Source organism: Cololabis saira, chromosome 8, assembly GCF_033807715.1.
Source record: "Cololabis saira isolate AMF1-May2022 chromosome 8, fColSai1.1, whole genome shotgun sequence".
NCBI lineage: Eukaryota > Metazoa > Chordata > Actinopteri > Beloniformes > Belonidae > Cololabis > Cololabis saira.
This window is the reverse complement of record NC_084594.1, coordinates 28,426,902-28,570,032: the sequence shown is the minus strand read 5'-3', so window position 1 is coordinate 28,570,032 and position 143,131 is coordinate 28,426,902. Positions and strand designations below refer to the sequence as shown.

Sequence of the window (143,131 nt, the reverse complement as noted above, 5' to 3'; positions counted from 1 at the left end):
GATCCTCTTCAAGACAGCAAACATCCTCAGACTCACTATCAGATCTGCAGGAAAAGCAGCTGCTATCCACAATTGTAGTTTCAGGAGATACTGGGCTGGGGACCTCAGTCTGAACAGTGCAAGTTACAAGTGGTAAAGGCCCACTATTTGTGTCAGTCCTGGGGCTTGCTTTTACTCTTGCATTGCCAATGGCTGCTATCAAGGCTTTCCTGCAGATAGCCTTTGATCCCTCCTCAGGTGTCCTCTCCTTCTTTTTTAAGATGAAAGAATGAGATGAATCAGAACTCTCCGGGGATTCCTGCTGCTTGGGTGATGTCTTTATGAGTGTGTCCTGTGCCAAAAAGATAATTCTATAACTTACTTTCCTAATGCAAATAAATCTTTTGAGACTTTTTTTAGTCTGAGATGAATTAGAATGTTCATTGCAACAGGCATATCTAAATAATAAAAGATGTACCTGTAAAGTTTCGAAGGTTTTCCTGGAGAGCTTCCTCAGATGGATTTTACCTGAAGAGGGGGCACTCTCACCGAGCACCTCTGCTTTTCTCTTGGGGGTGTCCAGGCTCAGAGCTCCAAGTACCTCAGATCCCGGGGATTCATTGAGGGGCAAATAACTTGAGTCCTCATTCTTATTCCAGCCACTTGACCCAGGAGTATTCGCCTGAGGACTTGTGGGTGAGGTGGAAGCACGATGCAACCACTTAAATGACACCTTCTGTCTGCCACTGTCCATGTCTCAGATCCTAATTTAACACATGATCAAAAAACAGATGGACAGATCTGTGTGAGAAGCTGGGATGTCCAAGTCACAAGAAAGACATTTCTGGAATTAAACTCTTGTATCATTATCATTTGACTAAAGCATGGTCTTTGTTTATTGGTGCAATTTCTTGTCACATTTGAAATCATGGGTAAACATCAAATTGCATTTGTGACACTAAATTCAACCCAGCGTTATTTCTCTTTTTTTTATTATTATTATTATTATTATTATTATTACTACACTTACAAAATCAGTACACATTAAAAACTTTATTTTTCAAACTGAGTTTTAACTAAATTGTGTGACCTAGATGAGTATGTTTTGACTTTACAAGTGGTTTACTTTTTTTTTTTCTCAATATAACTAACTCATGTTTAACAAAATACATTTATCAAAGGAATAACAATTACACCTTTTAGTGAAAATAAAAACAAAAAATGTCCTAAATCCATTTTCGGCCGATGCCAAATAACTGACTCCTTTGGCAATTTAACAATGTATCCACTTAAAGGGGACCTATTATGAAAAACACGTTTTTTCTTGCTTTAACATATATAAAGTGGTCTCCCCTCAGCCTGCCAACTCAGACAAGGAGGAAAGCAACCAAATTCTGCAGTGTCTGTACAGCCGCCCGGATGAGCCGTCCAGTGTGATGTGGCTTCTACGAGCCGTTCAGATTCTGCTCCCGTCGTTACATAACGAAAATGCGATTTACATAGGTTGGCCTCCGATGCGTGAAACCACGCCCACAACTAACTCCGCCAGCCAGAGCTTCCGCCATTTTTTCATAGCGGTGTATCGCGTCATTCAGGCAGCCAATCAGCACAGTGCCTCATTAATATAGCCTCCCCGCCCACTCAGAATCCCACATAGATAATGAGGTTAGAGAATGGGAAGATAAAGACACGGCTCAGAGGCTGAATTTCTAATTCATTTAGCAAAAACAATCAAAACCTTGTTTTTAAGACATTCAAGGCCTGTTTAAAATAGGTATAAGATTCCATAATAGGTCCCCCTTAAACAGGAGCAGCAGCAGCAGCATGTGGAGCACTAGCCGCCTGGCCCTTTCCCCCACATGCTGGTCACACAGCTCTGGGATGGCAACCCATTCTTCAACCAGCATTTGTCGTAAGTCAGCCAATGTGGTTGTGTGTTGGTCACTGGCATGGACAGCACACTAAAGCTGATCAAACAAGTGTTCAATGGGGTTGAGGTCAGGACTGCTGGCAGGCCATTCCATCCTCTCCACTCCCAAATTCTGCAGGTAGTCTCCAAGGCCCCGTTTACACGTAGCAAAAACAGTGGTGTTTTCATGCGTTTTGGTCGTTCGTTTACACGAAAATGAAGCTCAAAGTCACCAAAAAACGATCATTTCTGAAAACTCCGGCCAAAGTGGAGATTTGCAAAAACTCCAAATTCACGTGTGCTTGTAAACAGAGGGAAACGGAGATTTAGGCTTCAGAACGTCACATTATGCGACAGAAAAGTCACCAGCATCATGTGTGCGACCTGTGTTTACAATTTGTTTGGCCACCGTCAATATTTTCTTGTATTTTACCTGTTTTATATTCTAAAGTTACACTTAAAAGTAACTCCACTTCTCTGTCACTCCAAACAAAAGACTCTCGTTCCATCTTGGAAGTAACTGGAAGTTACACGTGTCATTTGTTGACGTTTTTTTCCAGGATTCTGATTGGCTGGCATGACTTTATCTTCTCGTTACACTGCCCTCTGTAGGTTTGGATGCTCATAGCACCTTAACAGCGTATTTATGCGGGTCCGTGTAAAAGATGGTATTTTTCAAGACGTAGAGGGGGAAATATCCGTTTTTGTAAATACCCGGCTATGTGTAAACGTGGCCTGATAAACCCCGCTCTGTGGGGGCGAGCGTTGTCACCTTGGAGGATAGAGTTTGGTCCCAGACTGTGGATACATGGGAATGCCACTGGTTGTAGAAACTCATCTCGATATCTCTCTGCATTGAGATTCCCTCCAATGATGACATTTTTTCCAGTCAGGGAGATGCAACTCAACACCATCACACTGCCTCCACCAAAAGATGTTACTCTAACGGTGCAGCAATCAGTATCTCCGCGTCTTCTCCACACTTTAACCCTATTCAACTCCCGTAGGCAGAATCGTGATCAGCACCCGACTGGCAACTGGGGGCACCAGAAGCTGAAAAGAAGTCAATAGTAGTGTTGTCCCGATCGATCGGCTGCCCGATCGACTGGGCCCGATCACGGCATTTTCAAAACATCGGTATCAGCCAAAAAAGTATCGGGACATACCTAGTTATTAATGTTTTTAATATATATTAAATCGTTTTATACATCGTTGCATTTAACGTCACTTCCGGCCGGGCTGTTCATGTTCATGTTGCATTAAGCTGCTGCTATTCATTTCATGCCATTCAGAATGTTGCACTAAGGTTAAGTCAAAAAGTATTTTCATTTTCTTGTGTTTTTTGAGTTTCACTGGATGTCTTTCAACTACCTCTTTTGAAGTTACATTTATTTATTTTTGTTATTGCACTATTCTGCACTTTTTGTTTTAGTTTACAATTTCATGTTTTTACATTTTGTGGCACTAGTGCTGCTAAGCTTTGTTGAAATATATGTCCATGTTTTTCTCCAATGGACAATAAAATAAACTGGGATAATTTGAGTTTTAGTACTCTTTTTCTTTTTTAATTCATTGCCAAAATGTATCTGATCGGGAAAAAGTATCGGAAATGTATCGGGAGCCAAAAAAAGTGATCGGATCGGGAAAAATCGGGATCGGCAGATACTCAAACTCAAGTGATCGGATTGGGACAACCCTAGTCAATAGCAACAGCAAAATAACCTGCTTGGCAGAAAAGATTTGGCAAATTTTTCATGGGTTTAACTTAATTACTCAGCTCTGCTGGTCATCCTACAAATACATGTTCCTTACAAATGTTACCACTTAAAAAGGGAATTAACAGGCTTTCCAAATGTATATGATTTATATATATATATATATACATATATATACACATACACATACACACACACACACACACACACACACACACACATATATATGCGCGTGCGTGTGTGTGCGTGTGTGTGTGTGTAAAAACCTGTGCATTCACACAGCACTACTAATTATCTCAAAGTGGAACCTTAAGTAAAAGCATTTTAGGACTTAATGACCCATATTACTGCAGTAGGTCATTTTTGCATGTGACTTGGTGTCGGCAGAAAAAGAAGCCCTACAATTGTCAGAAAAGGCGCTGAAAAAACACAATTTCTTAACTTAATTAGCGCCATGGCGCTTTCACTCTGCTAATTAACTGATGGCTAGCAGCTCTCTTCATTGCTTGATTCAAATTGCTTTTCAAAAGTCCCACTACAAAGGACTCTTAAAGAGACCATTACAAGTATGTGTGTTAGTGTGTCGTTTGTTTGCCAGCTACAGTGTTAAATCTATTAAACTATTAGAGAGATGAGTATTACCTTCTCGGCAGCGTGGGAGCTCACCTGGCCTTAACCCTCAGCAGTGACTCAAACAAACCCCACCAAACACTTCAAATAACCCGGACAAAGCTGCAACTGAGTTGAAAGCGAAATTATAAAACTTCCATTTGTCGCGTTGACCTGAAAGTTAAGTTTTGAGAGGAAACCACTAGATGACGGTAACGTTTTTGGCAATGGCAATAAACGCAGTCTACTCCGATCTCGCGAGAATTGTTTAATCAGTTATTTATGTTATGAATTTCTAATGCAGTCATCACTCACCTGCCAGTTTGTTTGTTTTTCTTTTTTTTCACAATATGTTTATTGTCGTTTTTTAGTTTTTCAAAATTACAACATTTACGCATACATTACATAGACACACATACACTTAGCTTGCACCATTTTCAATTTAAATATAAATAATAATATTGAATTAACCAATCAGGGAGGAAAAATAAAATAAATGACATAAATAAATTAAACAGAAATAAATAAATATTAAATAAATAAATAAAAAGATTATATTTTCCACAATATTTACAAGTTATTTTCAGGTAAATCTTGCACTTTCATCCGTCATAATGTTCATATATGGTTCCCAGAGTTCAACAAAGTCCTTTCGTTTTCCTTTAGCAATGTACGCTAGTACATTGCTTCTCCTCTATATATATTAATGAAAAAAATGAATAAAAAGTTGATCACAAAAAGCAATGTACGCTAGTCTTTCCAGTCCAATACAACCAGAAGGCTCCCTTATCCAGATTCTCAGTGTGTCGGAGCATCCATACTCTTCCAACACAGTGCAACAGCTCTCCTGGACTGAAGAAGTCCAAAGTCCAGAACTGTATATTGCTTTGACGTTTGTAGTATGTTCTTTGGGTATATTCCAAGCACACACAGTTTGGCATTTAGGGGGACTTCAGCATTAAACATCTCTGACAATCAATTTATAACATCCTTCCAGATGTTTTGGATCATGACACATTCCCATAAGCAGTGAAATAATGTTCCCTTCTCATTCAAACATTTTGTACAGTCATCTGGAATGTTAGCATTCATATGGTGGAGTTTGACTGGGGTTATGTACACTCTCATTAACCACTTGTATTGGAGTAGTCGAGACCTTGTGTTTATTGTTTGTTTTTGATTTTTTAAACATGCATCATTCCAATCTAATTCATCAATATCTTCTTTTATATCAATTTTCCAAGCGTTTAATTTATCTATTGCTGATTCAGTACTATGTGCGACTAGTATATTGTAATATTTAGATACATGGCCCTTCCCTCCTAAATTTGCAAGTGTCATTTCCTCTAATTTAGATAAAGATGGTAAACACATAACACATACTGTTTGTGTTTTGAAGACATAGCTTTTTAACTGCAAATATTTGAAGAAGTGTTTCTTCGGGATTTGGTATCTCTGACATAACTGATCAAATGTAAGCAAAACCCCCACCTGCCAGTTTGTAATAAAGAGGTGGGTGTACCCTGGTATACCCGCGATGTTCAGTACACCAGGTGTGCCAATGTAATTGAGTCTTTATTTTCAGTAAGACAATATTTTTGTCAGACTCAAATATGATCACTCACTCATCATCTCACTTTGAATCAAAATGATTTATCCCTTCTGTTTTTCGGGTTTCAACTACTTTTTGCTGACATTTTTTAGAACTTTTATCTATATACCAATATAATAAGTCAAGTTTTTTCTTAACTGTTAAACTGATTCAAAGTATCAACCATTTTTGAATGAAGATCAATGTCCAGTTTCTCTGTCTCTAGCAACAATAAAAAATAAAAATAAATTACAATTAACAACATTTTTACTCATTGCGCAAATAAAATATTGTTTTTCTTGAGGTTGTTTTTTTAATGGTGCAGTTCCTATTTTCAATGTCCCATGCTTTCTCTATTCTATTGTGGATAGAATATTGGTTATAATTTGCAAATCCTTGCATCATTGTATTCTGCTTTTGTTGACATTTTACATGGCCTCCCAACCTTATTCTTCGTTGGGTTTGATTTTTAAAATTAATTTTATGTATATATTTATTTATTTTGTTTGTACTTCCAGCTTTTGTTGATAAGACAACAAAACTCCAACAGGAAAAAATGAGATTTAATACTTTTACATAAAAACAACAGACTGGATAAAGTTGGCATGTAGTCTCATTATTTATTTGTGAAAATTGTTATTCTACTAGAAAGAAAAACTGGAGTAAAAAGTATTCACACATCCCATTACAAAATTAGATGCATACTTCATACTTTTGGTGTTTTGTGAGAAAAGGTTGAATGTGTAGGATACATTTTTTGCAATTGCTTTGAATACAAGTTTAAACCGATGAAAAGGATGCAGAGATAAAAAAAAGTTTTTAACAAAATCAGAGATTTAAGCAAAGCGTTAAGTTCCAGGAGAAAAGGAGCAATCATAGGTGGTGATTTTGCAAATTTTTGTTTGTGAATAAAAAAATTTGCATATAGAATAACAAAGTTTATCAGGTATTCAAGAGCATCTTCTGAGTTAACATAATAGCAAATAACATCTTTAAGGCTAAGAGAGTATGTAGATTTAGCAGCATCAAAAAATAAGATTCAACATCATTCCAAAACCTTTTAGAGATATCACAATAAAAAAAAAACAGATGTGAAATTGTTTCAGTATTCAGTATTCATAAATATGGTGTTTTCTTGATAAATTTACCTTTTATTCTGATGTGTGCTAATTCGTCCAGCAGATGGCACCATTTCACCCCCCTCCTCAACATGTACTGTACATTTTATACACCTGTGACTTTCAGTGTGACCTGGGTCACACTGAAAGTTATTATTTATTATTACAAAACAACAGGTATACAGTAACAAACAGCACATTGTTGACAGTACATAAAAGTATATCAATTACATCAGGGGTAGTTATATATATTAAATAAAAGTAAGTCATTACAAGAGATGGTTTAAAGGAGTTTTAACAATAAGCGCATTACAACAAGTAGAAGGAAAAACAACAGTCTATAATTTAAATCTAATTGTAAAAGTGAGAAGGGATTAGTCGAACTATGATAAACTAAATAAGACGGTAAATGGGAGAAAATGTCATCATCATTATGCCTAAAGACAAATATTGTCTGTAGTGGACTGGCAGCCTCTCCAGGACGGACGGATGGACGGACGGACAGACGGACAACTATTGTGAATGTTGTAAGGATGGCTTATCCTTGATGGAAACTTCAATTTCCACAGAGTGCATGATCACACAATGTTTCTAATATTTCACTGGCACAAGTTACTCAAAGTAGATAAAACAGCTGTGGTAGTTTTATTCATTAGTTTTATTCGTAACTTTACTGCTACAAAATCCCATCATTCTTACACTAAATGAAAACACACTCTGGAAATTATACAGATTGTGTCTTGTATTAATTGTGTCCTAATGTTTTTTGTTTGCTTTTCAAGTTGGCCGAAAGATCTGGTTTTATGACACTTAAATCTGTCTCTGGTGATAAGGTTAAAATTTGTGTCAGATTTGTCAGAGTTTTGGTAATCCCAGAAAGGTCTTATATGCACCCAGACAGCATCCTTTACCTAGAAGGGGAAACAAAAGAACAACAATAAAAACGAATTGTGTCACTTTTAAGCTTTAACATTCCTCATTTGCTTTTTGTTGTTTGAAATCATTTGTTCCAAAAGTAATAGATTTAGCTGTAAAGGAGATTAAGGGTGGAGATTTTATCAGGATTTATGGGTGAATATGGCAAATAGTTGCTAAACTTCAGGTGCAATCAGAGCTTGAATCAATACTTAGATGTTGAGCCCTTCTCCTCTGTTAGCCAATAGCAGAAGCCCCTCCTGGCTCATTCATGAAACACATTCCTGTTCTGGGGCAAGTTTTGAAGTGTGATACTGACTTTTGGTCTGACGGATTAAAAAGATTGCAGAGTAAATACGTGGGAAACCCAGTTAATCAATCAAAATGCTCTCACCATGCCTAGTATGGTATACTGTGTGTTTGCACCATGGAAGAAACATACACTTCTGTTACATGCAGAGATTTATCATCTTGTTTATGTATTAATCTATCAATATTATATCATTTTTAAAAGTTTGGTCATTTTCACAAACCTGCTTCCGTCAACAATTGTGCATTGTATGAGATGGATCATGTATTTTTATGGATTTATCATTCTGTGCATCAAGAGATTGTTCTTTAACACTTACTGAACTTTATTTTCATTTTGCTCCAGTGATCTGTCTGGAGGTGTGGGAACATCCAGGTGACTCCTCAGCCAAAATGTCTTACTGAGGAGAAAACAGAACTGCAAATGCTGCACACGCACGTGATAGTCAGTGAAAACTCCTCAGTGATTGGAGACATCGCCTGAAGCGACTCAGGTCTTGGGGTTTTTTTCTTTCCTCATGCCTGCATGTTCCTGATTTTACCACAGATGGCTCAACTCGTCTCACACGTTCAAAGATGTGTTGTTTTACTCGGTTGCTTAGCAACAGTTGTGCCAACACTGCCCCTGCAGATAAGTCACATGGCGAGAGGCATCCTTTTGTTATCTGCCTGAAAGCTTGTACAGTGCATTTGCACCACTGTTATGCGTGAGGTTATTCTAATTCTTCTCTGTACAAACATTTGAGGGTCACACATGATATATACTGACCAGTTTTTCCACAGTAAATTCTAAAAAGAAAACTTTAAAAAAAGCTAATTAAGTAATTAAAGTAATGGAAACATTACAAAGGAGAGTAAATGATTTTAACATAATCTCAAAAAACTGACTCTACTGTAATTACTAGTAAACTGTAAGTTGATAATTTTATCCAAGCAAATGAGAATAGCAGGACATGTAAAAGAATCAGTAACAAATACATACTTAATTTATTAATCATCACAAATAAAACAATGGAAACATTGAAATACAACACCGATGTGCAAAGTAGTAACTGGGTGACAGATGGGCGAGGGAGGGGAAAATTTATGTGGGGGGCAAAAACAGCAGATGAGGCACAGCGCCGAACCCCTCAGTCACATTTAACAGTCTAATCGTTAAATCTCTGCTATTCTTTTTATTTTCTCAGCTGGAAATCCCATGCAATATAAAACTTTGGGAAATATTAAAGTTGACACAGTATATCTTCAGGTAAATTAAAGATAGTTTCCCTACAACAGAATATATCTCAAACTATTTTTTTACGTGAATGCTTAAAGTGTATATAGCAGAATAACAAATATACTCAGAAGTGAAGATTTAAGAAAGAAACATAAGATTTTTTCCATCTCTCTGGTGTTACATTGTATATCATATAAAAACTCTTATTGAAACATTATAGTGACTATTTTTCTCTTTATAACCAAGGAAGTCATTTGATAAAGCCACCAAGTGAATATAATAAAATAAAAGCGAGTCTTCTTTGCTTCGAAGGAACAGTCCTGACTTCTCCAAGAACCAACTCAAACATCTTATTTACACATCTTTTCAATGTCTTTACTGTCTCTGAGTGTGCAATACAGCATTGCAGTCCATGTGTGTATAAATAATCATCCAGTCTCATTCCTCCTGGCTCTGGATCCTCTCCAGCAGATGCTGCTCTACTCGGTGGTTCATGCGGTGGAGATCTTTCAATGAGCTGGGTTGATCCTCAAGCTCCTCGTGGAGACAACGTGCTATTTCCAACTTCCTGTAGTCTTCCGGTCGTACATGGCGACGTATAACACGGAGGGCACAATCCTTGAGAGTGTCAACTGTGTAAACCAAATAAATATTTGTTGAAGGGGCAATCCATATAGTTGTTAAAGCACTCCGATCAACAGCAGTTTGATAGCATTTTATATAACATACATCTCATTCAAAGGCATGAAACAAGGCAACTGGGTTTCCTTTTCTTTTGTTCTGGAAGATGTTTCATCTCCTATCCTGAAGACTTTGTCAGACGACTGACACATTTTTCAGGATAGAAGGAAGTCGTGTTGGATTGTTTCAAGCCTTTTAGTTACCATTAGCTGGATGGCTGGGAATCTACAACAGCATAATACACGTATCTGATTATCTATCTGTCAAGCTAAATGTGTTGGACACAGTTTACAGTACACATTAGGCAAGTTCTGATGAAAAATGAAGGTAATTTGATTAGTCTTACCAGGGAGAGTGATATTAACAAATACTGATCCACCCTCTACTGGTTTGGGAAGAAACAGCTCTTTGCAGTTCACCCTCAGAGGCTCATCAGTCTCTGCATCTCTGAACATCCATGGGTGACCTGGTGACAGTCAAAGGCAAAATGTCATTGTTGCTCACTAAATTTATGGTTCCGCGTTACACCAACGCAGAGCTTACGTAAGGTACGGTGCGCGTCTCCGTGTACCCTACGCCGTAGGCTCTGCGTCGATTTAACGTGGAACCATAAATCAGGCTTAAACTGCAAGTCAAAGCAACTAGATTTTTAGCAAGATAAATGGGACTTCTTTTTTTACTGTCAGACAGAAACTTTTATTTATGCAAAGCACACGTCCTGAGCTACACATGGTTAAATTATTTGTGATTATTTTGCAAATTGTAAGTATATTATAAATTTAATAGTAAATATATTCTAAATTACTGTAAATTACTGGCTATGAGTGTATATATAGTATAGTAGTTTAGGTATATTATAATGTAAAGGTATATTATGTTATATTGTATATTTAAACTACTATAAATAGTGGTATAGGTATATTATAAATTATAAAGTCGTTGCAAACTATTTTGCTCAAAAGTGGATACAGATCTGGTGATAGTAGCAAATATTGTTACTTAAGATGTGGATGGTTTTTGGTTGGTTACTTAATCTTTTATTTTTGTTTCAATTTATTATTTCAGGAATTCTAGTGAATGTTGTTCACCCTTTTTGAGTTGTATTATTGTTCTTTTGTATGTCTATGTGTGGATCCCTGGAAGAATAGTCTTCCCATGGTGAAGACTAATGGGGATCCTTTTTAAATAAACAAAAATAAACTATTAAAAGTGTAGCTTCTCTGTTGTTCTTTCTCTCCAAAACACAGCTGCTAAGTAAAAACACTGAAGTGTGTGCAGAAGCTTGCATACCTACGAAGGTGGTTATTCTCCGTCCGGTTCCTGGCTGTAAATCATCATAGGGTCGAGGAACCCCACGATAATCTATCCACAGAGGTCGTGCAACGCGTGGACTTCGGTTACAGAAAACAGCATTGATGGGAACCCGACTGTTGAGGGAGCGGACCAGAGGGAGAGACGGATCCCCCTCCTGAGGCATCGCTGGCTGCACCGACCACCGCTGCAGAAAGACCAGCTAAGTTGCTAAACTGCTCGCACTTAACTCACTATCTTCCCCGTCTTCGACTTAAGAAGTTCAACTATTTAAATATATATGTATCAATTTCTCTGTCTCCTTGGGAAGCGAACTGTTAAATACAAAGTAGGGAGCTTTTAACCCGCACCGCGGAGGGAAAACTACCTCCGTCTACTTCTGCGACACCGATCTGTTGACATCGCTTTTCCGGTCGGGACGCCTAATCATTCTGCGCTGTGATTGGTCCAGAGGGGTGTGACGTCATCGCAGGCAAGAAGCAGGCGTTTCATACGTGCTCGACGTGTTCTTTATCCAGAGAGAGTACAGCATCTCTGAACCTGAACAAGAGATATGTGCTGGTTTGTGTCAACTACAGCCAGTACTCGAGTTGTAAAAAAAAATCAGGGGGGATGGTGGATTTTATCATATGGGGACAGATAATTTGTGCTGATTACAAATAATATAATATATTACAAATAATAGCAGTGACCAAAACACCTGCAGAAATACTGCAGGAATGACATAGCAGCAGTTAAATGCAGCCTTCTGTAAGCTTTAAATATCCACTGGGCTTACATCTAATAGATCAAAACACAACAATAAAAAACAGTTTTCTGAACTTATCAATATGACTCTGTCCTTCAGGGTAAGTAAAATGGATCACTGCAAAAACTCAAAATCTTAACAAGAATATTTGTCCTATTTCTAGTTAAAATATCTAATTTTAGTAAAACAATCTCATTACACTTAAAACAAGACTCATCACTGGAAAAAACAACAAATTTCACCTGTTTCAAGTAGATTTTCACTTAAAATAAGTAGAAAAATCTGCCAGTGGAACAAGATTTATTTTGCTTGTAATAGGATCTTGTCCCACTGGCAGATTTTTCTAATTATTTCAAGTGAAAATTTACTTGAAACAGGTGAAAATTGTCAAAAAGTTTTTTTTCTAGTGTTATTTTTCTGGTGATGACTCTAAATGTTGAAATAGCAGTAAAACCACATTCATTGATGAAATGACATAAGGGATGGAAAGGGGGGATGGCAGTTTTACAGGGGGGATGATTTGGACCGTTTTTATTTCAGGGGGGATGCCATCCCCCCTCATCCCCCCTCAACTCCAGTACTGACTACAGCATTAGTGAATGCTTTCATTCGTGGGTTAATTTCACACGTAATATATGAACCACTCTGCTGCGGCAAGGCAAGGCAAGGTTATTTGTATAGCACAATTCAACACAAGGTAATTCAAAGTGCTTTACATCAACATTATGATATGAATGGACTTCACTGAGTCTAAGGAGAAAATCACATATGTTAATATTTATTGCAAAAGCATTACTGGGTAAACTACCTCTGTACATATCCAATTTATTAAAATATTACTCTAGTAGCTATAACACTAGATCAGAGAAAATTCTCCTCATGGTCCCAAGCACTCGAGCAGAGTTGGTAAATCAGCCTTTTCCTTTAATGCACCGCAAACTTGAAATATGTACCTTCTCTTAACATGTTCAAACATATATGTTAAAATCATTTTTCAGAAGAAAGGTATAGCTGATAAAAAGGTCATAATGCTGCATTTCATATTTACTCATGTCCTGCAATGTGTCAAGATAGGCCAGGTAATTGGTCTGCAGACTTTATACATGCAAAATATAAGGTTTTATAAAAATATGAAAACAGTAAAGACTATAGTAAAAATGCATATGTAGTAAAGGACTAGTTTGCTCCATATGACTGTTTCATCTGTTGTTGTAGGCTATTTTAGGTCAATGGAAACCAAATGCATATTCTCACCAAAGTCCTGATACACAAAGCCCAGTTCAGCTTATTTGCGTTTTTTTTTTCTAATTGTTGATTTTTGGTTTTAATTTGAGTATTTGTAGAGATAAAAATCACTATTTGGTTGAACATCTCATAAGCATCTTTTTTTGTAATTCAAAAAACTGTTGAGACATTATAACATGTTGTTAGCTTATATCTGAGCTTATATGTGCATATTTTAAAAACTTGGTATAGGACCTGGTATAGAATAAAACCACAACATATGAATCATAATTAGTTCATGACATTATTAGGGATTAATAAAAAAAAGAAATGTATCCAGGAAAATCTGACATTGCTGAAATCGTGAGGAAAATTAAATTCTTTCTTTCACCAGCAGGTGGCAGTAATTCATTACAGCAACGCAATCAGCTGCATCGTTTCAAATTAAAACTACTGTGACTCCAGGAGCCAATTAGTTGCCTTTCTTAGTGCTCCTTTGTCGTGGCCGTCAGAGGAAAGTATTTCCTAATTTAAAATGAACCCAGTTGTTTTATAATAAAAGCAGTTGCTGCTTTTGTATACCCCAAACGAATGTATATAACGTAAACAACTTAAATCAAACTGTTTGCATACAGTCTGTTTTACTGTACCTAGTGGGCAATTTATACTGAATGGTTTCAAGTCAGTCGGTGCAAAGCATTCAGAGCGGTGCTATGAAACAAGATTCCTGTAAATGTAATTACATTTCAATCAGAGTGGCAGCCTCTGATTGAAATGTACTGTTTTACTAGCAGTTAATCTGCATGTCATTTTATTGATTATTGTGTTGCTAATGCTTTGAGTGACCTTGCCAATTGTCTGATTAATAGTGTAAGCCTGAAATGTACTTTAGTCCTTATCAAAAGAAGAAGAAGTAAATATGTAATTTAATGCAAAGAATTGCCTGTTTTTCCTGGTCTCTATCACACAGACACATCTAATGCCCTGTATGTACCAGCAACTCGGTGGTCAAACATAATGTGTCTGTTTGGCTTCTTGAGTCCTAATGATGTGACTGTGATGCCACACCAAGAGAGTTGAGCTCTGTGAATTTATTTTAGTTCAGTTCAGTTCAGTTCAGTTCAGGTAGTGTAAATGGAACTATCAATTAACATCAAGCAACATTGAAATAATAAAAACTATAAAAGACTATAAAAATATATAATCTGAAGAATGTATTGATGTACAGTATGTAGCTTAACTGAATAAGTAAAGTGTAACTGAACTGTAATATGTAAATACAAAAGAAAAATAGTGTGAAGCCAGACTATTAGACTCTATCTGATAAACAATATGCATCCAAAGAATTAAAAAAGAAATCTGTGAGCTAATACTAAGCAAGTAGATGAAGCAGAAATAAATAAATATAAACGTTGTACAAAAAAGAAAATAAAAAAACAATGTATGTGTGCAAATCGTTGATAAGGTAGATGCACTGGTAAAAGATAAAACATTTCACCTTAAACGGCTAAAGACCTGCATGTGTGAAGGCAGTGTGCTGATGTAGGTGACATTTACTGTATATGGGTGTGTGGGGTGTTAGTTTATGTATGAATGCGATGTGAGGGCATGGTAGTTGTTTAGAATTAAGGAGCATTAAGTATTTCCAAGGAAGATGAGCTTGAAACACATTCCTCTTTTCATTGGAGGGGCTGAAATGGAGAGGCTGAAAATCTTTAAATTCCTTGCAACTTACTTCAGTGAGGATCTTACTTGGTCGCACAGAGCTCTACAACTTATTAAGGCAGCTCACTAAGACTTTACTTTCTGAGAAAGCTGACGAAATTTAGCGTGTCAACCAAAATTCTCAGCTATTTCTAAAACATTGGATATAGTGCCATCAGTGTGGGACGGAACAGAGTGCAGAAAAGGAAGTCACTCCAGCATGTAATAATAGCTGCACAGCACATCTCGGAAGCGACTCCATCCTCCCTAGAGAACATTCATACTTGAAGGCTCCACAACATAATCAAAAACAATACACACCCCAAACACAATCTCCCAACACTGCTTTCCTCAGAGACAAAGCGTGAAATCCCAGGCTACACTGACAAGCCGATTCCTTTCACAAGCCATTAGACTTTAATAATTTCAGCTTCACTTGTCTTTGCAGCTTCACGTCAACATTGACTGTTACCATTTGTCATCAGACAACAGGGCAGATTATTTTTTACACTCAGTTTTTCTATCTTTTACATTATTATTTTACATCTATAATGCTTTTAACTATTCACTCACCAAAATAACAAACGACTTCCTCAAGGCAGCTGATTCTGGACTATTCACCATCGTCATTCTCCTCGACCTGAGTCTGACATACCACCCTCCTCAATGTCCTCCACCGGTACCACTCATACTCCACGAGACTGGTTTAAATCTGATCTCTCAGGCTGTATCCATCTCCTTCAACTTAAACCTTTACATCGCAGGTCCAACTTCCCACCTGCCTCCCTCACCAATTGCATGGCAGAAATCAAGTCTTGGTTTTCTTCAAACTTCCTCAAACTAAACAGTGACAAAATGGAGATTTTCCACATTGGTACAAAATCAATGCTATCCAAAACTGAGAGTATTTCTCTTGTTTTTGACAATTGCTCTTTTTCCGCCTCCCATCAAGGTTAAGAGTCTGGGTGTCATCCGCAGCAGTACGTTATCCTTCCAATCCCATATCGATAACATTACCCAGTCTGCATACTTCCCCCTATGTATCATTAACCTCCTCCGGCACTCCCTTACTCCCTTTAACACTGCTATCCTTGTTCACAGCCTTGTCACTTCTCGCCTTATTTTTTTTCATTTATTAACTTGCTGCTCTTTGGCCTCACTCACAAAACCTTCCATAAACTTCAAGTGGTTCAGAATTCAGCTGCCTTCATCATCACCAGAAGCCCCTCCATCCGTCACATCACCCCTGTCCTGCAGCAGTTCCACTGGCTTCCAGTCAAGTTCCACATCAAATTCAAAATCCTGTTAACATTCAAGGCCATCCATATGCCTGGCCTGCTTCATGTTGCTACTCCCTCCAGTACCCTCTGTCCTTCCGCCTCCATCCACTTGACTGGCTCCACCGCCCGTCTCATCACCATGGTGTGCAGAGCTTTCAACCGCTCTGCTCCCCGGGTCTGGAATTCATTACCATCTGAGCCCAGAAATATCCATTCATTTCCACTGTTTAAATCCACACTCAAAATCTGTTTGAGTCTCCCTGACTAACGTTGCATTGTCTAAGTTTATCTTGTTTTTATCTTGTATGCTACATGTTCATGGCATGATATATCAATTTATGGTATTTGATGTGATTTTTTAAATCGTATATATACAGTGTCCACGATACAGTAAAAACAGGACTTATTGCAAGATAAATGATGGGAGGGGGGTCAAAATATGGCTGTGCTTCCACAATATGAAGATAGTTAAGCTTGTGATCATATCGACCTTTCCACCGAGACATGATGATGGCATTTTATATGTTAAGAGTAAACATTGACATCAGAAAACTGATGGCTGGCAGCTCTTTGCAGTTCTCCCTCAGAGGCTCATCAGTCACTGCATCTCTGAACATCCAGAGATATGGAACACATATGTGGACATCACATGTTTTTATTTACTATGTCATCATTTTTAAATTCTCAACAGGGGCCCAAAGCAACAATGAAAAAATGCACCAGTTCTTATTAGGTAAAGAGAAAGTAATCACGTTGATCAGGTTGATTAGGTTGCTATAAACACATGAAATGTTCGTTGTTGTTTTTCCTTTTTTTTTTATTGTGTCTGTCTTCACAATACCAGCCAGTAGAGTCCCATTGCAAAATATATGTTGAAACATAGAGAACAAATGCTATACAAGAATAACAAATGCTGTATTTGCACATGACAAAGTGTCTTGTATCTTCTATTTTCCATGAAATTGTAAAATGTCTGAGTTTCAACATCTGATATATTGTTTATGTTCTCTTGGGAATAAAATATGAGTTCATGATATTTGCAAATCATTACATGCTTTTTTTAGCACTGGGGTTGTAAGATTTAACAAAAGCCATATGCACAGTTCATTGGACAACAGATTGATTTAAGATCATTATCTAGAATTATTCAGAACAGCCTTCAACTGATTCAAAATATAGCAGCAAGAGTTCGGATGAGGATTATAAGGAGAAATCATTTTTCTCCTATAGTTTCCCTTCATTGGCTTCCTGTTAAATCCAAGATATGATTTTAAATTATTCTTCTTGCCTATAAAGTCCTTAAAGGCAAGCATGACAATGGAGAGTGAAAAATAATAATAATCCACAGGTCTAAAAAAAATATTTTTTTCATGTTTCATGTTTTTGTTTGTTAGACTCTTTCCTCCACTGTCACTTCTGCTGAGGATGGAAGAGTTGATGTGATCTGCTGGGTTCCTTGATGGGGCTCTTTGGTATAAACTGGCATTAAACTTTACAGATGTTGAACTGAATTATAATGAATTGGACTGGATTGTAATATAATTTAACTGAGCTGATTGTTGGTACTGTGTTTGTTTGCCTTCTGTGTAAAGTGCTGATTACTTTTGCTGTGACAAATGAAAGGGAAATAAAAGTAAACATAACTCATTTTAAGTTGTTAATTTGATTGGTACATTTTACAGATAACATATTTTTCTTTCCAGAATTGTCAATCTCAGGCTATCAAAGACACACATGTTTTGACCAATTGATCTGTTTTAGTTAATGATAATCAAGCAACACAAACATGCAGCTTACAAATTAAAGGCATACATTTGATTACGAAAGAAAGAAATTATAAATCCTGTTTTCTTTGGGGTTATTTTATTATTTGTAAATAATCATTCTGATGACTGAATGAAGGGGAGCTCCACCCAGTTCCACTCTGGCATAAAACCCAGGGGCGCAGTAGAAAAAGCAGAGCAAGACCAGGATTTTTTTTCCAACCTCCAATCGGCCTCAACGCTTTCACATTTGAACAAATCTGAAAACGTCATTTATAAGGTAGGTAGAGGTTAGATGACTTGTTTTATTATAAAGTATAGGCTTTACTATATCTTTGTTTTCATTGAACAAATCACCTTGAAATGAAAAGATAACCCAGAGCAGTAAATTAAAATTTCACCTTTAGAGGGTTATTCGTTTTGGAGGACCTTTTTATTTTTTAACTTTTTTATTATTATTTCCATAGTATGTCGTCTATATGGCTATATGAATATGGTTATTTGCCATGTGAAGGATTAACATTGTCTTGACAAATAGTCGAATGTAAGCTTCTTCTTAGTTTTTTTTTATGTAAAAAATCAGTGTAGACTTCTTTGCTCTCACTCCAGATTCCTTTTTGGAAAATCGGAAAGCCTTAATACTCCCCGACCCCAAACAAAATGTCCCCAGTGAATAACAGCAACGTTGTGGATGCAGAGGACGTGCCAAGAGATGAGAGTCTGGCTCGGGTGGAGATCGCGCTGCTCAGCGTGATCTTCGTGGGCGCCTCCGTGCTCAACACCGCCCTGCTGCTGGTGCTCTGGAGACAGCGCAAGCAGATGTCCAGGATGCGCGTCTTCGTCTTCCACCTGTGCCTGGCGGACCTGGTGGTCGCATTTTTCCAGGTGTGCCCACAGCTCATGTGGGATATCACAGACAGATTCGTGGGACCAGACCTAATATGCCGCCTCGTGAAGTACCTGCAAGTTCTTGGGATGTTTTTATCGACTTACATGATCGTTGTGATGACCGTGGACAGATACCAGGCCGTGTGTAACCCGATGGTGAAGTTCCAGCGGGCGCGCACCAGACTCAACATCCCCGTGTGCGTGGCCTGGGGGGTTTCTGTGCTGGGCAGCCTGCCACAGGTTTTCATTTTCTCTCAAGTGGAGGTTGCACCCGGAGTGTTTGACTGCTGGGCTGAATTCATCCAGCCGTGGGGGTTACAGACTTACATCACCTGGACCACGTTGGTCATTTTCATCCTGCCCGTTACTACAGTGGTCGTTTGCCAAGTGCGCATCTGCCGAGTCATCCAGATCAACCTTTACCAAAAATCTCGCAGGCAGCAGGATAGTGTAGGTGTGTTGCCAGCCCGAGCCAGCGGCGTGGCAGGCATGTCCAAGGCCAGGGTGAAGACGCTGAAGATGACGGTGGTCATTGTGCTGGCTTATATTGTCTGCTGGGCTCCTTTCTTCACCGTGCAGCTCTGGTCCGCCTGGGACACGTACGCGCCAAAAGAGAGTAAGTTACTGCTGTTACTGGGCTGCTTTGGAGCATTCATCTCAATGTAAGCTGTTTTGTGGTTTATGAGTTAATTTCGTCACTGTTTTTGTGACCGCAGAATTGGCGCGTCAACGCGCAATGCGAGAAGCGCACATTTTACGCATGGACATGAAACCGGTTGAATTTGATATAATGGACATGAAACCGGTAGAATTTGATATAAAACCGCGGTTGAATTGGTTTGATATTGGATATTGGATATTATGAATTCAACACCCATACAACTTGTGATACATACCACTGATTTTGGTCAAACCACTTATGATGTGTTCATGGTCATCTAGACTATATATCACAAAACAGTAATTATTAAAAAATCATATATATGGGTTGATTTAATGAGGTTTAATGAATTCAACACCCATAAAACTTGTGATACATAACATCGATTGTTTGTTTTCATTAAACCTCATTAGATCAGCCCATAATATGATTTTATAATAATTACTCTCTTGTGATATATAGTCTATGACCATGAACACATCACAAGCAATATGACCAAAATCAGTGGTATGTATCACAAGTTTTATGGGTGTTGAATTCATAATATCCAATATCAAACCAATTCAACCGCGTTGAAATGATTATGTGATCACATTATTTTTTATTCTTGCAAACACGTGACACACTATTTTTCCCCCTGTTATTCCAGATGCAACTTTTACCATCCTGATGTTGCTGGCCAGTCTGAACAGCTGCGCAAATCCCTGTATTTACCTTCTGTTCAGCGACCAGTTTCCAAAGAGGCTGGCGCGCCTGCTGCGCCGGCGGCTGCACGGCAGAGGCTCCATGCCCGGAGACACGACGCGCGTCAGCACTTTATACATGAGCTTCAAAAATGTCTCTGAGGCAAAGTGAGGATGACACCACGAAGGACGGAATAACCAATTAAGGAAACAGTGGAGGACAGAGCCCCGAGAAGAGCTGCCTCTGTCTGCGCAATGTTTGACTGTCAGAGACCATCGCATCCATCGGGTTTTCTGACATCTGAATTTAACTGCAGGTGTCATCGAAACAGTCACAAAGCAGAAAAGGGTGAGAATGAGAACTGCGCTTCAGATGTTGTCAGAAGTTTGAAGAACGAAGAAAAATGTGTTGTTTTCCTGGGGGTTGCACACTTACAGTAGATCTGTAATAGATCTGGACCACGTTGGTCATTTTTATTCTGCCTAGTTGTCGTTTGCCAAGTGCGCATCTGCCGAAGAAAAACTTTTTTTCCCTGCAGTTAGTAATAGATCTTCGACTTGGATTGGAAGAGCATTTGTTTCCTTACAGGGAGACATCAGATATTGATTTCAGTTAAACAATGACTCACTGACACTCACCCGCCACTTTATTGGATACACTTGGTTTACCTGATAAAGTGGCTGATGATTTAGAGGATTTTTGAGAAAAATAAAATGCCACTAGACTATGTCATCAAATTATATCATAGTCCTCGGAGATTACCTCAGACAGTAGATATAGCAAGTGATAAATTCAGAGCTTCATCCAAAGAAAGGCAGGAACAGCTGTCTTTTCGTGAATGTTACAGAAAAGCAAGTTAGAAGTCCTGTGGATATATCCTGCTTGAAACAAGCTTGGCTCTGAAACTTATTGTATTATTTTGTGTGTGTGTGTGTGTGTGTGTGTGTGTGTGTGTGTGTGTGTGTGTGTGTGTGTGTGTGTGTGTGTGTGTGTGTGTGTGTGTGTGTGTGTGTGTGCGTGTGTGTGTGTGTGTGTATATGTGTGTATACTGTATGTATATATATATATATATATATATATATATATATATATATATATACACACACACAAAACCACGTCTTTAAATGTTCCCTGTGGTGAATATTTGAATAACTGCTTTGAGTCTACAGATCAAGTGTGGAATAAAGTCATACTGCAACAAATGATTTGCCTTTTTGGTGTTAAATATGTTTAAAGACACAGATAAACCAATAACATTACAAGGTTAGAATGTTACTTAGTGTGTCGCACTATATTAGTGTGGTAACAGCACTGGGAGCGCAGATACCAGATACACGTTGAATGTCATAAACATTGCATACATTATTTGCCGTTTAACAAACCTTAAAGAGGAATTTTAACGCAAACAGACTAGCAAGCCATAGACTGACACATGAAGAATGTTCCACTTGAACTTGATCGGATCTGGTCTATATGTTCTGTAACCCAACTGTGTAAAAGTCAGGATTGTTTTGTTGCTATGGAATTTTCTTTTTTTCTCATAACACTGTTGTGAGAAAAAAAGAAAATTCCATATATTCCATTTATTTCCCTGTTATGATAACAGGGAAATACATAATATATCATTACACTGAAGACAGAGTGCAGGCAGGTCTTTATAGTCTGCTGCTTTGTGAATATGATCAACTCTGACAGCTAACAGCAGCATGAGACTGTATAAAAAGGTTTCGTTAGTGTCACTATGACAGCAGTAATTGTGTGATACAGCGAGGCAGCTCGCAATGACTCAGTGCATTTATCACAAAAACATTGACTACAAAGTAATGTAATCTTATATTTGCATGTTATAGATGCTATTTTTTTAAACATCTAAAAGAACAAAACGTTAAGGAATACTGTGACCCATATGCATATATAAAAGCGGTGGAAAAAACTGAAAAACCAGTTGTACTGCACGTGTAATTAGGGAGTGCTCATGCTAGTTATCTGAAAATGTTTTCAGCCTTCTCCTTTTGAGGAATACTCTTTCCATTTGCATCTCAGAGCTTTACACTTTTAGAGTTAGAGAGACAAAAGGTAGCTAAATGGGCAGATAATGGAGAGCAGTCTGCTGTCAAATTAAATTGACACACATTTATTTTTCAGCCACCATTCAAATCAGTCCCCTATGTTGAGGTGATGTTATACCTTGGTAAAGCTGCCTCTTCTCTTCTTAATAAAAATAAAGTAAAATTCACCCTGGAAGAGACAGACAATTCTGTTAGGTACATTCAGATGCTCTTTAGCTGCAAAACTGATGAATCAGAACACACATCTTGATCCATTATCATAAATGACTCATACATCTATTGTCATAACTCACAATAGAAGCACATTAAGTAAAGAAAACATCAGGGTCTGAGGCAGAGAAGGTAAAGCAGCAGTTCACAGACATCCTGAGAAAACAGAAGGAACTCAGCATTTAAAGACCTGCGATTAACACATTTAATGTATTTGATGCAGTTTTGCAAAGCTTGATTGAGGATGCCTAAAGACAAAGTTAAGTATCCTCTGTGTTATCAAGGATAAGGTTGCTATTGATTTCTGAGTTGTCCATGTATTCTCTACGGGGGACTGGTCATGGGTGCAGTAAGATCATCCCAGTACCCTCTTCTTTCTCAGCTATAACTTTATCACATGTGAGCAAATTTGAGTTTAAAACAAACATTCTGGTGAAAAGTGCATGGTCACCCCTTGCAAATATGTCATCTTGAAGGCAACAAATTTTGCTACAAATTTTCAATACAGACGGACAAAAATGAAAGCATTTGCCAAGAATGTTTTCATTAATGAAGTTCTCAACCATCACAGATGTGTCAATGATCATTCCCAAGGCCAATAATGGAACCCCATTATCATAAAGCCTTGCTGAGTAGCTGAAGCTGAGTAGTTAGATGTTTGAATGGTCCTTTACCAGAGAAAAAAGGAAACATGTTGAAAGCAGACACCCAGTTGAGAGGGTTTTCTTTCGAACAAGCCAAAATCGTTTATTATAAGATCCAACATGCAGCATCTCCCAAACCTGTGTACTCCTTTACTGAAAATGTCTCTGCGGCAACCTCACATTCAAAACATTGGTGAAACACAGTGTTCGACTTGTTTCCTCTGCTACACACACACAGTCTCATTAGACTCTGGCTGTTCAAGAATACAAAAGATCCTCCGAGCCACGTGTATCTGCACGAGACATTAATGCACCAGTCACATTTGAAAGCACATGTGGACTAATCTGCAGTTGTGAAAAGTCACCATTTCTAGGGTAACACCAGAAACCTTCTACCACCTTTTTAACAACTCAGAGTGGCACCCTGTTAATGTGTCTTGCTTTACACAAACACCTGCTGTGAGAACAGCCAGATTTGTTTGGCTGGACAGCTTCCTTAGAAACAAACGTCCTCCTGAAAGATGGTGAACACTCTGGTAAGAAAACACGAAAAAGCAAACGAGTCGGTCTTTGTAACGAACATGTTTATTTTACTCTGTGGGACACTCAATGACATGGAAAAACAAGCAAAGGCCCTCTTTGGAACTAGGCAACTGATTTCATCATTGAAGCATTCATTTTATGGTTTTATAGGTGAACACTCAGCCAGTGACATAACAGAGTAAAGAATTGAATCAAAGCAGCATCTCCACAGACATTTCACAATCTTTATTTTCAATCCAGTGAAAACCTGTCCTTAACTTAAATGATATGATTCCAAGCATGAGAAATAGGAAAAAGGATTTGTAATGAAATTATTTAAAAACTGACTCTTCTGTGAGGAGTCGTCACTGATGGACAAACTGAACTGTTTCAGTCAAGTATCTACACAACACTGTGCAACGCTATGTATATTAGCTACTCAAGCCACAAGAATAACCTGAAAAACATTTTAATCTGGAAGCTTTTATCTAAAAAAAAAAAAGAATTTACCATTTTTATTTTTTTTTTAAAACATTGTGAGCAAAATGATCAATTTGCCAGAGATAAGGCTGCAATCAGTGGAGGGCTCCGCTTGGCGTGAAGATGGAAAACAAGTGACTACACCACTGGCCTGACAGACAGCAAAAACTGAATACCAGCAATATGTGATCTTGTCTGATCTCCAGGCACAGAGAGAGCTCATCATTTTGTCAGCCTTCACATCCATCAAATTAACAAGGAACCACATACAGTGCGAGCACAAATTGTTGTATTGAACTTGTTTTTCATTTAAGTTACACACTTGAGACAAAATAAAAATCAATATATTTCCTCATTTCAACTCTTATAACAAGCATTTTGAAATTATTTTGCCATTTTAGGTCGTAACTGTTGCAGCTTAACGATTACTCTGCAGATATGAGTGGTACCAATCTTTAAAAAAAAATTTCATTTACATTTTTTATTTAACAAGTGTTTGCATGTGTTTTTTGTTTTTCTCAAAAATACCAACCAAAAACAGGTATTTTACACAAACATTCTTGGACTTTATTGAATATCACTGTTTTCAGCTACTCCGTTTTCCGATTCGAGATTATTAGCTTTTTGCGGAGAAATAGTGAGATTTGTGGTCGTATTTCACACCATCACTGCTTTATTTTCAATGACGTCACACAAACGTGAACCAGAACCTTGCAGCAAGACTGCAAGAAGTACAATCCTGAAAACTCAAAGTAAAATTTCAAAAGAACACTTAAAATGTGTATTATCATCACCTTGCTGTCTTTCATCTTTCATCCTCAATCAGCAGTTCAAAGATTGTTCAAACATATAAAAACAACAACGAAAAAACTGCAGGAGTATAGGAACAACATTTCTTAACATGCCACACATCATTAGATGGGTGAACGCTTTCTTTCCTTTCTTCTTAATTAGCTCTGACCTTTGGAAAACAGTCTGAGGCACTCATACGCATCTAATTTTCACTTGTGCAACTAAATAAAGCTTGTTTCTTGAACCTTATAATCAGATGGGAAAATAAAATAAGCCTCTGGGGAAACAAAAACAAAGATTATACATATCAGGTTTTTAAGACATGATCATAAATTACCAGCTCAGTTTTTTGTTTATAACAAGAAAAAAAAGTAGCTGTGATGATTAAATATCGTGCATCGCCACATCAGTGAATATGTTATATTAACTTTCAAACCTCCTGCATACAAAAATACAACAAATTTTATTCCACGACTGAAAATATCTTCTTATTGTCACTGATCTACACACGCGTGAGCGTTCTTTCATGTGAACACATTCCTCCACGGGTCTACGGCAGCTAAATTATTATCTGAAAGACGCTCACAAAGAGATCTGAATGCCAGTTGAATTTACAGCGAGTTTAGTGATTGAAGTGGCTGACGCTCGGTTCCATCAGCATGCAGTCAGACTCCGCCCTGCAGGACAATAGTTCAAGGTATAAAGCTCTATGCATTCAGCACTTTCTGTGTTTGTGTGGATCAACAACTACAGCTTGGTATATCAAGGAAAAAACAGCTGAACAGGAACACAGATCGGGGAGCTGCATGCTGGGATGTTAAACCAATGTTCACCGTCTGTTCAAACTGTCACTCTTAACCAGGATTCTCTGAGCATTTTGCTCCCAGATTTCAGGCCGATCCTTCTCAAATCTGCTCCCAGGACTGGCGTTTGAAGGTTCAATGACCTTTCCTCTAATGTGATTGATTTGCTGCCGGAGGTGACAGGCGGGGAGATGCTCTGATTACTAGTAAGTATTTGCACCCAGACGAGACTGGTGATCCGGGCCTGGGGAGGTTTGCGGGGCTTTTGAAAGGAGAGGCGGGTGGATGATTTGCCGTCACAGGCAGAGGAGGCGAGAGCCCTCCCTGCCCTCCTCCCCCTCCCCCTGGGGGATACGGGGCAGCATGGCTGAGCGGGTCAGGCCCCAAAAACGAGGCGGAGACAAGTCCTTCTTGGTGGCTGTGAACTTCCAACCCATGTGAGAGCCGCAGGTTCGGCACTGAGCAACGGTCCAGGCATACCTGAGGGCAAAGACAGGACCACATTTTCTTAAAAGTCTCTCACCACGTCTTTTTTTTTTTTTTTACTGAGAAAAAGAAAGAAAGAAATGATTTTTACAACAGAGATTGTCATGTTAAAAAGCAAGAACACCAACATCTTATTAAAACAAACAAAAAAACACTAGAACAACACAACTTCATAAGGAAATTTGAATTTGTAATTGTAATTACATCTGTGAAGTCGTCAGTGCCTCTGCAGCATCAGAAGCTAGTTTGGCCTCCTGTGGCTGAACAAGACGTTTTTTTTCAACAGAACATTTTAAATCTTTGACACCTTACCCCCCACACTGCCGCCATCCTTGGACTATTGCAACTCTCTCCTCTTCGGCCTCCCTCACAAATCCCTCCATAAACTTCAACTGGTCCAGAATTCAGCTGCCCGCATCATAACATCACTCCTATCCTATCAATCACATCACTCCTGTCCTCCAACAGCTCCACTGGCTCCCGGTTCAGTTCCACATTCAATTTAAAGTCCTCCTGTCCTCATTACCCCCCCAACTCAGAAACATTGACTCATTCACTCTTTTCAAATCCCAACTCAAAACGCAGCTGTTCAAAACTGCCTACCTCATTTAATGGTCATTTCTCTGCCTCTTTCTGTTGTTTCTTTATTTTTACCTCTGCTGTTTTTAAATGTTTTCTGCTGTTTTTAAATGTGTTCTGCTGTTTTTTTTTGTGTTTTTTTTTTGTGTTGTGTACGGCGACCTTGAGTGCCAAGAAAGGCACCTTTAAATAAAATGTATTATCATCATTATTATTATTATTATTTAAATTTGAGCTTTGAGCTGGCCACCTGATAACCTTATCTTTCACTTTTCCTCTCCATTTTCTTTATTGAATTACTGTACAGAGGATAATTTCCTGTCAAAAGATTTGTTTCCATTTAAACTTCCACTTTTGGAGAAAACATCAACTTATCTTCAGGAACAATCTTAGGGCAGCTTGAAGTTACTGATTCAATTATGAATTCTGGATCATCAGTCACTGTCCACCAGCAACCTCTACACGCACACTTCACATCTGTGTGAGGCTCCTCTTCTGAAAATGCCGAACATGCCGAACATGTTTTGTTGTTAGTGTGATCAAACAACGTTATCTGCTTTGATTTATCCGTCCAAAGTGCATGACTAAAGAAAAAAAAAAAAAAAAGGCTTGACATTTACCTGCACGTCTATGGTCAGGCTATTTTAATGTTCCGCGATGAAGAAGTATTTTTCCAAGTACAGCTCACATGCAAATTATATTTTTTGTAATTTTCTCTGGTTACAGATGAATGCTCTTTGGATGTTTTAGATGTTGCCTTGCACCAAAACCCCTGATTCGAATGAATGGTCATCATCAGCATGTCATCAACGTCTGCATAACTCTGTTAATGATGCAGTCATTTGTATCAGGGTGTGCGGAAGTAGGTCACAGCACTCATCTTCTCTTTCTACAGCTTCCCACTGGTAATCAGGAACATTTATAAGAGGTCATTCAATCCAGCTGCAATTAACATTCTGAACTCTTCTAAGTGACTGACACTGACTCAGGCATTGATACGGGCTGTCTTCTCTCTTTATTTTATGTATAATTCAACCTTTTCTGCAGTCCTGTTGGCTGGTTCTCTGCTCCTGTTGCCGTGTCTCTGCTTTTGGTGAGGCAAGGACAATTTAACACCAAAAGGTTCCATTCAAGTCACTTCAGTTCAGTCAAAAAAAATGTCTTTTCCAGTGTCAAACATTGCCAACATTATTCTGTTTCAAACAACACATACGGTATATGGAAGTGAAGCGCTATCTTACTCCCACTGACCCGAGAGGTATTTGAAGTTATATGAGATTTATGAATTAGGCAGCTTTTCTTTATTTTATTTCACTCATTGTCAGTGTATTCATTTTATGGCAGACTCTTTTAAGTAGAGTTTTAAGTAACTTTTGGGGACCATGGCCCTCTGTCACGACACAAATGCACACACCCAGGGCCACGGTGGCGCAGCTGGTAGTGCTGCCGTCTCACAGCAAGAAGGTCCTGGGTTCGATTCCGGCCAGGGATGCTGTAGGCGCTGAAGTGCGTGTTAGTTCCCCCATGACTTCCCCCACCCTGTCTGGTGAAAAGATGCGGCCTGCTCACTCCTCAGGTTAAGGAGGAGACCTGAGCTCAGTGCCGGGCCCTCCCGAGATTGGTATAGGATGGCAATGCCCAGGACTGACTTAGGTAGGAGCACTGGGTGATGAAAATGGGAAAAAAAAAAAAAATCTGGGAAATTTAAAATAACAATATGCTAAATTTAAAATAATAAATGCACACAAATTTCTCTATGTTATCACACATGAAAGTGTCATTTTTATAATTTTTCCTTTTTTCCTTTTTTTTTAAAACATATTATTTAACATAACATATTAACTACTTTGTAAAATAAATAAAAACATGAAACGGTTGTCTGTACTTGCTTGTATGTTTACCCTAATGAGTGTTGGGGTAAAACAATCAAATCTTCCTGACGAGCACCAGATCAATAAGTGTAGTACTCAATACTGCTGAAGTTCTAATGAGCACAGCTTTTCAGATGGGTCATATGAAAGTCAGATCAAGTTTCCACCAGGGACAAAACCCTCTGAAAGGAGTTTAGAGTCTCGGTGTGGTTGTTTGCGTCCACGACTGAAAAGAACCAATGTGCAAACGACAATTCAAATTCTTATGAAGTTGGTCTTTAGACCGTTATTCTAAAACACTCATAATAGTTCAACTGCTGGTGAAATTAACATTCAAATGTTTGTGGAAGACATTTGATCCCCTGATCAGGGATGTAAAATTGATCTTTTTTTAAATTGGTGACATTAACTTTTTCTTCAACAAACAAATCCAACAAACACCTCAAAGGAACTCTTTGATTTGAGACCAGCACGTTCACGTCTCAGCTTCTCTCTAGAGTACAGACGGCTGGAGGTGTCATGACCACACTCCCACCACTAACACAAGAGGAACAGATGCCCCGATAATAAATATAACACCAAACAGTCAACAGCTTTTCATTTCAGGTGCTGGGTAGCTTTAAAACTCCTTACAGCTGGATGTTGGCCGGGACTTGAGGACACTGTAGGTCTCTCATTTGAAAGAAGCATTCAGTGGAACCAGGTAAAAACAGTTACAGGTTGTGTTATGCGCTCTACTGTTCACTACTTTGGGGGTGAGGGTCATCTAAATGCCATTAAAGCAGCAGAATTACCCTGGAAACCAGCTGTGCAGCGTGGATGGCCTGCCGACCAGGTTGAGGTTGTTGGCTTTGTAGACGGTCAGCGTCTCATGGACGTAGCCGTGGGGGTTGACGTACGCAGCCATGGGGCCATACAGAGACAAGCTGCAGAGACAGAAAAGCCGGGCCGAACACATCATCAGCAGTGATTGTGACTTCAGTCAAAAACAATACGACATAATTATCACTTGAGAGCGAGCGAGCGACTGAGTGGAGATCCAGTAAATTGTACAGTGAATGGGGACAAACGGCCTTGAAAATGCTGAAAATTTAAATGGAAATTCTGCCATTTTTGAAATCAGCAGTGAGTTGAACAATCTGGGTTACAGGGGTGACAACTGCCAAGAATTTCAGGAACACCTGGTGTGACAGATCTGCCCAACTTTACAGTAAAACTTGTGCTTGCATTCAACAATATTTGAACATTAAGATTTGATCAAATCTTGTGTAAGGTGAAGGGTGTCACTCAGACAGATGTTTATGTTTAACATCTCATACATTCACTGTTGTTTTAATCAGATCAGTTATATTTTTGCCAAAAACCAGAAAGCGAGAGAGAAATGCAATGCTGATATATAAGCGTCTGCTAAATGACAGTAGTAGTAAAACCCAGACTGATTTTGCCGAGCTGAATATTTGAGTTGCTGCACTCTCCTCCTGTGAGGAGAGCATTAGTCTCTACTGCTGGTTTTTTTCTTCATCATACACACTCATACACATGTAAACTTTTGAGCGTAAACTGTCTAGAAAATTTCTTGATTAAGATCTAAAAGTCACTACCTGTGATTTACGATCAATAACGTAAACATCAATAACATTTCATTGACTAAAGTGAAACAAGTCCCAAATGATACAAAATTCATCCTCCACTTTAATCTTCCAGGTGAAACAACACAACTAATCGCATGAACACAAAAGACAATCCGTTAGTAAAAACCTCATTTGGTATATCTGCATCTGGTACTCATATTTGTCTTAACTTGTTTGGTGAAAATAAGATCAGTGGGTCAATTTAGTTGAGGAAATGGGCTTCACAAGAGAATAACTTCTGAACATCTCCGCTAGACACACACAACCACTCAGTCACTCAGATTATCTGGATGATAAAACCACAGGGCCTGGTCAGTTTCATGGCTCTTCAGGGTTCGCTGTGCACTGCTGAACAACGAATTTAACAATAACTCATCACGGATTGTTCAAAAATGGCATTATATAACAGTGAAGGTGGAGGAGCAGACTGCAGAGCTGGGCCACTTCAACTTGTGATGTAACATCTGAATTTAAGTAGCTTTCCATCGGTGGAAATTGGCCTCAACCGCATTGTGTTTACAATGACAGTGATTACGATGGGAGGAAGAATAACAATAATAATAAATACATGATCACATCTGTGCTGGTTATATGTATGTTTAATCCTGTGAAAGAAAAATAAATTAACAATATATAGCAAAATAAAATTGTATTTATTTATTTAAGTACGGCATCTATGGAAATTGGAGAAATGGGAAGTCTCAAACACCTTCATGATATTACATTTGATATGTTTTGGACACTATCACAGACAAAACAGAGCTATATCTAACTGTAAGCTGTTTTTTGTTATAGTTACTGGAAAATGTGATGGAAAGAAAAAACTAACATTCAGTCACTTTTAACTAGTTTTTAATCTTACAATTTGTACTTCCGTAGAGCTGATAAGCATTTGTGAAATAAAATACATAAATGTAAGGCTGGATTGAAATAAACAATGACATTTTAATAAGTAATAAAACACACACAAAAAATGAAAACAAATAAAAACAGGCCCTCACCTGAAGATCTCATTCTTCATGGTGATCTCTGTGTCCTGGCACTGCTTACAGCACAGTGATGTACACTGAGGAGAGATTACATACAATTAACTGTGTGTGTGTGTGTGTGTGTGTGTGTGTGTGTGTGTGTGTGTGTGTGTGTGTGTGTGTGTGTGTGTGTGTGTGTATATATATATATATATACATACATATGTATGTATATGTATGTATATATATATATATATATATATATATATATATACATACACATATACATATACACACACACACACACATATTTATACAAATGTGGTATATTACAGCTTTCTCATTGAGAATTTTTACTTAAAGACTATAAAATAGTCATCCCATCCTTAATGCTACCAGAAGAGCCACTCAAGTGATGACACAAGTTGGGGTTGCATGATTGCGATCACAGAGAGTCCATTAAGAGAGGTTATTATCCTGAATCAGACAGTGGAGGAAAGCAGATAATAGACGGATGTATTAAAGAAGCTTCTGTTAGTGCGACGGTGGAACCTCAAACAAGGGTGAACGCTATTTTGTCTGCTCAATATTTGTGAAAGGATTAGTACTTCATCCCAAAAATAGCTGTAACTTTTGCTGTTCATTTCATGTTTTAATGTGATGCCATATCACACGTATGTTTAAATGACCAAACCTTAAACTCTTTATAGTTGCACCTATTTGCAGGACCTGTTCATCTTGAGAAGCGTGTGTGACAATTGCTTCCACTGATTTATATGATATAAATAAATCTAATAGATTTAGGGCAGAGGTTATTTGACTCTGGGGCCATTAATAACTTCTCAGAGGTGTGTTCAATCTGGGCCCTAAAAATAGAAAAACTTATACTTTCCAAAAAAAAAAACTGTTTTAATACAGATAAAGATACAAGAGAAATACAAGAGTGTAGCTTTGCTTGCTGTCATCATTATGTGTGCAAAGTTTCTACAAGTGCTCTGGCACAGATTGGTAACAAAATTAAAGGAAAACACAGCTTAAAGTGCACATTAGTAAGGCTTTAAGTCACAATATGCAAACACAACAGCTTCAGTTTTCAATCATTCTTCCAAAAAATGTTGCCTCATTTAGTTTACATGTCACTCCAAAACCTGTTAACTGCAAAGGCCATAGCTCATGATCCAGTTTATTTTCTACTTATCGATATCTGTTCAGTGAGCCCCCCAACCACCAGCACCCCCCCCACCCAGGCCCCAAACTATGCCAATAAAATACATCTTTCAACGTAGGTATGATGATGATGTTGTTGTTTTTTCTCTCTCTCCTTTAACGGTTCAGCCTCCTGCATCATTGAGGGATTGCTGAAACACTGTATTCATCTTGAGGAGATCTTTTTGGTCTGATTTAGCGGACCCTCTGAGCAGACAGTTATTCCTCTCCATAGTCACCATGACTAAAAACAGCTTATGATTCTCCTGCAACACACAGAACTCAAACCAGCAGCTACAGTAAATAAAGATGACAGAGAGCTGGCTGGTTGCTTCTGTTTATATTTAAATATGAATGTTAGGAGGGACGTAAGAGAAGCCATTAAAATAGGGGGCTGCTTCAACACTGTCTGTGGATACAAACACTTCCTTGGATCTCATCAACTCTTTCCAGGACAAACAGCTGATGTTAATGTATATGAAATTAAACCATCTTTGCTTACAACTTTGATGATGAAGCGCAACTGTGAAGTGAAACACTGCAGCAACAAGACATCAGTCAGCCAGTGTCAGGCCTGGTTGAATCTACCAAAGAACATCAGAGGGAAAAACAGGCCCACTTTGCTCACGTACAGCACGAGGAGAACTGGATATCATCATAACTGAGGAAAATGATGCCTGATGCTGTGGAGACTGAGGACAGGCAAGGTACAACCTTCCGACTGGGTCAGCGGTGACCTTTACATACCCGGTCCATGATGTCCAACTCACAGCGAAGTCTCTGAATGGCACTGCCAATCTTCAGCAGCTGCAGTCGCAAAGCATCGTCTATGGGCAGACAGGCCGCCACCCTGTAGGAAAAGTCTGACGGAGACCACAAATGAATGAAGAAGATGGATGACATGAAGATTGGTGAAAAGAATACAAACAAGAGACAAACGTGCATCGATGACGAACTAAACAGAGGCTGACCTACGGCATTCTTAGGGAGGGAGTCATCCTTCAGATTCTCATCCCATTCGTGGAGCTGTTTCTTCACTCTGTTCATGAGCGACTCCTGGCAGACGAACCACAGGAACCAGAGAAGTTATGGTTTACATTCGCTTGTGCTGGATGTTTATAGGTGGGGAAAAGTCAACGATGTGCATATGGACTGCGGTACTCACAGAGTCATAGAGTGCGTACACCCAAGGTGGCCATGGTGTCAGGCTGGCAGAGTGAAACTTTCTCTGTGAAGAAGAACAGATTCACCATGTGCAAATTCAGTTCTCTTGAGATTTCTTTTTCCCCCTGAAGCATCAACAGATTCTTCTCAGGTTGGTACTGACAAACATACACAGAAAAACCTTTTACCATGTTTATAAAAAGTTGTCATTAGACTATTTTTCAATACTGTCTATGTATACTGGTACTGAAATATATCCTTTAATAGAAGCTAAGGTCCAAACCATAAAAAGCTGAGTCTAAAAGAAAGCAAATATTTTGGGACTGGTGCCCACAGGTTCTGAAAAGCAGCTCTCATGTACTTCTTGTTTCTAATACGTAAAGCATGTCAGCTTTGATTTTTTTTTTTCCTACGATCAATGCTTTTTTCCTCATTCGGATTCTAAAATGTTGTTTAAGACTGAAGCACAAATTTTAATGTATACATGCAAGAGTGCCGGACCTGCTGAAAGGTGTTCCACCAGCACTGAGCCTGTTTGCAGCTCTGAGTCGGGGGTTTGGAGGAAGGGTGCATGTGGAGCCTGGACATGGGTCCCAGCTGCACGGCAGATAGGGGACCTGGGAGGATACGCTCTGGAAGAATCTGCACTTTGGCTTGCCTGATTCTGAGAAGAACAGATTAAACAAGTGAATGCGCTGACTGAATGTTGACTAGACTGTGACAAACAGTTTGCAAATGACTTTATCATGACAAGTGCTACCTGCATATTCTCTCTGAAGATCCGTCATGCGGACAGATCCAGCAATTAACAATTAAAAATGTCCTCAAGAGACCATATACATTCACTGAAAAGAACAGAGTTCAACTCATTTCTACATTATAATTTGTAGTATTTAGTCTGTTAGTTTCCATAGCATGTTCAGTAATGTAAAGCAGATAAAATGCAAGAATCTGGAAAGTACATCGTAATATACTGTAGACACAAGGAATGACAGGGGACAGATTCCACTTAAGTGAACAGATGGTTTAAGTGTTTCCTTTGCTAAAGTCATAGCAAGAGGTCAAGAGGATTATTACAATCACTTATTAGATAGATAGATTATTAGATAATAATAATTAAAGAAAGATGGAATGTGTCACAGTTGGTACTTGATGTACTTTTATGGACAGTAAAGCTCAATTTCCTGGGAAATGGAGGATGTAAGTAAACATGATCCATAGTATGTCTGCAACAGTGATGTAAGCAGCAATGTTCCCTTGGACTATCTTCCAACAACCCTCCTTCACTTAACCAGAAAAAAGTCTCAATGAAATTAAAAATCTATTTTTACAAGCGCATACAGCAGATAGCAGCAGCTGCACAATTTAACAGATAGGCAGCCATGTGCAAAAGAAAGTACACACTTATTTAATTCTAGTGATTCATTTATCATGGCATAACAAAAGATCTTCTGGTTCTAAGCATGTGTTATATAAGGTAAAAACAACCTCAGATTTAAAAAAAAACAGATGACATGTTACATACCATTATTACTTGGCAAAAAGAATTAAGCCAAAATGCTGAAATACTGTGCAAAACACCAAGTACAACCTTACAACCTCCAAAAGACATAAGACTGCAGCCAAATTCTGCTCAAAAGCACTTAATTAACCATCAGCAGATGTGAAGACCACTTTATAAACACACATTGTTGCTGCTCAATCTAGGAAGAATTATAAAATAATGATCAAAGAATTTGGACTCTATCAATCTACAATGATAAATATTTAATTTTCTAATTCTTTTTGTCCGACAAAAACATTTTTAGGTTTTTTAATTACCTTACATGTTTCTGTGATTCCTTTCGCCTTCATCAGACAGAGTCTGACTCTGATGAAGGCGAAAGGAAGCTGTGCAGTAAAAAGCAATATATTTCAATGAACTGAAGTAACACTGCAAAGAGGTGCAAGAAAAGAAGCTCTTGTTCTGAAACGGATTGTGCAAAGGAGAATACTTCATAAAATGAAAAAGACCATGGAGAACCCCGGGCATCCTCTTCACAACACAGTGACTCAGCAACAGTGTTCTCAGTCAGAGGCCTCTTCAGAACCACTGCAACACAGACCGCTACAAGAAATCCTCTCTGCGATATGTCCCCCCTCCAAATAATGTGTACTCACGTAAGCCCTATTTGTCAACTGACTGTCAATAGGAAATTACTGATACATTATCGGGTTCAATAATTCTCTGTGTGCAGGGTTCACAAATGTGTTTTTTTTTTTGTTTTTTTTTTTTTCACAAGTTTTAAGTATCAAAATTACCAGAAGAAATATTATCTAATTTGCACCTTCCAAACACTCCTTGGAATCCAAATGTGTCTGGAATTCACATACTGTTGTTTAAAATCACCAATCACAAGGGGCAGCATGGCTTAGTGGTTAGCACTGTTGCCTTACAGCAAGAAGTCATTCTGCGTGAAGTTTGCATGTTCTCCCCGTGCTTGGTGGGTTGTGGCAGGAACGGCATCCGGTGTTAAACTGGGCCAGATCAATGTGACATCTGCTGTGGCGAACCCTCCAAGAGGGATTAAGCCGAGGTGGTTGATTGAGGAAATTGACTATAATGTTTTTTCATTTAATTTCAGAAAGTGGCTGTACGAAGAACTATCATATTTGTATTTTATAGTCTTTGAAAACAACATGTAAATTCTTGTCTTTGTCAAACACCTAAGATCCAGGAAGTGACGGCAAGCATTTATTCAATTCAATTCAATTCATACTTTATTAAAGACACATCTCGAGAAGAGGTCCATAGTACCATAAATAATTATACATATAACATGCACGATATAAAAGACAACAACCTATGACATAAAAGACAACAACAACCACAATACAGAAGACTTAAAAATAACAGTGACACAAAAAGAAAACAGTGTCAGGCGCAAGTGTAGAGACATGAACGCCAGTGGTTCCACAACGTACATGTGAACCTGACTGAGCTGAGTGCAGGATTCATTAAGCAAGTGATAATGCTATTTAATGAGTTAGATACTCTACGTATAAATTTGTACATTAAATTCCATAGCACAGCAGCACAGGTTGGTACTCCAACACTAGCAAACAGATGACTGGCACTACAGCTTCTTGGGACTTTAAGAAGCAGCCTCATGCAGTCATTATAAGCCACAGTGAGCCTCTGCATGCTGCTTTTCTTGTTGCGACACCACAAGTGGCCAGTGTAGAGGGATGTACAATATGTTTTAAACAAGGAAATCTTAATATCCACGAGCACATGCTGAATTTGCGCAGCAGCATATTAGCTTGGGCATACATCCTTCGACACCGTCAGTAAATGTCTCTCATGTCAATGTCTGTCATTTAGTCTGCGACCTTTGATTTTCAACTTAATGAAGTCAGTTGAACTTACCCATCTGCTTGAGTTCTTATTTCGTGGACTTTAAATCTCTGCCTCCCCACAGCCTTCACTTTAACCGTTTCAATGCCGTACTCCTGCTCCTCTCTGAATGCATAGATTTCAGCTGTTGTTCCAAAGTCGGCTTCTGGATCACCTGCATTGCTGCAGAAAAACATCAAATGAAGCAATTCTAACTATTAAGAATAAAAGAATCAATTGCAGAGAATTAGTTGGGAGACTCATATCAAAGACAGTTACATTTTCTAGATTCACAATAATAACCCCCTTTAATAGTGTCTATATACTGTTTTAGAAGCTAAAATATAGATATTTATTTATATTTATTTATATATAGATATTCCTTATCTTAAAAAAGTTCAAACCAAGTTAGTGCTACATTATAAGGCTCTTTCTTCTTTAAGACTTATAAAACTCCACTGTGTTTGTACAACTGCTTACGCTAGATGAGTAGCACTCGCCATGGCAAGTACATTGGTTTGTAAAATCAGTTGTGCTCACGAGAAAAAATGAAATGGTTTCAATCAGGAAGTTCTGCCCACCTTGTGATGATCACCCATGGGTAGAGAGGCTTTTATTTTAACTGTACACACCTTTGTGCAAGAACAGCAAAAGTGCGATCTTTCTGGATGACGCTCCGCATCATGCTGACCTCCTGCGGCCTGAAGAGCTGCAGAGGCAACGTCTGGCCCGGCACCAGCATCACAGCCGTGTGCGGCAGCACAGGGATGGTCTGGCAGCTGTCATCATCATGAACTGTACGGCCGTGAAACTCCTCCATGTCCGAGCCCAGGTACTGTCATCACAACGGTCAGTGTAAACACAACAAAAATCACGGGTGAAAAACTGTGAGAATACAAAGATTAGGTGTTCTGCCGATCCTTGCTACCTGCCGAGAAATGCTACTTTGTGGTTCTGCGCATGCGCACAGTCGATTTTCAAAGTTTGATTGCCACGTCCATCATTTCTTGCACGATGTAAAATTGATAATATGGGATGTTGAGTATTTGATCCTTCAAAATACACTACCCATGACATGAATAGCATTACACTTTGTGAACATTATACGATAAAGAAAAAAAACAATTCTATGGCTTTATTTGATATTCATTCAGTGATTCGCCTTTATTTAAAGGAGCCGTCTGTAAGAAATGTCCAAAACTGGTACTGCAGTCACTTTCAAAATATTGTTGAGCGGCGTGTACCCTCCCCCTCCTCCCCCCGACCAGAGGTTGCCAGGTAGGCTGCAGAATGCAGCAGGAACGTAGGCTGCCATGGCTGCGATAATTAGAGCCGAGCTGGCAACCCGAATGCCGAAACAATAATGACTTCGTGATTGGGAGATAGGTGGAGGGTGGAGCTTCAGAAACAATACTGACTTGGTGATTGGGAGATAGGTGGAGGATGGAGCTTCAGGCCAAAACAAAAAATGACAACATAAACATCAGTTGAGGGCTGCAACTCCTCTTTTTAAACTGGAATATCCTGGCTTGAGTGCTGTTGTCAGTGACATAAGTATTTGAAATGAACATGATTTTTAAATGTCTGTTGACATATCGGGGTCATTTTTGACCGAAATTTTCGACCGGATTCGTTTTATTATTGCTCTTACATACAGCTCCTTTAACGAGGCAGGTAATTAAGAACACGTTCTTATTTACAATGACGGCCTGGCAAGAGACAAGGATCATTTGGGGGGAAAGGGAATAGTTTAGGGAGTAAAACACAGTAAAATTGTAGCTCTACAAAAGGTAGAAAACCATTAGGTAGCATTTTTTGGCAAAGCAGCAGAAATTGGCAGAACATTAGGAAAGGTATGTACATAAATATAATTATAATGATAAGACTGAGGGTAGTTTAGAGCTCACAGAGTGAGATGTGGGGAGACTGGGGTCAAAGGTGATGATGCTGGGCTTCTCCCCCTCGTCACTGTCTCGGTCTTCAGTCTCCATGTCATCCTCCTCCTCGTTGTCTGTCACAGCACAGCCAGTTTACAAAGACATGGCACACACGGGTTAAGTCTCATCTTGCTTCCTGACCAAACTTTACACTACAACATAATATCTTGAATCTCATTTAGATTGTAAAAGCGAAACAAATGCAAAAAGAAAAGCGAAAGCAATGAGATCACCCATGTCTGGATTATTTGACCACTCACTCCCAGTGCGTGTGTCAAATATGTGCTAGTTAACTGTCAGCAGGAGGAGATGCGGGTTTTCCCGCTGAAACACTGAGCCGTTTGTACAAGTTGAAGTGTTACCTGGTAAAAGCTGCAGCTGGTTTCCCATGTTGTCGTCTACGTTGTCTTCTCCTCCTCCTCTCTCGTCAGCCATATCCCTCTGTTTACAAGCGACTCTTCCTCTACGGAGTCTGTGTGCAGCACCACCGCGGGGACGCAGCGCCGCCTGGCGGCAGTTTAAGGCACAACCTAAACACGCTAAGTAGTCCATGGGCCAGAGCCCAAAATGTCAGTCTGTACCACTCAAGGTGACAAAACTTACTTATGATTTTTTTTTTTTTTTTTTTTAATAGATTTTTATAGATTTTTATCAAAATGAAACAGACATTAAACAACAAACAAGTACTCTCTGCAATCACAAAGGTATCAAAACAGGAAGGAAAACATACCACCATCCAAAATAAAATTACTCAAGGTAGGATAGTCAAAAAAAGGATAAGAAACTAATAAATAAATAAATAAAAACCCTGCATCCCCACACCCCCCGGACACACTCCTCCAGTCCTACCGCCTCCCCAGCTACCGCCTCAGTCATCTATCCGCATACTGTGCCAACTACCATCTATGTACAGTAGAAGTATATTAAAATTATAAAAATAATAATAATAAAAATAATACAGTACATAGAACAACCGAGTGGACGAAGTTAATGAAAATAAAAACAGATAAACAAATAAATAACATACATAATTAAACTTCAAAATTCCTAAATGAATGACATAGATAAAACCATCAATAGGACAAAAATATATACTTGTGATTTTTGAAAAGATTCATGTCTATAGATGATATTTTGGTATGATAACCCTTCCTGAGTGGCAGCTGTATCATAGTTATCAGCTCATTAAGTCACCCACCCCCTTCAGAAAATTACATTTTAGATGCTGGTGCATATCCTGGTTTAGACTCATGTACAGGATATCTGTCAATGTTTCACAATATTGTCTTTGGTATCATTTTAAAGGGGACCTCTGAAGCATTCATTCAGGGAGAGGGAAAAAACGTAAAGGCACCAAGATCTTCATCAATGAAGATTTTACAGATAATGTAAGACAGAAACGAATGGAGCTGCGTCCTAAACACGAAGCACGTGACAAGGGACAGATTGCATATCTGCAGCATGACCAACTCATTATTTACCCACCACGTCCTTCATGAATCACCTGATGTGATGATATGATCATATTTTAACTGTCACTGTTTCAATATTCATTTAGTATTATCATGACTCAAAATAACATATCAAACATACTACATTCCCATAAGATCTGTAACGCATGTAATGAAACTATAAAAGATTCAATATATGAATGTGGTATCTGCAAAAGTGGCTATCATCCCAAATGTATATTTTTGAACTTTCCAGTTGCAGTAGAGTGGGTTAATTGGACTTGCCAAAAATGTTTATCTGAGTTTCCCTTCCATGATCTTGATAACAATGATTTAATATTGACAATGGATGGCAAAACACGGTATGTTAATGATAACACCCTTATTTTTTCCCCACTTGAAATCAGCAAAAGACTTTCTAGATATGATGAACATGATCCTGACTCAAATTTTCTAACCTTTTTACAAAAACCAGATATATCCAAATACTATGAAAACATTTCTTTTAAAGAGTTGTGCCAAAACTCAACACAATCGGTTACACCCAAAACATTTTCTATTTTTCATCTTAATATACGAAGCTTATCCAAAAATTATGATAATTTAAGTCACTATCTCTCATGCTTGGATCATACATTTTCCATAAAAGCTTTAACTGAAACATGGCTGAAGGAATCTGTAGTTTCACTTTATGAACTGCCTGATTACAAAGCCACTCACTGGACCAGGGGAATGAGAAATGGGGGATGTGTGTCTCTTTTCATTCACAATAGTTATCAATTTGTCAATAGAGATGATCTTATGACTCTCGAATCTAAAGTTGCAGAATCTGTTTTTGTTGAAATTACTTAATGCCGTTCATTTGGGGGAAGAAATGTAATTGTTGGAGGTATTTACCGACCACCCAATACAGATATTGATCTTTTCAATCAATGGCTTTTGAACCTTCTTGAACTTATATCTAAAGAGGATAAAGTTTGTTATCTTATAGGTGATTTTAATATAAATTTGTTTAAAAAAGAGAATCATCCACAAACTGCAGAATTTCTAAACACTATGTATTCCTTTAATTTCCTTTAATTCATATGGCAACTAGAATTTTTGACACATCTGCAACCCTTATTGATAATATTTTTATAAATTTCTTTGACTGGATTACAATAGCGGTAGGCTATATTATATACTGATATCTCTGATCATTTACCTATCTTTAGTGTGACTAAAACAAATAATGCAATGAATAATTATTCTGTCAACTATTATCATAGAGTATACAACAAGAACAATAGGGACAATTTTAGATCTAAGATGCCAAATATCTCATGGGAAAATGTTCTTCATGAGAACAATACTGAATTAGCCTATTCAAATTTCATGAATTTATTTGGTAGTTTGTTTAATCAGTGTTTTCCACTTAAAATAACAAGAAAAAGGAAGAATGATGATTTTCATAAGCCTTGGTTTACTTTAAATCTCAATAAAAAATGTCTTTGAAAAAGAATAAGTTTTACAAAACTATATTTTGAGTCCAACCCCGCTAAACTTAAAAGAATATAAAACATATAAAAATAAATATGTGCATATTTTACGTTCAACAAAAAAAACATATTTCTCAAAGAAACTGAAGGAATCAACGTGGAATGTTATTAATCAATAACTAAATAAAAGAAAGAAAACATAATCAAGTTTGGCTTCCCAGTTTCAAAATGGAGATATTTTAATTAGTGATCCATATGAAATCGCATGTGGTTTTAATATTTTTTTTGCAAATGTGGGTGGTTCTCTTTCTAATAAGATTGATAACACTGTGGGTAGTCCTTTAGAACAACAATATCCAGATAAGCTACAATCTGAACCACCACAAATAAATGAAGTAAGGGAAATCATCAAAAATTTAAAAAACACCTCTGCTGGCCATGATGAAATTGGTAGTTCACTGGTAAAAGAGATATCTAGATTCATACTCGAACCTCTCACTCATGTTTTAGGTATATCCATGGAAACTGGTATTGTTCCTAAGGATTTAAAAAAAGCCAAAATTACACCTTTATTTAAAACTGGTGATTCAGGACAGTAATTTTACAAATTATCGTCCTGTGTCTATCTTACCTTGTTTTTCTAAAATTTTGGAGAAATTAATTTATAATAGAATTTTAAAACATCTAAATGAGCATAACGTCCTATACGAGCATCAGTATGGATTTAGAAAAGGTCACTCCACCTATATGGCATTATTGCAACTCACAGACAAAGTACATACAGCTATAAATGATAACAAATTTGCACTTGGTATTTTTTAGATCTCAGTAAAGCATTTGATACAGTTAATTATGATATTTTGTTAGCTAAAATTAAACATTATGGTTTCCAAGGAAATATACTAAAATGGTTTAAAAATTATATGAGTGAGAGGGAACAATATGTAGTTATAAATGGTTGTGTCTCAAACATAACTCAGATATCATGCGGTGTTCCGCAAGGATCTATCTTAGGACCCTTATTATTTCTTATTTACATAAATGATTTTTCATCAGTTTGTAAATTTTCTCTTCCAATTTTATTTGCTGATGATACCAATATGATTTTATCACATACTGATTTACATACTCTAATTAATAATACAAATGAAGAAATGATGAGAATCTCAAAATGGTTCCAACTCAACAAGCTTGCATTAAATATCAAAAAGTCTAATTTTATAATATTTGCAGTTAGGGGTAGGAAATATCTTAAAGATTATATTACAGTAGCAGAAGATGGAAATGAAATTTCCCAAGTCTCACATACTCGTTTTTTAGGTATTTTGGTTGAGAAATTGAATTGGAAAAAAATATATACATTTCATTCATAATAAAAATGTGAAGTAATTGGGCATTATCAGCAAACTGCAAAATCTCGTTAATATTTCTTGCTTGTTAACTCTATATTATTCTATGATTTATCCTTATTTGATTTATGGTAATATTGTTTGGGCAAATACATACCCTTCCAGTCTTCAACTTTATTTAATGCAAAAACGATTTGTAAGACTGGCAACATTTTCTAACTCTACGGATCCCTCTACTCCTTTGTTCAGAAAACTCAAAATTCTTTCAGTAAATGACAAATATTCAGATGTTTTTCTACAAACATGTTGACTTTTTCTTTACCACTATCGTTTAATTTTTTCACATATAATTCTCAAATACATTCATATAGACAGGTTAATCTTCATTTTTATAAAACTAAACACGGCCAGTTTTCCCTCAGATATCGCGGTGTACAGACATGGAACTCCAAATCTTGGAGTTTTAAAAGAAATGTATCGTTTAAAAAATGTCATAAGTTTATATTTTTTTTGTTTTTGGTGTTGATCTGTAATTAGTCTTAACCTTGTTTTGTTTATAGTCTTCATCGTATTTGTTTTTTGTAATTAGTTTTACTTCCTAAATTGAGGGGAGGTCCACTGCATAAGCCTGTTGGCTTTACCTTTGTCATGTTTCACTATTTTGATTGCAAGTGTTACTATTGTGTGCAAACTAATAGCCCTTAAGCAGTTATGAATTTGCTGAACATAAGTTGGAACTTCGGAGGCTGAACTGCAGTCAACCACTTATAGATTTCAACAAGTTCCAAATATTTTACCCTGAACATGGCAGTTGCCAAGTTACACAATTCTTATTTGTACCAAGCTTATGATTGCATGCACAAGAGTTATCAATAAGCATTACCAGAAAAAACAGAGATGTATGATTTCTATTATAAGCAAGAGGCTGAATCACATGTAAACTTGTGTACATTTATTGTTCAATACACCACATGACAGATGTAATTAAACAAAAATTCATCATGGTCCATGAACAAAAGCAGCTGCACTTCTGATGATAGGTCTTTCCAGCATCTTTGCCATCCGTCAGACATCCACAGCTTGCTCCTCCATCGAAGGTGTGGTCATGTGAAGTCAGGATATAGGCCTTGTTTTGCCGATAAACGCTGCCAACAATCCCCTTCAGCTTACAGGCAGTCGTCTGGAAAAGCTCGGATGGGACCACAGCTGGCAAGGATGAGGGCTTACTTTGACCTCTGCCTCATCTTTCTCCTTTTACGCTTCAGCCTGTTGAAAGTAGACAGCATTGATCAGTAAAGTATAAAAAGGGGCAATATCTGCATGTACAGTGAAATGTTCATGAAACTTGACTTGGATTACATACTACTCCTCAGACTTAGTATAAAAACAATTAAGCCACTTAAATTTACTCTGTACCCATTTGATATGAAAAATAACCAAACTAAATCAGCCAATACTTGTTAAGTCATATCCATGTTTAACACAAAAACAACCAAACAAATCTTTAGGTCAACCAACTCACAAACCCATGTACATAACCAGGGCCTCAAGTCTACTACCGAAGACCAGATTTACTGTACAATGTGTAATCTGACTATGTTTTAAATGATAGTTCAAAGTATTCCTAGACACAAAATACTATCATCTTTACTATAACCAATGAGTCCTTTAACAGACTGAATTCTGCATTATAGACAATACTCAGCAACAGTGGACAAATCTTCTGCAAAGACACTTCAAGCCTGAAGTCAACAGGCCTTAAATTATTAAAAGGTGATGGAAAGCAAGTAGAAAAAAGGTGTAAATGCATACCTGCGCATACGCTTCTTCCTCCACTAGAAAATAAGAGAACACGTTTATTAGCACATCTTCAGATTAAATGTAACAGAAGTTCACTCGTGGTCTTTAACAGCTTGATGATGGAAACACTAAACATTCAAAAGCCATGTGCATTAGTGGAGCGTTGCTGGAGCACATGGTTTATTATAAACACAACCTGCTATGCAGCGGGCCTTTCTGTACCAACCACGTTTGCAAAACGTGTTTGCGTATGGCATTAACGTTAAATTAAATATTAAGGCTCAGTATTACGTTCATGGATGCAGTTATATACAGATGCAGAGTATATACAGCTAACAGAACATTGAAAAGCATCAAGCATGGTGAAGAAAGGCGGGGAATGTTTTAGATGCTAGCCATTAGCATCGAGGGGAAGTGTAAGACACACGCAAGCTTTAAAATACAGATAATATCTTGATATCGTACCTTGGCTCTCATCGTGGGGAGGCTTTCTGTTAAAAGGGGAGAAATGAATGATAAACAACATTAGATGACTGAAAATAAGCATGGATTAGTTTGGATTCTGTTACGAGCAGAGATGCTGGCATACCTCGAAGCGAGAAGAGCTACGGAAAGAGGATGTGACGCTGAAAGCCCGCGGCTTTTATAGGCCGGACACGTCATATTCATGCGGCGCCGCTTGGTCTGCTGGGAAATGTAGTTTCATCTCTCCGTCCTGTATCCTGACTGCGGTCGCTCTTACTGAGTCCAGTCATCGAACTTTTTATTGTTTTACGATCGTTGAATTTACATGTTTTTTTTAAACAATCACGGTGAAAAAAATCCATCCATCCATTTTTAATACCCATTTAATCCCGTACAGGATCACAGGGCGGTGAAAAGCTTATTTAATCAGAATCAGAATCAGAATATATATATATATATATATATATATATATATATATATATATATATATATATTTTTTTTTTTTTTTTTTTTTTTTTTTTTACAGATGACAGTATATACACATGTAGGAATATGGCACAGAGTCCGGGAGAAGTATTGCACAGTTAAAAAGAAAAACACTTTTGGTATGGTATGGGGCTTGGTATTTTTTTTCTTCAGATCACCGCAAAATAAATATTATTACTAATGAAAAATAATAAACACACGCACACACACACACACACACACACACACACACACACACACACACACACACACACACACACACACACACACACACACACACACACACACACACACACACACACACACACACACACACACACACACACACACACACACACACACACACACACAAAAGTGCAATGTTCTTTAACCCATATCATGCTTATCATAACCTGACTCAAAAGCCATGACAAAAAATCTATGCAGAATGAATGTTTAATTTTATTTTGTTGTAAAATAACAGTAGAGTTTATAGGCCCGTACTTTATTTTAACCAAACATAGACATAACGAAAACAAGGACTATAAGATTTGGCAATCAGTAGAATCAGTAGTGAAGGTGACCATATATGAATCAGTGAATAATGAAAGTGTGCACATTGTGTGGCATAACATAAACATAAAATAGATGGGAGAGAAAAGCTCCTTTCCAATGACTGGTGCAGCTAAATAGGGGATGAACACACGGCCCAGGTCTGATGATGGTGGTGCAGCATAGGAGGAGAACAGATGTTAACACAGCAGAACGTCACAACTATGTTTTATTCTCAGTATTTCCAAAACGTTGGAACAGGGAAACAGAAGGGTGGAAAAGTAATACGCACAAATCAAACAACTGGAGGAGCATTTGACAAATAATTAGATTTAATGGCAACAAGTCAGTAACATGACCTGGTATAAAATTAGCATTTCAAAGAGGCAGAATCTCTCAGTTGTAAAGATGGAAAATATTCACCAATTCTCAGCAAACTGCTTCCACATTTTTGGAATAACTTCAGAAAAATGTTCATCAATGTAAACATTTTGGATTTTAAATCTTTTGATAATATTATACAGTGTAGATGGTAGGAATTTCAGAGACTCTGGAGGAATCTCTGTGTGCCGAAGGTCAAAACTGGATGGTCATGATCTTGGGGCCCTCAGACTGCACTGCATTAAAAACGTGCATTTTTCTCAACTGGGGATAACTGCATGCAAAGATCACTGTCTGTAAACACAGTTTGCTTTCTAATCCATAAATACAACTTACATCTCTGTCATGCAAACAAGACATGTGATCATAATCCAGAAACGCTGCTATCTTCTCTGGGTAAAAGATGATTTAAAATGGTCTGAGGGAAAATGAAAATTGAACTGTGGTCAAATTAATCAAGATTTGACATTCTTTTTGTATACCATGGACACCATGTCCTGTGGACTAGAGAGACCAGCCAGCTTGTTATCAGCACTTAGCTTAAAAACTTACATCTTTGATGGTATGGGGTTGTATTAGGTCTGTGGCATGGGCAGCCTAGGCATCCAGGTGTCTCTTTCAGGGAGGGCCTTGCATATTTCAGCAAGACAATGCTAAACCACATACTGCATCCATGACATCATATAGCCCTGCAGGGAAAGAGTCTAGCAATAAAAGTCCAACACTGTTGAAAAGCTAGAATCAGACAAGACTAGGACAGCCTTCTCCTTTCATAACAAGCAACCGGTCTCCTCACTTCCCAGACATTTATACAAAGTTGTTAAAAGAGGAGGGGGTGGAATACAACGTTTTGAGGTGTGTTGCCATCAAATTCCAAATGAGTAAATATTTGACATGAAATAGCAAAATGTCTCAGTTTCAACATGATTTTTTTCTACTGGAAAGAAAAATTCACTAAAATCCAAGGGCTTGTGAGATTTGCAAATCACTGTATTCTGTTTTTATTCATATTTTTACAGTATCCCAACCTTTCTGTAATATCATTTTGGCACAAGTGCCTCAGTGACTACTGATTTCACGTCACATTGTGTTGGAAGCAGCAGGCGTCTTTCACTGGCTGAGCAGAGCTGTCGAGAGGGAGTGCAGCTCTGGATGAAGGAGTAATGGTAGGCAGGAGCCATATGGTTTATGGTTTGGTAAGCCAGAAGCAGAGCTTTGAACTTGATGCGCGCTGCAACTGGAAGCCAGTGCAGAGAGATTAGCAGCGGAGTGACATGAGCTCTCTTGGGCTGGTTGAAGACCAGACGTGCTGCTGCATTCTGGATCATCTGCAGAGGTTTAACTGAGCACACAGGGAGGCCGATCAACAAGGAATTACAGTAGTCAATGCGTGACATGACCAGAGCCTGAACCAAAAGCTGTGCCATTGTTCTGTCAGGTAGGGTCTGATTTTCCTGGTGTTGTAAAGAGCAAATCGGCAAGAACCGGAGACCAAGGCAACATGCTCCTTAAAGGTCAGCTGTCGGTTGAACATGACACCAAGATTCCTAGCAGAAGACGTGGGAACAGGTGTGGTGGAATCCAGCTGCTTATCTGAGGAGGTTAGGAATGACTAGCTGGACAGACAATACGCTCAGTCTTGGACAGATATGCAGATATCACAAAGATATGCCGATATTTGCATTGAGACGGCAGTGTCGCCAGGTGGGAAGGAAAGAAAAAAGGTGGGTGCCATACATAGCCGTGGGAAGTCGGGGTGCTGGGGGTGCTGCAGCACCTGCTGGATTAATCTGTGTCATAGCACCGCCGGCAGTTGACAAAAAAAATAACTAATGAGTAAAGGCAATAATAAACTTCTTACATTTTTTTCAGAAATGTTGAATTTTGTTTTATACACAATATAGATGGTTTAATACAGTTTCTTAATAATTACAAATAATTTTCAAAACGTGTTTGATTATGCTGTGCATTGTGGTTATCAGACATACACAGTATCCAAACAAGTAGCTTGAATCTTTGAGATAATGGCAGCAAAGTAACGAATTTCACTCAAAGTTAACTCATACAGTTGTGTCTTTCTGCCAATATCAGTGACAGTACAATATCCAGTTTTAGGAGGTTAAAAACATGGTTCTGGTCCACTATGACACAGAGACTCACACATCTTTCATGGATCATCCATGATGAATGTCCACAAAGACATTGTTTACGCTATAGACATGAATGAGTTCCTGCCTGCCCCCTGAGAGCACTCGGGTTTCTGTTGATGCTTTTATGGAAGTTGGCTAATGTTGGCTGGCTTTAAGGCTATGTCAACATTTTTATTTGAAATAAGTAGCCTTTTGTCTTAGTGACGACGTTAAAAATGTTACAGAGAACAGAGAAAAAAAGTTTGATAGACGTCTTTGAAGGTGTGATAGATACTAAACTTATTTGTATGCTAAAAAAGAAGGTTCATATTTTTCAAAGGTTCTAGACCAAGCAAATGCTTTAATGTTGTGAATTTTCTTGTTTGTTGTGGTAAATTACAAAATGTATGTGTATGAAACAGAATATCCAAGTGCCCACCAGTTTAAGGTATAATGCACCTTTCTACAATATCTGGTTTACATTAGCCTAAATAAATTGTGTGAGGTTTAAATATTGTGGGCATATATCGCACACTATTATTTATTTGCGAACTGTTGAAGTCAGACCAGTATGAATTAGTTGGATTCAGAAACAGAGGAAAGACAACAGGTTAAGACTCACACGTACAGTTTTTACTCGAAGTTACAAGACATGCATTCTGGAGATCAGGCCGTTCCTCAACTATTGTCCGTGCCTGTCTGATACACCATACAATTATGAAATCTCCCGGATATGTTAATGCATTAGTAGATCTATAGTAATGTCAAACTTATTAGTAGTCCTTTTAACAATATATCTAGGAGCATAAAAGTGTAGAACCCTAAGTCCCACAAAACCTCAACCCAAATCATCTTCCCACGGCCTTGGTGTCATGTGCATAGCAGTGATAGGAGAAGCCATGAGAGCTGATGATTTCGCCTAGTGAAGTCGTGTATAGTGAAAAAGAGAAGTGGGCCAAGCACAGATCCCTGTGGCACTCCTGTTGCCAGCTCATGTCATCTGGACACTTGTCCTTGCTATGATACTCTGAGGGATCTTCCTGTGAGGTAAGACATGAACCACAAGAGGACAGATCCTGAAATGCCAAGCTTTGAGAGTGTGGAGAGGAGGATGTGGTGGTTGACCGCGTCAAAGGCAGCAGACAGGTCGAGCAGTATGAGGACTGAGGATAGACCAGCAGATCTGGCAGCCCGTAGCGACTCAGTAACTGACAGAAGGGCAGTTTCAGTTGAGTGGCCCTCCTTAAAACCAGACTGATGTGGCTCGAACAGGCAGTTGTCATGAAGGAACTGTGAGACCTGACTGAAGATGGCTTGTTCTAGAATTTTAGACATGAACGGGATCAGCGAGACCGGCATTCAACCTGGGCAGGGTTGAGCGTGGGTTTTTTCAGCAGAGGGGTGACCCGGCCGAGCTTGCTTGAAGGCAGATGGAAAGACTTAAGATTTAAGAAAGGATTTAATAATGTGGGTTATTGCAGGTTTGACAGTAGATAAAATACTCTGTAGGATGTTAGTAGGAACAGGATCAAGAGGACAGGTCGTTGGCTTTGAGCCGACTACTACTCCCCCGAGAGCATGGTTCCATGCTGGTTCCGCTTCACCAGCCTCCAGAACAAAACCCGCCTGCAGAGCGCGGTCCCAGTTTGCTGTAAGACCATTGGCGTTCCTGTATGGACTCTGTCTACCATCTACGAGCAGCAGATGCTCAGACTTTCAAAGGCTGTGAACTTTAACTACCTTTTTGTTTTTGTTTTTTCCATATGTCTGCACTTTAACCCCCTAATGCTGTTTATTTTTTACTTATATTGGTCTTTACACACTACTCCACTTTATTCTGTTTGATAATAGTTCTCATATCTTATCCACCATAGCACTACAGTCACTTTATTCTTCCACTATTCATCTTTTTCATATACCGGTAGCTATACTATAGCTGCTATAGTATATATTTAGTCTTTTTTTCTATTGTTGCCATACACCACTATCACTTTATGTAGTATCTGCATATTTGCACATAGCTCTGTATGTGTTTATAATATATATATTTATATTGTTTTTACTGCACTATACTTGTCTACATTTGCATCTCAACACTTTATTCTGTTAACACTTACCTTTGTTCAATTTTTTGTATAACTGCACTGTAGTTCATTTACTGCAATGTGTGCCATTGAATTGCCCCCTGGGGACAAATATATATATATATATATATATATATATATATATATAAAAAATGTTTTAATTGAATCGAGTACCACTAAGTTAGACAAGATGTCAAATGTTGGACAAAAAACACAATGGAAAAGCAGAAAGGTATGAAAACTTTTTTCTTCTTTATTTCATAAGATGGGAAGTTCCATTCTCCTGTAGTTGAGCTAAAGAGGAGTTTGTTTTCCCAACATATTTATTCATAGACAAAAGCGACCCAACAAGATCCCTGACTTCAAAATTAAACTGATAATGTAATTGACTGGTCCAACTCGTCAGAAGACTCTCCAAAAGCACATTTTCCACAAACCTAATAAGTTTTAGTTTCCATGCTTCACAAGACTAATGACGTAGTAAAGCAAGTCACTGGTGTCAATGATAGAAAAGTAGATTTTTTTTAAAACTAGAACACACAGTATACTTACAGCTTTACCATAAAAAAATCAAGGGGAATGGCAGTAAATGTAGCAGTTTGTTCCCTAAAGTCAAGTTGATGACAACATTGTTTTCTTGCTTAAATACTTAAAAAATATTCACTTGTCTTGAGTTATTGCTTTTAAATCCAGTGATCAATCATTGGCATTCCAGCCAAAACCATGTTCATATCTACTTACTGTCACAATATGTAATTTTGAGCAAACCATTTCTATTCAGAGACAGTTTTAAAAAGCCAGATTATTCAACAGTTGCCTCAATTAATGGATGCAACAAAAACGTAAATTAACCCTTTACTGCATCATACGGGTAAGAAAAATCTTATGTGAACCACTGTAAATGAAAAGCTCAGTTTAATAATGCGCTGAATGAATAAAATAATCATCTTTCAAAATTCAAACAAGTACAAGATGACAAAGTGTGCTTAAGAATATCAGGCTGATATTTCAAACAAGTTTAAATGACAGAGACTGACTTGGCTGATCAAAAGGAAACAGGTAGTAACATGCGACGCCATGAAAGTAACAGACACACTGTCGGATAACTAAAGCTAATTGACTAAACAAAAACAATCAGCTACAAAAAAATGGAAGTATTGTATTTTTAAAAATAAAGATCAAATATTTGTCACCATTCTGTAACCAGGATTTAAAAATCAATTGAAAGTTTTCTTTATTTCTCGATGAGGCCAAGAAAGAAAGACTCCAAATGATATTTAACACCAATGCAGTAAAGGGTTAAACACCTACGTAAGATTTCCACATATTTCCACTGTTTTACCCGATAGTGATGCTTTTATGAATTCATCAGATTAATCCATCAAATCTGCTCCGTCATGTATAATGGGCCGAGAGCTCAGGGAAGTTTTTGTTTTTGTTTCTCGTTTTCTTTGGGGTCTTGCGTGTGGGAAGGCAGTGTTTAATCTGCAGCTTGTGTCTCCTCAGTCGGTTGTGCAGTTGCAGTTTCTGCTGTCTTTGAGGCCTGAAGATGTAAAAATGGAGAAACCAATCAGTAAAATGAGATAGGAAACCAAATAGGCAGCCAATTCAACTGGATGCTAACAGGAAAGACAGGAAAGTAAATTGCCAGCATCAAGCCTCTGTCTCATTTTATTCAAGATCTAAAGAAAAGCTCATTATCCAAAATAACGCTTCCATCATTGTAGTAGAATATTACCTTCTTTTTCTTCTTCTTCTGTGTTTTACGGCTTGCAGAGCTTTGTAGTAAAGTCTAGAGGAGAGAAAAGATGTTTCATTATGAATCAAATTAGTTATTTTATGTCATTAAATACTAATTTTGAACATGTATTCAGCACCCTCACCTTTAGCTCTGCATCCTGAACTTCATGCTCTGACTTGTAGAACTCTGGATCAAGAGGTCCATTAGTGATTCTGTGAGGGCCGTTGGCCATCAGCAGCACCGTGAACTTAAACTGAGCGACAAACTCTCCTGAGGAAAAAAGTATTGAAGGTGGCAAAAAAAGAAAGAAAAACTCTGAGAAGTTGCATTCCCATTACACCTTTTTGCAACAGAAAAGCAAAACTGGACAGAAATGCGATAAAAGCATGTCCATTATACTTTTGTGATAAACTAGATTATCGTCACGTCTGAAAAGCCACTTTGTGAAAGCGGAGCAATATTTTCGAATCAGATCCGTTTCCATTAAAGGTTTTTCTTTGTGATATTTGGGTTGTGCCCACATCTAGGGGTAATGGAAACGCTAATAAGAGAAAATGTTTGACAGACAGCTCAACACTCACCTTCCTTCTCATGTAGCACACTGAACGGTTGTAGCAATTCATGTTTGGCACACTCTACAACCCCAAGACGGGCTTTGGCTTCATCTTCAAGAGCCCTTGTGGAAAAATTGATATTGGCCTTTAGTAACAGAAACAAGCCGAAGTTTATTTATAGTTAATTACTGTCAATTAGATCAATGCATTTCCAGGACAGTGGTTAACTGCTGCTCTACATGAAGAGTTGTATTCCAACCTCAGAGTGAACGGCATGGCATCAAAGCGTCGTTCAACCTCACTGAAGAACGTACGAGAGGTCTTCATCTTCAAGCCATATTGTTTACTCGGGTCCCTCTTATAAATCGTGGTCCTCAGACCTGAATCTCTGGCCTAAAAGTAAATCATAGACTGAGGGGAAGAGTCCTTTATACTTGTATATCAAGACTGGTTACTGAAAAATGTGGAACAAACAAACAAAAGACACCAACCTTCCCTTCTCCGGTGCTAATTAAAACATCAACAGCATAAACTTCATGAACTTCAAACTCTGCCTTCTCATGGTCCTTCCTGGAGGATAAAAAAAAAAAAAGAATTCCAATTAACAAATTGTTGGGAAAAAAAAGTAATTTTGCATTGATGCAACTTTCTTTCATTCTAGACGAGAGTAATTCCTAGCAGACATTCCAGCTCTGGTCAACAAGTCAAGCAGTTGAAGGCGTTTGAAAATGTTGCAGAACACCTCATACTTGATCTGATACATGTGACATGATATAATGCTCTTTTCTGTATTGCAGTAAGACCGTAAACAAAAAAGGGGATGTCCCGGGAGTGTGTTTTAGGATTAATCTTGTTTCCTTAATTAGATCTACTATATATAACATAAAAGGAAAGAAAAAGACATCTCATCCAACTATTGTGTATAAGAAACAGTGCTACATAACTCTGATTTTCTACAAATACCACAACAAAGAATTTTTAACACTACTTTTGTGGCATTAACATGAAATAATATATGAATTGAACTGAAATGAGATATCTATCTATCTATCTATCTATCTATCTATATATATATATATATATATATATATATGATATATGAACTGAAACCTATAAATAAGAACATTTATGATTTTAAGCTCTATAATTGTAACTGAGAAAAAGACTGGACCCACGATCTTCACATCACCTCTTCCTGAGCATTAAAAAGGAAAGAAAACATGAAGAAAAAGAAAACAAAAAACACCTTTGTTGATCTGTTGGATTCTGAATGATGGTCTTCTCTCCATCTATGACATGCTGCTTTAACTGATGAGACAGCATACCTTTAAGCACAAAGCCAGAAAGATTAAATTATGTTGCAGAGGAAATATCAACTGAGACCAGTCTTCTGGCTTTTGAATATATCCTCTAACTTCACAACTTTGTGGCAAACACTCACCCTCGATAGGTGAACATTTGAACGACTGTGCGATCTTGTTCCAGGATTCGGTCACTTGAGTATTCTTGTAGAGAGAGACTTTCATTCATTCATTCATTTCACAGGCAAAATACAGTTACCCCATGATGATGGGCAAACATAAGAATTTTGGGGTTAGTATTCAAATCATAGCTGACTATGTGATGTGAGGGTTAGATAAATTAACTGCCCACAGACAGACAGACAGCAACAGCTGTTGAGAACCACATTGCAAGCACTCTAAATGTGTTCATGACCTCACGCAGCCATTGTGCAGAGTTCATCATTGCTGCTGACATGCAAAACCATGTGATTATGTTATTAAATGTACCTGGTTACCAGGTTTTACAAGGCGTAGAGCTGCCTCTGCACACAGATGGGCTGCTTTGATGACGTCAGCCTTACGGCCCGTAACAGGGTTTTCCTGCAGAAACAAAAGTTGTTTCAAATTTGAACAAGAGTACTAACAAATATGTCACAAACCAGATTTTTTTTTGGGCCCCTCACCTTACTGGCTCCAACGACAAAGGTGTGAGCAACGTTTGCAATAAAGCCATCAACATGAACACCAAGATCACTAAGAGGAGAAAAAAAGTTATACATAGTAAAAACAAATACATCTCATATTAATTGGAAAATTAACTGGTAACCAACTGTCAAAATAGTGATGTGAATAGACCTCCGAGGGTTAAAGAATAAAGCTTGGACAAAAACGGACTACATAACCTGCCACGGTCATTAAACGGACAGTGTGCTCAGGAGTAAATTTCTTTTTTGGCAGCTGGAAGACAGTAAATGACTTGACAGCTGCTTTCCCACCACTGAGCCAAAAGCTGAACACCTCAGGACCGAGTCAGACCAGCTGCCTTCCTATTGTAAGTTCTGATGCATTTTAGAGCCAATCCAGGCCACCCCAGCCCTGGATTTTGAGTGGCCAAGCAGGGTTGAATGAGGCCCGAGACTGCGTCGAGAACAAAAGTCGACCCTACATTTCAGTATCACTCTGATTTTATGGCAGTTCTTCTTAACCATGTCTCTGATAGGTTTGCTTTGCGTGTGACTACCTTAACATTTGTCACGGATACAAAAAGCTGTTTTAGATCAACTCAAATTGCATTTTGAGTCATCTGTCATCCTTTTTGAGACTGTAAAGCCGGTTCTCGTCATGCTTGTCTTTGGCTCTTGCTCGTCCTGTTTTCATTAGTTACTCCCTCTGTTACATTGTGCAAGCCCTCCACCTCCAACTGAAACACGAGTTAATGTTTCTTAACATCCAGCAATGCTGTCGCTTTCACATACACGCCACATTACTATGATGAATCTTTAACATTTAGAAGTGTTCTTTAAAATATTACAAGATAAACATTTGCTTCGAATGATCCTCTGTAATTTTAACCGAAGTATAGTTCAGCATTGCTCTTGGACTTGTTGAGCATGATTCTGACAATTCAAGTAACTGATTATCACTCGAGACTCATATTCACTGTCAGTCATTTTAGTAAATGGAGCACTGATCCTGATGGAGCTGCGTTGCATTATGGGCAAGGCCTAAACAATTAATTTTGTGTTGTTTGAAAAAGTCTGTTATAACAATGGGGAACTCCCTGGCAGAAGAGATATTGTATCTCAATGGGACTTTCCTGGATAAATAAAAACGTAAAAGGTGTGTTTATCTTTGAAACTCTGTCATACAGCTATAATCTCAGAGGACGCAGGGGTACTGACTCATCAAATTCAGTTGTAAAGAATAGCGATGGCATAGAAACAATCATGTTTGTTCAGTCTCTGCTCACTACCTCATTCACAATTGAGCCCAGCTTAACTGTGAAGTGAACAAACTTTATCAAATTAGTGATTCTGTTCACCCAAAAGCTTTTTTCAATCACTTGTGATCCACATACTATGGATATCCCACCTGTTTGAAAATGGGGGTTTGACTTTCCCAACACAACTCAATATTATTGTTAGGTCCACATTTCATGTGTGCAAAAACTGCAACCAGGAACCAGCATGTTTAAGCCTTTTTACCTGGCTCATAGCTCAGTGATGGGAAAATGCCCATTGTTTTTCAAGGCATTGACACTGAACGTTGTCTACCAAAAAAAAAAAGTGAACAGACATGCCCAGCCAGATGGTTAGTGTACTAACATACAAACTGCTTTTAAACATGTAAAACTTCATCACCTTAAACATGTACACACACAGTTAAAAGATAGACGCACAGAATAAAAAAGTAAACACAGAAGACATGTCGGAAAACAAATACATTAGTGACAATACAACAACTAAAATGACATCTCTCGACAAAGCACAGCATTGCACTACAAGAGGTGTGAGATGAGATTCAGCAGACAGACATTAAGGTTGAAATTCAACATAATCGAGGAAAAACAAACATTCATTATGAAAAAGAAAAAAACACACAGGAAGACGGGGCCTTACTGATAAAGCAAACAATCAACTGTGAAGAGAAAGCCCTCACACACAAGCCAAACCAATACAAAGGAGGAGGAAAACACACTGGGAGACTCAAGACACATGGAGGAAAGACAGGGTAACATTAATGCAGAGCATGGTGCCTACATTTTGACCAGATCCCCATCTTTAAGTGTGTAGTCAGGGTCACTCTTCAGGGGAGAGAAGTGGCAAACACAGTTATTGACTGAGACGCTGGTAGGAAAGGCAATGCCTAGAAGAGGGAGAAGAGAACCACCAAGTCTTCATTTGGAAACGACCCACAAATTCAGCAAAAAAAAAAAAAAATACACACGGATGGGTGAAATTAGATTTGCACACTGGTATTCTTCTGCCAAGTTCAAGATTTTTTAAAAGCCTTTGCTGTGAATCAAGATAAACCAACGTGTGCCAAGTTTGCACACTTTTTTTTTGAAGGATCCACCTCCACTCTGTCAAAAAACAACTGACACACTTAATTGCCTCACCTTTCTTCATGTCCTTCTCCTTCTTGAAGACCTTTCCAGTCTCCGCCATGATATAGACATCACCCTTCTCACACAGGCTGAGGACGGAGGCCCCTGGTTTTGCTGCTTCAATTACTAGGCGGAGAGACTCTGGGATGACACAAGCAGCGCAGGATCAACAAAAGGGTGAGATGAACAGGACGGGAGGAAACTCAAGTTGCCGGCACATTCTTTTTTTATTACCACGATAAGGGGCCATAAAACAGAGGCTCTGCTTTACAGTAACACATCAGTAGGTACACACTGAGCAGTACACTATTAGTTACTGATACAAACGTTTTTCTTTTAAAGACTGTACACATTTACTGTTCTGAGATAGTGTACAGTAAGGTGCGACGAAACAGAGGGCTTCTGTGATATCAACACCCACAACCTTGTTGTTGTTGTAACTCTATACCTGGCCCAAGAGGCACAGCTCCGTCACAAAGGCTATTTGTAAGTATTTTCAGTTCAATTACACTTAAAAGTGGAAATTGAAAACAAAATGCATGTAAATATATGTTCTCTTGATACATAAAATGTTTCCCCATTTATTTATTTTATGAAATGACATGTGTGAGATTCGTTTCTCCCAGTCCCAATTACAAACAATTAAGTAATTCTTTGTGTGTTGTGTGTGACTTAGTACTTACACTTTTTAATTTATTTGAGACAAACTGAATCATTTTTCTATTTTAAAACTAGGCGACAAAACTACAAGGACATTTTTTTATTTTTGTACATGTAAAAAAACAGCACTTCAAGAGAAGTTTAAGAAAAACAAAACAACAAGACAAAGAATTTCATCCTTTAAAACTTGATATCTTAATATAGATGTGCAAAAAAGGAGTAGGAAGTATTTTCAGTTCAATTACACTTAAAATGGAAATTGAAAACAAAATGCATGTAAATATATGTTTTGAAAAAGCTAAATCTTGATACATAAAATGTTTCCCCATTTAATTTTTTTTACGAAATGACGTGTGAGATTCTTTTCTCCCAGTCCCAATTGCAAACAATTAAGTCATTCTTCGTGTGTTGTGTGTGTGACTTAGTATTTACACTTTTTGATTTATTTGAGACAAATTGAATAATTTTAAAACTAGGCGACAAAACTACAAGGACATTTTTTTTTGTACATGTAAAAAAAACAGCACTTCAAGAGAAGTTTAAAAAAACAAAACAACAAGACAAAGAATTTCATCCTTTAAAACTTGATATCTTAATATACATGTGCAAAAAAGGAGTAGGAAGAAGTGTAAACTTATTTAATCCTACCCCCATTCACTAATCATTTAATGAAGAAAAAAAAAGTCCACTATTATGGACATGCAGGGTTTATATTCATATTTGCAAAGAAGTATCTACAATGAATGAATATAAAACAACCAAAAACAAAAACAAACGTGCAAGTTAAGACGAAACTATTAAGGCTGATTTATGGTCCTGCGTTACACCGACGCAGACCCTACGGCGTAGGCTCTGCGTCGGTGTAACGCAGGACCATAATTCACGCTATAGTGTTGCGCTGGCCTCACAGACGTGCTGCTTATCTCTGGGCTCGTTGTCTGGTAAACAGGCTGATAAGCAGCCGTGAGGCTGAGCTAGCCGGTTAGCTGCCCACGCCGGCTGAGGAAACTCTTCCCATAAAACCCCGCCGTGCTGCAGGAGTTAGTGGATAAAACCATGGAGGATAAAACCATGGAGGATAAAACCGCGGGAGCTGCAGGTTAGCTGTTACCAGGCTAGCCGGGACCGTAAACCACATGGTGGTTGGTGGTGACTGGGGCAGCACCAAGGCCGAGGAGGGGACTACGATCAGCTCACACATACGTGCTCGGTTCATTCAACTTACGGTTGGCGATGTCCCCACCCATCTTGTATTTGGTGACCACCAGGTCCTCGGCTATGGTCTGCTCCTGCTCGTCGTCGGACATGTTGGCAGTGAAGTTTCAGTCGCTCTTCAGTCGGCCCGGCCCCGTCAGTCACAGTCACGTCCTCCCGAACTCAGCTCCTCTCGGACCGCTGCCGCCGGCGTGTCTGCTGGCTGCTGTGGCGAGGCCTGCTGCTGGTTCACAGGCCCCGCCCACTGCCCGTAGGCCCCTCCCACTGGCTCTTAGACCCCGCCCACTGGCCCCGGCCCCGCCCAGTGCCATTAGGCCCCGCCCACATTCCCCAGACCCCTCCCACTGGCTCCCAGACCTATGTGGGATTCTGAGTGGGCGGGGAGGCTATGATAATGAGGCACTGTGCTGATTGGCTGCCTGAATGACGCGATACACCGCTACAAAAAAATGGCGGAAGCTCCGGCCAGCGGAGTTACACCGTGTCCTAACTGCATGCGATGCGAGCGAGAGCCAGCGACAAAATCAATTCCATTGCTTTATTTTCTATTGGACTGTCCTAACTGGCCGCAGCAACACAGCGCTGCGCAACGCGCCGCACCGTTTTGAGCTGAACATTTGTCGGACGCCCTGCTTCTATTTTCTTCCTGTCACTCGCGTTGAAAGCCAGTTGAAAGCGCTGTAGGAAACAGTCACGGATGAGGAACGGCTGATCCAGTTAGTTGAAATGAGAAGTTATCTCTATGATACCTCCTCATTTCACTACAAAAACCTCAATAAAGTGGCAGCTGGCTGGAGGAGACTACCGCGTCGCACTGCATGACATCGGACGCTCGCATACAGTTAGGACACGGTATTTAGTTGTGGGCGTGGTTTGCATTTTGGTTACGTGACGAAAATGCGCAGAATCTGAATGGCTCGTTGAAGCCACATCAGACTGGATGGCTCATCCGGGCGGCTGTACAGACACTGCAGAATTTGGTTGCTTTCTTCCTCTGAGTTGGCAGGCTGAGGGGAGACCACTTTATATATGTTATATATGTATGTTAAAGCAAGAAAAAACGTCCATCAGCAGAGATGCCCAGACTTCCTTCACCCCAGACACTTCCTCCAGCTCCTCCGATGGGAGTCCGAGGCGTTCCCAGGCCAGCCGAGAGACATAGTCTCTCCAGCGTGTCCTGGGTCTTCCCCGGGGTCTCCTCCCGGTGGGACATGCCTGGAACACCCCCCTAGGGAGGCGTCCAGGAGGCATCCGATACAGATGCCCAAGCCACCTCAGCTGACTCCAGACCCCTCCCACTGGCCCTAGACCCCTCCCACTGGCCCCAGACCCCTCCCACAGGTCCCAGACCCCTCCCACTGGCCCCAGACCCCTCCCACTGGTCTCAGACCCCTCCCACTGGCCCCAGACCCCTCCCACAGGTCCCAGACCCCTCCCACTCGCTCCCAGGCCCCTCCCACTGCCCTCAGGCCCCTCCCACTGGCCCCCAGACCCCGCTCACTGGCCCCCAGACCCCTCCCACTGCCCTCAGACCCCTCCCACTGCCCTCAGGCCCCTCCCACTGGCTTCATACCCCTCCCACTCCACTGTGACACAGCTACACGTCACATTGACCATAGCCCGCCAAAAAGCTGGCTATGGTCAGCACCAGAGCAGTGGATAAAACATTTTTTTGTTATTGTTTTATCCACTGCTCTGGGGCCTCATTTATAAAGCTTGCGTGCGCACAAAACAGGGCTTGAAAGATGTGCATGCCATCTTCTACGCAAAGGTTGGGATTTATAAAAAAAAACTTAAAGGGAAAATGTGCGTATCCCTACGCAAACTTTGATCCTAAACGTCACATCCGCAGGACAGCGTGGGAAATTCCGGCCCGGAATTGCAGCACATTTTGCAGGACACAGCCTGTTCAAGGCAACGGAGAGATACGCTAGAGGGCTCATTCTTTTTGGTTTGGAACGCTTCATCTGACATTATTACTAGAAAACTTAAAACGTATACACATTTTTTTCATAAATCCTGCCTCAATCCTGCCTCATGCTCCTTTAAGATATGTGGAACTGGCGACGCAGGCGGTGAGGTGGTGAAATGAAGCCATATTCATGTCATACTCTTAATAATGTCATCACATATCAGACTTATAATATAATAGCGCTGAATGTGTCCCTCTGTGTGTGAAGCACAGCGTCAGTCAGGACTCTGCTGCTGCTGCAGTGCCAGGACACGCCGGGAACCTTCTCTTCACCCACCGCGACAACTGTAGAGTGACTGAGGACAGAACAAATGAGGGACTCCGTAGATCGTTTAGGGGCTCTACGGAGCCTCTAAAGGGACACAGATTTTTATTTATATATATAATGAGTTTTACGCGCGCATGAAACCTTTACGCGCGGGCGTAAGCCTAAATTATGGTTCCGCGTTAAAACGACGCAGAGCCTACGCCGTAGGCTCAACAGGCTCATTCATATGCAAATACTACTTTGCATTATCCATTTATGGTAAAAAGTGGGCGTGTAGAGGGCGAATTCACCTGCGCAACCTTCTAGCTGGACTGTGATTTATAAAGCGAACATTGCGTGCAAGTGTGCGTGCACGCGGTTTTATAAATCCGGATTTTTTTTTGCACCCGCCATTTTCGGCTTTTGGGTTTACGTGCACTTTTAGTATGTTTAGTACTTTTTAGTATGAATCCTACGCACTCTCTTATAAATGAGGCCCCTGGGCATTGCCATCCTTTACCAACCCCGGGAGGGCCCTGCACTGAGCTCAGGTCTCCTCCTTAACCTGAGGAGTGAGCAGGCTGCATCTTTTCACCAGTGCCCACCCAGGGTGTGGGCACTGAAGTCATGGGGGAACTAACACGCACTTCAGCGCCCACAGCGTCCCCGGCGGGAATTGAACCCAGGACCTTGTTGCTGTGAGATGGCTGCACTACCAGCTGCGCCACCGTGCCCCCCATGTCATACTTTTAATGTCATCACATATCAGACTTATAATATAATAGCGCTGATCGTGTCCCTCTGTGTTTGAAGCACAGCGTCAGTGCCTGGTTCGCTCTGGTGCTGCTGGTGCTGCAGCCGCGGTGCAGGACACGCCGTACCGGGAACCTCCTCGTCACCCACCGCTTCCAACTGTAGAGTGACTGAGGACATAACAAAAAAGTGCCGGGCCACTCTCCTCTTGGCCTCCACCTTCAGATCACACCACTTCTTTTTTATTTCTGCCACAGATCTGTCCGTGGCACTCACAGCGGTTAGCGCAGCAATAACGTGCTGCCACTCACTCGCTTTCTTTTTGTTAGTGATGCCACTACTATGACCACCAAATAATGTCGTTTCCCTGGCCTCCACCTCATCCACAACATCTCGATCTCGGTCTCCGTGAAATTTAGTGGAAAGGTGGCCTGGCTCAACACATGACTCATTCATCCTGACGCACAGCAGTGTAAGAAACAGACTGCAGGCAGGCTGCATGATCAGCAGGCTCATTTATATGCAAAAACAGTCATGAAGTAATTTGCATTGACCATTCATGGTAGAAAGTGGGCATGTAGAGGGCGGGATATGAGACGGAGTTACACCGTGTCCTCACTGCATGCGATGCGAGCGAGCGCCAGCAACAAAATCAATTCCATCCATCCATTTGCTTTATTTTTTATTGGACTGTCCTAACTGGCCGCAGCGCTGCGCAACGCGCCGCGCCGTTTTGAGCTGAACATTTGTCGGACGCCCTGCTTCTATTTTCTTCCTGTCACTCGCGTTGAAAGCCGGTTGAAAGCGCTGTAGGAAACAGTCACGGATGGGGAACGGCTGATCCAGTTAGTTGAAATGAGAAGTTATCTCTATGATACCTCCTCATTTCACTACAAAAACCTCAATAAAGTGGCAGCTGGCTGGAGGGAGATGGACAGAGAGCGTCCGATGTCACGCAGTGCGACGCGATAGTCGGACGCTCGCATGCAGTTAGGACACGGTATTTAGTTGTGGGCGTGGTTTGCATTTTGGTTACGTAACGAAAATGTGCAGAATCTGAATAGCTCGTAGAAGCCACATCACACTGGATGGCTCATCCGGGCATACAGACAGTGCAGAATTTGGTTGCTTTCCTCCTCTGAGTTGGCAGGCTGAGGGGAGACCACTTTATATATGTTAAAGCAAGAAAAAATGTGTTTTTCATAATAGGTCCCCTTTAACTAACTTGTGGAGACCTCAACATCAAGCCGATTATGATCTTTTAAAGGAGCTGTATGTAAGAGCAATAATAAAACGAATCATAAAATGACCCCGATATGTCAACAGACTTTTAAAAATCATGTTCATTTCAAATACTTATGTCACTGACAACAGCACTCAAGCCAGGATATTCCAGTTTAAAAAGAGGAGTTGCAGCCCTCAACTGATGTTTATGTTGTCATTTTTTGTTTTGGCCTGAAGCTCCACCCTCCACCTATCTCCCAATCACCAAGTCAGTATTGTTTCGGCATCCGGGTTGCCAGCTCGGCTCTAATTATCGCAGCCATGGAGGCAGCCTACGTTCCTGCTGCATTCTGCAGCCTACCTGGCAACCTCTGGTCGGGGGGAGGAGGGGGAGGGTACACGCCGCTCAACAATATTTTGAAAGTGACTGCAGTACCAGTTTTGGCCATTTCTTACAGACGGCTCCTTTAAATTGAATCAGATGTGTTAAAGTAGGGAAACATGCAGGACATCAGCCCTCAAGGACTGGTATTGCCCAAACCCTGTAATACTGGGGTACGGACAATATTTTGTTATATATATTGTTTTAAATAGTTATATACACAACTCTATATTTCAGTGTCATCACATGACTACAGTCCCTTATTTTCATTGAGTAACTGTATTCATTAAATCAGTGAGTGTGTTCTACAATTAGTGAGTCCAGCTAAATGTAGAAAAGACAGAGGTGATCATTTTTGGCCCTAAAAATGAAAGAGAAAAGATCAGCGCTCACCTTGGCTCCATGTCTTCCCAAGACTTCTCGATGTAACATGAAACATTTTCTAGCCATTTTCAAATTGGATTGTAGCACGGTGAGTGCCACGGGGCCCGACTGACAGGATGGAGAGACACGGAGCTTTGTGAAGAACCCTTTTATTAGCCCAGTTTCACCAACACACAGTGTACAAGCACCTCACGCCAGCAGCTTCAGCTTCAGTCTGACCCCCGCTGCAGTCTCCTTATCAAGGCTGGCAGGGTGGAGAGGCTGATGGGACACACCTGTGTCCCGTCAGCCTGAGTGGCTGCAGCTACTCCACCCTGCCACACACCCACAACGCCAACCTCGAGTCGGGGTCCGTCCGGCCAAGCCTACTCCCCCCCCCCCCGCCCCCTCGGAGCGGGAGAGGAAGCCCGGAACCCCCCGGGCTTTCCTGGTCGGGGGGTCATCCCTGGCGTCGGCCTGACCTGCGTGGAAGCCGCTCTCGGGGCCGGGCCCATTGTGGCCTCGGGCCAAACGGTGCATCCAGGACCACCCACTCCTCCGTGCCGCGGCCCCGCGCCAGCTGCCGGTCCGCCTCCGGGACCGCCTCCTCCACGGCGCAGCCCTGCTGGTCCGCCTCTGACTCCGCCTCTGACTCCACCTCCACAGCCGCCTCCGACTCCGCCTCCACAGCCAACTCCGCCTCTGACTCCACCTCTGACTCCACCTCCGCAGCCGCCTCCGACTCCGTCCCAGGAGCCGTCGCCTGGCGACCTGCAGCCACTGCCTCACGGCCGGTCGGCTGCAGCGCCGCCAGCGCTGCCGCGGTGAACCTCAAGCGTGGAGCCGGGGTGGGCAGCTCCGCGGGTCCCACCTCCTCGGGAGCCGTCGCTTGGCGGCCCGCAGCTTCTGCCTCCCGGCCTCTCAGCTGCGGCGCCTCCAGCCCCTCCTGCGCTGCTGCAGCGACCCTCCGGCGTGGTGCAGGGGTGGGTCGCCCCGCGGACACGAGCGCCTCCATCGCGGCGAGCTGCCGCTCGCCCTGGTCGCGGAACACGGCGGTCAGGTCCGCCATGGCCTGGGTGAGCGCCTCCAGGGCCCACTCCGTGCCCCCCTTCCCCATCCTATCGGGCCCCACGTTGGGCGCCAGTGTAGCACGGTGAGTGCCACGGGGCCCGACCGACAGGATGGAGAGACACGGAGCTTTGTGAAGAACCCTTTTATTAGCCCAGTTTCACCAACACACAGTGTACAAGCACCTCACGCCAGCAGCTTCAGCTTCAGTCTGACCCCCGCTGCAGTCTCCCATTCCTCCTTATCAAGGCTGGCAGGGTGGAGAGGCTGATGGGCACACCTGTGTCCCGTCAGCCTGAGTGGCTGCAGCTACTCCACCCTGCCACATGGATCACCTTGCATATTGTAAAATGTGACTGAAAAGCTCCATAAAATTATTAGGCTATTTTCACTATAACAACACAGGGATTGAAGTCATAGCTCTAGTGAGAGCCAACCAGTTTTATACATGTCTGTAAGACATCCGGTCAAGAACACATTTAGAAATTATTTTATGCATCATTAAAGCTAACTTTGATTCTTGAGTTGGACACGTTATATGCTAGTGAACTGAAATAAAGACTTGCTCCAAAGTAGCTATTGAAAATATTTTTATTTAGTAGAAAATCTGTTTCATACATAACCATGAAAAGATGTCTGTAATGTCCAAAAATGTTTTTGTTACAAAAAAATCATTATAAATGTAAACATGAAAATATAGCTTGTAATCTGTGTTTCTCTTAGAGTTTCCAACACTCAGTGCTATTAATTACATGAAATACCCCGAATCCTGAAAGGCTGAATAAAAGGTGTAATATCAGCCTGTGAAACAGTATTTAAAATCCAATCCTGCTAACATGGGGAGGGGAACTCTCTAGCTTATGCTGATGAGAACATTTCTTAAACTAACAGTTTCGTCAAAACAATAAAGCTGTTTTCATATATTTTCTGTGGCTCATCACAAAATAGCATACATAAAAGTTTTCCTTCCTATGGTAAAGAGGTAAACAAGCATGGTCTTGAAACATGGAAAGTCTTCCATGTTGAACCTATCATGTTTCTGCCGTTACAGGTGGTGAAGGAAGTGGGAAACATCATGCCATACTTGCCTCCCTCTTTTCCAGTCAGCTAGTGCAGGGCCCTTGGTGATGTAAGGCCAAAGTTAAGAAAATGTTTCTTATTATATTGAGGTTCCTCTCTATAAGGACTTACAAGAAAAAAAAAAAATAAAAAATCACCTGGAAGTCCATTGACTTACATAAAAAAAGACAAATATGCAATAGGGCTATACATTATTCAACAGAAATATTTAAATCAAGTATGAAAATTAATGAATGCAGAATTTTTACCAGTAACAAATCATGTAATACCACATTAGTATCCCAGACAAGTGTCTTTCCAGCTAAGTGTCACGTTAACTGGTAATGGCAATGCACTGCAAGAAGTACAGGGGGAAATATAGCTTCATTGTCTGCCACAATAACTGCATGTAGCCTACTGAAGAAGAGGACGATATGAATGGCACAGAAATGGGAAGAAAAACTGATAATTAGTGTGAAAAGTAAAAAAAAAAAGAAGCCAGACAACTTCCTTAAGAATGTCAACATTTTTCAGATAGGGAAAAAGTCAAGGGCAGACCGTGATACACACTGTGACAAGACGTGGACGGCATGAGAAAAGTTATCGTTGACTAATTGATCACAGCCCTTGGTCACAGCCCTAAATGCGATTTCAATCACTGTTTCCTTTCTGTCTCTTTGATTTACATCATATACAACTGTACAAGGCTTTTGATTGCTTCCTCATTCAAGTCCTTCATGAATATGTCCAAGAGGTGAGATTTAAAAGGTTCTTCATGTGGGCACCGCATTAGACTTCAGGAACATTTTGCTGTGCCAGTAACCTGGATTGTCAAAAGATCTGTCACCAGCACCGGGTCTCCCAACTCCAGCTCGCACTGTCACACGTGCGTCAAAAGCAGATGGATGCGTCTCTGTGCTACACACCGCTCCCTCTCCCTCCCTCTGGAGGTTCTGGTACACTGCTGCATCTGCAGGAGGCGGAGCGGCAAAGTAGTCCATGTCCTCATATTCGTACGCCTCACCCCTGTCATTCCCAGGAGTCTTGAGCTCCTTCCTGTCTTGAAGAGCTTGTCGTAGCTTTGGCTGTCTGTTTGTGTAATGATAGTTACTGTCCTCCACATATACATTCTCCTCCTCCTCCTCCTCCTCCTCATCCTCCTCCTCCTCCTCCTCATCCACCTCTTCTCTCATCCCTGCTGATGTCGGAGGTGGAGGAGGGTCATGTTCTGGAGGGCTTTCTTCATTTTCGCTGCCTCTGATGTCCATGTATTCATATTCAGCTTCACTGTAGGCCTGCTGCTCTGAATCTGAGTTGTCCTTGATCCTTGCAGGTCCTCCTCTGATATCTGCAGATTGTGTAGTTTCACACGACCATGCTGTCAGTTGTGAAGAAACAGAGGAGGTTCGTTTCTTGTTCGGCTTTGAGCGATGGTTGTTGTGCCTCAGCGAAACCGGTGTTACACACATCTGCTTGTTCATGTACTCATATTCTTCATCATTTGGGTTGTCCAAGAGGCCTGCAGAATGAGACTTGCTCATCCTACCAGATGTGGCTCGAGACGAGTGCAAGAGAGGATCTGAAACGTATAAACAATGATGATTAAAGTCAGGTGGACTATTTTTTTAATACATATAGTTATTTATCTTCGTGGTCTATACAAAGCTGCTGCCACTGTAACTTATGATTTAACCTAAAATGTGTTTGTAAATACCCTATAACTTGGTTTTTAATTATGTCTATCAATCATGGCTGATCAGACCTCTGATCAGAGTATGAAGACAAGGAGTATTCCTGGTCCATGGAAGAGCAATATGGCTGAAAATGCCAGTATGAGATGGGATGGCATGGATGTCCATACATTTTGCACACTTTAACAAAAACACCATGAGTGTTGTTTCTCTTCAAGCTCATTTACACTCTGCTTTATCGGTAAAAAACGTGAAACTTGATGGGAGCATGTCCGTCTCTCGCAGATTGGTGCTCGAGTTGAGTGCTCAAAAAAACAGTTAAATGTGTCTATTACTAGCCTGGTTAAGTTGGTTCTTTGTTATCTTAACTGATCTGCTGCCAGCAAGTTGCTTTGATAGGCTTCAGAAACCAATGACTTGTAATTTTATACATCTGAAAATGCCTTCAGCAGGGCCATGTTGCAGATTAAAATATTACAATAGTTTATTGTAACACCATCTCAATATTTGCTTTTTCCAGGGCAAAACTAATTTCTCTGAAAAGTAGTACTTTTGCAATTTTGGTATTTTTACAAGCATTTCGGCTCCACTTGAACCTAATATTTAGCATATGAATCATTAAAAATTGTAAAATTTACAATAGACCTACATTGTACAATATCTCTAAAGATTCAAAAACATGCTGTCACCTCTTTCTGGGCTTGTTCCAGGAAGTACATATCCATTCTGGTCCTCTTCCTGCATCTCAGGGGAGGGAGTCTCTGGTCGCCCACCGGATATGCTGTCCCTCTGGGAGATATAAGCGCTGTCCTCTCGGTGACGTCTTCTTTTCAGGCTCCCTGCCAGAGAAAAGTCCTCACTCATCTCCAGCTCCACCGTCGTGCCGCAGCCCTCCGAGCTCTCAGACATAGTGCGTGCGGAGTTTAGTCTTGAGCGTGACTGCCACATAGCCTATACGAGACAATGCAAACAATGTTATAGGAGTAATCGGACATCAGTTTACCTATAAATGGTACAGGAAGACATTGTTAAGGTACCTGGAGTGCGCTGTCAAAACTTGGAGTCATAGGGAGGTACCCAGCCCCACTTGGATTAAGAACCACCTTTACCACAAAAAGAAGTAATAAGAAGTAGATACGTGAGGCCAAAATATATATTTAGACAAAAACCTCCAATTAGTTTGACAGAAAATTGTGTCCCCTACTCTGTGAGTTTCAGTTCTATGGACGCTGCGACTGAGACTCCTGGAAAGGGACTGGGGTGCTGGACTCATGCCGTCCACCTCTCCCCCGAAGTCCTCCATCTGAACAACAAGATCATCCAAGTCATCCAGGTCTGCACTTCGCTGGGTAACATCCTCTGCAGCTGATTCCCGTTGGTTGCAGTCCTCCTGGCAGACCAAGAGAGGCCGAAGATGAGTATATTGCATAAGTACGGTAGTAGATTTCCATTGGAGACAAAATAATCCAAAATATGATACTGAAAGGGCCTGTCTTACTTTTATCACCAGGTAGCGGGGTGGGTCTTTGGCCATTCTGGTAAATTCATAGGCCAACTCCTTAAATGTGGGCCGGACATTTTCATCAATCATCCAACCTAAATTAATAAGAAGAGGATACATGAGTTCTTTTAAGATATGAGACACATGACAGGAATGGCTCCATCAATCTGTTGAAGTGATGACATTCGGTCATTCAAACACGTATGGGTTCTCCATCACTTGTCCTCACATTTTAGCAGCTGAAAATATGTTTTCCCTGCAGGTTTAAGCTTGACATAAACACAAGAAACTTGTGCTCCAAAAAGGATTGAGTTTATTAATCTGCAAGTTCTCAAACTGCAGGTTGTAAATCCTTTGGTTCTTCACTAGGACTTAACCAGTACAGACAACCTCTCCTCATCATCGCTTTATGAGAAGTTGCACCACCTAGACCAGGGGTTGACAACCCAAAATGTTGAAAGAGCCATATTGGATCAAAAACACAACAAAACAAATATGTCTGGAGCCACAAAACATTAAGTCTTGTATAAGCCTTAGAATGAAGGCAACACATGCTGCATGTATCTATATTAGTTATAACAGGGGGAATTTTTTTTTTTCATTATGCACTTTGAGAAAAAAGTCAAAATGTTGAGAAAAAGTCGAAATTTCAAGAAAAAAGTCGAAATGTCGAGATTAATGTTGAAGTACAATCTCGAGAAAAAAGTCGAAATGCCGAGAAAAAAGTTGAAATGTTGAGAAAAAAGTCAAAATTTTGAGAAAAAAGTTGAAATGTCGGGATTAAAAAGGAAAGGAAAAGGGAAGAAAGAGAAAAAAAGGAAAAAAAAGGGGAAAAAGAAAAAAAAGAGAAAAAAGGGAGAAAAAAAAGAGAAAAAAGAAAAAAAGAAGAAAAAAAGGAAAAAAGAAGAGGAAAAAAAGAAGAAAAAAAGGAAAAAAAAGGTCAAACATTTTTGAAAAAGCTCCAGGGAGCCACTAGGGCGGCGCATGTGGCTCTGGAGCTGCGGGTTGCCGACCCCTGACCTAGACTCTGTAATTCCTCATGGAGTTAAAGTTTTCTTACAATCACAAGTTGTTTTCCTGTAAAAACTCATATCAAGCACTGCTTTGTGTCAAACAACATCCATTGGAAGGGAACAATTAATAAAAATATTGACTTGAAAATATAGGGAACCTTTTTTTCCTTTTTTTATCCTTCTTACTCTGACAAGAAGACAAACTAACCAACGGCTGCTGTACGTGTCTGTTAAGATGGCTTCAGCTGTGCTAAAAGTGATATTTTTATGCAACGTGGTTCGATTTAGAGTGTCACTGCAAGACATCTCAAACATGATGGCAAAGCATCAGGGGATCCATTCACACTCAGTTACTATCCACATAATGGAAACCAGAGAAGGCTTGAAAGTGGTCAAATATTGCGGCTGTTAAGGAGCTGAAATTAATTAAAAATCGAAAGGCATCTGAAGCCTATTAAAATGTAGATACTCACACTTAACCATGACCATGTAGACATCAATGGTGCATATTTGAGGCTGCGACAGGCGTTCGCCCTTTTCCAGCAGATCAGGAACATCCTGTGGAGACATTGATGTGTATGGCTCTGCTCCATAAGACATCATCTCCCACACCGTTACACCTACAAATGAGAGAGAGGAAATTGAACTCGCCTGAAAACTGAAATGTAAACTATATTATTATTTCTGTTTTCAAATGCAATTATTTATTCTTATTGATTCTTATACACAGTGCTTTATAGCTCACCGTAACTCCAGACATCACTCTGATGGGTGTATCTGCGAAAAAGGATGCTCTCCAATGCCATCCACTTGACTGGTGTCTAGGAATGACAGGAGTCTCATTGTTAACCAAGTGAAAGCCACAGAATAAGCCATAGGATAGTGAGAGAAGGTAGGAACAGGATGCAACAGAAGGTCTGTGGGATCTACAATCATTTTATAGTGTCTACATTGCATCTGTTGAGGGGGGGGGGGACTGACCTTGGCCTCATTGTAAAAGCACTTCTTGTCATCTGGACAGAGTAGGTCTGCGATGCCGTAGTCTGAAATCTGGGCAGTTAAATTATTGTTCAGGAGCACGTTTCTGGCTGCCAGGTTTCTGTGGACTACCCTGTTCTCCTCCAAATAATTCATACCCTGATGGGAGAAGACAGCAGTGCACTCAGCAGAATAGACCCAACATGTAAATATAAGTAAACAACATCATCTTCACACTCACAAAGAGTTCAACCCTATCGCTCCTGTACCTTTGCGATTTGAACACACCAGTTGAGAAGCCTCTGTGGCTTAAGCTTGTTCTTGTTGTTCCTGACGAGCTCTAACAAGGAGCCTTGGTTGCTGAGTGGGGTGATGAGCTGCAGGCTGTCCCCAGGACAGATCCCCAGGGTCCTGACCACGCAACTGTTGTTCAGGCTTCCCATTGTTATCATGTGCTGCGTACAGTTTGGGTAAAAATGTTAAATTGCAATCATTGTAAAACTTCAGAGAGGATTCTTGATTTAAAGGAGTATGTCACATACTCAGCCACGACATTAAAACCAGAGAGAATCATCTTGGTGGAATTCAGTTGAATGTTACTTTGATACGTACCACCCAAGTAAGCATTTCTACTCATAAAACATGCATCCAACAAAAGTAGCTTGCTTCCCAACCCTGACTTAGAAAAATTATTCAGGAATAGCTTGAAGCTCTAAATCCAACCCACATAATCCAAACAATTTGCTGCAAAAGTCTTGGTGCCAGAGAAGACAAGACTCCTCGAAAGGCCCTGCATCTCTAGTCTGATTGGTCAAGGCTGCGTTTGCAGCCTGAAAGGGAGTAAGACAAAACCCTGTAGGTGTTTTTTCAATGTTGTGGCTGAATTGTGCAACTCTTGCTCCAATGTTTTCTTACATCTGTCAGCTTAGAGAAAGACTGTCGACCGGTACGATCATGAATTGTCTTTATGGCCACAGGCAGCTTCACAGTGTCTCCCTCGGGAATCCAGATTCCCTATGAAGGACAGGGAGTAGGGAGAAAGCCTCAGGATTTAGATAGATATAGATAGATAGATATACTTTATTAATAGACTCATTTAAAAAAGACAAACACACATACAAAATTAAAAAAGACAGTCATGCCAGTGTTTCCACATTGCTGATTGATATCTCACAGCACTCAGTCCAGGATTGGTCAACAGCATTAAAACAGAGTTTTGTGTGTCATTCAGTCGACAAATGAATCTATACATCAATTTTCTCAACAGAGCATGAAAAGTGTTTATAAGCATTTGACAGAATAGCTCACTCGCACTACACCACCTGGGTTTTCCCATCAAAATACGTAGGCAATCATTATAGGCAACCTGCAGTTTGCGGATGCTTGCCTTTTTTAATTTAACCCACAAGGGGGCAGTGCCGAGTGGGGTACAGTATGCTCTGAAGAGATTCATTTTAACTTCATCAGAACACCAGGAAAATGTACGTTTCAGCACATTTGCTTGTGTATATAAAACACGCCGTTGCCTATACATATCCTCATCATCACAAAAATCATCAGTGATGATGTGTCCCAAATACTTAGCAGTGTGACAAAAAGGTAACACATTCCCTGACAAATGAAATGATGGGAACACCAGTTCCTTATCACCATTAGTTCTACAAATCATAACAGAGCTCTTTTTAGCATTATAGCTAACATTGAATTCCACCCCATATTCAGAACATATGTTGAGCAGCTCCTGAAACCCAGCACTAGAGGAAGAAATGATTGCCAGATCATCCGCGTACATAAGATGATTAACAATAGTATTTCCTATCACACAACCTGTTTTACAGCTTCTCAACTAGTCTGATAGAGCGTCCATATACACATTAAATAGGCAGGGGGAAAGTAAGCCGCCCCGACGGACTCAATTACTCACCCCTGAGATTTGACAAATGAAACTCTAATATGCAAGAACGGCATTGTATATACGATCATAATTAAAAGTACCTTATGCACTGATCCAAACACTCCATTACCCAGCAGCTTGATCTTACGCAGATCTGTGGGCTTCAAGATTCGGGCGTGGACTTTTTCTTTCTCTTCCAAAGGCTCATTGTTCTGTAGGCACACAAGATATGAGTTATTACTGACTCAAATTAAGCATATCAGTGCTAAGAGAGTCAGACTAGAGAAGCTGATTTACATCTCCACTCATCATGTATCTTCTTATAGCTCTCTTGCGACGGATGGCGAGACCTCGGCGGTACAGAATTGTCAGAACAAAGATGGAGAATGACACAAAGAGCAGGGCAATCACCCCGAGTACGATGCCTGTGGTTGCTGGCCTAATAACAGAGATGAAGAAAATGTCACACACACAGCTCTTGATGCAGATCTTAATTGTCTAAATTACATTGACATGTCATAGCAAAAGGATAATTTACCCAGAAATGGACCGAGAATTGAGTCCCACACAGTCTCCCATTCCTGGGCCGGTGCAGCTAAACAGAGAGTACACAAACAGTCATTTTAAAAGAGAGTGATGTTTAAGGGCTTTGAGACTTGTTCTTCAGGTGAAAATGCGCTCTATAAATACAATTTATTATTATTATTATTATTGATGTGTCTGCACTCTGCACCATGTCAGATTTCTACTAATTCCTTACCCTTGGGTACAATTGATGTGGCATGGTTCACAGTTGCTGAGCTTGTTAGAGTATTTATAGATGACTCCTTCTCCACCCATCACACCTTCAGGGCATGAGGAGACGCAGTGTGGACCGTCCTGCACATTGGCACATGCTACACACTCATCTGCTCCCTGGTTGAAATTAATACAGAAACAATAAAATTAAATAAAAGTTTTGGAGAGAAATAAAAGATATAAGCAGGCAAGAGAAAGGAATGGTTTCACACCACAGAAACTGACGTTTAGTCATGTTCGTGTAGCTATCGCTAGGGGGCGGCAGTGGGCCTATGCCCAAGTTAACTCAAGTATCTCCCACTTCAAACTACTATATGAGAGCTTCTGAGTTATCCTGGTAACAGTACCACTCTGTTTAAGAGGACATCGTAAGTAGTAACAGATTAAACCTTTTTATGAGATAGATAGAATAGAAAATCATACCGGGCCCATGCAAGTCCACTTCCCCTCCTGGACCTTACACTCAGGGTGACAGGGCAAACACTCCCGTGTTTGAGTAGCAAACTCCCTCTTCTCCCTGCATTCAGGGCAAAGAGTCTTTCTTTTAGCAGAGTGTAGTTGAAACTGAAACACATTCTGTCACATACATTACTCAGGCTAACACAGCAAGACTTATTTGGACTAGAAGGGAAGACTGACCCGGTCAGAAACATGCAGTCTGGCACGCATGTTCCTCCTCGACTGTAATTCTTACAGGAAACACACTGGTCTGGCCCTGGACCCCAGCAGCCATCCGAGCACAAAGGATCACACTTATGGCCCTCTTCAGCTGCACACACACATGTATAATGAGAGGAAAATGAATGCGTTTGTACACCAATAGCTCTGACGAGCCCTAACAATGACCCAATGTCACTCACAGCATTCGTCTGACGGCCGATTGTCCTTTATGTCAAGGAACTTCTGACGTTTCTGCGGACGTGAGCTACTGCTCAGTATACGTGTCCAGTTCACAGTGTCATGATAGCAGAGCTTTTTGTTTCCTGTGATGTAGATGCCACCATCGTTTATTTTCCGCAGCGAGTGCAGCCCAAGGGATGTGAGTGATTTGATCCTCACCACCATGAGAGCATAACCCCTGAAACAGGAGGAGAGCAGATAGAAAGTAGTCATTAGTATCATAATATTGTGTGAAAGACAATAAAATTAAGTTTAAGGTTAAACTTCCTTTGTCTTTCTACATGTCCTGATTTCAGTTTTTCCCATTCCCAGAGGTATTGTATTAAAGAACATATCCCTTTTTTCAAAAGTTACCACATTTTCTAAGGCACGCACCAAATCCGGCCCAGGTTTGTAAATCCAAACAGAAAGGTTGATTAAGAATCAAATCTCAGGGGGTTAAAGACCTTTGGGGTAGGAACAAAAACCCTGGTGAATTTCTACTGCTGCAGAGCATCCTGACTGGATACATCAAAGTTACTGGGGGACATTTCTGCACATGATGCCAAGCTGCTATTAAGAAATATAACATCTGTATCTAAATGATTTCCCTCTGCTCTAAACCATCTACGTGTCCTGCTGTTGGAGGACGGTAAAGATACCGACCACCCTGTTCATTCCATCTTTTCCCAGCTACCCTCTGGTAATTGCTACGGGAGCAATTCCTGCATCACAAGACTCAGAGACAGTTTCTTTTCACAGTCCATCAGGATCCTCAATGGATACGTATCTACAAAACTCTGTGCTGCTATTTCGCTCTCATTTTTTTATTTATTACTTTCTAAACTGCATATTCATACAAAGTATTTCTGGCTGATCTGTGTTCTTAAAATCTGCACCTGAAACGGGACTTTAAGCTTCGTTTCTACTTGTTGTATTTTGTACATAGTCTTAATAAGACTATAATATTAAAGTCTTTCTGTTTTCAGAGCTATCATTATTATTATTATTATCATATTATTGCTATTATTATTATTATTACTATTATTATTATCATCATCATCATCATTGTTATTATTATTATTGTTATTATTATTATTACTATTACTATTATTATTATTTTGCATAGACTTATGATACTTCATTTGTTTTTTTTTGTTTTTTTGTATACACTTTGTATATTTGTATTCTGTTAAAAGGTGGGCAAGATAAGCTTCATGCTTCAAGCCCAGACCTTTTCGGTCAAATAATCACAATGTTGACCAGGGAAAAACCTGTGTTATCTTGTTTGTTGATTTTTGTTTGTGATTGACTGAAATAAATAAATATTAACTATTAACTATTAACTAATAACTGATTTTGTAGGCCCTACCATAGATGCTTAAGCCCCTCTTCTTTACTGTAACTGTGGCATAAGGAGTTCAATATGTTTTAAATATATGCAACAATAAAGCTTGAAACTTGAAGATTAGGGCATATTTTTGCCTTCACAAAATTCAACCAGACATTCAGACCCCACAAATATTGACCAAAACACACGCACACACACACAAAAAAATTAAAATAAATAAAAAGAGCATGCAACAATAATATGCAGATTTAACTGAGATTGGGCCCACCAATCAATTTCATCACACAATCCCATCACCGAACCACTAAACTGACACCGCAAAGTAGGCGAGACAGAGCAAGCGAGAGTGAAAGACGGGCATTTGAAAAACTTACTGTACCTTTTAGAGCTGACGCCCCTAAACATGTTATGAATGTCACGTAACAAGGAAATAAGGGGATAAAAAACACAAAAAGAAAATCAGATTCATGCCGATAAAGGCTTAGTAGTTACTGGAGTTCACCTTACAACAAAAACAACAACAAAAAAACAACTGCTCACTTGTAAAGTGTTCTGCCCTGAATTGTTTGGAGGTTGGAGAAGACTGACAGGTCCGACAGGCTTTCAGGCCAAGACTGGATACTGAGGATATCTGAAGAGGGAAGTCATGTGTTTCAGAGGCTTTAATGAAGCTGCAAACACCACAACGAGATATTAACTTAAAAAAATAACAATAAGTAAAAAATGGCACTTAATGCAAAACTCCATCTCACCTGTAATCTCCCGCACAGTGTTGAAGATTTTAAGCTTTTCTGGATCAAGAGCTGGAATACCATTGTAACCATCACTTTGAGAAGGTGAAAAGAAACAAAATTAAAAGTCTGTTGCAAGATATAACCCATGCTGCAACAACTAAAAAGATTTAATAACCTACTGAAAATAGTGAAATGTGTACTTGAAAAGTACTACCAACTGTTTCAAGGAAGAGTTGCATTTACCCTTTTATTCCTGTCACCAGGAAGTGCAGACTGCCTTGGATTTTAGTACAGTTTATGAAACTGTCGATGTTACGGGCATCCACAGTTTGTCTGGTAGAGCTTCCCGTGCCATGACAAGCTAGGAGGAAGATGAAGAGGAATACAAAAGATAAGATAAAAATAAAAATCAACTAGAGGGTGGGGATTTTGCGTGTGAAAAGTACAGTTACTCAAAATCAACGTTCCCTTGAAGAATTAACCATCCAAAAGTAGAGAAAAGAGTTTTGGCACAACTATCTTCCTCTTCACTTGGAGCATTTTATAGTTATACTAGAGATAATACTTTCACTCTACTTTAGGTGAATTTTATACTTATATAGCCCCCCGCCCCCAGGAATTGCTTGGTGTAAGTGCACCTTTAAACGAAGGTTCACACTTTTTCCAGCACTGATTAGATCTGAAGAAATGTATCTTAGTCAGTCTAATCTGTCATGATTGATCTGTGCATTAAACGTTCAGTCCTACTGGATACCTTTCGGGCAGAGGCCTCCACAGGGCTCACAGCGTTTCACTCCGTTTTTCTCCACCTCCATTTTATCCGACGGGCAGTTGCTCACACATGAGCTTTCATCCACCACAAAGTTTGCTGTTCAAAAAGAGAAAAAACAACAACATGCAAATGACTAGAATGCAATGTGTCAGAGACTACATTAAACTCTCTGTACAACAGTCTAACAACTGGGGCTTCATGACAACCAAATATAAAAACTGCATTGATATTGGAGGAACAGCAACTGTTTTAAACCCTGAGTGTGCGTGGGAATAAGGCAGCATGTGTGGAGACTCACTGGGACACTGTGACACGCAAATAGACCCATATTGGTACTTGGCATTGGGATTGGGCTCCATTTTGAATGTCTGCTTGTTGTAGATCAGAGTCTGGGGACACTGAGGCACACAGGAGCCTGAATTGTTGAATCTCTTGCAAGCCTGTAAACAATTTCATGACAAAAAAAAGCACAGTTATTACAACATTGAAATGAAAGATTCCCATATTCCTGAAAGCAATGTAAGTGGCTGCATTTACACAGGGCCTAATAAGTACGGAATTCAATTAATTTATTATTGTTTACATCTATGCTTTTCTTACAGCAACATGTTAGAATGTGTAATTCATTTAAATATTTAACATTCATGTGACTAAGAAAAAAAAAAATTAAACTAAATAGCAATATCACAATCAGGGATTTGTGAATCCTAAACACTATCTGGAAGAAGTTCTACAGATTCAAAAATCCTGTAAAATTTCACTGGATTATTCAGATTCTTTGAAATTTCTACAAGGAAATTGTCAGCTTGTGAGGAGGAAAGGAACTGAGAGGGTAAGGTGGGAAAATGGGCTGACAAAGGAAAAAGGACAGATAAGAGCAAAGACGTTTTTGAACCCACAATCTACAATACTAGTGCGTATTAAGAAATAACCAGATAGTGTCCTCATTCTGAGAAAATTTGCAGTATCTGTCTCCTTATAATGCAGTGGGCCACTACAGAGACCCAGTTGTGCAGCGGCCTTGCATAATCGCTGTTATGGTGGCATTATTCATAATTACAATAACCCCTGAAACAGTATACAGAAAATACTGAGTGTTGTGTGGAAAATTGCTCGTAAATACACATGTCCTGGCCCTGACAAGACAGGTGGAAAAAATCAAGATAGAGCAGGCAGTCATAAAGGTAGGCAAGGGAAATGATCTTTCAAAATAAAACAGATAATAAAGTATTTACTAAAATAGAGTAGAGGCACACAAGCAAAAGACCACAGCTACTACGTAGCTACTACAGCTAAGAGAAATGAGAGACTTTAAACCCCACCATCAAAACCCAAATATCATGTTACAAACTCACAAAGCAATCTGTATCCAGAGGTCCTCTGCAGCCTCCAGCACACTCACTGTGGCAACACTCATTCGGGTTTCTACCGAAGCATCGGCCGTTGCACTGGGGAGCGCACACAGTCTTTGTCACTGAAAGAGAGTTGAGAGTCTGTGAACTCCTTATAGCAGTGGCAACACTTAAAAGCTTTTTTTTTTTCTTTTTTTGTTAAGTGATACATATATACCACTCAAAATGAATTCAAATTGTTGTCATATATTGAAGTCGGAGTAAATCTAATTCATGGATTTGCTTGGAAACATTACTCGTAGTACTCTCTTGTGCAATTAGACTGTAGACAGTTTTGACAACAGATTTTGAGTCAGGATTTTTAGGGAAGGTGAAGTCAGAGAGGTATGCAAGGCAAGCAAAAGATCATCCCAACACTGTAATCTTTTAATGACATGATGCCTTGTGCCATGGAGGAGGCAACCATGCCATCTAGGTGTGAAACTAACCGCTAGCTACCAGCTGTTTGGCCTTTAATCACAGAACTGCATCTTCAGAAGATGCCAGAATCTGCAGGTTTTGGCTGACTACTTTGACTGTCAAGTAAAAACAAGTTGAAGAGTAACTGGGTTCATATTTGTGGAGAACCACAAAGAATGTGACAGATACATGAAATAAATGAGTTAATAAAGTTTGGATTGATGATTAACAAATATATAAGTCTTATAGAAACCAGTCTTGTATGAGGAACCTCAAACTCACCCACCCACATGTCAAAGCTGTGTCAATAGAATATGGAGCTAAGACAAAGGATTTGAAATGACTTACAGATCTGACATGTGTCATTTCCTGGTCCCCAACACTGCACGCCTCCACATGCTTCATTACAAGGCTCTGGAATGTAGACACAGATTTACATTTTAACACACACAACACAAAAGTGCTCCATGAATTGAAAAAAATACGTATTATCTGAGCCCAGCTAAAACCAACAAGAATATTAAGAGTTAGATAACCCTAATGGGAAAAAAAGGCATGTTCTTTTTGTTGAATGCTCTGTATTTCACAACGCTTCCACCTGCTGAGCTGCAGCAACAATAACAAGAAGGGGAAAGTTTACACATTTTCTGAACAAAGACTTTGCATTTTGCGCTAAATTTCTTGAAACAGCATTTTTTGCTGGCCCCTTTTTCCCCTGGAAGTTAATTTGTTTATTTATCACCCATTTCACTCACTTGCAGGCCCATTGTCTTCAATCATAATGTCGGCTGTTGCATCCTTCACTATGTCCAGCCAGTTCACCTGCGGGGCATAACTCAGGTACTTGTTCTGGATGATCTTGACCCCACCTTCCAGTATCTCTGTGGGAGGCACACATGCAAATGCAAAAAAGAACAATTAGCAAAGCAAGACTCGACAGGCCCATGACTCATCCCATCAAACACAGCCACTCACTCTTTATTACGCCACAAACAAACAGAGTGTAATGTGCGAAAGCTCACGTTACAGCGACAGTTGGGCGTATGACAAATTCCATAGACTTCATCGTGAGTACACACATTGCTGCGCTGCGACAGCCACCATACTGAGGGTGTGGCTGCCCTGTGGGGGTGTCAGGGCTCCGACAGTAGGAAGAATGTAACATCCAACCGAAGCAGTTATCTGCTTCATTGCAGCCTCCCACACTTAAAAAAAAACACTATATAGTTGCTTGGAAAAGATACTTTCTCACTTTCCCTTTGAATTTTAACATTTTACATCTCAGCACATCTTTCATCGAATGTATACATATATATGTATGTATATGGTATATATATATATATATATATATATATATATATATATATATATATATATATATATATATATATACAAACAACTTATGACATGTTACACTGTGTCATCATTCATTAAGCTGCAGCCAATTTAAAAAGAAAACTCCCGCACGCACGCTTGAAGGTGCATACCGAAGTTTGAAGGTGCTCAGGTGTAGGTGTGGCGGCGCCTGATTGGACCACTTAGGCCTACCAGCCTATAATAAACAAGCTTTGGTTCTGATCTGTTTGATACCTTGAGAAAGGTCGATGACCGAAACGTTGGCCCAATAAAACACTAGTCTGGTGAGAAGAACGTGTGCGGGAGTTTTCTTTTTGAATTGGCTGCAGCTTTGCTCCTCCGACGCACCTTTCTGCATATCTGGTGTGCAAAACGTTTTCTACTTTTGATCATTCATTAAGCGAAAAATAAGGACAAAATGTTGAAGTAGTGTGTAGGCCTAGTGCGCCTTATGATTTAATAGCTTGTATAACCAGCTTTAAAGATCTCCTGTGGATCCTTCCCGTCTACATCAGTAACGTCTTCAATGAATCTCTGGAGAGATTTAAATCATGACTACTACAACAATTAATTTCCCTTCTTAGAATAATAAAGTCTTTCTGAATTTGAATTGAATATGTCATAATTTCTTTCTGTGCAACATTTCGCATAATGTTTTAAGGAGTTTCGGCTCACTCTTCTTTTCAGCATTGGTTCGGTTCATTGAGGTTTGCAGGCATTCATACAGGTACAGCTCGCCGAAGGTACGATCACCATATCAAACACGTTGAAGTCTGGACTTTGAGGAGGCATTTGAAACACCTCAGTTCTTTTCTTTTTCAGCCATTCTGATGTACATTTTCTGGTATTCTGGGGATTGTAGTCTTGTTACACAATGTAGTTCCAGCTAGGCTTTAGCTGTTTAAAATATAGTCTCAGCCTCAGTTTAGACCATGATCGACTCAATAATTGCAAGGTCCTGTGGCTGAAAAACAGGCCCAAATCATTACCCTTCCACCACTGCGGCTGACAGCTGGTATGAGGTGCTTTTGTGCTGATATGCTTTGTTTTTCTCTCATCAAATGTGAGCACTATGCATTATATCCTGCCAGCCCTTCTCAACAAGCCATATTTGAGCAGTCCTTTTCTAAATGCAGTGTAATGAATGTTAACAATTAACTTGCTCACTGATGCCTGTAGATTATGAAATGTAGCCCTCAAGTTTTTAAATTTTGTTTTTTCAGTTTGTTTGAGCATCACACAGTCCAACCTTGGGGGGAACTTGCTGGGTTCCCACTCTTGGGGAAATAGTTGGAAGTTTTCCACTTCTAAATAATCATTCTGCAAATAACCTTATAGCCATTTGCAGTCAAGATGTGCCAAGGCCCTTAACTGGGTGCTAATCATTTCTTGGAGCACAAGTTTATTAACCTTATAATGCCTGATGTATAAAAACTACTAAACTACGAAAACATGCACTGGAAAAACTAATTTCCTGTAAAGTAAAAAAAGCCTTGTTTCAAGAAGACCAGAAGACTATTTCAGACTATTTTGCTAACTTTAAGAATTCTAGCCAAGAACATTTTTCTTGCCCCATTGGCAAAGCTTTTGTTGCCTCAAATAAGACAATTTCGATAAATTTAAGGAATATTAGGTTTAATTCTAAAGGGGCTGTTTTTCCAGTGTGTGCTTTTATAGAGGTGCTCACCCCTGCTGATGATGAGTTAATGAAGTCCTATAAATTAGGAGCACTTGACTGCCACGTCACCTGTTAACTATTTGGGAGCAGTAAACGTTTAATTTGCCTCCTTCTGCATTGTGGCTTAGTTTTGGTGTGTACTTTTTAAAAATCATGGCCTGATACGTTTTCTCATCAATGGACATGAGTTGTATACCTGTAAGGTGCGTCAGACCCAACTCTTGAAGGCCATGCTGCCCATCCTTCTGGTAGTTGACCATTACAGCCAAAGCATAGCGGTTCTCATACAGAGTAGTGCCTCTGATGACACGCAGGTTGTCCAGGGGAAGGCGACTGCACTCGTTGACAGCGAGTAGGATGTAGCCCATCACCTCCTTAATAGACTGCAAGATTTAGAAAGATGAACAAAAAGGGTACGTGTTTAAAAAAGGTTGTTTTTAGAGTCACAACTTGCCAGGACAAGTGTGTTTTGTTCATTAAGTTAGTCACTGTCGCTACATTCCGATGAATATCAGGAGTGGGACATTACATGGTAAATGAACTCATAGTTGCATCATCCACTGCAAACAGTTTGTGTGACCTCTGATGACAGCTCACATGTGGGAATAAAGACAGATCCCATGTGGGAATGCTTCAGGCATTTGTTGATTCACATCCATGTCTAGACTGGTTGGTGATTCTTCTTTGGGACACTATCTCTATGGCAGGATTAATGATAAGCTGCTCTCCATAAACAGTAACCTTCACAGTCTCACCTGCAGGAAGCTGAAGTCCCTGGTGTGATCCATCATGGTAATCTCAAGGTTGCCCATTACAATGTCACATCCGGAGTACATCTTCTTCATCAGGTTGTACTGGACATCTGAATTTCCTGTCGTGCTCAAACCATTCTGGGTCCCGGAGCAAACAGCCACTGTAAAAAAAGAAAATAATAAGCAGGTATTGTGTTAATACATGTCTTCTCACCTACAAAGTGACCAAAATCAAGGGGTAAAATTGCCTTGTGGCTTGTACTGCATCTGCATCATCTAAAAGCCACAGGAATTTCTTCAGTATGGCAGTATAGTTCCTGTTGAAATGATTCTTTAATCACCACCGACACATAATAAATCCACGGTTCTAAATGGATCTGTTTCCGAATTGTTTGCTTCAGACAGCAGTATGTTGCAGTTTCAACAAGTTACTTTGACTTTACATGTCCCACATAGTTACATTTACACGTTGAGCAGAAATGAGTCTTTTACGAAGTTTAGGAACTGTAAGCGATATTCTTTAACTTGCAGCACAATTCAGGGAAAAAATTATATTATTTTAATTTTCACTTGTGTTCACTACTATAACTGATAACTGGTACCTCAACCAAGTGTCCAAGTACCAGATTATGATCATGCGATGATATAACAACACAAATAATGATCTTTTATGGGACTATTTGTGCTGTTGTATTTGAGTACCCTAAACCACTTTTTTAAAAATGTATTTCACAAACACTGTTTATGTAATTTACTATAAGACACTGTTTTCAGTTTCCACAGTATGAATGAATCTACTGTAACAGTGCAAAACAAGCTAAGGATTGTTTACAGGATATGTCCATCTCTGGAACAAACAGACGAGGCCTTGTTTATGGTTGGTGGGAGTTCAGCCAGTCAGCGTCACTAGAAGGCTGCTTTGTTATTCAAATGCTGGACAGGACGAGAGCAGGATGAGAACCAAAAACCTCTACGTGTAATAATAGTTATTAAACAATAACAACAACAACAACAACAACAACAACAAGTTATCATTTATATGGCTAGATTTGTCACACCTTTCATTATTTGTCCAACTTTTGTTTAAAACAAAAAAACTACATTCTGCAGGACATTTTTGGGATGCAAAGAAGATGCACAGGTTGCCTTGGAAACAGCTTATTAGCCTGGCACAATGACGTATCCAACTCAAGGCCCCATCTTTTTTCTTTTTATATATGGTTTATTTCTTTTTTTTATTGTATAAAGCTTTTTTTATTTCTTATTTTTGATCATGAGAGCAATACTGAGGTCTCAGAAAGCCATGTATCAAACATGACACCGGGCATTATAGGGTTAAAAGGTGTAATTTGAACTGACTCTTTACCAGTTCAATGTTCCTTTGGTGTGCTTCTCACTCTTTAACCTCAGCATAATTTTTAAATAGCTTGCTTCACTGCTTTCACAAAACAATGCCCTTTCAATGTAATTTTGATGGCTTTCATTTGACTTATAGGTACAGTCATGTAAGGTCAAGGTCATAAAATATGATCAACAGACTCACAAACACATTCCATCAACCGAAATCAAATTAGAAAAGAAAAGAAAAGAAAAAATAGGCCAGTTGAATAACAGGATCAACAAAGCCATAAAAACCTAATGATTATTAACTTCACGGCACAGGAACAGCAGCAGGTCAAGGCACAGAGCAGGTTCTTGGGTGTGTGCAGGTGCTCATACTTCTTTTAGCTTTGTAAAGATCTGTTTGCACAGTCACATTGTGGCCTTGCTTCAGTTTAGTACCATACCTAATGTGTTGTTTTGGTTATGGTTTAGGTTTATGTTTTTGTTTTTTTTTCTACAGAAAATGGGTTTAAGACAGTGTGACGTTATCTGAAGGGAGGGAAAAATGACTCAAGAGTGTGTGTGCTTAGTAATGTGCCAGTAAGTTGTGTGATCATAAAGTCTTGATAAGCGCTATTTTATTGTTTCTGAGAACATTGTGCTCATTGACATTAACCCTGTGGCGAAATAGCTTTTTTTTTTAATCAACTTTTTTTTCTTTTTTTTTTTTATATTTCTTTTTGTACCTTTTTCTGCCCCGTAGAACAGGGAGAAACACAATTTCATTTCTTCTGATTGTCTGGCACGTTTGGCAGCACTCACTATAAAGCTGTCTGTGGCTTTGACTAACTAGCTGTCTAAGATAAAAACAAAAGGTGATCAGAATGTGATCAAACCCCACATGCTGTTTAGTCAGAAAGATATTCTTGTTTTTTCCTCCAGATTTTTTTTCCCTTTTGACTCATCTTGCTCTGTAAACCTCGTCACCACTGCGATACAACAGAGGTGAATGGAATGCGTTTACGCTGATTAATGCTTGCTTTCCAGAAATAATTCTTCTCTTAATAGAAACATCTGCAAAGCGTCAAGAACATCCAGGATGTTACTTCTGGGAAGAACATTACTGTTGATTTCTTTTAATCGGATTTTTCATTCTGCCTAGCAACATCAACACAATTCACCTACGTGTCATTGGAGTGTTAGCATTTGAAGTCACCTGCATGGATTAAAACACCAAAAGAGGTTAGCGAGTTCTTCAGAGGGCTTCAGAGTCAATGACAACAGATTTCTGGCATGTGGAGGATCTCCATCAATTATGATCTGGAGTGTTCATGCAATAGTCTAAGATTAAACTGTCGCTCATTCGTAGTTAACGTGTGAATGATACAAACAACTTTGTGCATTTTAACCTTTAACATCTGTCTGTCAACACTTGTGTTTTCTGTCTCAACTTCTATACAGTTTCAGTTTTAAACCTGTGACTTGAATCCGTCACCTAATTTGATGTGTATGTAGACTTTTTGTTACTTAACTGACATTAGATTGTCGCTACAAGTTAGCATATCTTGTAATCTGTTCAAATCACATTGCGAAGCAGCTGTTTTCTCATTAGAGACATGCTCCTGAGAGAACCAGTATTGCCAGACTCTTTCTAAAAGAGAAAAGGAAAATTGAAGATGATAGTGTTGATGTGTTATTACCAAAATGGAAACTTAAGTGTTGTTTAACTAAAGGGTGTTCGTGCAGCTGACATTAGGGTTGCCACCCGTCCCTTGAAATACGGAATTGTCACATAATTTGGAATTAAAAGTTGCGTTCCGTATTGAAACAATACGGACATATATTATGCTCTTATTTATTGATGTCATAATATACCTGGTGAAGGTCGGAATTTTGATTATATTGCAAAACTTCATTCGTAGTAAATTCAACTAAAGGTGAAACATATATATATATTCCCACTACATTCAAAGTGAGATATGTCAAGCCTTTATTTGTTATAATTTTGGTGATTATGGCTCACAGTTTATGAAAAACCCCAAATAAAAAGTCTCAAAAAATTAGAATATTTTATGAAATCAATAGACAATTCAATCATCAAAATTATAACAAATAAAGGTTAAACATATCTTGCTTTGCATGTAATGAGACTATGTAATGTATTAGTTTCACCTTTTAATTTGAATTATTGAAATAAATGAACTTTTACACCATATTCTAATTTCCCGACCTTCACCTGTAGGCTGTATTCTACATCTTGGCTGATGTGGACATACGTAGCATAGGAGGCTATTTCAGTTGCTAGCATGGTTGGCTGTCTGTACAGTCAGGCAAGTTCACGTCTAATGCACTTTAAATCAAAGCATTTAGTTTTTTCATATAAAATAAATACATTTCTATTCAGTTTAGAAGTTTTGGGGATGTCCCTTTTTTTTCGCGCCTGCGCTGCTGAAATCGGGGCATCCCTTATTTCTATTTCTGAAAGGTGGCAACCCTAGCTGACATGGACGTTTGGTGATGATTGATTTCCCACAATCTGGGTAAAATGACTAAAGTGAGGGATGCTTGGAAAAAAAAGAAGAAAAAAGTTTGTTGTTACATCAACTAAATCACTCAGTGGGGTTTAAATTGCAAAGCCACATGTAATCTCCACTGGAAGACTGCAGGTAGGCACCTGTTTTACACCTGTTCATGCTGACATCGACCACTTCTCTGCTTAATGTCATTGTTCTGTGACTTTTTAATTAAAGTGCATGAGTTTCCCAGCTGTTCAAGGCGGAAGCTCCTTATCTGCCCTGCCGTATTTAAGCCCTGAGAAGAGGTTAGTGCTATCACTAGCTGACCATATATTGTTTGAATTGCCTGTTGGGAAAAAAACATTTAAGCATGTATTTTGCACATGCTGCAGTATGCAGCGCATGCATGCAGCACAGGCACAACCCACCACAGAGAAGTACAAACTGGTTATGTAGGTATGAAGGACAGAATGTGACCAAACGGTATGTTAAACAGCACACAAGCTGCAGCTGTGGATGCTGAAAATCTCTAAATGCTGAGTGGGCTTCCTCTGTCAAAGGAGGACTTTCAATGTTGGCAGATAGATGGTGGAGAAAAAAAGGAAGGGGGTGGAGGGTTGAGAGTTAATACACACACAAATGACACACAAACGAATACAATGGTCCCATTCTGGAAGAGTGTCTGTCTGCAGACACTTTTCTCTCTGTGTGCTTACTCGCTCTTTACAAACACGGCAGTATGTCAGATCTCCTACTCAATCCATCACTAACTGTTGTACACAATATATGAACTCACTTCTGCATGCGGCCATTGTCCTCAGTGCTAAAGTGTAACCTAACACATGATAAAAACATTGCATGGATCAGGTTTAGCTGTTATTTTTCATTCATCTGTTACCAAGGTTTCAAAACTGCAAGAGGGGTAAGGAAAGAAAACAATAGAGGGAGGAGGAGATAAACAACCTCAATAAAGCAGCTGAGACGGTGAGTGATGTAAACAGAAACTTGGCACAGGATGGACAGAGATTACTGCATACCTCACAGGTGAGCGTGCACGTTAGAGCACGCATAAACACTAAGGCAGGCACTTGTGTGCATGAACTAGTTGATTTGTGGACTTCCTGGTTCGCAGCCAGAGCGTGTGCACAAATTACCTAGAAGTTTCTATTTCTCTGTGTTGCCTACTAGCATCCTCTGCGTCAGGTGCAGCTTGCTTTTTGAGACATCAGTTATTTGGTTAGGACACCCCCCTTGGTGTTTTTGTGATTTTGAAAGTTTATACATTTCATTTTAGTCCAAAGTGACAAGCACTTCTGAACTGTACCACCTCTAATCCCACATCATAAAAATAAAGTTCTCATGCACCGCCTTTGTAAAAAAACAAGTTTTCTTCCTGGTGGCAAAATGAAAGTAGTACTACAAGTTGGCAAGATGTGTTGTTTGCTTACTTTTGTTGTTGTTGTTGCTTGTCGTTTACTTACAATGTAACTCTGGGATGTCTTTTCAAAACTGTGTTATTTTCTAAAAAGCATCATTTAAGATTGATTGAGGATATAAGAATTTACATAAACATTTTGCACAACAGACCTTAAAGATGCTCAGAGAAATCCACAAACATCTCTTTACATGTTGCCATGTTATATAAAGATGATGATTTATATTTTGTATATTCAGATATTTTTGTGCCACTGCCCACAACCCTTTCAAATGATGTGGATCACTTCTCTCCTTCACTGAGAACATTTTTTGCATCTTTAATGAAACATTAAATATGAATATGTTTTAAACTGTTTCACATTGTGTTTCATCTATTCTGTATTCATTTCCAAATAAGAATAACAAGAAGTAATAAACTCACACAGTGGCTTCCCAGGTTTCATATGAAACTTTTTTCTTTTTTTTTTAACTAAGAGTTTTATGAGTGCTGACTGCCAAATGATCCATGATCTCATGTTCATGTTGCTTTTGTCAGAACCCTGGATTAACCTGCAGCGGTGGCAACGAACAACAACACAAGGCCAAAGTTCACGCTGGGATTCATATCACAACAACTCTCATCCACAAATACGTCACAACATTCAGCAGCTAGCTTTCCTCAAGTAAAAACACTGATGTGCTTAAGAAGTCCTGTTCTTAACTACTCTGTATGTCAGTTATGTGAAAGCCATATTAGCATTGCTGAAGGAAAATTACAATCAATTTGAATTAAATTTAAAAAAAAATCTAATGTTAAAGTAATTCTACGCTACAGAAATTACATGGTGGTGTCTAAAAGTCTAGTATTGAAAATGCTGCTAAATAAAACTATCAAGAACGTTCTTATGCAGATAAATGTCTCAGTGAGAAGCTACTGTGTGTTTTCCTTAATCTTCAGGCTACACCATCATGTAGAGTTGCAACAACAGGATGCTGCTGCTGTAGCTGGATGAGGTGATGCTCATTTTGAGTAATATTGTAGCCAAATGTAATTATCTTTATTCCTATTTTCCCTACGAATCAGTAAATTACTACATTTGTAGAACTGATGAAAATAAGGAAGAATAGCCATCCCAAGTTAACAAATAAAAATAATTTCCAAGCACTGAAAATCAACTTTAGGTTAAGAGAGTTTGACAGTTTTATGATGAATTTAGCCAATAAGAAGATTCATATGCAGCCCACGCAAAGCCTGAAAGTCACTGTTAAAACTTGAAATGTTTAAGAAATGCCACCATTTTCACATTTATGACACTTCTAGCCTACATTTCCATAATTAAAATGTCTGAATGAACGACTGCTGAAAAGATAGAGACAACGTTTTATCAAATGAAGCATAGATATGTTGACTCCGCAGCGGCGAAAGGCTGGGCTCTGTTGCAAAACCTTGAAACAATTGAGACAAGAATGATAAAGCAAACAGAGTCGTGGGAGAGGTGGAGGTGACTCACGGCAAACAAGTTTTACGTGTGTGGAACAGGTTCTGCGTCTGACGTGCTCTGAGGACTTGTAAAGGCTGATTTATGGTCCCGCGTTACACCAACGCAGACCCCACGCCGTGGAGTACGCGGCGAAACGCACCGTACGGCGCGCGTCGCCGCGTACCCTACGCCGTAGGCTACGCCGTCGATTTAACGTGGAACCATAACGTCCCACCGCGCCTGTCACCTGTAAACCTGCTTGTTACGAGAGTTTCTCCACATGGCACGGCTTTAATGGCCTAGATATTGTAGATTGATAATAGTATTTAAAAAAAATTGTAAGTTTCCTTATGTGTTTGCGTGTTTTTGCCCACCTTCTTGCATCTGAGCGTTGCAGCGCTGGAGAGCGCTCAGCAGCAGGACCCAAAGCACCTGCTGCTTCCTCCCGAGGGCGGCCATCCTCACTCAAATCCCCAGGCTCGTCACAGTGTAAACGAATACTACAATCATAGTAAGAAGGGCAAATGTACCCCTTTTTTATCGCCCCAACCCGCCCTGGATCATTTCAGTCCCGAGCTTTCGATTTAAAACCACTCCTTTTCGATTAATCCAAGTTTTGTTTCTTTTTCTGTTTCTTTTGCTTCGTTTTGTTTTCTGACGGAAGGGATAAATCCACAATGAAGAAAAAGCCCGGTCTTATTTTCTCGATTTAACATGCGGCTGAGCCGCAGCTTTACTTTTCCTCGGTTCACGTTGGAGTGAGAGGAATCACTACATAGCAGTGGTTGGAGCGCAGCTCGGAGCCAATCAGCGGCATGAGCGGCTCTTTCCGCGGCACTGATTTATGTGGGAGGTCTCTGGCACAAGAGGAGCCAATAAGGCAGCAAGAACCCAGAGACATCAAGAATAAATGAAAACACCATATATTCAAATATTATTCAAAGTACTGTTGGTGAAATACCTTGATTAAGTTATAAAACAAGAAATTACAATAATTTAATGCAACATGTTTACACATAAGCTTTGACTTTCTTACTTGAATTTACAATATATATATATATACATCTGTGAATATTTAATTTGAGAATGGGATATAAAAAGTTGATTTCAATGCTCCTGCTGCCAAAACATTTATAAAGCTGTTTCAGACATTAAATTTGCCCCATCACTGCTGCTCATCCTTGAACATACATACACCCTGTTTCATGTCTGATGTTGACAAAGAAATTAGGTTTTAATATAAGATAAAAACACCTTCAAATAAACAATACATGTTTAGAGGAGGAGCTGGAAATGTGGACATTTTTAAACGTAGACTAAAATTTCATCTCTTTGGTCTGGCTTTTATGTAGCATCAAATTGTATAGTATTGTAAAGGTATTTGTTTTATTTATTTATCTATTTATTGTAATGTTTTTATCATTATATTTTATTGCTGTGGACCGATTATTTTTTAGCCTTAATCCTTGAACTTTTTATAATTTTTTCATTTTAATTAACTATATTGTATGTCAGTGTGCATTGGTCTCCCAGTTTTTATTTTTTTGGTCTCCCAGTTTTTATTTTTTTGTTTATTACGCTTATTTTTCAGTCAAAATGTCAAAGCACTTTGTATTTCATGTACCTGGATGAAAGGTGCTATATAAATAAAATTTGACGATTGATTGATTGATGTTACACAATGTTATAATCAACACAAAGGCTAAATGCGGTGCAAGAAACAAAGTACATGCTTACTTTAGAGGTTCAGTAGCTGTCAGGTATTTAAATGCATTGGTTATCATCAGGAAGTATTAGTTCCTTCTTAAAATGTAGAAGTTTGGGCATTTTGTCGGCCTGCTCCAGTGAGGTGTATATTAATACAATTCCAAGAAGGAAATGCATTAGTGATGATCTCAGAGAAACAACTGTCACTGCCCATTGAGCTGGGAAAAGGTCATATGGGGATTTACAAAAAGGTTGGAGTCCACGATAAGTTATTTACAAGTGGAAAACATCCACTACTGCTGCAAAATAATTCCAGGAGCAAAAATAATTTTTTTTAACTTCATATTTCACTTCAAGATCTCAGTCATGCAACAGAAGAATTCCATCTACACCAGGAAATATATAACAGGAAGGATGAAGAAGAAAAGACTCAAGGTGACCAAGGTGTCCAGATGTAATTGCTTGGTGGGATCCCAAAAGTGAGAGACTGTGATAAAAACCGTATCCAAAAATGTTATGCAAGATGTAAAAAGACAATATAATATTTCATTTTGTACTAAGACAAAACTCTGTTAAATCGAATTAGTATTTCTTTTCCTTTTATACATATATGTGTGATAATGAGTTCGTCAATGAAATATTATTTTTTTATCTGCACTTACTGTGCAACTGCAAATTAGGATATCAACCTTTTTAACAACATTATTTGACATTTTATCAAAGTAGAAAACGCAGGTAATATCTTAATTTCACTTCTGAACACCAATATGCACCACAGTTCAGCTAAATGGGTCTAATATTGCTTGTTTGACTGAACATTAACAAATTACTGTGTAGTAGCTTTATCATTCCACCAAAGGCAGCTACTTGCATCTCTATACCTCTGAGAACCTGGACTCTCATCTCCAGAACAAAGATTGAAGGCGCATTTCTGATTTTGTCCACTGCAACAGGAAAAAAAAAACAAAAGCAAGTGTTAGAAATGCTTTAAAAGCTTTTCTTGCACGTACCACTTTTGGTTTGGTGACATATATTTTTTTTACATGCGCTGTGTTAACAATGAGACTTTGACCCCTCCACTCCTTTCTGCTGGATTTCTTGATATGTAGAATTGTTTTATTGCTGCATCTTGGCATTGCTGCTGCGTGACTTGACTGTTGGACTTGGTACTAACTCATGCACTGCACTTTTGTATGGAGCTTGATAGGTTGATAAGACTTGATAAGACCTTTTCCTTCTTTTTGTTTTTGTTGGTTTCAAAAACATTGTCTGCTTTTAAAAGTGGACGGACGAGCCAAACAGCTCAGTGGAAACCTGTTCGGCCGGTACCTCAAGCCTACCGCAGACACAGACGTGAAAAAACATCTTGTTTTTTCCATGTCAGGTCCATCTACTAAAAAAGTTCCACCAGAGAGAGAGAAAAAAAATGTCTGCCTCACCAAAGGTGATCCCACTCTTCTTTTCCCGTCGATATGTTAGAAGGCTGCTCAAATCCAAAGGTTAATATTTTACCAATTAAAGGAAGTCGCCTTTAACAGCATTTCTTATCCCCAAAGAACAACCAGAAGACGTTCAGGGAAACACAAAGACATTTTTACATCTAACTGGCATCTCCCTGATATCACTGTATCAACCTCCTCAGTAAGAAGAATAAATAGATATATAACATACCCTGTTATAATTACAGCTCATGAAGAAAAAATACTAAAGCAACACTGAGAGAAACAAAACACTGCTCTGAAACTAAAGGAGCAATCACCATATTCAATGATATTTCAAGGTCACCTATAAATTTGTTGAAGTGTTTGATTATTATTATTATCATTATCATTAGTAGTAATTGTTTGCAACTGCTTTTCCCAAATGTACTGTCCAATGCCGTCTAAATTCTTATTTAGGGTATAATTAGGAATCAGCTGGAAGCTTTCCCATCTCTCTTCAGACGAAAGTCAGCGGGACACTTTGAACAGGGCCGTATTGACAAACTACCATACACACTTACATGTATGAGCAATTTACAATGACTAATTAACCTGACATACATGGTTTCGGACTGTGGGAGGAAGCCAGAGTACCTGGATGTGACCCACACAAACTCATTTAACAACAGTTTCGTACAAGTGTTTGTCACCTCACCACTAAGAACCAGAGGAGGGAGAGAATTTTTACTGTAGTAAAAGTATGAAATTACTTTTTATGGATAAAAAAGTTGCCAACTAGTAGTTGTCAGCTGCACTCTGTCTGACTACGGAGGAATCTTGTTATGCAATTAAAACCATTATAATAATACAAACATGTTTTTGGATCTCTGTTTTTGCAAAGAGGGTCTCCGATCCGACTGACAAAGGAAAGCATGACAGTACACCACGTCAGGAAACCAAGACAGTTTATACAAGGTTAGAAAATGGTGTCAAATATGTTTTTAAGGGTTCCTGCGTTGGGCCTTTTTCATTTTAATTGCTTAGTTCTGCCCTCTCCTGGTAAAAGCTGGCAACATATACTGTATCTGTAAATGTACAGTATATATACATAAGAAAAGAAAAAAACGATTATATGTTGCTTTGAAGTGGATCCGTGACAGTGACTTCCATTCAAAGAGACAGGTCATACAGAAAATGGGTTTATTTGTAATACAGCAAGGTTTTGTTGTCTTACATCACATACAGATGTCTCCATGCATTCAGCATTGACACATGGTCTTCACCGTTTTTTTGAATCTACTTGTGTAACTATAACGGTACAGAAATAATCATCAATTTATTTATTTTTTTTTCACCGATTATTATTGTTTCACAGACACAGTCTACATCAAATTTTCTTTTATCCCAACAACCAAAAGAATCTACGACCAAATATGAATCCAGTATACTGGCAAAACAACGATTTTCAATGACAAAACCGTATCAACATGAAGCGCGACGCTAAATCTGCCTTTGGAGGGCATTGAGAAATAAATCTCAAAGTAACTTTTTTTTTAATATATAGACCAATACATGTGACTCAGGACCAAAACAGCAGAGGAAATTTGAGGTCATCACTAAAATATAAGGCCACATAAACCATATGATCAAATCCATGACTTAACATAAAATAAATAGTTATGAAAGATGTGCTGATAAGTTGGTAGAGTGGGTGTACAGTATCTTGTCCTATTACTAGTGTACGAGTAGTAGTACCCATGTATGGCACAAGGAAATATTCTTATTGACATAAGTCGTGGATTCTGCTGGTATTAGTGGTGACGCAGTCATTCGCCTGCTGTTTCAAAGTGAATCGTGGATGTGCTGATGAGTTTTTGCAATTTACAACACCAACATATTGATCCGCTTACCCTGCTTTCCTTCCCATAATTATGCAGACAGACCACTGAAATAAAAGAATACACATGTCAAATAAACATCATTACAGCTGTTTAGAGACTCACATTCAGTAACACAGAGATAACACAATCACCCCCTGAAGTGCAACCCAAAACACACAAGCAAAAGCAACCTGATGCAGTTTGAGTACTAGTATAGACACACAAGAAGGCAGACAAGCAGCAGCTGAATTATTCAGTTCATGTGCGGGTCAATGTACTGGTCTTATCATAAAGCTGTAACTTAAGAGATGCTTTAATAAGTTTCGGCATCCGACTGCAAAGATAATACAGGTAGATTAGTTGGAGAAAATCTGCAAACATCTACATTTATTTAGCTCTATGGATGAAGGAGTTCGTAACAACGCTTTAAGATGCAGGTCCGGCAATCAAGAGCATGTTGTGCGTTTTAAATATTTAAAAAGGGGTGGCTTTGCTGCTTCAGGTTGCCTACACGAGGAGTAGAAACAGCAAAGATGCCAAAACATTTCCAAAACGTGGCAGTAACAGTTGCAGAGCAATATTCATGATCAATACTGCCTGTGCCACCTGCTGAAAAACGCGGGGTGCACAGTAAATACAAGTATCAAAGTGCTCAGCATTGCTTGCAAATGAGAAGGGAGAGCGAAACAGTTTTAGTGGCAGGAATCTGATAAATGTGATTGTTCTCAAACATGGCTGTTACCCTGCAAGATCGGACACAAATGACGGCTACAAAAACAAAACAACAGGAAATACAACATCACAGGTCTGTTGTTCTCGTGGATGACTTACAATTGAAAAACTAACATTATATCTGATGTCTGACTCGGTAGAGTCACACACATACAGGACACTGCACCTAAGGATGAGAGGTGGACGAAGGAAAAGCAAGTGTTTGCTGGAAATGTTTACAGTTGGTGTGTATCTGTGTGTGTGTGTGTGTGTGTGTGTGTGTGTGTGTGTGTGTGTGTGTGTGTGTGTGTGTGTGTGTGTGTGTGTGTGTGTGTGTGTGTGTGTGTGTGTGTGTGTGTGTGTGTGTGTGGGTAAATATGAACATGAGAATCTGTTTGCAGTGTCTTGTGCCAGAATCTTCCTATGTGTCCTTCAACCGAAGACCCCTCGTACCCAACCTGCGCCCTCCATTCTCAAAAGAAAGAAAAACCTGGACGTGTGCGTCTGCTGGCCAGTTTTCTTCTCATTTCTTGTTCTTGAGTTGATTGGCCAGCCAATCAAGGCCCTCATAGAGGCCATCTCCGCTGGTGGCGCAGGTGGCCTGGATGTACCAGTTGCGGTGACGAAGAGAATGTAAGCCCAATTTGTCTGTAATCTCAGCAGCGTTCATGGCGTTCGGTAGGTCCTGTCAAATAGGCAAGAGTTCAGTAATGACAGAATACCGCACTTCAGTCGCTGTAAGCATGCAGCTCCTGCAGGTATGTTTGGATCATTATTTGCTGTTTTCATGTTTTGTACATTACAGTGAATTCATCAGTGCATTTCATAAGTATTTTACACATTGCAAATCAGCCTTTACAAAGGTGTCATTGCTTTGCAATTATCTAAACTTTGTCAAACTGAGATCTAATTGCAACTGTTCCTCCATCCTTCCCTTTTCCGTACTTCCTTCATACTAATCAGGGTCACAGGAGCCTGGAGCTGACAGATCACCAGTTTATCACAGCTCCATGCATGGACACAACAGGCACAACATCCTGCACGCTCACACTCAAAGTTACACTTGATTTATAATCACAAATCAAACTAATGTCCATATGTTTGGGATGTGGGAGGATGCCAGAACACCAAGAGAAACCCCTTAGCAATTATTACTCGCTTCATAAAATGAACTTATTCAGGAACATGGTGATAAAAAACCTCTTGCCGACAATTGTTTAATATGACGTCTTTTCTCTCTTTTTTCATTATTGTTATCTTTTTGGTTTTTTAAATATAAGTTGTCCATAAATAATGAAGTTATAATTTAAGACAATTTAAAAATTTCTATGACAAGAAAAACTAAAAAAAATGGCTATTCAAACATGCATTGTGAATTTATTAATAATGAAGCAAGCTGAACTTATATCCTGTCAGGGTCAAACAGCGTCATTCATTCCTCTAATTTTTTTTTACCTCTCCTCACTGTTCCTGAATGTTTTCCCCTATTAACATCTTGACTATGGGCGTATAATCACAAAAAAACAAAACAAAAGCTGCGATGACAATCTGACTACAATTACAATGAACTTTGATATGTTTGGACAGTTGTGAAAACTATATCTGTTCAAAAACTATTCGACAAACAGTTTGACATACTTCCCCTAATGTGTATTATGTATATTATATTGTATATTAAAATATAATGCTAAATATTAGCTAATTTTCAAGCTTGGTAATTCAAACATTAAAGAAAAAAGCATAAAGGTGAAGTTTCTACAATCCCAATTCAAAAAAAAGTTGAGGTACAGTGTAAAATGTAAATAAAAATAGAATATGATGATTTTGAAATCTCATTAAGCCTTATTTTATTCAAAATTAAACAGAAAGACAATATCTAAAAAAAACATTTTTTGAGTTAAAAGTTAGGAAAAGTAATGCTGTAAAAAAAAAAAAAGGTAACGGAGGACTGCTGAAGTTTTGGGAGTGAAATGTTGCCTCATTCTTGCCTGTTATGGGATTCTCCTTTGTGAAAAATGATTTTGTTTCACGCTGCACCAAAAGTTTTCTTTGGTTACAGGTCTGGAATACGGACAATCCAGTTCACTGCCCTGAATTTTCTGCTATGAAGCCGTACTTTTGAAATGGATGCATTATGTGGTTTATCATTTTCTTGTCTAAAATAAAAATGCATGGCCTTTCCTGAAAAAGATCATCTGGACAGGAGCATATGTTGCTCTAAAATCTGTATATACTGCTCAGCAATGATATTTCCTTTCCAGGTATGCATGTTGTCCATTCCACAGGCATTATTGCAATCCCCAGCAACATCAGAGATGCAGGCTTTTAAACTGAGCACTGATAACCTGGATGGTCTCTCTCCCTTTCAATTCAGCGGAAGCAGGTCCTTCGAAATTGTATTTCTAATTTCTATTTGTTTAACCACTGAACAGTTTTCCACTTTGCCCAAATCCATTTTAAATGAGCTCTGGTCCAGAAAAGACGGCATAATTTCTGGATAATTTTCACATATGGCATTTTCTTTGCACATTAGAGCTGTAAGCTGCATTTGTACTGAAGATGGGATGGCTTACTTTGTTCTTTGCCAGTAATTTCTGGAAGTGTTCCCTTAGTGATTTTACATAATAGAATCCTGTTTTTTTAATCAGTCCACAGTCATGAGAGTCGACAGTCTTTTCATAAGTGATAGTAAAGTTTTTCCTTTGCAAAAGGAAAAAAACAGCTCGTATCACTGCTGCCACCATGAGCTCATTTACCTTGTTAAGGAAGCTTTCAAAACAAAAACACTATTTTGCTTTGGGTAAAGGTAAATATTACTGCTAAATACAAAATAAATGATGCCATGTGAAAAATACACAATTCAGCATTCACTTGAATTACTATACATTTTTTAAAGTTTTGAGTCCTAGATAGTTGTAGATAAATATTATTCTTCTGTTCTAAGTGGCTACTGCAGGAAACACTATAAATAGTCATAAGAGCCTCACAAAACCCAATTTGAAAAATTTAATATTCCTTTAAAACAGAAATTGAATTTGATCCTAAAGACAAACCACTGCATCAAACCTTATGACCGAATTAAGTCATATGAATTGTACATGTGTGTGTATATTCTGAACAGTAAACGTCTCTTGCCTGTTTATTGGCAAAAACAAGGAGCACTGCATCTCTCAGTTCGTCTTCAGCCAGCATCCTCATCAGCTCCTCTCGAGCTTCATTTACACGCTCTCTGTCATTACTGTCCACCACGAAGATTAGACCTGAAACAACATGGAGAGCATGCTACACACATCATTTCCTATAGAACAAGAGAGGCATTCAGGTTGGTGGTACTCATTAGCTCCGCTCACCCTGCGTGTTTTGAAAGTAGTGTCTCCAGAGGGGACGGATCTTGTCTTGCCCACCCACATCCCACACAGTGAAGCTGATGTTTTTGTATTCCACTGTCTCAACATTAAACCCTGAAAAGAGAAACGCTGTCATTCAACACGCAAAAGAGCATAGTCATTCGTTGATAGCGCTTATAAACATGTAACTCTTAGGACACACCGATAGTTGGAATTGTGGTCACTATTTCCCCAAGCTTGAGCTTATAAAGGATGGTTGTTTTGCCTGCAGCGTCAAGCCCAACCATCAAAATCCTCATTTCTTTCTTCCCTATGAGGCTTTTCAGCAAATTCCCGAAAATGTTCCCCATGATTCTGATCAGGTTCCTAAACCACAATCTTGGGCCTACAGTTGTGGTTCTGGAGGCTTTTCGGCAAAGATTCAGTCGTCCCGCAGGGATAGATTATTAAGGAGAGCTGAAAGGAAACAGAAAACATAGATGGTTAGTAATATTTTTATGTGTATTGTTTTACTCAAAAGTATCGAAGCTGTAATAAATTATTAGCATGATTAAAACAAAGACGCTGATGCTGATGCGGCCTCTCATTTTTCAAAGACTGAAACTGAATCTCACTTCTCCTGTTAATGCACATGGCATGACAGGTGCAGAGCTCTGTTACACGCCCACAGTCATCATCAAAGAGGGTGATAGAGATACATGTTTGTGCCATGACTCTAGGCTACAGCACAATCTGTTCAGACTCTTTTTGCTAGGTTTTTTTTTCTTCACATTTTAGCCTCTAACAACATCAATCCCCTCAAGCACAAGCAACATGTCCTACATTACCAGGCCATGCATTACCAACGCATTTAAAATGACCTCACCACAATACCACCTGATGTACAACAGTGGACTACATTTACCCTGTAATTTATGCTGAACAATTCATCAAAAGTATGTCTTATCCCAGCTGTAATTGGTGGATAAGTATTGCCCACCCTCAATCGGTCAACAGTCCATCACATGGCAACATCAAGTCATTTTAAACATTTGATTTGATTTGATTTGATTTTGTACATGTAAAAAACAACAATTAAGGAGAAGATAAGGAAAAAAACAACAAAAAAAAGAATTTCATACTTTAACAATTAATATGTTAATTTACATGTGCAAAAAGGAGTAGGAAGAAGTGTAAACTTATTTAACCCTACCCCCATTCACTAATCATTTACTAACACCTATTCATAATAACTAACTATACTATAATTATACTCACACACTGTAGTCACACACTTATACATACATACACATAGTTGAGTATTTCTATATATTTGTACACACATGCCCATATAAATATTTATATAAATATACTTATTTACACCATACTATCTCTATATTAACTCAATCTGGTCTATATCTATGTATATCTACTTACACACGTATTCACACACATACACACATATATACATACACCCATACATACACCCATACATACATACATACCTCTAGATACTTTGTTGTGGATGTGTTTAATATGAGATTTCCAGCAAATCTTGTCATCTATAATTACCCCAAGAAATTTAGTTTCGTGTACTCTTTCAATGTTTACACCCTCAATCTGTACCTGTGCTTGATTGTTTTTATTGTTTTCAAATACCATCATTTTAGTTTTGTTCAAGTTTAATGCTAACTTGTTATTGTCAAACCATTTTTTAATTTTGCCAAATTCTGAAATAATATTGTCCAAAAGTTGTTGTAAATTCTCACCAGAATAAAATATGTTTGTGTCATCGGCAAATAGTATGAATTTCAATATTTGTGATATTTTACATATGTCATTGATATAGATGATAAATAGTTTAGGACACACAACATTAATGATATTTTCCCTGTAATTACTTGGGGTGGAAAGCCATGCAACAGATTATGTCAAAAGTGTTAAATATAACTGTCAAGACTAGACAGAGGAAAAATGTATTTCCAAAGCTCAATTCAAACCATGTTGTTGTTGCTTTCTTTGGGTTTTTTTAAACAAAATCTGACCTGTGGGACATTGTGTTCTCAAACCCCAATACAACAATATGTGAAAATAAATGGATGAGTTAAAACCTGATGACAACAGTTATTGTCATAGAAAATACACAAAATCAAACGAAATAGCGAAAAACATTAGAGAAGTAAAATAGTAACGTAGAAAACTGAAATAAATAAATGAAATATGAGATTTGCTGCAGCTCTGTCCATGGTGCTGAAGAGAGTAATGAACATACTATCACCTCCCGTATGAGAGCAGCCCCATGCTCTGTCCTATCTGACCAATGGTTCAATAGTAACATCTCTGAACAGGTATATTATGAGGAAATAAAGCCTGATAATGTTCCCTCATCTCGGGTTTCTCAGGTTACCCGGGATGCTGCGTTAAGTAACGTTACACAGCCATCCCCCGTTTAATAGCAGCTCATTTAAAGTCTATCAGCCTCATCTAGCCTAATTCTGGCACAAATGCATTGCCAATTCCATTGCTGTTTGAACTATAATTTGGTTATTTGTTTTATTTATTTTCTTTTTTGGGGGGGGGGGGTTATCAAAAGGAGTAGAGTAAATTAGCGTCTAAAACCTGAATTATGGTTCTGCGTTAAATCGACACAGAGCCTACCCCGTAGGTTACGGCGTAGGGTACGCGGCGACGCGCAGTGTACCACGCCGTAGGCTCTGCGTTGGTGTAACGCGGAACCATAAATCAGCCTTAAACCGTGCAGGTCCACCCCATTCATCCGACCACTCGTCCCCCCAGCGGGCATCCTGCTGCCGGTGGATCGCTGCTTGCAGCTGCTACAGAACCACCGACAACATCCAAAATAGCCCAGAAAACCTCATCCACCATTCATTTATCACCTCCTGCAGCCCAAGTGACATGTGTCGTGTGGATAGTACTGCCAGTGTCCTCACTTACCTTAGCTGAGCAGTCTTCTATTAAATGTCTCACGAGATTTTCCGGTACAGGTCTCAGCAGTAAACGAGGTCTCGCGATAATACACGTCTAACGCAATTTGTAGGTGGTGGACCCTCTCCAAAATTATAAACTTGTTAATCCATGTTTTTATGCGTGTGGTCTGTTTATTTAGAGTTTTTAAGACAATTAAAAAAATAAATAAATAAAAAAATAAAATAGCTTTACCGCAACCCTTTTTTTCTTTAAAGCATATTTAAATGTCTTGGATATTATTCATGGCTAAACAGAACGTCTTTGTTGGAACTTTACACATTTAATTGTTCTGTTGACATTGTTTTCTTATATATATGCAATCTATACAGGACTTCAGTCAACTTTTTCTTTAAAAAAAAGTGCTATAATAAATTAAACTTTGACTTGACTTTGACTAGAAAAGTATGTGACCTTCATTATTTATACTACTGGGCCTCTATTTCACTTCAAGCCCACCAGTCCCAGATTCTGTTACCCCATAAGGCATTTTACTGTTAGCTATATACTATATACTATACTAATACTATATATATATATATATATATATATATATATATATATATATATATATATATATATATATATATATATATATATATATATATATATATATTAGTATAGTATATAGTAGACCCACGTCACTCGGTTCATCAAACTCCACTGGTCACCTGTGGCCGCCCGCTTTAAAGTTAAATTCAAGTCACTTCTGCTGGCCTACAACGTGATAGCTGGAACTGCTTCTTCTTATTTTCTCTACAGCCAATCCAGACTTTTCTACTAATTTATCCCTGAATTAGAAAATATTATAATCTGTTTCATTCAAAAAGTGCTATAATAAATTAAACTTTGACTTGACTTTGACTAGAAAAGTATGTGACCTTCATTATTTATACTACTGGGCCTCTATTTCACTTCAAGCCCACCAGTCCCAGATTCTGTTACCCCATAAGGCATTTTACTGTTAGCTATATACTATATACTATACTAATATATATATATATATATATATATATATATATATATATATATATATATATATATATATATATATATATATATATATATATATATTCTAATCTAATTCTGATTAGCCAATCACATGGCAGCAACTCAATGCATTTAGGCATGTAGACTTGGTGAAGATGATCTGCTGCAGTTCAAGCGTCAGAATGAGGAAGAAAGGTGATTTAAGTGAGTTTGAACATGGCATGGTTGTTGGTGCCAGACGGGCTGGTCCGAGTATTTAAAAAAAACTGCTGATCTACTGGGATTTTCACGCACAATCATCCCTAGGGTTTACTGAGAATGGTCCCAAAAAGAATATATCCAGTGAGCGGCAGTTCTGTGGGGGCAGATGCCTCGTTGATGCCAGAGGTGAGAGGAGAATAGCCAGACTGGTTCGAGCTGATAGAAAGGCAACAGTAAGTCAAATCACCACTTGTTACAACCGAGGTCTCTAGAAAAGCATTTTCCTGGCACACTTTGGGCCCATTAGTACCAATTGAGCATTGTGTCAATGCCACAACCTGAGTATTGTTGCTGACCATGTCCTTCCCTTTATGACCACAGTGTTCCAATCTTATATATCTCGCCATGCCATAAAGTGTGAATCATCTCAGACTGGTTTCTTGAACATGACAATTAGTTCACTACTCAAATGGCCTCCACAGTCACCAGATCTGCAGCAGTTGTGTGATGCTATCATGTCAAAATGCATCAAACTCTCTGAGGAATGTTTCCATACCTCGTTGATCCCACAAAGGATTAAGGCAGTTCTGAAGGCAAAAGGGGGTTTAACCCGGTACTATATATATATATATATATATATATATATATATATATATATATATATATATATATATGTGTGTGTGTGTGGAGTATATAAGCAAGAGTTACCCCCCCCCCCCTCTTTTAATATTTAGCCGATTAGTTAGTTTGTCAATTTGTTGGTTTAACAGGCTCAGTGAGGCCGCTATCTGAGTTGTGGCCCTTGAGTTTTTTTTTTTGTTTATCTGGGCATGATGGGACCTTGGGATACATTTGCTGGGACATTCACACCTGGGAAGCCTGGAAACTCATTGAATGTTTGCACTTGTTGATAATCTTTCTCACTATAGAATGTTGAGCTCCATATTGTTTGGAAAAACTTTCATAACCCTTTTCAATACATACATTTGTTATTTCTGTATTTTGCTTCACTTTTTATTTATTTATTTTGTCATTTTGCAGACACTTTTTTCCAAAACAACTCACAGTAAAAACACAAAACAAGCAATGAAACAGATTATAATATTTTCTAATTCAGGGATAAATTAGTAGAAAAGTCTGGATTGGCTGTAGAGAAAATAAGAAGAAGCAGTTCCAGCTATCACGTTGTAGGCCAGCAGAAGTGACTTGAATTTAACGCGGGCGGCCACAGGTGGCCAGTGGAGTTTGATGAACCGAGTGACGTGGGTCTACTTTGGTTGCTTGAAAATCTTTTGTATATATATATATGTGTGTGTGTGTGTGTGAATTGAATTGTGTTGCAGACATGGAAGTTAATTATTTATGAGAAATCATAAGCTTTTTCACTTCTTCACTTGAACACTTAAATATAATTATCCGTCTGGTAATATGTATGATTACCAAGTTCACACATTATGTGTAAATGAAAAATAAATTGACTTTACATGTCTAACATATTGACAGGTTACATACACCAATATACTACCGTGTCATTTTTAAGTAACGTTTCTTTTGTATGAATGAAGTTAGTGAATGCTCAGGATATGCTTAAAAGCAATCCTGCTCTATATCCTCTGTGTTCTGACTTTGTACTTTGCTTCTAATACTTGCAGCATTTGCTCAGGAACGTTATGTTGGCTGGTAGCTCCAGAATCTGAAAAATCATCAACATGAGGGACTGATGCTTTTTGAGAATGTTGTAACAAAGAGCAAAATAAATTTATAGCTGGTTTATAGCCAAGCCAAACTCAATAATATTCTGATCCCAATAGTTTCTCCACTCATTTAGACCGTAGATTAATATGTTCTTATCGATAGTTGTACAAACATAGATATCGTTATTTTGGCAGGTTGTGCCGCAACTGCTTTATCGAATATCGACAGATGACAATGTAAACAAGACTATTACTACTAGAACATATACTGTAATAACAATACAATAAAATAAATGTATTCTTTGAAATTTCATCCCAAACCTCACTAAACAGATACCAAATATGTGCTTTTATTAAAGAGCCTAAGGTAACACAGTCATTTTAAAATATTTTTTATTTAAATAGTTCTGTGCCTTGTCTTCATTTCTTCTTGCTCTTCTTATCTTTTGCTTTCTTTTTGTCGGGCTTCTGGGCGTTGGCCTTTTTGTAGAGGTAAAGTCCCACCAAACCAAGCAGAGTGGGCACCAGGGCCAGACACACGAGCGGGAGTACGTCATTGACCATCTTTTGCCACTGCGTCTGTTGTGAAAGAGAAATCACCTCCACCTCGAACTCGAGAACAGCGTCACCTAAGAAAAAATGCAGCACATCTTGATTGTTTTGTACTGTAGTTTACTTTGTTATACAACACGAAGGGAAAGGATTTGTATGCAACAGAAAAGCCTCTACATAATTATAAACAGATGGAAGAATCTACTTTATTTAGTCTCTCAGCCATTCAGTTATTTCACTAAAACATTTACCCATCTACATGTATGTACAGTACATGTAGCTAAACAGGGATAATACATATGAAATCATACACAATGGTATACAACATGTAAAAAAAAACAAAAAAAAAAAAACAATAAAAAGGCAATTGGACAGCTGGTAGTGCAGCCGTCTCACAGCAAGAAGGTCCTGGGTTCAATTCCCGCTGGGGATGCTGTGGGTGCTGAAGTGCGTGTTAGTTCCCCCATGACTTCAGCGCCCACACCCTGGGTGGGGTTGGCGAAAGGGCCTTTCTGTGTGGAGTTTGCATGTTCTCCCCGTGTTCCCTTGGGTAGCTAATGTGAGCTACTCTCACAGAAACATGCAGCAGTCCTGGGCTACACATGCCCCCTCTGGCCAACCGGGGCGCCAGATGGGGTGGGGAGGATCTGGCCGGAATAACGTGATCCTTCCACGCGCTACGTTCGGCCAGAGAAGCCCCACCCTGTCTGGTGAAAAGATGCGGCCTGCTCACTCCTCAGTTAAGGAGGAGACCTGAGCTCAGTGTAGGGCCCAGTGTAGGGTTGGTAGAGGGAGCAATGCTCAGGACTGTCACTTAGGTAGAGCACTGGGTGATGAAAATGGGGAAAAAAATCGGAGACAAAAAAAAAAAAATATATATATAAAAAAAAAAAGGCAATTGGAAATCAAATATAAAGTTTTTACTTTTTTTTTTAAGAAACCAACAGACGGCAGATAAAAGACATCTGGATAAGATCAGACCTTGATTAAAAAGCTTATCTGATGTGCGTTTTGCTTAAGGAACTTAAAAGCCTCCAAAGTAATGTAGTGTCTGCGGGTTAAACTCCAAAACCACAGGATTTGAATAGGCTATAGAGAGTGGCACTTTTTAGCAACTAAGATGCCAATATGAACTTTTAAAATGTAGCAAGGGGCCAAAATAGTCTCTTGAGGTCCCAATAACTTGATTAAACTACAAATGTTTAGATGTAAAAAGTGTAAAGTTTTCTTTGTTTTTATATTTTTGGTTCATCATACGTTCATATTTCCCTCTCTTGCTTGGAAGTGGACCAATACACACCTTTTCATGGGCTCCCTGTGCAACAGTTCATATAAATCTCAAATAATTCATTCATTACATTTAATGTCCTTAGATTTTTGCATAATTTCATATACACATATGATAAAAATGGATACTATCATCAAACAGACGTGATGTTGATCTGTGCATCATCACTCAGGTCAATACTGTTGTGTCGATGAAGTCCTGGTACATTTTTTCAAATACTAAAACCATATGTTTATCGGTGTGCATTGATTTGTGTGTATTTGTAGAGTACCTGGGATTGTGGGAGGATAACCTTTTTTCCCATATGCAAGGTGAGGTGGAATAGTGGCTTTGATTTTTTGCCTAAAGAAGAAAATAAAAAAAATAAGGAAGTATTTTTCACATTCAGTTACAAAACTATCAACTGTGACACTCCCGTGCTTTGATTCATGACTGCATGTAACCCAATCAGTGATCTCTTTCTCTCTAAAAGACTTCTTCCACTTACCCTTCACAGATGCCAATCAAGCTTTGTTCCAGACCTGACAGGGAATAAAAAAAAAAACAACAGCCAATCAACAAAGCCAGCACATTACCTGATTAATGGAAATCTAGCTATCACAAGTAAGACAAGAACAGTGTTATTAACTGAGAAAAATGAACCCTCCTGTTGTCCTCATTTTCTATATACACCCTGTGTCCTCCGGGTCAAAATGACCCGTCTTCACTAAACCTTCTAATATAAGCAGCTTAATTGAATTATAAACACCAAATTTCATTTGCTTGAAGAAACACCTTGTCCTTCACCACAATATGTGTGAATACCTGAGTTTTCCCTCTTCACTTATATTTCTATAGCTTAAGAAAAGGAAAAAAATGTACAAATCCATTTCCTCTTCCGAATCAGAGTTGTCTTGCTGGACATCTGCAAAAATCAGCTCTAGAGCCTCTTCAGCGTTATAACGCACACTCATGGCGTCAGCACAGAAAGAATTTGGGGTCCTGTCATCTGCAGCACTTTTTATAACCCCTTGAAATCCACAAAAAAAAGCTCTGCAGGCTGCGAGAATGCCACCTGTCTTGTGTTGTTTATGTCTGCTACTGTCTTGTTCACATTTACTACTACCGTAATTGATCTGAGACTGATCAAAGGCACAGCAATCTGCGAGAAGACCACCTGATTTATCTTGTTTACTTCTGCAACTGATTGATCTGAGACACAACTAAAACATTGTAACATTCTGTGTTGTGGAAATAACTCTGTGACCTTGATTTCAACTCTATTTGCCTTATGGGTCATTTTGACCCGAAGACCACCTTTGTACTTTTTTTTGCACAGCTTACATGGAAATGTGACTAAAAACATTTCATTTTTTTCTACTGTTGGGGCCAATCTAGGAAAAGTCATAAAATGTAAAGGTAAAAAAATATTGTTTAGGGGATTTTTTTTTTGTTTTTAACACAGTGGCGGGTCATTTTGACCCGAGGACAACAGGGTTAAGGGAGGGTTAAGTGAACGTAAGGCTGATGTTTTCTTTTTAGATGCTTACCAGGAATAACTGTCCTCTTCCCCAGCTCGACAACAAGAGGATCCCGGGATAGCGATGTGTCAAACACCTTCCCCTCCATGAGTTTACCCTGGTGGGTTAAATATTCAATAAATAAATCAAATGTATAAAAATATGCTTTTGATACATCAACGCAAAGGATATTCAAAACATTATCATGGTATGAAGAACTTGTGGGTCACCCATTTTTATGGCAATAAAAAAAACTACATACTCCACTCATTGAGCTTTCCAGGACAATCTGAGATGGGACCAACATATCTAGTTCTCCCACTTCCTTGCTGGGAGTTAGATGAAAATAATGACACTGAAATCGGTGGTTGGATTCTTTTAGCAAAAACTGAAAAAGCTCTACTGTCAGCTTTGCACACATAGTTATTGGACAAAATGAGTTTCAAACTAAACATAATAATAATCCTTATGCTGTGCTAAACTAACCAGCTAGCATCAATTTCATGTTAAATGGACTGATTGATGATCAGCCAACTCTCAGCCAGAAATCTGTTATTTCCCAGCTTTTCCATCAATTCCTACAAGGTTGGCGAGTAATTTCAAAGACAAGGGCCACAAAGGTCATGTAGGACTTCCAACCCCAGACTGATGGATTGGGGATGGCTAACCAACCCGGCATTGTAGCGATCAACAAACTCTAGAAACAAGCAGTAGTGAAAGATGGAGCATTCCTGAGCAACGGCAGCATCAGGAGGAAAGGACATGAGAATTTAGAAAAATAAGAAGGGCTGAAGCAAGAAACGGAAAAGAAAGTGAAGTCAACAGTATGTGCAAGTTTCATTTATAGATGTCAAAGGGGAATGGTTCATTTACAAATGCTTTTATCCACATTATGAATGAAGCAATTTGTTAATTCCCTTTTAATATTAATTTTAATAATCTAATTTTTGGCTGGTATTTAATGTCATCATGTTGTTAATATCTTTCACAACTGGGTATGTAATAAAAAATTGACTCCTGAAGATTTATTAACAATGTAACAGCAAATGTTTATCCATAAATTCAATCATCCTACATTACCTGTGCCAAATGTGGTATACTTTAGCATTTATGTTCTTTCAAACATAGTTTACCAAGTAAAATTACCAGATCGTACAGTTCATAATATACAACAAATTGTAATAAACCCAGCTGTTATAGAGACACTATGAGAACCCCTAAGGATGTTCAGCATTTAAATTCTCATTCTATTTATTTATAAAGTATTAAAAACAAATTATGTTGTCCCAGACGTCCCAAAAAGTTTTTTAAATCCCTTGGGTTGAACCTTTTTTATTATTATTACTAATTGAGGTAGGCGTTGTAGGAGTCTAGAAAACCTTAGTCTTTGACATGAAATGCAATTATCATTTATCCAGTAGTTTTGATTATGAAAAAAATCTGATACTCCTATGTTTGACAATCTGGAATATGAAATCTTCCAGATGTCTGGATATAGTTCAGAAATATGGGGTTTGTGGCAATAGTGACACATTCGTACCATGATTTGGTGTCAACTGTGTATTCAAATGTCACTTAGGGCTCTAAATCTGGCTTTCCACATGTATTTACGGCGACTTACTTAGGATTCATGAAATAAATCCACCAGTGGGTTCCTTTTTTCCGTGAGCCTCAATATAATAGAGGAACTTGGTTGTGGCACTTCCCCACTGACTGACAGGCAGAACTGTAATTGCTGACGTGTTGCATTGCCCCATCAGTCCACAGTGAGAGCAGTGTCAGCCTCAGATAACAGATGAAGTCCAATAGTCAACCACACAGACAAACCAACCCCCAGTCTCTCCACAGTGTTTTTACTGGTGTGGAGGCAGCAGGGACCACCATGCAGGCGATGCCACATAGACAACAACTTTCCTCGTCGTCAGCCGGGCTGTGGAAAACCCTCTCCCCCACACACATGCAGGAGCCTGGATAGTTACTCACCGTGTAGTGGATGTGCAGCGTGTCTCCCATCCCGGAGAGAACGGAGCAAGTTTCGGGCCTCACCTTCAGAGAGAGGGAAAAGTTCACAACACTCAACACAACCTGCAACACAACACTATTTAAGGCTGATTTATGGTTCCGCGTTGCACCAACGCAGAGCCTACGGCGTAGGGTGCGCGTCGCCGCGTAACCTACGCCGTAGGCTCTGCGTCGAATTGACGCGGAACCATAAATCAGTGTTTATAGCTGCAACACCACCGTGTTACAACACATGCTCCTGCTCACCAGCGTTTCCACCTGGAGCTCCTCCGCTGCGTTTTCATCTCCCCGCGAGAGTCCGCAGATAAAAGCTGCGAGTAAGAGTAGAAAAGTGCGAGTCTTCATGGAGAACTTGTAGAAAAACAGCTGCCACCACCAGTAGCTTCCGTGTATGCTTTCTTGTACACCCCGCAGAGTAGACAGAAACAGCTGCTCTGTCTGTCTGTCTGTCTGTCAGACCCGTCGACCCCGGCGTCAAGGTAGTAATGCTGATGTGTTGCAATGCTGGAGCGATAAGGACTGATGGCCCGTGTGGACGTTGTCCCAGCAGCACCTGAGTCCCTCCAGAGCCCGCCTTCCCCCCGCCAGCAGCAGCAGCAGCATCCCAGCAGCGCTGCCGTGGCTGGGAGGAGGACGCTGCGGTCCGGGGCCGCTAGAGGGCGCTGTTGTGCTGGAGACCCCCGCCCTCCCCCTACATGTGTCCCGCTGCAGAAACGCCACGTTGCCGCTGCCGCTCCACTTGGTCCTCCTGACTGCAGATATGTGCGGCAGAGCAGGGCCGGTGTTGTGCCGGATTCAGCACCCCTGCCGTGAAAAGCACCCCCTCGTCGTACACACTGTTTAGCGTCCAGTTTTGTGTTAATGATTCATGTTTAAATGCGCTCATGGATTCCACAATAGTCATACTTTCCCACAATCCCAGTCACAGATAACAAAAATCGGGTAAATGGTTATTGATGTCATTAATTAATAGCCTGCTTATTGTGTTGTCTTCCATAATATTTGTACATATATATAATATAAACTTTTAAGTATGTGTGAGTGTGTATATATATATATATTGAAGTGTCAGTGTGTTGTTTTTTTTCTTGGTCTACTTATCATTGAATATAAACTCCTAAGTATGTGTTCATGTGAGTGTGTGGAATGAGAATATAATTTTTGTCATTGTGTGTACGACGAGGGGGTGCTTTTCACGGCAGGGGTGCTGAATCCGGCACAACACCGGTTCTAGAAAATGATGACTAGGGGTGCATCTCAGATCAGAGGGGGTGCACATGCCTGGCACGTTATTCAACACTAAATTATGCATTTTCCCATCATTTCAAGCGGAATGATACTAGCAAAACAAGAATATTTAAAGTGTATTTTAAATGCTTTATTGCAGCAATATTGCTGCAGAACAAAGAAAATGCTACATTTAGCCTGGGCTACCTCACCCATCAGACAATCTAGCAACAGATGTTTCTTACCCTGAAAATAAAACATAGAAATTCAAACAAATTTTATCTATACAGCTCAAAACCATCACTAAACATGACAATCATTTCAAGTGGAATGATACTAGTCAAACAATAATATTTAAAGTGTCTTTCAAGTGCATTTTTGCAGTAATATCGCTGCAGAACAAAGAAAATGCTACATTTAACGTGTTAACGGTGCAGCAGAGAGCAGCGTCTTGCTGGTGCAGGTAACGCAGATGAGTGATGTACACTAAAGCCTGATTTATGGTTCCGCGTTACACCGCCGTAGGCTCTGCGTTGGTGTAACGCGGAACCATAAATCAGCCTTAACGCGCGCGCATTTGTCAGTTTTTTTTTCATCTTTTCAACTGAGCATGCAAACACATAAACTGAGGGTGCAATGCATGCTTATGCACCCTCGTAGAACCGGGCCTGCTTGGTCCTGACTGCAGATATGTACGGCAGAGTATTAGGGCCAGACAGGAGAAAAATTTAAATAATATTTTAGAGGAGGAAGATTTTTCTTCATTATGCATTTCGAGAAAAAAGTCGAAATGTCGAGAAAAAAGTCGAAATGTCGAGATTAATGTTGAAGTACAATTTCGAGAAAAAAGTCGAAATGTTGAGAAAAAAGGCAAAATTTTGTGCATAAAGTTGAAATGTTGAGAAAAAAGGCAAAATTTTGACTTTATTCTTGAAATTGTATTTCAACATTAATCTCCACATTTCGACTTTTTTCTCAACATTTCGACTTTTTTCTCGACATTTTGACGTTTTTCTCGAAATTGTACTTCAACATTAATCTCGACATTTCGACTTTTTTCTCGACATTTCGACAAGTGCACAATAAAAAAAAAATCTTCCCCTCTCAAATATTTTTTCTCCTGCATGGCCCTAATACTCTTCCGTAGATATGTGTGGAGGACAGGGGAAAATAATAACAATACAATGTTGTTGATTATTATCAGGTAATCTGCAGCTTTAGATCAGACAGACATACGGATAAGCTCTTTAAAATAGCAAAAGGGACTGTTAGGATTTTATGAAATTGTCAAAAGTATGAGTTTTTTTTTTGTATAAGATTGTACAGTTATGGTTGCTTATGGTTGCTCTCAGTGCAGATCCACCTCCTGTTTTTATGATTAGACTGATTACACAGGCGTGGTGCTGCTGAGCAGAAGGCTCGGTCCCCCATGGTGCAGAGTCTCGTTTTTGGGACTCGGAGGAACAGGCAAAGCATATAGAAAAGCAAATATAACAATGTAAACATGAGATAAATGTTTACTCAAAGTTAGAATTTTGTGTCTAATATGAAAAAGAGGTCCATGTTCCATGGGTCCATGAGTTTAGTATGTGGAGGGATTTAATGAAACCCGTTTTGGATAGTATTCCATTGATTATTTATTTTCTGCTCAAAAGTACGTTAAATGCCCACTCTATAGCCACTAGCTTTTTACTCATAAACTGGTGCACCATCAAAGGAGTGAGACGAATATTCAGAAGTTAATGATGGTGAAAACACAGTCTTACTTTTATGCAAATCCGCGTTCATTAAAACAGTCATTCCAGTCAATAGATCATCTTAAATGTCATACACTGGGATTTTAATAGATTTTTGGTCAATATAACTTGAAACATCTGTCACTGATTTAGTCTGACAGTCAGTATGTTTACAGGAGTTAAACTTTAGTTGAGGCAGATAAAAGCAAATCAACTAGACCTTTGTCCTTGTTTCACTGTCATGATTTATGAGTTGAGTTTTTTTTTTTTTTGTTCCTTGTTTTGTTCCTTGTTTAATATTACTTTGCCCTTATCCCAGGATCGTGTATTATTTTGAAAGTCGTTCTTCTTCATGAATTTCTGTTGGCTTGAGTTCCTACAGTATGTTTGCTTTCTCTGCATCTCTTCAGAGCTCTTGGGTTTTCTTCTCACCTTTATTCTGTTATTGTCTAACACATCTGCCTCTAATAAGTCATTATTTATCCTTATTGGTTTATATTGGTTTATACTTCCATTTTCCAAAATGACTTAATTGGTTTGTGTTTGTTCCAGTAATGTTCCCTACTTCGTTCTTAAAGTTTTGAGGATTTTGTGTTCTGGGACCTTGCAGTATTTCCTGCCAAGCAGCCTTTACTGGTCATTGTTGTTTGTCCTTGTGTTTTCTTGTTTCTTTATTCCACGCCAAGGCTTAGTCTCCTATAGCCGTACTCTTTTTGGATTTCTGTTTCCTGACTCTTTGACATTCCAGCACATTTATTTTGTTTTTAACCAATAAAGTGTATTTATCCTTTTTACCAGTATGTGAGCTTGAAATGGAACCTCCTCCTCTTGCTACTCGTTACCCGACTATAGGCTATAAGTAGAAATATTTCCCCTTTCAGTTTGTATGTTTTGTACAACAAGAACATTCAAACATCTTAAAACTGTAAAGAAATATTGGCCCAAATCTCCCTATCACAAGGCGAGGCTGATAATTTCATATCCAGAAACATTTATTTAAGTTGTTAATGCTAAAGGTGGTTCCTAGGCCTATTTAATAATGGGGTGCACTCCATTTTGAAACAGAAATAAAGAAATTGGGCTTGACTCAAAATTCTTACACTTTGGCTCACAAATCCAAACTAAAAGCTCAAACAGTCAGTATACACAAATGCATTAGAGGACAACTTTGATTTGAACTTTGAACTTTGATGTTGTTGTGTTTTCTCAGTGTTTCTGATCTATTGGTGAGTGTACTGAAACCTTTTCAAACAAAAAAATACTGTTTAGCTTAAAAAATGTGGAATTGACATTTGAAAAACACAGTCACTAAAGATAAAAAACAGCATCCAGAATGATGCATTCAAATGGCTAAATTATTTTCTAAATCCCAAACATGTCATGCCAAAGAATTGACACTACATGTTGGCCAAAATAGTTAGTTTGTCCTGCAGAGTAATATTCTTCCCCCAAAGAAATGTATCAAAAGGACCTTCAAAAGGACTCACATTTAACCAAAGAACTATGTTTCCCAGTGGGGTGTCATGATAGAGTTACCAGCATGGACTACAGAAACTGTTGCCACATGTCATGGTCACATGTTAGAGTGAGACAAAGGAGAGTTTGTCATGTAGAGGAGCAGGTTTAGTATAAAGTGCTGGTGCTAACTAAAACAAATATCTAGTGATACACATACGATGTTTCAGACCACACAGCTTGCCCGGTTGAGACACCATATTGCGCATTCATGTCTAGCCAGCCAGACCCTTGATAATCTTACTTTTGTGCTGCAATTTACCACATCAAAAGGGTGTGGTTTTCAAACTAAGTGTGAATTTAAGAGTTTAAAATTACATTTCAATTAAAATGATATGTAAAAGACCTGTTTTAAATTAAACATTTCTTCTTCAGACTTGCAGTGCTGTGATAAAACTGGTAACTCATCTACGAGTTAAACTGAAAATAAAGCTTATTTCCTTCCTCAGATTCTACAACCAGACAAACATGCCATCATCTGGCCCCACTACCACATATCAAATAAGAATGATCAAAATACTGCTAGGTGAAAGATTGTCAGTGTTAGTAGGTGCGAAAGAAAGCCCATTGTGATCCAATCTGTCATTAGGCCTTTTAACTATGTGTCAGCACCAAAAGTTAGGTATATTTACACTAGGCTGCCCAACCTACCCAACCCACACACTGTGTTTCAAAATGATGTACCGCAATACTCGTATGACTCAGAACTTCAACCTCTTAAGGTTGAGTTAGTTTGCACTACAAAAATAATAAACATGATGAGACTGATACAACTAATGCACAATAGTACAGTAATAGTATTTAGTATCAGATATCTGAAGGGTTTAGAAATAAGATTCTGGAGTGAGTGTGGAATAGAAATTGTACATTCCAGTAACCCTGTTCAGATCAATACAAGAGAACCTGCTATTTTCTGGCAGGTTAAAAGAGTAACAGAGATGTCTACTTTGAGGAAGGTGCCTTGATGAATTAAAAAGCTGAGGAGAACATTTTGTTAAACTTAATACTGTTTTGTTTTTGATTATACAGTTTACATAAACATTAATACATGTTCTTACAAAATAAAACATCTCTACGCTTTCCATTTACAGGTTGTTTTAAAGACTATGATGCATGGGAATTCTTGTAATTAGATTATCCATTTTAGCCCTAAAGCTGGTCCTACATTGACACAAAGTGCATATTTAATTTGTTTTACCAAGAGAGAAGGTCTCAGAATCATTTAAATGGCTGCAAAGCTGTTTCTCGACATTTATACCCATTTGTTGTCGGTGTTTTGAAGACTTTTACTTATTTTCAACACAAATGTAAACTCAAATAGATACTAATGCTTTCGGGTGAACTTAATTGGTACTTAGAGAAAAAATATTTCAAATCTCAAACCATGGGAATTTAAAGGAGCTGTATGTAAGAGCATTAATAAAACGAATCATAAAATGACCCCGATATGTCAACAGACATTTAAAAATCATGTTCATTTCAAATACTTATGTCACTGACAACAGCACTCAAGCCAGGATATTCCAGTTTAAAAAGAGGAGTTGCAGCCCTCAACTGATGTTTATGTTGTCATTTTTTGTTTTGGACTGAAGCTCCACCCTCCACCTATCTCCCAATCACGAAGTCAGTATTGTTTCGGCATCCGGGTTGCCAGCTCGGCTCTAATTATCGCAGCAGCCGCTACGAACGTGTTGGATGAAAAACCTGGCAACCTCTGGTCGGGGGGAGGAGGGGGAGGCTACACGCCGCTCAACAATATTTTGAAAATGACTGCAGTACCAGTTTTGGCCATTTCTTACAGACGGCTCCTTTAATTATGAATAATCACACTCTCCACAAGTTAATTTATTTCTAAATCTTTTTATTATTGTGCATATTATTAGCAGAGGTGTCAAGTAACAAAGTACAAATACTTCGTTACCTTACTTAAGTAGAAATTTTGGTTATCTATACTTCACTGGAGTAATTATTTTTCAGGCGACTTTTTACTTTTACTCCTTACATTTTCACGCAATTATCTGTACTTTTTACTCCTTACATTTTAAAAACAGCCTCGTTACTCTATTTAATTTCGGCCTTTAAAAAAAAAAACTATCCAGTTAAATTGCTCTATCCGGATAGAGTGAATTTGGTTGTGGTTGTTTCAGATGTTTTTGTCCAGTTTTGTTCTTACATCTGTTGCCCTCAGATTCCTGCAACTAAACTTGGATGTACATTCCAATAAAGGTTAGGATAAATGATAACATGCCTCTGAAGTTTGACTTTTTACACCATTACAATACTTATAGGCAACTAGTCATCATATCTTCTGCTCTCTGAAACACATGTTAATGCTCAATAGTACACATATGGTTCTTTAATATATTTGAATTATACTAAGATGCATTCATTTTCAATGGCTTTTGTCCTTACATTACTTTTACTTTTATACTTTAAGTAGTTTTGAAACCAGTACTTTTATACTTTTACTTGAGTAAAAAAACTCGAGTTGATACTTCAACTTCTACAGGAGTATTTTTAAACTCTAGTATCTATACTTCTACCTGAGTAATTAATGTGAATACTTTTGACACCTCTGTACAATTATAGTTAATGTCATGATGAATGAAGAAGGTGTTAAAAGGTTTGAGTGAGGAGCATGGATGTGTCACCATAGCGACAGCCGTAAGGGGCGGGGCTAAGTGCGTTAGTTCTCGCGGGAACACCGTTTCCGGTCCTCTTTTCAGCTTCCCGTGCAACATGGTGAGTGTGTGTCGGCGCGGTCGCCGTCAAAAATCGGAATAAACTTATATTTAATTCGAGTACTTTGTCCTCGTGTGCGTATTTTCAGTATCAAAAACACATAGCAGAACTGCGCTATATATAGTAGGTGTCAGTATCAACGAGAAGGGTACAATTAAGGAGAAATGAATGTGGGCCTCGTGCTAACTAGCAGGCTAGTCATTTTGTGCATGTGTTCGTGAGCTGGTTAAAGACACTCATCTATCTCTCCAGCAGCGGCCAGGGTGGACAGAAAAGATAAAATAACGTGGATTCAAGTGTATGCGTTTTATATTTACAGCTTAAAATAAGTTGATTCTAAGTTATAAGGTATAATGATGCCGTGTATTTTGTGTTGTAATGGCTGCAGAAACCAGACACCAGCGGGTCCAATGCGCTCACGATCCTGATTGAACAGAGACGATTATTAATCATGCGCCGGTTCGATATTGTTCAACTAAGAACTCAACCACAGCTTTTCTCTATAATGTCCTATATTGAGAATTGGGCTGCAATTGGTATAATTTAAGGCTTCAATGTTGATGTGTACTTCCGAGTGGCCATTGAACGTGATTTTATATAAGATACAGCCTTTTTAATAGCGTTAAAGCAACAGTTCTTGACATGGATGTCATATTTCTAAGATCACTATTAATAATCAGTGAGACTAGGTGTAGTTACACTACTGCGATCTTAGACGTTTTATCATGGACATCTTCAGTTCTGCACATCTTTTTTTATTTTACTAACATACAGGACTGTCTCAGAAAATTAGAATATTGTGATAAAGTTCTTTATTTTCTGTAATGCAATTACAAAAACAAAAATGTCATACATTCTGGATTCATTACAAATCAACTGAAATATTGCAAGCCTTTTATTATTTTAATATTTCTGATTATGGTTTACAGTTTAAGATTCCCAGAATGTTCTAATTTTTTGATAGGATATTTGAGTTTTCTCAAACTGTAAGCCATGATCAGCAATATTAAAATAATAAAAGGCTTGCAATATTTCAGTTGATTTGTAATGAATCCAGAATGTATGACGTTTTTGCTTGCTTTGCATTACAGAAAATCACAATATTCTAATTTTCCGAGACAGTCCTGTACATGTTTCCAGGTTTAGCAAAAGCTCTTGCAACTGTTGGCAAGGCTGTATTGAGGCACAGCATTAATTCTCAATTTTGCATGCGACTTATTCTGAATATGCCGAATTGATTTACAGACCAAGAAAAGGAGAAATAACGGTCGTGCCAAGAAGGGCCGTGGCCATGTTCAGCCCATCCGCTGCACCAACTGTGCCCGATGTGTCCCCAAAGACAAAGCCATCAAGAAGTTTGTCATCAGGAACATTGTGGAGGCGGCAGCCGTGAGAGATATCTCAGAGGCCAGCGTCTTTGACTGTGAGTATATTTTCTTTTTGAATGACCAAAGTGATATTTTAAGTTATAAATATTATCATGGTAACTTAAATTGAAACTTTTTTTGACAATTTGAATCTAGCATTTTATATGAAGGGTTAAGCTTAGGGCATCAACACAGAGCCAAAAGGGAGAAAAAAATGTTGAGCCTGGATGCAGTATAAAATAATTTGCTTTGAAAAGATAATTCTCAAAAGGTCAAGTGCTAGATCATGAACCCACAACTTTAGGAAAAGCTCCACAGATACTTAGGACACCCCTCATTCAATTTCACAGATGTTGTGCACCATCTATGATCAACAATTTGTGTATAACAATCTGCACTGTACAACACACTTTTTGCTATAAAACAAAATTCCTCTGAATATTGGTATTTTGTCCTCATCTGTGTAATTATCTGCTCTGCAGCATATGTGCTACCCAAGCTCTACGTGAAGCTGCACTACTGTGTTAGCTGTGCCATCCACAGTAAAGTGGTGAGGAACCGCTCCCGTGAGGCCAGGAAGGACCGCACCCCACCACCCAGATTCAGGCCCGCTGTGAGTACTCTATAAGCTGTTGGGGGTCATATCTTTTCAAAGATTTGAACTACTTTGCTCAGATTAGAAATCCTGCCCTTTTTTTTAATATCAGGAACACACTAACTAAAAATGGTTTGGTTGAAAACGGTTTATTTCAGGCTACAAAAGCTGTGGCAGCAGACACCAGCAAGGGGACACATGCATTGACTTAGTTTTCTTTTTTTTCTTTCTTACAGGCTGGTGCACCAAGAGCTCCTCCAAAACCAATGTAAAGCAGAATCTGAAGATGCTGTACACCTGAAGATAAAATAAAAAAACATAAACCTCAATGAATAAAGCTTGTCAATCTGTGTGTGGTTGCAGGAAAGGTGAAATGTACAGTAGTTGACAAATTGTGACAATGGTCAAGTACATATGACAGATGTTTCTTTCATTTTTAAAAAACCTCTGCATTGATTTATAGTTGTACTAAAGGAAACGGAATCAAATAGGATTTTTGACTTTGTTTTTTGGCATAACTGAAATATTTGGGAAAATGACCTGCTAAAAATCTGTTAAGATGGCGTTGAGAGAAATCCAGCCAAACCAAAAATATATCATAGCAGAGGAAACTGGTCCCTAAGCATTTTAAACTAGAAAACTAAAGTTGGGTTGGAAGTTGGCTTGTTTTTTTTTTTTGCTGCCCAACTTGAGTCATGTACATTGACATCTTTAATGTCACATTCTTAACATAATTATTAAATATTCTTCGTGGATATGTGACACTTGATAAGCTCCTCTATCCCAGTTGATTTCACAGTTTTCTCAAAGAGGAAAGTTTGTTGTAGAAGACTGATTAATTCTCTATGTATTTAAAGGTGTTGATCTCAGTTTATTGCAGTTCCTGTTTTATGTTTGCATCAAATGCAACTTTCTGTCTAGGTGGTTAAAAATTGCCACTTATTTTTAACAAATCTGCATTAGGTGGAAATAAGAGTTAACATCGACTAAGGCTTTCATAAGAACTGATGTTTTAATGACCTTGAAGCTTTTGCTTAACGTTTAAGATTAAAAAATATTGAACTGAATTTGCCCAACATAATGGAGGTCAAGTATTAAGAGTTGGAAATAGCGATTCCTTGGCTGAGTATTAAAACTTTATGATACACGACCACACATGTTAATCTGGATGCAGCATGGAAACCAGCTGCTTTTGTACAAAATACTTTGGAGATTTATCAGAACTAATATTGTGAGATCAATGACTGTATTACACCAGAGGAAACATTCCCAATGGTACCATGGCTATAAATATAATTAGATCCTTAAATGACTGAATAAACTGGCAAAAGTCTCATCAAAAACAATGTTTATGGAAACTGGTTTAAAAAAAAAAAAAGTTGAGTAATAGTTAAAATCTTAATTCACTTCCAGAACTAAAGTAACAACTTGCATTAGCTTATCACTATTCTCAGAATTTTCCTGCCTTTATGGTTTGAAATAAGTGATGCAGACTTGATACTGAGCATGACTCATTTTGGCTGCAATTACTTTTAATATACAATGGAAATATTGTCCAGAGTGTCTTGTTTGTCTGCAATTATGGTGAATTTTTCTACTCAAATCAGTCTTCTGACTTGCATGGGTTCAAAAAGTCTTGTTAGACAGTATACCTACTTTGCTTTAATGGTGTAAAATTAAAAACTGAAATTTATGTAAAAATAATTAAAAAAAAATCAAAAGCTGGGTGTTACGTAAGCTGACATACATTTCATTACTGAATAAAATACCAAGACAATCATGGGTCACAAACAGATTCTGCTGTAACACAAGTGACTGATAACCAGTATTAGTGTTATTACAGAGGAAAAGGGGGTGAAAGAAGGGCTTTGGGATTTAACTTCTGAGGATAGCAAATTGTCACACACTGTCTTCCAGCTATCACAGCAAGGTAAAGATGTTTAGGCATGCAAACTGATCCTTTGATCGAGCATAAGAGCGGAGTCTTTGCCAGGAATAAAAATCACCCTCCATTTCTATAAAGATAAACAATTACTGCGAAAGAACAAGGCAGGGATCTTAGTGTCTGGAAAACTACTTGAATGCTCAAATTATTTTGTAACTTATAGCCTTCAGAAATCACCTACAATGATGTTTTGAGACACAGGCTAATGGCTCTTCCCCTCCTTTGATGGACAAGGTGAAGAAAGGCACAATACAACAACATTACACCATAACAATGCTTTAAGACAGCATAAACATTTTTCTTAGATATTATTGTTGTAGTTTTAAAAGGGAAATAAGAAAAGGACCAAAAACCTTTTAGCCATTTCTTCTTAATTGCGGCAGTGACATCTGAACTCCTTTGCTTGTTAGAATGTTTTTTATCACATTCTGGGAGAAATGTGCAGGTTGTTAGTGTGTTCTATAAAATAGTTTAATATAATCAGAATTCTGGCAGGTATCAGTGCAACAAAAACAGTCATAGAAAATTAAAATCAATTATTACACCATCCCACATGAAAATTACACAACTAAAACGTCTTCATTTTCCATTTTCAGAAAACACACGGCCTCTTAGGTCCTCTCTCTCTCTCACTCACACACACACACACACACGCACACGCGCACACGCACACACACAGATCTGTTTTAATCAAAGTGCATTTCTAATTCAAGACAACTCGCCCCCCCGAACCTGTACACCTTAACTAACTTGTTTCTGGCTTATGAGTTTGGTCCGTACTTTGCTTTTTAGACAAGAAACTGACTGAATAGGATCAACCAAAGGTTGAAAAGTACTTTAACATCAAAAGGCTTTCATAGACGAAGGCATACAGGTCTTTACAGATTCCATTGTAGACCAGCTTAAGAACTTTTCACATGGCTATTTAATATAATCTATGGTAAAGTGCACAAGAGGGGTACAATTTAAAGTAATTGATCAAGACAAATTTGTCTACAGTAATCTGTGCATCCAGTTTGAATCCTGAATTTCAGAGCAAGGCACTGTGAATGAAAATTATGCAGTGACTCTCAATAGACTTTAAAAACACATGTTCAATATATTTGCTGCTGAAGGAGGTTCAAATTAGATGAGCAGTAATATAGTAATTGTCATTTTAGCCATGTCGAAATTAACTTTTCATGGATGATGGTGCATACCCAGTGTGTTAATGTCAGTACTTGTTTGAAATATTAGGAATCAGTTTCATGCCATTAGCAACCCCTCTAGTTTATGTGCAGACCAAACCCAGCCAGGCCCTTGTCTCAATGTAAAAAGCTCTAGGTGATGGAGACTTTCCAGCTTTTATCCTTAGTCAAAGATGTGCTCTCCACGAACAATGTGTGAAGAAAATTCATATCGGTCCTGACTACGATGGCCACAGATGTTACACTCAAAAGGCTGACGAAAGCCATGGCAGCCCATGTGGATGGTAAACATTACATGGTCCAAGAAAAGCACACGACAGTGCTCACAACGGAAAGAACGCACAGGTCGGCCCTCTGCATCTACTACACGCAAAGCCTCCCTTGAAGTGGAAGAAGGTGCTGTAGGGGAACTGGGAACTGGAGCAGGAGGTGGTAAATGTCCTCCATCTTCTCTTTTCATATCTCGGTCTTTGGCGTTGCTGGGGCTGTGTCTTTCCCGGTTCCTATGGTGTGAAGTGGGAAGAGGTCTTGAGACATGGTTGGTGGAGTGCAGGAGATGATGTCCGTTGTTACTGTGCAAGATCGGGGGATGAGCTATTGTGCTATTGCACAGCTCATCTGGCATGCTTTCTGTGTCCGTAGAGTCCTGGCAACCGTTGCTAGGTGAAGGTGCATCGCTTTGAACAGCAGGAAGGTCTTCATGACCCTCAGCTCCCTCTCTACCTCCTAAACCCACAGGTCCCACCCCAGCCCCAGCCCCTATGCAATTCAATCTTGGGCCAAGAACAACCGAACTGTGAGTGGAGCTTTGGGTCAGCCTGGGTTCTGGCAAACATGGACGGTGAGTGTTGGGAATATGAAGGGGTCTCAGTGTATCCGCTACCCCTCCTCCTCCATTACCTGCTCCACCTGCATATTCTCTTCTAAGGCCAGTAAAGTCCGGAACCTCAAGGTCCTCTGGGTGCATGTCCCCCTCTTTATCCAAATCAGCATTCAGCTCGTAAGGTACATCTGCAAGACTGAGGCGTATGTGCTTCTGTCCTGTAACACAGAGAGAGAGACAGCATTATGATACCGTACAAACCCCATTCCCATAAAAGTTGGGAGCTTTTATTCCAGAAAAACTCTGTAATTTGTTAATCTATTTAAACCTTTACTTGAATGCAGTTACAAAAACTATTTTTGCTTCCCTCACTGACCACTTTAATATATATATTTGTAATATATAGATAATTCATAACAATAAAAACAGTATGATGTGTGCATTAGAATTTTAGAAAGATATTTGCTGCTAACAAGGCAAGACCTTTTTTCCCGATGTCTGTGGTTCCTTTAGCAGGACAGAGCCAGACCTCGTTTTGTAAAACTTACAATACTAAGGCTTTGTAGACAGTGTCTGTGCTTCACTGGCCTGCCTGCAGTCCAGATCAGTTTCACCTGTTGTATTTAAAGCAGCCAAAATTGCTTTGTTAGTTCACTAAAACTGTCCACACTGAAGCCAAATGCTCACCAACAAATTTTTGTGGTGTGGATCTCTTGCGTTTGGTGGTGCTGTTGGCGAGTCGATCGATAAATGCCATCTTGTCTGAGGAGGGGTGCAGTAGAGGGTCTGGTATAAACTCTAGCTCTCTCATCTCCTCTCCTGCAGAGCGTACAAAAAGACTAATATTATTTAAGTAAATCCTTATTTGCCTTTGAATCTAAACCACCTTTTGGCACTACAATCAATCATGAGTGGAGAATACTGTGCTTCACCTTGTTAAGAAGGTGGACTATATTTCTAACTTACCATCACGGAAAAAAAGAAAGTACAAAATCTGAAGTTCCATGGTTTTACGTATCTGAGACACAAGTAAACAATCCTCTGGTCCTTGCCATCTCTTAAAACTGAGTTGAGTTGAGAACATGAGATGAAAAACAACAGATGACATTAAACATCTTATTATTTATCAAAACCCAAGCCAAAATTTGGAAGCAGTGCACGTAAACTAAGCACAACTCATGATTCATCAGTTCCTAGAAAGAGCTTTAGCAGTAATTACTTGGACTAATGGTTTTCTGTATTGCCTCAACAATCTTGAAGATCTTTGTCGAGAAATTCAGACCAAATCTTCTTAACATTATTTCAGATCAGTGGAATTCTATTTAGTGCAGCTCTATTAAGGTACCACCAGGACCTCTAGTCAGGCTACGGTCTGGACTTTGACTGGGCTATTATAAAAGCCTGATTCTTTTAATTTTTGGATATTCTGCTCTTAATTTTCATGTGTACTTGGGTTCTTTGTCATATTGTATGACCCAGTTATGGTAAAGCTTTAGATGTTGGACAAAAAGACTCACATTTGAATCCAGAATACGTATATGTATATGTATACATATACACACACTATATTGTGATATAGCTCTTGGACTTAATTAATTTTTTGCAAATTCTCAGAAAATTGCAGTGCCTTGGGGGGGACTTCCTGCATCATCCACTTATTAGAAGATTGAAAATTGTCTAGAATGTTTTTACATGTTAATAATGATTCTTGCTGTAAAATTATGGACTCAAAATTGCTTGAAAGTGGGCTTCTGGCCCACTCCCAGATTAAAGGGCAGCAACAACGAGGTCTCCAAAATCACTGCTGCTCTCCTTCTTCCTCATCACTGCGATAACACACACTTGACTGCTCCAAACCAGACAACTACCCAAACCTCTGCTTTAACAGAGATCATCACACTTGCTGATGATCAATTAATCACATGCATCTGACTGGCAGCACCTGGGTGTTAATTATGTTCTCAATTCCTATGTATTGTAATTAGTTTTTAATCACTTCTCCATTTTGACTTAGTTTTTGGTAAAATAAGTTATGACAAAGCGTCACATGTTTTGTCGTTCACTGTATTTGAATCATTTTAAGATCTGTTAAGGACCAGATTATATTTTACCCATCATGTCCTCATATGTAAAATCTTAGAAATAACTGTACATTTTTCATATGACTGTATTAATATTGCTTTTGGAAGAAGATACTGATGTGTCCCAAATTCATGAGCAAAGTCATTGATTTGCTGTACCTGCATTCAGAGCATTGTTTAGTGGCTGTGACTCCAGACCCTGGAAGTAACTGTGGCAGCGCTCACGGTGCTCCTCCAGGGTGCTCTGCTGCTTGTAACTACGGCCACAATAACTGCATTTAAACGGCTTCCCTACAGTTGGGGAGGACACTGGAGACAAAGTAAAAATACATTGTTCCAGTTCTAAATGTATCCTTACAGTAGAAAAACAAACCAGGTTTTTCCTCTTTCCTACCTGCATGTGTGCGAAGATGGCCAGTTAAAGCATCTCGTCTTCGACAGGCATAGCTGCAAAAGGGACATTTAAAAGGCTTCTCTCCCGAATGCAGCTTGATGTGGCGGAGGAGATTTCCTTTTTGAGTGAATGAAGCACCACACTGATCGCATTGGAAAGGTCGTTCACCTGTGGACAAGTGAAAACTGTCATCCCCAGTCTTTTTACCGCATAACAATAGTACTTTTATGGTCTCACTACACCCAGACTTATAGCACAAATTATAAATATACAACGCAATTTAAAATATTAACCACCATCAATGTAGCTTTTTACTACCAATCTTTTAGTGTAAAGAATGTTTAAGGACAAGACGAGTAATACTCCTAAATTAACTTGTGCAGCTTGTTGAAAAAGCTATTTGAAATATTGTTCCCCTTTCGCCAACCATTTAAAAAAAGTTAAAATAATCATTGGAGAGGAGAAACCTTAACCTTTCATAACATGCTCATGTTGCAACAAGCTTGAACGCTAACAGTGTGTGAACGTCATTCCAGGTCAGAAAATGATGTGTTTATGTGGCAAAGTTGATGGGTCAGATCAGATGAGTCACCTGTATGGCTGCGTTTGTGCACCATGAGAACATTAGGCCCAATGCAGATCATTCCACAGATGTCACACTTAAGCTTTCCATTTGGCAGTCTGATGGCCCCAGTTGGCATGATTTCAGGATTAGTAAATTCCTTATAACCTCCACCCATCTCCATTCCCTGTTCTGGATCTGCTTCATCGATCCGCTCCCCTCTTTCATCCTCAGTACTACGGCCTGGGTCTTCATCACTGTACAGCTCCACTTTGATGGAGTTTGCTAGAGAGGCACAGGAGCCATAAGAAAGAAGCATATTATTAGTCATGTAGGCTACTGCACTAACTCCACCTCAACTTCACATCAATTTTAATTCAAAAGAAAAAAGTGCAACAATGTAAACAGATTACATTTCAGACAAGGAGTAATCAACACAAATAAACAAAAATGGCTTAATTTCCACTGACCACTGAGGGAGCGACTTGGAGAATTCTCCTTGCTGTTTGGGGTGCTCACTGTTGGACCTCCCAGGGCCCCAGAAAACTCTCTTTCCATCAGTGAATCTCCACCACCTGGAACCAAAAAACACAAGAGGTCACTTTTTCACATGCCAATGAGGGCCCTCAACATCAAGAATAACTATAAGAACAACAATTTAATCATCCACGCTGATCAATTAGGTTTGGTAAACAGTAACACAAAGCATAATCTGACCACTCCAGCTGTGTCTTAGCTGCAAACTAGATAAAGACAGGATGAGTTAGGAGAATGTACTGCTCTTTTGTGAAACTTTGCCTTTCGAGGAAATATTTGAATAATATTTTGTATTTGTTTGATATGTTGACCATTGTCAGATAACCTGAATTAATAACAAACATCAGATAACCTGTCACCATCAAAAAAGTGTTTCCTATGGCATGTAACACAGAAATAACATTAATAAAGTATTCATCTTTGATCTGTTGTTACGTGAATGTTATTGAGAACATTTCTCAGACAGCTGTTCAAAGGCAGGATGCGAGTTCAAATACATCTCAACTGCATTCTTTTATTTTCTAAACTTCTCAGAAAGTTCAGTCAGTGACCCCAACTATATTTTCTGCCAAAACTGTAGTCAATAAAAATGTATTAGAGACTTTAGAATACATTTAAAGTGGCAAGACAATTACAACTATAGTTAATATTCATGCTGCGGATGGTACTTTAGAATGATCACTTATGTTCCATTAAACCATTACCTGATGTGTAAGATCGGCCATTACAGTCATCAACATCCATACTAGTTCAAGATGAATCCTGAAATGACATGAAGCTTATGTCAGAAGTAAATTTAGGCAAGCACTCACTACCCTGCTTCCCCCAAACACAACTAGCATGCCTAGATTGATCTGAATGAAAACATTGAGAGTTGCAGCTAAAGTTGTCAAGTCCAATTTCAGATCACGAATAAAAACACAATATATATTCCAGATTAAACTAGGATCCATTACATTGGTATTCCCAAATCCGATTTTTATCAGAGGTTTCAATTAGCAAGAAAAAAAAAAAAAAACATAAAAAAACAGACCTGTAAACACTAGCATTAATATCTAACTGTGCTAGCAACAACAAACTGTCAATCATTGACTTGTTTGGGCGTTGCTTGCATGAAACTCAATATATTTTGGACAACTACAAAGCTGAAACACACTCTGTATAAAACCAGCAGGGTTAATCCACCGCAGGGACTCCCAACACTGATAGGGGTTAATGAATCCTAACAGAGGATCAATCATTTGCAGCTCAGTTAGGATCGATTCCAACCTTACGGCTGACAAATAAGACTCACCAATCCATAATGATTATAATTAATGGAAATAAAAGTTAAGTTGGACTGATATAAACTTTTGTCAGTGTGTCTGTTTAATCGGAAATAGTTCCCGGCCTCGGCGCTAGCGTTAGCTCCTGCTGGTGAGGGAAACCACCGTCTGCCAAATTAGCTCAACTAAACACCACGACGTTTTAACAACCTCACATCGCCGATAGCTTGCTAAAAAAAAGCATGGAATAAAGTTACAACAAACTAATATGAACACTGACGTAAGGAGACAACACTGGTGTGTGATATTGACTAACTGACTGTCGTTAAATGTGGTGTTAAGGTCTGGTAGGCGTCATGTTTGAGGTTAGCATAACAAACCAGCCTAACTATCTCGGCTCGCCGCTGCCAATGTTTCCCCCGCGGTTGCCATGGCAGCCGCCGCCACCCGCGCCGCCGCACTAACCAGCGAGGTGTCGCTCCTGAAACACACCTCCGTTCACACAGCACGGCGGAGGGAGAGCATTAGAAGTACCCTAAAAACTATTCAGTTCAACCCAGTACCTCTTGCATTTCTTGTCAGGGTAAATTCAGTGAGTTTATTCTCAAATTTCATCTGCCTGTCTTAGACACTGTGGTTTTGTTTTGGACGGCAACATTTTCCGGTGGGATGAAGCTCCAGCTTCAAATCACTTCCGGGTCGCCTTTTTTTTTTTAAACAGTAGCAGTACTGCCCATACTGCCATCTGTCGTGCCAAAAAGTGATTGCCTGCCAGAATCTGATTTCTCCCCTGAAAATGGGTCTTTTTACCTGCCAAAAATTGATTGAAGGCCAAATACAATTAATGAAAGGTTGTTTCTACCTAAATATGATTTGATCTCATTCTTGAGCTTCATAAAATAAACACTAGAGCTCACAGGATTGCTTTTAACTCTTTTAAAGGACCATTGCAACACAAAATAGGCATTTTCACCTGCCAAAAATTGATTGAAGGCCAAATACAGTTAATGAAAAGTTGTTTCTGCCTAAATATGACTTTATCTCATTCTTGAGCTTCACAATCTGAAAATCTGACGAAAATCAGAAGAAATCAGATTCTGGCAGGCAATCACTTTTTGGCACAACACCATCTACTGGAATCATTTCTTATTTATCATTATTAGTCCACCTTTTTGTTTTTTGACACCGTACATTGGGAAAACGCGAGCAACTCTTATACTTTTTTTTCCCCAACCTCTTTATTGATTTTACAAAAAAAAACAAGGCACATTATACATTCCAGAAGAACATTTGCATCAAAGAACACTGAGCGACCAATGAGTAAAACAAAACAAAGAAGATACAGAGCGAAAAAGAAAGTAAAGGAATAAACAATGAAATAAAATAATAATAAAAAAAAACAAACGCAAGTGATCAGTCAGGAATTAGGGTACAAAGATACTTGTGAAGATGCTGGGCTTTTGGAAGCATGCAAGATTTTGAATATTTTTTGTACTGAATTATTTCGTTTAGATATGCAATAAAGATTGGATTAATTTTCAAAAAGCGACATTTATGAATAAAAAAAATCGCCAATATAATTAAATTATTTATTCCAAAGTCTATTTTTTTTGTCCTCCACTTGTAAACCAAAGTTAATGCTTTCAAATGTAAGAATAGGAATGGTTTGATCATTATAGGTTATCCAGTATTGGAAAGCATCCCAAAAGGTCCTAGTTAGGCTACAAGAGAAAAAAAAGATGCTCTAAGGTTTCGATGTCTGCGTTACAAAAAGTATGAATATTCAAATCTAAATGAAACCTTTTATGTAAAAAATCATCACATGGATAGACGTCATTCATTATTTTAAAATGAACTTATTTAGCCTTAGGTGGAAGTGGAAAGGAGAGGTATTATTAGTTCAACTATTGTGGTGATGCTCTGTGCGAAGACGCTAAATATAACTAAACACAAAAAGGTGACTCATGGAGGGAGGAGAGAAAAAAGAAAGGCAAGGCAACTTTATTTGTATAGCACCATTCAACAACACAGTGAATTTAAAGTGTTTTACAGAGACATTAACACATCACATAGTAGAAATAAAAAGCATTATTTAAGTTTAAACAAAAAAAAGCAATACAATAAATCAAAAAATGAGTTTAAAAGCAGTAATTAATGACGGACAGACATCAGTGAAAAAAGAATTAAACAAATGAGATGCAAGAAATAAAGGTTGCAGTGCATCATGGTAAATTACTGAAATGCTGCAGTAAATAAAAAGGTTTCCAACCTTGACTTAAAGCAACTGAGAGTGTTGGAGAGAAAACACTCAGTGATCTGAAGAAAGAGGCTGAAACTTAACTTATTTCTTGCAGCAAAGCACACTAGCTGTAAACTAAAACTAGCCTGCACCCAGCAGGGTTTATTTATTAGACACAGAAAGTGGGTGCAGAATTACAGTTGTACAATCAAAAAAAGGTGTGGTGTGGGTGTGGTGTGGACCACAGCAGCATACAGAATCATTCATTAGATAAAGGAAGGTCATATTACACGCACATAGTTGTTTAACATTCATAAGATAAAGAAATGTTAAATACAAGCGCGTAGTTGATTAACAATAAGGATGTCTTGACATGAGCAGGACGTCTTGACATGAGCACATTTTCCTTAAAAGCTGAACGCTGCCTCACTGTGTTTGGTTCTAACTTTGGGTACAGAAAGTAGCCGTGACCCTGATGATCTGAAGGTTCTGGTTCGTTCATAATGGCCCAGGAGATCAGAGATGTATTTTCCCTCAGACCATTCAGAGAGTTATAAACCATAATCAGGATTTTAAAATCTATTCTGTGACAGACTGGAAGCCAGCGTAAAGACATACGAACTGGAGTTATATGGTCCACTCTCTTGGTCTTAGCGAGGACTTGGGCAGCTGTGATCTGAGCTAACTGCAGCTGTCATTGATTTGTTTAATTTTTTTTAGGGAAACCCGTGAGAGCGTTACAGTGGTCCAGTCTACTGAAGATAAAAGCGTGGAGAAGTTTTTTTAAAGTCCTGCTGACATCAGTCCTTTAATTATCGATATGTTCTTTAGGTGATAATGAGCTGACTTCATTACTGTCTTAATGTGGCTGTTAAAATTCAGGTCTGAGTCCAGAACCACTCCCACTCCCTTATTTTGAATTTGAGGGCAGCAGCACATTTTTAAAAAGTTGGGAATAGGGTGATGTTGACCAATGTAGCTGCTACTCTTCTTTTAACAACTGTCTGTAAACATCTGGCAAGTGAGCAGACCAGTTGAGGGGGGCATGGACCGGTGGCGCAGCTGGTAGTGCAGCCGTCTCACAGCAAGAAGGTCATGGGTTCGCTGTGGGCGCTGAATGCGTGTTAAGTTCCCCCATGACTTCTTCCCCCACATCACCACCCTGGGTGGGGTTGGCGAAAGGGCCTTTCTGTGTGGAGTTTGTGGAGTTTGCATGTTCTCCCCATGTGCCCTTGCAAAAACATGCACACAGTGCATGCCCCCTCTGGCCAGCCGGGGTGGGGAGGATCTGGCCGGAATAACGTGATCCTTCCATGCCTGGATTGTGCCTCTCAAGAAGTGCAAGTTTCCCACGCTATATGCACTAATGCAACCTAATAAAGTCAGAGATCCAGGTTTTTTAACTAAGCACAGATAACAAGCTGGATGGACCATCAGCAGACAGCAGGACACAGAATCCATGGTTTCCAAAAAGAATTTCTAATTCTGATTTATCTGACTACACAACAGCTTTCCATATTAAACAATCTTTTAGTTAGTTAAGTTAGTTAATCTTTATTTCGGTTAATTATAAACATAAAAAATAAATAAGCAAGATAATGAACATTTACAGGTTTTTCTTTGGTCAACATGGTGCTTATTTTGACCGAAAAGGTACGGGCTTGAAGCATAAAGCTTATCTTGCCCACCTTTTAACATAATAGAATATGCAAAAAGAAGAAATGAAGTATCATGAGGCTACACAAAATAATAATAATAATAATAATAATAATAATAATAATAATAATAATAATAATAATAATAATAATAATAATAATAATAATAATAATAATAATAATAATAAATGATAGCTCTGAAAACAGAAAGTGAAAAGATGCTAAAGAAACCGACAAAACCAATTTAGGTTGTCATTTCATCTCATGCATGTGTATTGTGTCTATACATCAAATCCTACATATATTCATGCATATGTTCATACCGGTACACACCTGGGAACCTTTGGCCCAATAAGGGAGCAGGCTTCATGGAATGGTTCACATAAGGTTTCTTCTTTGTGTGATAAAGCTGTAAACTGCATTTGTGGATTGCATGGTGAACTGTGTTCATGGACAATAATCTAGGGTCTTAAATATCACAAACATTCTGTGTATAATATCATCTTTTGATGAGATGAGATTTGAGTGGGATTGTCACAATTGTACATAGAATTTTCTTGAAAATGTGGCCCCGCAATAGACTGGCGACCTGTCCAGGGTGTAACCCCTGCCTCTCACCTGTAATGAGCTGGGATAGGCTCCAGCAGACCCCCGTGACCCTGCAAAGAATAAACGGGTATAGAAAATGGACAGATGGATGGATTTTCTTGAAAATCACTGGCTGTAGATACATCTAAGAGGATCTGCCTTGTGGCTTGTTCCAAACTGATTGTATCATAGTCTGGTATTTAATTTCAATATAATATAGAGCTTTTGGTGACGTGTACTTGGATAAGACATAGATGGTACCTTATAGACATTTACACAAAAAAGAAAATCTTTTTAAAATATAATTGTTGTCCTGTAAAGTAATTTCAGGTTAGATTCAGTAAAAGATTTAACATAACTTGCCTTTTCTATAACATAAAATTTGATACTGACTTCTGTCTTTCCTGTACTTTTAGGGTTTCATCATGGGCTATGATGCTGTTGTACTTTGCATTTAAAATGTATCTAATAGAAGACAACATTTAATTCAAGTTTTCAAATTGCCATTATTTAGTTTAGATTGCTTTTTTTAAATTAATATACAGGACTGTCTCAGAAAATTAGAATATTTAATATATTTTCTGTAATGCAATTAAAAAAAAATGTCATACATTCTGGATTCATTACAAATCAACTGAAATATTGCAAGCCTTTTATTATTTTAATATTGCTGATCATGGCGTACAGTTTAAGATTAAGATTAAGATTTCCAGAATATTCTAATTTTTTTAGATAGGATATTTGAGTTTTCTTAAGCTGTAAGCCATGATCAGCAATATTAAAATAATAAAAGGCTGGCAATATTTCAGTTGATTTGTAATGAATCCAGAATGTTTGACATTTTTGCATTACAGAAAATAAAGGACTTTATCACAATATTCAAATTTTCTGAGACAGTCCTGTATATGTATGTATGTATGTATGTATGTGTATATATATATATATATATATATATATATATATATATATATATATATATATATATATATATATATATACTTCTCCATCCCATTTTCACTGTACTTGTTCTGTATATGACACCCCCCCTCCACCCCCTTTCCGTAACATCATAATAATCTATTTTTATTGTATTACATCTTTTGAGTTGCTTTTTATTTTAAAAAAGCAAAGAAAGCAAAGAAAAGCACAACTATGACTATACCTATATTTGAATAATATGTCAACTTTGAAATTTCGCATTTAGTGTTATGAAGAATTTCAAATTCCCATAGAGGATTGTGGGTGCGGATTCATTCAAGGAAAAGTCAATAAAACGAAGAAAGAAGAAACAAAGCGGTCAGGGAGGTCATGAATGAACCGAGATGAACAGAGAGTGACCTCTACTGTAACAAATTCGCCTGGACGCTCGTTCCAGTCCCCTCTGACGTATCACCCAGTTTTACGACGGTGTGCTTACACAATGACAATTTCCGTCAGTTTGACTCGCAGCTCCCGACCGCGTTGAACTTACTTTTTTTTTGTTTTCAACTTACATTTAAACGACAATTTCACCTTTTTTTAGTTCCCAGTAACTCTAAAAAGAGAATTGAGACGTATACATCCTAGGTTTGAGCGCTAAGGGGGTAGTTTTGTGTCACATTCCTCCTCGAGGCCCAAGCGGAGCTCCAGCTCCAAAAGTTTGTTGTTGTCACGTGACGCGACACGAATGTGGCGATAAAAAAAAAAAAAAAGTTTGTTTAGATAGTAAAACTAGGTGGCGTACTACACTTTTTTCAGAACCCATTCGAACATCGTTTACGCCGCAATGCCTCAACCCAAATACCGAAAGATCGCCGTTATAGGGTACCGGTCCGTAGGTGAGTAAAGCCCGGCTAGCTGCTAACTGGCTCGGCTTTGTTTTCCTTCTTTCGGAGCCTCGACGGCAAATACCGCTTTCTCTTTGTCCTTGATCCGTTTTCTTATATATTTTGCTTGATCCTTTTCTTATTTCCCACCCTTAAATTGATCGGGGTCCCCGTATAGCGGTAGCATATGGGACGTGATGCTATTATAGACATTAAAGTTGGGATATCCGGGTAGACTTTACCCGGTACAGCGTGTCCCACAAAGGCATGGGAATAATAACATGTGTATGTTGACCGCGGTTGAATTGGTTTAATATTGGATATTGGATATTCGACATTCAAAGACATCCATAAAACTTGTGATACATACCACTGATTTTGGTCAAACCACTTGTGATGTGTTCATGGTCATCTATATATCACAAAACAGTAATTATTAAAAAATCATACATATGGGCTGATTTAAAAATCATATATATGGGCTGATTTAATGTGGTTTAATGATTTCAACACCCATAAAACTTGTGATACATACCACTGATTTTGGTCATATTGCTTGTGATGTGTTCATGGTCATGTAGACTATATATATCACAAAACAGTAATTATTATAAAATCATATTATGGGCTGATTTAATGAGGTTTAATGAATTCAACACCAATAAAACAATTGGTGTTATGTATCACAAGTTTTATGGGTGTTGAATTCATTAAACCTCATTAAATCAGCCCATAATATGATTTTATAATAATTACTCTCTTGTGATATATAGTCTAGATGACCATGAACACATCACAAGCAATATGACCAAAATCCGTGGTAGTATCACAAGTTTTATGGGTGTTGAATTCATTAAACCACATTAAATCAGCCCATATATATGATTTTTTAATAAGATTTTTTAATAATTACTGTTTTGTGATATATAGTCTAGATGACCATGAACACATCACAAGTGGTTTGACCAAAATCAGTGTTATGTATCACAAGTTTTATGGGTGTTGAATTCATAATATCCAATATCCAATATCAAACCAATTCAACCGCGGTCCCGGTACAGCGTGTCCCACAAAGGCATGGGAATAATAACATGTGTATGTTATCCCAAATCTGTAGTAAAACAGCCGTGAAACACTTCCCACGTCTCACCGAGCCAAACACGTTAAAATACCCACTTGAGCCCATGTGCAGCCTGGTGTTAATTTGGCTGCTTTTATTTTGTAGAGGAAAAAAAATTACAAGCTTGAATTATTTGGGGCATATATTACTAATGAATGGCCATCATTAAGATCCCATGTTCTCCTGTAGCGGTGGGCAGATGAGCTGCCCAGGATGAAGCCTTGTCAAGGACACTTTTCTTTGCTTTCAGCTTCCACCACAGATCTTGAAATGTATTGAGTTCTGGATTATTTCCTAATTTTGCCATTGAGTTGTCATCTTTCCTCAAGAAAACACTAGCAAAATTATTATTTTTCTTAAAAAATGACACCACCAAACCTACATTAAAGTGTAGGGTTGATTAGAGTATCTAACATTTGCACATATAACTGTGCATTTGCTTAGAATTAACAACTTGAGTTAACTTCCAATGGTCTTTTATAGGATATGCAACCTCATATAATTTATAGCGGAGGAAATGTGCTTGTTTTCTTTAAGTGTCACTGTTTTATGGTAATTTACAGGAGATAACAGCTAATGCAGCCAGACTTGAAGTTAAGATAAAGATGCAGACACTGGATATTTCTCCTCTGATTGCTCCTGCAATTCTGAAAACACTCACACTACAATATGTGTTTCAGACTTTTTTTTAAATTATTATATTATTTTACATGCATGGCACCTCTGCTAGATTTTTTTTTAGGGGATGGGTGGGGTGTCTGTAGTTTACACAATCTGAATGTTTGATGATTTTTTTGAGACTGACACAAAATTCTGAATAAGTATTTTAAGTATTCTATGCATCATTGTTTGTTGATGCTGATATTGATACCATGTGCACATTTGTGCAGTATCGTTGTTCTGTCAATGAGTGCCAGATGTAAATGACCTAGTTTTTGTCCTGTTAAATTATTTGGATGTGCCTTTTTTGGGTTCGCGGGACATCCCACTACAGCACACCTTGAGACATCAGCAATAAATCTTCAATAATGCAGACTTAAATTGTCTGTTTAAAAAGCAGTAGAATTATTTTTTTTCTACTTTAACAGTAACATTATCTGTTGAAGAAATCAAATGCGCCAGCAGCTCCAACTGTGCACCAATTTCTAGTCTCGGTGCTTCCCTCCCCAGAGGGATGTAAAAAGGGCTGTAAAAAATCAGCATCAGTATGTGAAGTTGGGGATCAGATAGACGAATTTGCGATTAGTAGACTTTAGGCTGCCACAGATATTCTGGTGGCAGATTTTTGTAGTGCAGATTTTGTTCAAAAAAACACAACTTTACCTGTCAGTTTGTATACTTTCCTCTAGCATCACAGAATATCACAGATCAAAGATTACAGTTTACAAAAGTGAAATCTATCAAATTGCCTTATCTATGTAGCATATTTGTACTATCCTTTCTCAAAGGTATTGAAGAAAATATGCGCAAAGCGTGAGAGAAAAATTTACCGTGACAGTCAAGCTGAAAATACAGATCATTTAACAGAATTTGATATATCAGTGGTAATTAGTAGTTAAATGTATTTAAAATATTTTGACCATTCTAAGTTTACACTTGAAGGCTCAATGTCATCAAAAGCTCAGTATGTTGATGTTCTTAATATTGGACAAAATCATTAATTTATTACATTAAATGATTTCAATTTTTTTGTTAAACCATTGAATATTGATTCCCCCCTCCCTTTCAATAGGAAAGTCATCTCTCACGATACAGTTTGTGGAAGGGCAGTTTGTTGACTCCTATGACCCCACCATTGAAAACAGTAAGCCTCAGCAGATTGCCTACAGGATATTGCTGCAAAAACAATAATTTTAATTTTGTTTGAAATATATCATTCTAAAATGAAAAATATAAAACCTGCCAAATTCTCTCCACAGCCTTTAATAAAATGGTAAATGTGAACGGTCAAGACTTCAATCTTCAGCTAGTTGATACAGCTGGACAAGTAAGTATTCAGTTTGCTGCCACAACTCACATTCAATGTTTATATTTTGAAATTTACTAACATGAGGCATTCTTGATTTCATGAGATTCTGTTAAATCCCATATAAACTGAAATTATACATTTGTCAAGAACTTTTGTCATAAATTTGAGTTTTGTATGATTTATACAGTGTGCTGTCTCTGATTTAAAAAAATAAAAATAAAAAAAAATTACTTTCCTCTTTTCTTTAGGATGAATACTCAATTTTTCCACAATCCCACTCAATGGACATCCATGGTTACGTCCTTGTGTATTCAGTGACTTCAATGAAAAGGTGAGTGGGTGGTCATGTTCTCACAGCTGTATTAATAATAAGCCTTGCATAAGAAATATTTTAAAACACTCAAGATCAGATACGAAACCATAAAAAAGAATTCCTTGATTCTTAAAATAATTGTCTAAACTTTTTAAGTATATTTAAACTTTGAGGTAATTGATGCTGGATAAACACAAGATACACCACTGTTTCCATTCTAGAATTATGGTGGGTTCGCCAGAGTTCTAGAATGATGATGTTCGATTTATTCATTCTAGAATGGCTGTAGTTCATAAGATGTAGCCACATAAAATGCTTTATCTAAATCTTGGACTCATGGCATTCTCTTTTCAGTTTTGAAGTTGTGCAGGTTCTACACGACAAGCTGCTAGATATGGTTGGGAAAATTCAGTAAGTATAGTTGGCTCTTCAAATAGTGTAAAGTTATATAAGTTACTTATATAAGTTATATTTTAATTATTTGTTCATTTTCTTCAATGTTTTCCCTTTACAACCACAACATTGTCTTTTCAGGGTTCCAACTGTTCTTGTAGGGAACAAAAAAGATCTCCACATGGAAAGGTAAGTATTACTGTAAGTGTTAATATAATCTAAAGCCAACTAAAATATATTGAACGTGTCCTGTTTTTTTATTGTATTTTTTTCAAGCCATGAGTTTTCTGATGTCCACATTTTCCTGGCTCTTTGCTTTCTCTTCTGTCATCAGAAGGCTCACACCACACTTCTTTAGAATCTCAGCTGCTACAGTCTTAATTTTGGGCTGAGATTTTTTTTCTGACGTTTGAAATTATTTTACTTCATTTGGCCAAATATTGTATTGACATTCAGCACATGAATACATGCACTTGGGCTAGCATTTCTTTGGCTGCAGTCTTTTGTGATGTTGATATTGTGGTAATGATGATGATGATGATACGTTCAATATATTGTATATCCTGATTTTGTGCCCAGGAGTTTGGGTTAAACTTAACTCTGATTTAAAAACTCCTACTGTTTTGGAAAATACAACTATTCAAGACAAGAATATTGTTTTACGATTGTATTGTTTCGTGGAACGCTCTCCTTCTTTCTTCGCATCTGACCAATAGCATTAAATCTTAAAAACAGATGAAGACACTTTTATTCAAACAAGCTTCTAGTTAACTGGGTAACTTGACCGTGTTGCTTTAACTGGTTTTGTTTGTATATTTATTTTATTGTTGCCCTTTCTTTTTCATTTTATTTTAAAGCACTTTGTGATTTTTATCTGTGATTGTCTGTAAATGCTTGGAGATTACTTATCCTGTGTCAAAACTTTGTTTGACACAGGATTTGTTTGAAACCTCTTCTAAGCCACTCTTATTATATTAAATGTTTTAATTTAACATCTAATAGTGCTTTTGACCCCGTTTTCATCCCCTCTAAAAAATATTTTCCTATTCTATATCCTAATTTTTGGTGCCCGGGCACCCTCAGTATAAGGGAGCATTATTTTGAACTGTAGTGAGTGCATTGATCAAACTGGAGAGAACATATCTGAAAACTCACTTTAAATGTGTGATCCATGATGGAGATGGCTGGTGTATGTATTTTAATTTAGTTGGAAAGATGTACGAACTGCCTTTAGTAAATATGCATAAGAGAGAAGAAGACTTGATTGATGAAATACCTTCTTCTGTTAAGACCTAAGTATACTTAGCCATTATCCATGACTTACAAATTGAGAACACACCAAATCAGTGGGCTTATCCTGAAAACATGCTGGCACTTGTCAAATTACACATGCCACATGCTCCTACAGCATACTTTTCTTTCTTTTCACCATGCAAAAGTTGACCATACCATGTCGTGGCCTCAAAACTTGTAAAGAAAAATAGTGACATGACTGGCAGTTTCAAAAGAAAGCACCACTTTCTAGTGTGTATTCTCCTTTTTATTTTCCTCCATATTTTCATGATGTAATTATCTGTTAATTCCAAGGGTGATCAAACCAGAGGAAGGAAAAAAACTTGCTGATTCCTGGGGTGCTGCCTTCATGGAATCTTCAGCCAAAGAGAATGAGGTAATTGCTTGCCATTTACTCCTGATACAGACTCCTCAGTGCATACTGCATTTTGGTTTCGTGCACAGATTCACACTTTGACAATATTCTTTTAACACAGACCGCCGTAGAGGTTTTCAAGCGGATCATTCTGGAGATGGAGAAGGCTGACGGGAATGCACCTCCAGAGGAGAAGAAGTGTGCTGTGATGTAAAAGTGTATCCAGGACATCAGTAAGTTATTTTACTGAAGACTGGAGGCACAACTTCACCAGCTTGCCAATCATGACCTCACCAATATCAAGATGCTGTGGTGGACTGTTTCTGCTCAGTAAAATAAGATTGATTTGTATGTCAAAGCAACTGTCCAGACAGTTGATACCCTCTCTCATTAAATGTAACCACAAGAAGATGTTTCTGGAGAAGGATTCACCTCTGTTTCAAACAAAGAATCACCTTCAGTGGACACTTCCTCAAAGACTCAAATGTAAACTGGACAAAAATCTGGATTTTGAATTCAACCAAATGCTCAGAAAGAAAAAAAAATCTTAAACTGGGTTCTAAAGTTTGAGATCAGTGGTTTGTGTCTCATAATTCTGAGTAAATTAGTTGATATACAATGAGGGCTGGTTGATGACCATTCTGAAGATTGGTGTATTATTTCAACATGTCTTTTTTGACTAATTCAGTCACAGTTCACATTGCCGTAAATGTGGTCTAAAAGTGTCACTATTTCTCACAAATGGTGGATTTCTATGATGACACTGTAACATGATTTCATGTAAGAAATCTAATGGTTTCACAGTTCTTGCTGTCATTTTTATGAACTCATCTTCAGGTACCATTCACCAGTGACTATGGACTTGTCATGGTGTAGAAGTCTGGCGTATGTTTTACATCTCATCATTTAAGGTCTTCTAAGCAGATAAGCCCCACCACCCCCCCTTTCTGTAGTATTTTTTCCCCCCTGTCAATAGATAAGATGTTATCTTATTGACAGCATTTAGTATAGATTGGAATAGTTTTTTGCTCTTTACCAGTTATGGCCTTTTGATGCAACAAAAATAAAATCTTTGAATTTGGTTTGGTACTATTGGTTATATCTGGACTGATGCAGTACAAGTTTGTATACATTAAAATTACGAACCTTGAGTTCCAATTTTTTTTAACTGAATTTTAACATGTAAGACTAGTTAAAAGGCTGAAAGTCACAGCTAGCTTAGTATTTTGAGTTATTGGCTCATGCATTCTTGATAGACTCAAGCCAGTGTGGCGAGTGGCCTGTTTAATGATTTGTCACTGTCAGACGGTCCCTTTGGCCTTAAAAATACATGGAATCTGAATTTGTTCCCCCACACACATATTATACCTGTAGTGGATAATGACTTGATCAAATGCTTTGCGTAAATAGTTAAATAATGAAAATAGTTGAGCAGAAGCTGGTGATGCTGTGTCTTGTGCCTTACAGTTGTTCAAACTTCCACATCTACTTCCTTTCCTTGACTCAAGGTGCTCTTGAAAGGGTTTTGTCTTTTTCTTTTTTTTTTTTTTTTTTTTTCCTCCCTTCTGTTGAGTTGACACCATGGGTACAGGTGTTGTGCACCTGAACACCAATATTCCCTCGTGGGTCATTCTTGATTCAGAAATCTTGCTGTAAACAGTTTTGTAAATAAATAAATCTGTCACTCATTTGTCTCCTGCATTTTCTGCATTATTCACATTTCCCAAAAATGTGAATGTTTTGCCTGGGACAGTTTCAAGGGATGGCTGCAGATGAAGACAGTACAGCAATGGGCTGCCATGTTGTCATGGTGTAGGTGTGTGGAGACTAAAAAAAATAAAAAAGATCATGACTCTACTGTTGGACACCGTATGATAAATTTGTTTGAGGAATAATGACTGAAATGATACTTGATATAATTTAACTTTTCATATACTCTGCCAGAATGGTGTATTGTGTGAGAGAATATAAACATAACAAACAAGAAAATAAAGCTTCTACTGTATAATTCTTCACATTAAAAAAACAAAAAATGCCTAGAATGCTTTCTTTCTGCTGTTTTCCTCTTAGTGACTGAAGATGATGAGTAATATGAAAGTAATATAAATTCCTGTGACACTTTATTAGGTAGACTTCAATAGGCCTGTTGATAAAAATATCTAATCACATGGCAGCTTCTCAATGCATTCAAGCACAAAATACAAAATGACCTGCGGAAATTCAGACTGATTATCAGGTTGGAGAAGAAAGATATAGTTGTTGATGCCAGATGTGCTGGTGTTTCAGAAATGATTGACCTGGGATTTTTGTGCACAACAATCCCAGAGAAAGATGCAAAAAATATCAATCTTCTGTGTAAAAATGCCTTGTGGATGCC

General features: G+C 38.8%; 11 protein-coding genes and 1 long non-coding RNA gene across 18 annotated transcripts in view; 3 read left to right on the top strand and 9 right to left on the bottom strand.

The window, feature by feature from the left end:
• The window catches only part of tatdn2 (TatD DNase domain containing 2), a 5,001-nt gene extending 4,268 nt beyond the window's left edge, over window positions 1-733 (bottom strand). Inside the window, exons 1-3 of the mRNA XM_061728296.1 lie at window positions 458-733; window positions 176-331; window positions 1-109 (exon numbers count right to left, since the gene is read on the bottom strand). The exon at window positions 1-109 is cut by the window's left edge and continues 74 nt beyond it. Of these exons, the coding sequence (XP_061584280.1) occupies window positions 1-109; window positions 176-331; window positions 458-733 (541 nt within the window). The remainder of the gene's footprint in view (window positions 110-175; window positions 332-457) is intronic.
• Window positions 734-9,129: 8,396 nt separating this feature from the next.
• vhl (von Hippel-Lindau tumor suppressor) lies at window positions 9,130-11,743 on the bottom strand. The gene is made up of 3 exons (XM_061728609.1): window positions 11,336-11,743; window positions 10,392-10,511; window positions 9,130-9,996 (listed from the first exon to the last, which is right to left on the bottom strand). The coding sequence occupies exons 1-3, from the start codon at window positions 11,520-11,522 to the stop codon at window positions 9,803-9,805; spliced, it is 501 nt and encodes a 166-aa protein (XP_061584593.1). The 5' UTR covers window positions 11,523-11,743; the 3' UTR covers window positions 9,130-9,802.
• Window positions 11,744-18,285: 6,542 nt separating this feature from the next.
• Window positions 18,286-20,520, top strand: avpr2b.1 (arginine vasopressin receptor 2b, tandem duplicate, 1). Its single transcript, XM_061728608.1, has 3 exons — window positions 18,286-18,355; window positions 18,685-19,579; window positions 20,274-20,520. Exons 2-3 carry the CDS (start codon window positions 18,736-18,738, stop codon window positions 20,477-20,479), a joined length of 1,050 nt encoding a protein of 349 aa, XP_061584592.1. The 5' UTR covers window positions 18,286-18,355; window positions 18,685-18,735; the 3' UTR covers window positions 20,480-20,520.
• Window positions 20,521-24,736: 4,216 nt separating this feature from the next.
• crbn (cereblon) lies at window positions 24,737-39,502 on the bottom strand. The gene is made up of 11 exons (XM_061727612.1): window positions 39,409-39,502; window positions 39,017-39,120; window positions 37,742-37,944; window positions 37,143-37,292; window positions 34,235-34,397; window positions 33,735-33,797; window positions 33,541-33,625; window positions 33,317-33,432; window positions 31,397-31,461; window positions 29,559-29,690; window positions 24,737-26,308 (listed from the first exon to the last, which is right to left on the bottom strand). The coding sequence occupies exons 1-11, from the start codon at window positions 39,479-39,481 to the stop codon at window positions 26,125-26,127; spliced, it is 1,338 nt and encodes a 445-aa protein (XP_061583596.1). The 5' UTR covers window positions 39,482-39,502; the 3' UTR covers window positions 24,737-26,124.
• Window positions 39,503-44,261: 4,759 nt separating this feature from the next.
• LOC133449454 (uncharacterized) lies at window positions 44,262-45,788 on the bottom strand. Its single transcript, XR_009783038.1, has 4 exons — window positions 45,714-45,788; window positions 45,590-45,615; window positions 45,137-45,159; window positions 44,262-44,590 (listed from the first exon to the last, which is right to left on the bottom strand). It is a non-coding gene; the product is annotated as an uncharacterized LOC133449454 (long non-coding RNA).
• Window positions 45,789-51,432: 5,644 nt separating this feature from the next.
• Window positions 51,433-59,998, bottom strand: pa2g4a (proliferation-associated 2G4, a). The gene is made up of 13 exons (XM_061727611.1): window positions 59,771-59,998; window positions 57,898-58,026; window positions 57,539-57,644; window positions 55,463-55,532; window positions 55,287-55,379; window positions 54,938-55,001; window positions 54,743-54,821; window positions 53,988-54,066; window positions 53,756-53,889; window positions 53,524-53,618; window positions 53,085-53,212; window positions 52,940-52,993; window positions 51,433-52,744 (listed from the first exon to the last, which is right to left on the bottom strand). The coding sequence occupies exons 1-13, from the start codon at window positions 59,850-59,852 to the stop codon at window positions 52,682-52,684; spliced, it is 1,176 nt and encodes a 391-aa protein (XP_061583595.1). The 5' UTR covers window positions 59,853-59,998; the 3' UTR covers window positions 51,433-52,681.
• Window positions 59,999-66,342: 6,344 nt separating this feature from the next.
• On the bottom strand, window positions 66,343-91,519 carry erbb3a (erb-b2 receptor tyrosine kinase 3a). Of its 2 annotated transcripts, XM_061727609.1 has the most exons (29): window positions 91,147-91,519; window positions 84,040-84,197; window positions 83,481-83,667; window positions 81,006-81,131; window positions 80,599-80,664; window positions 79,795-79,913; window positions 78,738-78,879; window positions 78,422-78,535; window positions 77,911-78,028; window positions 77,686-77,759; window positions 77,474-77,564; window positions 77,313-77,330; window positions 75,564-75,781; window positions 75,343-75,472; window positions 75,127-75,220; window positions 74,666-74,820; window positions 74,444-74,500; window positions 74,203-74,344; window positions 74,007-74,117; window positions 72,927-73,025; window positions 72,281-72,466; window positions 72,015-72,170; window positions 71,779-71,854; window positions 71,507-71,653; window positions 70,018-70,115; window positions 69,724-69,909; window positions 69,557-69,622; window positions 69,209-69,470; window positions 66,343-68,407 (listed from the first exon to the last, which is right to left on the bottom strand). In XM_061727609.1, exons 1-29 carry the CDS (start codon window positions 91,229-91,231, stop codon window positions 67,602-67,604), a joined length of 4,287 nt encoding a protein of 1,428 aa, XP_061583593.1. In that variant the 5' UTR covers window positions 91,232-91,519; the 3' UTR covers window positions 66,343-67,601. The 2 variants fall into 2 exon arrangements, with proteins under 2 accessions (XP_061583593.1, XP_061583594.1); XM_061727610.1 differs by lacking the exon at window positions 77,313-77,330.
• Window positions 91,520-96,732: 5,213 nt separating this feature from the next.
• arf3b (ADP-ribosylation factor 3b) lies at window positions 96,733-102,832 on the bottom strand. The gene is made up of 5 exons (XM_061727608.1): window positions 102,773-102,832; window positions 100,041-100,294; window positions 99,842-99,952; window positions 99,627-99,751; window positions 96,733-97,176 (listed from the first exon to the last, which is right to left on the bottom strand). The coding sequence occupies exons 2-5, from the start codon at window positions 100,186-100,188 to the stop codon at window positions 97,015-97,017; spliced, it is 546 nt and encodes a 181-aa protein (XP_061583592.1). The 5' UTR covers window positions 100,189-100,294; window positions 102,773-102,832; the 3' UTR covers window positions 96,733-97,014.
• Window positions 102,833-106,063: 3,231 nt separating this feature from the next.
• On the bottom strand, window positions 106,064-111,661 carry fkbp11 (FKBP prolyl isomerase 11). The gene is made up of 6 exons (XM_061728607.1): window positions 111,295-111,661; window positions 111,010-111,072; window positions 109,057-109,144; window positions 108,015-108,048; window positions 107,799-107,869; window positions 106,064-106,316 (listed from the first exon to the last, which is right to left on the bottom strand). Exons 1-6 carry the CDS (start codon window positions 111,391-111,393, stop codon window positions 106,108-106,110), a joined length of 564 nt encoding a protein of 187 aa, XP_061584591.1. The 5' UTR covers window positions 111,394-111,661; the 3' UTR covers window positions 106,064-106,107.
• Window positions 111,662-118,228: 6,567 nt separating this feature from the next.
• Window positions 118,229-120,582, top strand: LOC133448758 (small ribosomal subunit protein eS26). Its single transcript, XM_061727606.1, has 4 exons — window positions 118,229-118,268; window positions 119,514-119,691; window positions 120,118-120,248; window positions 120,467-120,582. The coding sequence occupies exons 1-4, from the start codon at window positions 118,266-118,268 to the stop codon at window positions 120,500-120,502; spliced, it is 348 nt and encodes a 115-aa protein (XP_061583590.1). The 5' UTR covers window positions 118,229-118,265; the 3' UTR covers window positions 120,503-120,582.
• LOC133448756 (zinc finger protein Eos-like) lies at window positions 120,369-129,671 on the bottom strand. Of its 6 annotated transcripts, none has more exons than XM_061727601.1 (8): window positions 129,588-129,671; window positions 128,464-128,521; window positions 127,693-127,797; window positions 127,253-127,507; window positions 126,661-126,828; window positions 126,426-126,575; window positions 124,873-125,004; window positions 120,369-124,403 (listed from the first exon to the last, which is right to left on the bottom strand). In XM_061727601.1, the coding sequence occupies exons 2-8, from the start codon at window positions 128,501-128,503 to the stop codon at window positions 123,526-123,528; spliced, it is 1,728 nt and encodes a 575-aa protein (XP_061583585.1). In that variant the 5' UTR covers window positions 128,504-128,521; window positions 129,588-129,671; the 3' UTR covers window positions 120,369-123,525. The 6 variants fall into 6 exon arrangements, with proteins under 6 accessions (XP_061583585.1, XP_061583586.1, XP_061583587.1 ...); XM_061727602.1 differs by lacking the exon at window positions 129,588-129,671 and adding an exon at window positions 129,490-129,575; XM_061727603.1 differs by lacking the exon at window positions 129,588-129,671 and adding an exon at window positions 129,405-129,426.
• Window positions 129,672-134,928: 5,257 nt separating this feature from the next.
• On the top strand, window positions 134,929-142,442 carry rhebl1 (Ras homolog, mTORC1 binding like 1). Its single transcript, XM_061727599.1, has 8 exons — window positions 134,929-135,323; window positions 138,164-138,235; window positions 138,351-138,418; window positions 138,649-138,731; window positions 139,068-139,124; window positions 139,248-139,295; window positions 140,694-140,775; window positions 140,876-142,442. The coding sequence occupies exons 1-8, from the start codon at window positions 135,272-135,274 to the stop codon at window positions 140,966-140,968; spliced, it is 555 nt and encodes a 184-aa protein (XP_061583583.1). The 5' UTR covers window positions 134,929-135,271; the 3' UTR covers window positions 140,969-142,442.
• The last annotated feature ends 689 nt before the right edge of the window (window positions 142,443-143,131 follow it).

Coding starts and splice junctions, on each gene's coding strand:
- vhl (XM_061728609.1), bottom strand. CDS start 11,522: ATGCCTCAGGAGGGGGATCCGTCTCTCCCTCTGGTCCGCTCCCTCAAC. Junction 10,512..11,335: donor GAGAATAACCACCTTCGTAG/GTATGCAAGCTT, acceptor GACTGTCACCAG/GTCACCCATGGATGTTCAGA. Junction 9,997..10,391: donor TGTTAATATCACTCTCCCTG/GTAAGACTAATC, acceptor TGGTTTACACAG/TTGACACTCTCAAGGATTGT.
- avpr2b.1 (XM_061728608.1), top strand. CDS start 18,736: ATGTCCCCAGTGAATAACAGCAACGTTGTGGATGCAGAGGACGTGCCA. Junction 19,580..20,273: donor CACGTACGCGCCAAAAGAGA/GTAAGTTACTGC, acceptor CTGTTATTCCAG/ATGCAACTTTTACCATCCTG.
- crbn (XM_061727612.1), bottom strand. CDS start 39,481: ATGGCTGACGAGAGAGGAGGAGGAGAAGACAACGTAGACGACAACATG. Junction 33,626..33,734: donor TGTACGCACTCTATGACTCT/GTGAGTACCGCA, acceptor TTCGTCTGCCAG/GAGTCGCTCATGAACAGAGT. Junction 29,691..31,396: donor ATGAAGAATGAGATCTTCAG/GTGAGGGCCTGT, acceptor CTGTCTCTGCAG/CTTGTCTCTGTATGGCCCCA.
- pa2g4a (XM_061727611.1), bottom strand. CDS start 59,852: ATGTCCGACGACGAGCAGGAGCAGACCATAGCCGAGGACCTGGTGGTC. Junction 55,533..57,538: donor GATGGGGATCTGGTCAAAAT/GTAGGCACCATG, acceptor TTCTCCTCTTAG/TGATCTTGGTGTTCATGTTG. Junction 53,619..53,755: donor GCCATGCCGTTCACTCTGAG/GTTGGAATACAA, acceptor TTTTTCCACAAG/GGCTCTTGAAGATGAAGCCA.
- erbb3a (XM_061727609.1), bottom strand. CDS start 91,231: ATGGCCGCCCTCGGGAGGAAGCAGCAGGTGCTTTGGGTCCTGCTGCTG. Junction 77,565..77,685: donor CACTGTGCGGGAGATTACAG/GTGAGATGGAGT, acceptor TTCCCTCTTCAG/ATATCCTCAGTATCCAGTCT. Junction 73,026..74,006: donor TGTTTGGATCAGTGCATAAG/GTACTTTTAATT, acceptor TGTCCTTCATAG/GGAATCTGGATTCCCGAGGG.
- arf3b (XM_061727608.1), bottom strand. CDS start 100,188: ATGGGGAACATTTTCGGGAATTTGCTGAAAAGCCTCATAGGGAAGAAA. Junction 99,953..100,040: donor GACCACAATTCCAACTATCG/GTGTGTCCTAAG, acceptor TTCTCTTTTCAG/GGTTTAATGTTGAGACAGTG. Junction 99,752..99,841: donor CTACTTTCAAAACACGCAGG/GTGAGCGGAGCT, acceptor ATGTTGTTTCAG/GTCTAATCTTCGTGGTGGAC.
- fkbp11 (XM_061728607.1), bottom strand. CDS start 111,393: ATGAAGACTCGCACTTTTCTACTCTTACTCGCAGCTTTTATCTGCGGA. Junction 111,073..111,294: donor AGCTCCAGGTGGAAACGCTG/GTGAGCAGGAGC, acceptor CTCTCTCTGAAG/GTGAGGCCCGAAACTTGCTC. Junction 107,870..108,014: donor TTGATTGGCATCTGTGAAGG/GTAAGTGGAAGA, acceptor TTTCTTCTTTAG/GCAAAAAATCAAAGCCACTA.
- LOC133448758 (XM_061727606.1), top strand. Junction 119,692..120,117: donor AGAGGCCAGCGTCTTTGACT/GTGAGTATATTT, acceptor TCTGCTCTGCAG/CATATGTGCTACCCAAGCTC. Junction 120,249..120,466: donor CACCCAGATTCAGGCCCGCT/GTGAGTACTCTA, acceptor TCTTTCTTACAG/GCTGGTGCACCAAGAGCTCC.
- LOC133448756 (XM_061727601.1), bottom strand. CDS start 128,503: ATGGATGTTGATGACTGTAATGGCCGATCTTACACATCAG. Junction 127,798..128,463: donor TGGCCGATCTTACACATCAG/GTAATGGTTTAA, acceptor TTTTGGTTCCAG/GTGGTGGAGATTCACTGATG. Junction 126,829..127,252: donor GCACAAACGCAGCCATACAG/GTGACTCATCTG, acceptor ACTTGTCCACAG/GTGAACGACCTTTCCAATGC.
- rhebl1 (XM_061727599.1), top strand. CDS start 135,272: ATGCCTCAACCCAAATACCGAAAGATCGCCGTTATAGGGTACCGGTCC. Junction 135,324..138,163: donor TATAGGGTACCGGTCCGTAG/GTGAGTAAAGCC, acceptor CCCTTTCAATAG/GAAAGTCATCTCTCACGATA. Junction 140,776..140,875: donor CTTCAGCCAAAGAGAATGAG/GTAATTGCTTGC, acceptor CTTTTAACACAG/ACCGCCGTAGAGGTTTTCAA.